This window comes from Rissa tridactyla, chromosome Z (assembly GCF_028500815.1).
Source record: "Rissa tridactyla isolate bRisTri1 chromosome Z, bRisTri1.patW.cur.20221130, whole genome shotgun sequence".
NCBI classification, from domain to species: domain Eukaryota; kingdom Metazoa; phylum Chordata; class Aves; order Charadriiformes; family Laridae; genus Rissa; species Rissa tridactyla.
Genome location: NC_071497.1, coordinates 41,698,325 through 41,842,503, shown reverse-complemented (window position 1 = coordinate 41,842,503; position 144,179 = coordinate 41,698,325). Strand labels below are relative to the sequence as shown.

The window sequence follows — 144,179 nt, the reverse complement described above, 5'->3', positions numbered from 1 at the left end:
TGCACAGCGTCAAGGCTTTCTCTTTCTCCTTCTCCCTCTCTGCCCTCCCACCACATAGGTGGGCAAAACATTGGGAGGGGTCGGAACCTGGACGGCTGACCCAAACTGACCGAAACTTATCTGAGCTGCAGGCTGGTGTCAACCCACCCTAGCGTGCAGTTATTTAAATGAACAATTTAACTCTTCAAGCTAGCAGAGGTTTGGAATAGGAGGTTCTGATTTTGGTGAACCTGGAATCGGTCACTGATGAAAGCACAGTTGCACCCACTTCATAGAAGAAATTCACGTATAATTTAATCTAGCAGATACCAGCAACGTATTTTAGAGAACACTGAATAATCAAAACTAATGCTAATTTGTCTTGAATCAGTGCATTATACATGTATTTTGTGTTTTTATCCATACTTTTCAGAGAATGATTACAAGCCCAATGGGTCTTTACTCCAGGTATTAATAGCAGATCCGATTTGTGACTGAGAGCTCCTCTCTTGGACTCTATCAGCTCGTCTAATTATTATTGCTACTAATACTCCAGACCTCTCTAGCTTTTTCTCTATTTTCAACTGATGAGCTCAGAAGGGCTCTCAAGTGTTTTTTTCTTCTCCATATACACTTTCCCACAGGCATGGGCACAAACATAGCCCATCTGATGTGTGTTCTTCAAAGCAGCCACACTAGAGCTAGGAAAAAGGCAGATCTCTAGTTTTTATAGATAACTAAAGTAGTAACCAACACTTCAAAGTAATTTTTAATGAGTGTTTGGAATTTTTATAAATAAATATTTTTAACATTTAACATATTTTTAGTGTTTTACAAATTTTAGCCTGGGTTAACAGATATTACACATTACTTTTAGAAAACAAAAACGGTGACAGCTTTTAATACCAGAAAACTGGCATTTAGCAAAATACTTCAAAGAAATGCTGTAACTTCAAAAATATCAAGCCATTTTTAATAGAAAGACTAAGACAAGTAACTATTTGGTAGTGTGCTAATGTAGAAGTCAACTAGTACTTGTAGCTCAATTAGTAACAAATGGTGCAAAGGTTAAAAAAACCCCAAAACTTAAAATTATGTTGCTTTTAGTACTGCAGCTGGGAGTCTGAAGAGGGACAGGATCTAGAACTAGACAGATACGGAAAGAGAACTTGATCTGTCTGATTGCTTATCAAAATGTCAAGATTTTTACTTTGCACAGTAAAAAGGCGTCGACTATACCAAGGGCAGCATCTTAGGAAGAAAAGCTTGCATTAATTTGTACCCCCTCTCTGCCTTCCCTGAGTACAGACAGACGTTCATGATTCAGAAAAACACGCCCCTTCCTTCATAAATCTTATGCCCATAAAACAATTTGTTAAAGCCCATGAGAAGTTCTCTTGAAATATGCTTGTAACAGCACTAGCGGCAAAAATGATGAAGTAATTGTCTCATTTAGTAAGACCCAACTTTTACTGAAGTTAATTTCTAAGGAGTCAGGAGCAAATTCAGCAAAAGGTTATATTTCTTGCTGCAATTTCTGCATAAATGACATAGGAAATTGGCTTATTTTATTTAAATGGATGTCAGATGTTGCTAAAAGACAAGAAAACTCAGTCATGGGAAACAACTCCTTAGTACAGCAGGGTACTCAGAAGGCTTCTCATAACCGCTGGCTAAACATGTACGCGATGAACCCTCCAGCCAGAGAAGAGGAAAAAGTTCCAACTTCCAGCTCTTCAAAAGCCCTTTTTGGAGGCACCGCTTACACTTCTAGGTGATTTCTGTCATTTCTGCATAGGGGAGGTCAATGCCCCCACACTAATGACCTGGCTTAAAACCCTGAGCAGTTAGGACAATAGGGTCAGTAAAAAAATAACCAACATTTAACAATAGGTCTATATACTTGTTAAACTCCTGATAACTTATGACAGGCAAAAATAAATCGTATTGCAAAGAACTCTATAAAAACGTTTTAATTCTTGATTAATTCCTGAAATTATTAATGTATCCCTCTGAAACACATTTCTTTAGGAAAAAGTTGGAAATACTTCTATGCCAGAATTGCCTGATTTTCATTAGCAAAGAGCATTATTTTCTTTTACAGATTGCAAATTTAGCTCTATGCTGTCTTGGGCTTGGGCAATGATGGGAGCAGAACCTGGAGGGGGCCCAAATTTGGGCACAGGTGAGCTGAATTAATCAAACAGCTAGGAATTCTAATTGAAAGCAAGTATTCTGGTTCAGCTTTTGGGGATAGGCGTTGGGAGAGGCGCCATACTAGGCACCCTGTTCACCACACTACACACCAAAACTTCAGTGTTAAAACCTAGAGAGCCTGAGCCAAACTTGTATCTGTCACACTTTTAACACCTTAGAATTATTCTATATGCCTCTTCTGTTCTTACTTGCACTTTAAACAGATCCACCTCTGTTCATTTTAGCAGTTATTTCTATTTAATATTTTTTTTCTTTTGTGTCAGGCTCGATGGCCATGTCTTGAAGTTTCACCTGGATGATTTTGGTCCTGACACTGCCAGGAATTTACACACATCCTTAACTTTCACCAAAAACATTCTCCCCGTGATTAACCCTGCTACCTGTGAGACCACCTTTGCAGTTCAACCTATAAGTAAGCACTTGCAGAATCAAGGACTTTGAAAACTAGCACACAAAGCCAGTTATTTGTATTCAGAAGTGTCTAGCTTAGCTAGCATTAATTTATACTTAAAGAGATTTTAGGCCATGCCACATCAATTCAGTATTTATCTTTTAATGAGAAATCCATTATTTCTTAGGTACAAAAGATGGTAGATATAGTTCATCCAGATTCAGTGAGAGATTTGGCATGATGGTATATCAGAAATTAAATGGTGTATGATTAATGTAAGAATTGTAAGAGGTAGAAAACACTAACTAAACAGGAGAATGCAGTGAGTTATGCTAAAAAGGAAAGCACTTGGCTAAAACAAAACCATTCATTACAACAGAATTATTTCTGGAAATACATTCCAAGAATAATTTCAATATTTTTAAAAATTTATTACAAGATCACTAATAGGTATAAAAGTAAAAGCATTTGCTGTTGTCCCACACTGGGGGTGCCACCCATCTGGAGGAGAACAAGAACATCACGTAAGAATTAGGCAAGTTTGAGGACAGGGGCCATGGGAAGAACTCAGCAGTACAAAAATGTAAGTCATGCATACAGCACCCAGTAATAAGAAATTGCCCTCTCACATTTTGGAAGAAGTAAGGCCTACTATCTGTTATGCAGTAAGACATTGAAAGGAATAGATCTTTTACGAAGTGTTCCTGTGTTTGTGAATATAAGCCACGTACTGTACTCACTGCAGTTTCTCTCCTCCGTGCTTCCCATTAGTCAATGCCAAAAAAGTAGGATAGGGGAAAGGAAAAGGGGAGAGAGGACACGACAGAAGGAGCGTTTTGAAATAAGCGTTTCATGAGTGTTTTTATGTTAGCATGACCTCAGGAATAAATTGAGCATAGCGTGTCTGAGACTGGCAGACTCCTGCGCAGGATATGCACTCACATCGATGGCATTCCACCCGGTTTCAGCTGTGACTGTATCTCGGCCGTAGCCAAAGGAGCCTCAATAGCCTTTCATGCACAGACAGAAGAAGCAGGCAGTTATACTCCCTGGCTGGCATGCTCACTTTGTCTCTACTGCTAAACAAAAGGTCTCTGTACAAGGTCACTGTATAATGAGCCGCAGTTCAGTTGTAAATACATTTTCAATGTTTCCGTCCCAGTGCAGAACAAAGAGGAATATCCCAATTCAGGTCAACACTTCACAACATCATCATTTGAGGAGAAAAATAATTTTTGTCATCAGTTGTCTCGGCATCGCTGTTTCATGGGAAGCAGGCTTCCTGATACATTTGACACTGGCTGTGATATCAAATGCCTGTCATTGCCCTCTTTAATCTTAATTGGTGATCTCTGCTTTGAGCTTTGTTGCATTTCTGCACACTCAATATTATGAGAATAAATCCTGTTTTGTTTGTCCTTCAAAATTACACTCCTTTGATTTTTGCTTTCCTGGGGTATGTAAAATCTGAGGTGCAAAACACCAATGAAAGACATGCTGGGCTAGAAACAGGCAGTTTGGTTTTCTCTTCCATAAGAAGGGAAATTTTCAAATTGGTCTACACAGTCCCGTCCCTCTCCAGAGTGCCAGGTCAACTTCCAGGTCTGCAGTGTCATAACATAGTCTATTTTCACTGATACCTTCTGTGCAGACTTTATATTTTGATTTTCAAAATGGCTCAAAATACTGTATTTCTTCTAGTTTCTGGGTTGAATTTTAGGATTTGAACTACTGCATGCTACCTCTTAGGGGAGTTAATGCAATATACTCAGACAGTACAATTAAACATAAAGGTACAGAATATCTTGGAATGACAAAATTGGATTTGCTTTCACAAACACCACCAAAAAACAGAAAGGCATTTTTTTTGTGAACTGAAGACTATAGGAGACTTCCTACTAATCACCTAATGAAAGCTGTGAACTAGTATAAACAGAGTTTTATTTTCAGCTGGAGATGTTTACATTCGTCTCACTGCAACTTACGGGCAAAGTGAAATTAAAAGTTAATGTAAAATTATTCAGCCTTATTTCAATATTTCTTCGGCGCAATGGGATTTAAAGAAGCTTGTTGCTTTAAAAAATCTTAACTCAAAATGTTCGGCATTCTCCTTGAATAATCCGAGCTCTCTGTCATGCCTTGGCTCTGCCTTTGCTCTCCTGTGTGTCTCTGTATGTGTGTTGTTCCTCAAGTTTACAGGTAGATGAACAGAGAAAAGTGATTAGAGATTGCAGTAAGTATCCTTAACAGTAGGATCTTCTTCTTCTCCTGAAAGTGCATATTGAATGTTTTAAATGATGCTGATCTGAGCTTGCAGCAGAGTGAAAAATATTTCCAGGTGCCACATTTCCAGTATCAGATAAGTCTTTGCAACTACATTGCTAAAATAAGGCACTTGGAAAATATACCCTACTGGGTTCCTAAGTACGGAAACATAGAGACAGATTTTCTTGGCAAACTCTAACACTAACATAACAGCACATTAACAAGGTATTTTATAGCAATATGGCAATATATGGCCAGGTTACTGTGCAAAATATTTAGTTTTAGAAACACCAGTACCTTTCAGTATAACCCTCATGCTTCCTCTGTTCTGAGCGTTTTACTTGCTTTCACTTATTCTTTTCCTGGACTTCCAGAACATGTCTGCATCTTCCCATGGCTTTGATGATTCAGTCCCCTTTTCCACCTCTGCTGGGAAATTTCTAGTGCCTGATGACTACAGTTACTTTGGAATTAGTTAGATTTGTCCTCCTTTAAACACAGACCTGCATTTGTAGCGCACTGTTTAGACCCAGGCATAATGGTAGGGTTTCATACCTCTCACAAGGGGCTACCTCACAAATGTGCCACCAAATGAGGCAGAACATGAAGTATACTCTGAGTAAACAACTCGCTAACCTCCAGCCCTGCCCACTCCTCACAAATCAATCATGTCTAGGTGTTCCCCATCTCCGCTGCTTCTGAACTGGTGGTTTCTGGCGCACCAGAGCTGCTTCTAATTACGCGATAGCTTATCAACTGGCATCATGTCAAAAGAAAAAAAAAGTTGCATGCAAAAGACTGCAGTCTGGCTCTCCCGTATCTGTGCTTGGATTAGAAAAAGGAGGTGGGGAGCTGTGGGTAATGAGTATCTTCCCTTCCCTGCTCTGGCTGGTCAAAGCAGGGAGGCTTCTGACTTCTGTTTTCAATTGAGATTTTATTTGGTTTGACTATTGTTAAAAACAAAAAGATTCTGGGGGGAAAAAAGCTTTTAAAAGAACGTGGGTGTGGCTTTTGCTTCTCCTCTCTAGCTGGTGACACAGCCTACACGACTGTACTTTGAACTGGCTTTTCCTGGGGGGGAGTGGGGAGCCTGGATGTCTCCTGCAGTATAAAAGATTCTCTCTCCATAATCTCAGCAACAAAGACATGGTCAAATTTAAGGATTTCAGAGATTTGTCAGGATGATTCATCATGATATACTGCAGAATTTGACAAGGGCGTTAGTTGAATAGCTGATTTCTCTGATCCCGCACTACTGCAAAGAAAACTCCAGTAAGCATCTCTTTCCCATTTATGAATCTACACCCCTTTGATATCCCTGCCAGAGAAAGCACAAGAGCTTTAGCATTTAAGCATAACTGAAAAGAAGTTAAAGAAGAACTTCAGCTTATTCAGTCAAAAGGGTCTATTTACAAGGTGTTCATGAATTCCATCTTTTTCATTTGGTGAATTAAAAAAAAACCTTTACGGAACAAGATGTAGTATTCAACCTCTCTCTTCAGGGCCCAGTAATACCACCGTTGCAGAAGTCTTACACCTTTTCTATCTCTTTTGAGTACTGTTTGTTTCATAATAGAGGACTTCAGAATCTTAAAATGGGGCAGGAATAAAGAAAATAGAGTAACTGGGGCAAAAAAGTCCTAAACTTCTGTATTTCTGTATTTCTTTCATGCATAATGCTGGAGTGCAAATAGGTCAGATTAATGTCTGTCTGATGGCCTGTTTTTGACAGACAGTTATGTTTATAATTCAACTTTATCCGAAGCCTGTTTTCAAGAGATTTCTTATTATACAAACCCAACCAAACTAGCAAGAAATACAGATGGGCAAAACCAAGCATTTGAAGCACAGTCAAAAAATTATACTACTGCCAAAGCAAATAAACAAATACAATACCAAAAACTTTGTTTTTGTTCTGCTAAATCATAACCTTATTTTGAAAGTTGGTATGTGTTTTGTAATTTTTTTGTTTTCTTGTTATGACAAAGAAAAGCATTCATTGGAGATTTAATTCACTTTAACATGCTGCTTGGGGATTTTTTTTGGAAGCTGATAGTAAGAAAATAGCCTCTACTTTTTATCATAATTTAACATTTTCTTTTAATTCTACAAATTTTTATTGCATTTTATTTATCAGGCTTCCATTTGAAAGAAAGGGAAAGGGATGATATGTGAACTTATATGGCTTCTGACACAGATGTCATTATTTATTTATTTTTGTTCTTTGAAAAATGTATTGAGACAATCTTACTTTTAGTTGTAACATATAGTACCAAAAAACACTAGGGAAGTCAGTGGACGTCCTCTGATTTTACAGGTATAACAGGCTAGGCTTTACCCCTGTGTGTTTATGTTTTGTAACAAATAGTATACACTTGAAGTATTAACATATATAAACCTTATAAGGTTTATCTAGATATAATCAGTACATCTTAATTTATGACTAACAAAGAATTGCAATAGAAGTGTATCACTCTTCAAAGGAACTGCTTGTTTGTCCTCTGACTTTAGTCCTGATTTTATATTGAGTCCTTATTTTACACTTCTTGTGTTGAGAGGATTATGATTCTGCCAAAACTATTTAAAAGACTTTACATATATTTACAAAATCATCTGGGCTGTCCTTCATTCCACAAGATACTGTTTTCCTCCCCATAAAAATCTTGCTCCTTAATGCCATCATATGTCAAATACTTTGGATTGTTGGATTACCAACCAATTCCTGTCTAATACTGTGTATAGTTAGTAGCAAGGCATTAATTTATTAACTGAGGCCTTAACATGTAAAATTGCATGCTACCTTATGCTATACTTCTGTTTAGAATCATAAAAACACAGAATGGTTTGGGTTGGAAGGGACGTACAAAGATCACCTAGTTCCAACCCCCTGCCATGGGCAGGGACACCTCCCACCAGACCAGGCTGTTCAAAGCCCCATCCAGCCTGGCCTCGAACACTTCCAGGGATGGGGCATCCACATCTTCTCTGGGCAACCTGTTCCAGTACCCTCTTTCAGTTTAAAACCGTTACCCCTTTTCCTGTCACTACAGTCCCTGGAAAAAGTCTCTGTCCTTCTTATAAGGCCCCTTTATATATTGAAAAGCGGTAAAAAGGTCTTGACAGAGCCTCTCTTCTGCAGGCTGAACAACTCCAACTCTCTCAGCCTTTCTTCATAGGAGAACTGTTCCAGCCCTCTGACCATTTTCATGGCCCTGCTCTGGAGCCACTCTTGCAGGTTTATGTCTTTCTTGTGCTGGGGACCCCAGAACTGGACACCCCAGTACTGGCTGCAGTACACCATGTGGGGTCTCACCAAAGCAGAGCAGATGGGAAGAATCACCTTCCTCAACCTGCTGGCCACAATCCTTTTGATACAGCCCAGGATATGGTTGGCTTTCTGGGCTGCAAGTGCAAATTGTAATTATTCATCTACCAATATCTCTAAGTCCTTCTCTGCAGGGCTGCTCTCAATCCATTCATCCTCCAGTCGGTATTGATACTAGATATTGGCCCAACCCCGATGCAGGAAATTGCACTTGGCCTCATTGAACTTTATGAAGTTCACATTGTCCCACCCCTGAAGCCTATCAAGGTCCCTCTGGATGGCATCCCTTCCTTCAAACGTATCAACTGCAGCACCCAGTGTGGTGTCATCCACAAACTTGCCAATGGTGCACTCAGTCCCACTGTCTATGTTTTTAATAAAGATATTGAGCAGTGCTGGGGCCAATACAGACCCCTGAGGGACACCACTTGTTACTGATCTTTGTTTGGACATTGAGCCAATTTGGGTGGGGCTAGCCAATTCCTTAGCCATCAAATTGTCCATCCATCAAATCCAGATCTCTCTAATTCAGTGACAAGGATATTGTGTGGGACTGTGTGAAATACCTTACAGAAGTCAAGATAGGTTACATCTTTTGTTCTTCCCCTGTCCCCCAGCGCAGTCACTCCATCTTAGAAGGCCACCAGATCAGCCAGGAATGATTCCCCCTTTGTGAAGCCACGTTTCCTGTCTCTAATCACCTCACTGTCATCCATATGCCTTGGCATGGCTTCCAGGAGGATCTGCTCCATGATCTTACTGGGTAAGGATGACTGGCAGACAGTTCCCAGGGTCCTCCTTTTTACCCTTTATAAAAATGGGTATGATGTTTCTCTTTTTCCAGTCACTGGGGGCTTTGCCTGACTGCCATGACTTTTTACTTTGTACAAGCTATAAATCTGGCATTATTTAGAAGATAGTATTCTAAAGTTACTCTGCCATCTACACCTTACACAGAATTCTAAGGAAAACTTGTAGACCTCTCTTATGTATATGAAAAACATAACCAAAAGTTGTCTATGTCAGTGAAGGGTAAAATTTATTCTCAGCCTCCATTTGGAGTATAAAGCCTTTTATTTCTGCATAAAATATTGCATTTCCTTATTTAAATAATTTGCTATCCCTTACTATGATAGATTTTTATCCTTGTCCTTGATCAAAAAATACTATTTTTGCAATTAAATGGACAGTAAGTTCATATTGTGGCTATAAAATTTGTAATTATCTCTCATATTTTCTTTCTCTATAGTTTTTCTTATCTAAAAAATAAAATCAAGTATGCAGGATTATCTTTTCTTTAAGATGGGGACTCTTGTTGCTATAAAAACCGAACTCATTTATCACACCTTTCAGCAGAAATTCAGGGAGCAGGTGATCTGTATCCCATGTTCCTAAAACCAGTGAGCTTGGAATACCTTTGGCAACAAAAGGATGAAGAATAAATGCATCATCAAGTAATGGGGTTAGCAAAAGGAACAATTTCAGAAACTAATGCTCAGTCATTACAGAATTTCTAACCACCATACAGTAAACTCACTGTGAACAGTTATGTCTACAGCAGTATAACTGTAGGTTTCTAAGCACTTTCCAAGTTGCTGAAGAGATTTTATATTTTGAGCTAGCTATATATTTTAAATGAATGTCATAATTTAGTCCTGGTAAGATGACCATAGTAATCCAAACAGGAGGTATTAGGACCAGGAGTTCCTATCAGAGAAATACAATCACTATCCACCAGAAAGATTAAGGAGATCTTGATCACTGAGTCCATGCCAGCGAGCTTTGAGCCACAGATGTTTCAGTTTAGTTAATGAAAGTAGTATGACATACTTCCTCCCACATAATGGGATTAGATATTAATTTAAGAACACTAAATATCCTAAATTATCAGAAGATGTTCACTTTATAAACAGGAAGCCTGTGTGCAGGACAGAGCTGCAGCAGGGTGAGAAGTTACGCCATTATGGAAAACTCAGTGAGAATTTTTTCAGGGTGCTAGAGAGGCATCTGAAATTGCCAACTACATTGCACCAGAAATTTATTACTATTAGCGTTGAAGGCTGATCGACAGCTCAGGGCAATGGTGATGAAAGCTTGGAAATTTTTTCTGAAAATAACTGTTTTGGATATCACAAAATCCGCATTTGAGTGAAAAGTATGAACTCCCAGACCTGAAACAAGAAAGACCTGCAACACTGGTTTTAAATTAAGTCAGAAAGAGGGAAGAAGCTAGTACATAATAATTGTTTGGAATTGCTCAAGTTAATTTAGCAGATACATGAACATGAACAGGAAGGCTGAGGACACAAAGATATTCTGAAACAAAGACGGAGAGTGATAAATCGCCAAAGTATCAATGGGTAAGAATGAAGTAGAATATTTATTAGTAAAAGGATTTCTGATGATTAGTGCTAGTCTGGTGGGCTAACTCTGAAAAAAAAAAATCACTAAAAGTAATACTTTTGTCACAGAAAAGTGAGAAAGGAAAGAGCTCATAGCACTGGCAGCACAAAGTTCAGCAGACACTGGAGACAAACACAAGGTAAGACACAAACAGGGGCTCAATTCTCCATGCTCTTTTGATACAAGACTTGGAGTGGCAGATGGTGCAAGCTAGAGTTGTTGGAGGATCGTTTGTCAACTAAAAATCAGGTGTTGTCAGGGCCTTGGTCTTGTCTCTAAATAATCCATCTCCTGTCCCTCATTGCTTCCACAAAGCATTACAGTCCAAAAATTGCAACCACAGAAAAATGCTTTTAAGAATAGAAGATATATCTATTGGCTCATCTAGATGAAGTAATTCTACAATACTCTTATAGCTGCATTTTAATACTTATATTTGTATTTTATAACATTAGCAACATTGTGGCATGTGGGGTAAATTTCTGGTATATGTGTACGTAAAAGTTTAAGTCTTAAAAAGCACATGTGGAAGGAGTTTGGGGAATAGTAGGACATACAGGGTCAAATTTGGTCCTCCTGTGCATGCACTGTCAACCACACAATTTTTTTCTGCAGTAAATGATTTAGGATGAATATCCAGCTGCCTCATGCGGGCAGCACTGTTGCAGACTATTTCTATTAGCAATGTGTAGCACAAATATAGAGTAAAATCTGAATATGTCTCTTATGTCCCTGTTGTTGCGATGCAGTTTTTCTGTGTGCTTTATTCCACAGATTTTATTTTCAAAGATGTGTTCTTACTCGCACTGCTATGAGTTGTATACAAATGCAAAAAAAAGTCTCATTTCAGAAACTGTAAGCATACAATAAGTAGACTACTTATTAAGTTCAGGGTCATTTTCTTAAGTATTACGTACTACTGCTTGCAGAAATCAGGTTTATTATTATTGATATTTCAGCTTTCTTGATGCAATGTTCAGATGACCTTCTGAAGTTAAAATTAGACTACAGGCCTGTCATATTTTGGTTTTGTAGGCATAATGGGAAAAAAGTAGTTCTGCAGTCTTTATTATGAAAACTCATGTTGCTATTCTTGGTGTATTCTTTAGCTTAATACCAAAAAGAACTCTGTATTTCATTCTGAATTTCCTTAAGAAAATCAAGATCAAAACATCTCTTTAGCAAATTCTCATGGTAGTCCCATGAAATTTAATGAAACTCCTATCAAATGTTACATACAAGGATGACTTCAATTTCATTTTAAAACAGTTCTTATCTTAGAATAATAATTAAAATTTCATACCTGGAGAAATATAAAATGTGACTTCAAACAGAATGAACAGATTTCTTGTTAACTGCAATTTCAGAGCAAATGAATAAAAATGGAAAATAAAGGCTCTGAAAATGGTAGTTGGGCTAGCTCAACATAGGTAGATGAATTATTGAGGAAAAAAATCAGACTATGGAGCTTTACCTCTTCTGCAAAATTATGCTATGCATCCATACCCTAACCTCCCACTACCTTCATCCCCATATTTTACCCCTTTCCTGCAAAGTCCATGTACTGTAAATTGTTACAGGTCCTAAACTGACTTGTCATATTTGGCATTAGTTTAATTAGTTTTGGCAAATGTTTTTTGGTGACTCATGGGAGAGTTCTTTTGGTCTCTTTACTAACAGATGTACCATTTCCTCTGCCAGAAGAAATGATAACAATGTCACATGCCTATAAAATTTTAGGAATTTGCTACTTGTAGTCCAATAAAAACAACATGCTTAAAAAAAAGAAAAGGAGATGGAAAATACATATTAGCAGAAATGTTTGGTCACAAAAGATCTGATCCTTTGTCACTTACCTAAACTTTGTATGTTGAACCAGAATTCCATATTATACAAAACTTTAACTTGGTGGCAATGATTACTTTGTGTGACAAAGAACACCGCTGCATTGCACAAAGCTGCCTCTTCACATTATGTGCATGGAATAAAATGGACACATATAAACCACTATCACTTTATTTACCAGCTCTAGCACAATTTGCTAGATGTTTCCCTGTTTATCATAATACATTTCTCCTGATTAAAGTGTTCTGATATGAAAAGCAGTCTCTGTGGAGTCATACCAGAAGACCAGAATACACCTCACAACAATTTCTAAATCACAATTTGTCCATTTACGTGTCCTTACTGTCCTTTTCTGCTTGCTTTATGCAGCAGAGAAGCCCCCCGAATATACAGCAATAAGTTGAAGTCTAGCGATTAGCATATGGCAGTTTCTTTTAATTATCCCCAATGTCCCCTTCTTATTTGGAAGCAGAGGGGGACAGCACCTCTTCTGGGATAGGTGAGAAGAGGGAAGCAGCACCCTCCAGCATGCCATCTTCTTGTTCCGGAGAGGGCCCTGGGGGAGGCCACCAGATCCTTGCTGAACTCTCCTCTTCTCAAGCTTTCAGGGAAAGCAACTTAAACAACCAGTCACTGCAGAGAGAATTTTTCTGCCACACACCACTCACAACTATTGGTTCAATTAAATTCCCGCAAACATGCGTATATATTCTCCATTCATTTAAATTTGCTTTTGTAAACATTCTGAAATCTTTATCTCTTTTATCAAAGAGTAGGAAAATCCTGTGAATCATCAGGAGGAGAGGTTTCCGTGTGAACATCTGTCTGGCCATTCTGAAATATTTTTGAGATGCCTGTGCTATTAAGCACAAACAGAACCGCGTGGCTTGTGCCCGGCTGTAGCACACAAATAGCTTTTCAAGGTGTGGTACAGGTATCTGGATGCAGGTAGCAGGAAAAGACCCTCCTACTGTCATAACCTGTGATTTTTAGACCTAGCTGAAACATTTTTTAGATAATTCAAGGAGGAAAAAGAAGTTAATGAAATACTTTTTGAATCACTTCTCAATCAGCTTCAATGACTTCATTCCCCAGTGCAATTAATCTGTCACCTTTCTCAGAACCGAATTCACCAAAACAAAACAAAAATGAAGGGAATGTATTCATCACTTAATTACAATTAAAGGTTCAGATTTAGACAAGCTGCCACAGGGAGATGTAATTTGCACATCCTAACATCAGCCAACCCTCCTATGCCAGAGGGGGCAATTCATCACTGTGGAGGGGTATTTGCTGTTTTGTGAGAGCTCTGCTGGCAGTAGGCTCCAAGTCAACACCTTTGTTAAACATCCTAGCCGTGCCCTCTTTTGGACAATGCTACCCACTCCTTCAGCTGCACCTTCAGTAGCAGGGAATACCTAGGACTCTATACTGATATTATTTATATTGAACCAGCAGTCTGCAGTTGCAGCTTCCTTACCCATCACAAGGTGGGGAGAAGAAAATTCCTCAACATCGGAAACAAGACGTCATGCCACAAATGTAAGATCACATGCACTTATTCTTTTAATCCTAAATGTCTGCATACATGAGGACAAGAAAGAGAAGTTCTTATGAAAAGATGGAGGTAAAGGTGAGACTGTAATTAAACCTGGAGTTGGAATGGTCTCAAATGTGTTTCTTGAATCACCTTCTTTTATGTTTCCATGGTGCTTACTACAGATTCCTTCTTTCCACTTTGGTTTTGTATCATGCAAAAATTAAATGATTAAAAAAATCTATCTGTTATAGATAGGGGTCCATCCTGTAATATTTATTCAGACCTCACAAAGTTTCATATTTCTCACCTAATGCTCGAATATTTTCATGACATCTTCAGTATTTGATAAAACAATTCTAGCCCCATCAAACTCCATATTGTGTAAAATTTTACAAAATAAAATCACAGAAATTAGGTGTTCAGTGTTAGGGAGTGCTAAACACATCTAAAGTTTTCTTTTGTGTGGAATTAAGGCTAACCTTGACTTCCTCTTTTTGGAGACTCTGGACAATGTTTGACACAAAAGGAGTTATTCTGCTAATAAAGAAAGCCTACTGTGGCCTTTACATTGCCTGTGATACAAAAAGCTCCCACCATAGCAGAAAGCAATGTCAGATTTAATTTAAATCTTTGTAATTTGAACTGTCATCAATGATAAGTTCTTCCTCATCAGCAACAGGGGAAAACGTGTCCAGTAGTTTGGAAAAGTGTGAAAACCTTTCATGTTAAGTTGAGTATTGATTTAAGGTTAAAATTTTGGTTGTATAAACTGAAGATGATCAAGCACGATTTTAATAGAGCAATAATATCTCATGTCAAAAGACATCAGAACACTTCAGGAGACCAAAAAACTTCAACTGGTAATGATTTAATTTCACAGTGCTAATGTAGATCAGTATAATTGCGTCCCTTTGGGGATAGATAAACTGAATGCAGTTACAGTGCTCTTTTCTGAGAGATGTTCCTGGATCATTTTTTTGTGGGCATTTAAGTTGGAATTAGGAATGCTTCATTGATAAGAAAGAGGGTCTCAGTGCCTAGTGTGAGTGTTAATGTATATTTAGATCAGTATCCGGTGGAATGACTTGAATCTTGGGCAATAATTTAGCCTCCATTCATGTTATTTCTGTTACCTTCTCAGGAATTTGTAGCTAGGGAGTTGAGAAGCTCATTATTTACAAAATTCCTGGCAGTACTACATAGTTCATATTTTCTCCAATGGACTTACATGAATATTTGTTTCACTACCAGCTTGTCACCACTGAGCAGAGAAAAAAAACAGAAAGTGTTTTATCCTCTTCCTGTTAAAAATCTAGACCACACTTCTTACAAATAAAGGTTCAACTTTTAAAATCACATACATCATGAATGCAGGGTCATTATAAGTGAATGTTACTGCATTCCTATAATCTGTGTTTCAGATCTGCTCAGTAAACAAAGTAAATATGAGTCACAGAAAAAGGACATGTAACTTTAGTTAAAGGAAGCATATAATTTGTATCTTCATTACTGTTTAAATAACACACTCGGTTTTATGTAAAGTCATAATACCAATTATATATACTTACCAATTTTTAGTATTTTTATAGCACATATCTTTTCCATTTTTCCTTAGGAAATGTTTGTGTTTCCAACAATATTGAAACTTGTTCAGGATGGCAAACTAATTTCTGTGTAAACAGTAAAAATAATCATAAGACATCATGCTGGAGGTCTGAAATACCACCCAGCATGTATCTTATTTTTAGATGCCATTACTCATGCATTTACATTTTTTAGATACGCTTTTGGCTTTACTTTCAACTCCGCGACTCAGCTTGACTTGCCTGCCATTTTTGTATGTCAACTGAACCAAATTGCAGTTCTCTCTCCGACAGAGCAACATCGTATAATTTTTGAAAATAGAGCCTTGCTTCAAATGGTCCTTGCTCCTGAAACCTTAGTTCTTGTACTGTGGAGAGGTAAGAGGTTTTTAGGCAATATACCCTGCCTGGAGCATTGGGCAGTTGTTAGCAATTAGGGTCAATTGTCCACTCCTCCACCCCAGGGAAACAGCACGACTGCAAATAAAACCTCTCTGATGCCTTTTGGACTTCATGTGACAACATAGTTTGAGAATGACAGAAGAAAGATAATGGTGGTAAATTCAATGCAGTAATATTATTTGCCAATGTAGGTGAAAACAGAGTTCACATCAGTTTCCTACTAAAAGTGGCAGGACATCTGACAAGGATGGGGATTATGTTGACAATCTATTACTGTGTTAAGCACTAGGAATAATACTGAGACACTAGGCATAACAGCCAGTAAACAATTTAAAAAATGAAACTTGAAAGCACGGGACAAGTCACTGTTCTTGGCTAATATAAAGCATAAATATTTCTACTGTATATTCAGTTAACAATGGAGAATTTTACTTCTGCAAAATTTTGAAACGCAATCTTTTTATTTCCTAATGTGTGGTTTGTAATAGATAGGAAAGACGTTAGTGTGAGTCGTCGCAGAAGACTATTTTGCCCATTTTGTTGGATGATCTATGTAGTATATAATCCATAGTTTTTAAAGAATAATGAATTTGTGAATGTGCATTTAAGCATATAGATGTTTACATAGCATACAACACAGACAAATGCTTCATGGCATATTTCCATACCCAAGGATTTAGAAGTTTTCTGTGTTTATCCAATCCATGTAGTGAAAAGAAAAAAGAAATGATCATCCCGATGATCCTTCTCATTAAATGTCACTCACACGCAGCTGGGATAGGTATACACAGCACTCTAAAATGACACTGAAGAAAAGGACAAATGCTTGTTCTTGGCAGGTCACTGAGTATTTCTTTTTTCCTTATTGATATTTCAGCTTATGCATCTGGCCTCCAGAGCAGCTCTCTTACGGGGTCATATAAAACTCTGTCCCTTTTTGGATACTCTGAGTACAAAATAAGCACAAAACCCAAAACCTCTTTTATCGCTTTTAGGCCCAGACTTTCATTAAACTCGTCATTACAGCTAGACTCTACAAATGCTTCTGTCCTGCACAGGTTCAGGCAAGCCTAAGGTGCTTTTTGGCTGCTAAATAAGTAATCATCTCCTATCAAGCTCTACCTTTCCACAGGGAGCAATCTTCCTTAGTTCCTGGCACTCAGCCAGTGCTTGTACTTGCACAGTAACAGACTAAAAAAACTGTCTTCTTCCCACCCTTAAAGGAAAAAAAAAAAAACAAACAAACCAACAGCTTTTCCTTTGACTCTTCCAAGAAGCTTAATGTTGGTCTCAGCCACTCCAGAGCTAATTAAAACCTCTTGGGACTCGCCGTGTATCTCTTATGTAAGGGTGATAAATCCCACTAGAGTTGTCTGAACCTTGGAATGCCTAATTCAAGAACAATTAAGATGGGATGTCTTTCTTCTAAAAGAAAAAGATGGTTCTACGAGAGGTGAAAATGAAGACCACATCACCATGCATGGTTCACAACACAGATTTTGAAGCAAATCATTTCAAGAAGCATGTTAAAGTGTATAGATTGAATTTATACCATATATACAAACATACTGCGGGAATGTGCAAGAAGGGATGGAGGAATAAGCATTCCAAATGCTCATTGTACAATTTCCATTGTACCAAGGAAATTACAAGGACATGTGGCAGTAATTAGAGCAAACAGCTTTGATCCTGGTGTTGGCCAAGACAGACAGGAAAGCTCTAACAAGTAAGAGTATGGGTTCACAGGATAGGTGTACAAAGGCAACAATCTGATAAGATTTTCTGCTATTGTGATTGTTGCTTGCTCTTCCAATTATACTGTACATTAGAACTAACACATAAAGGTGGTCTGGGAAGCTCCAACTCTGTGCCAAAACTCTGACAGCACAAAACTCCATACATAGCAAACAACTCCATACAGCACAGTAAGATCCACAAATACTGGCATTTGTAGACACCAACGTGCTGATTTGCCCTAACAGCTCAAATCTTACTATCAATGTTTATTATGTAAAACAGTGCTTCAGGCTGTTGGTACCTTCCATATCCAACTTACTATGCATGTTGCAAAAAAAAAAAAAAGAAAATCTCCATTGTATACACCTTTTGGTTTGTTTATTTTGTTGCTTACTGAACGAATTACTGTATATTGGCTGTTCCAGCTCCACTGCAGATCACAGGATTATGTCATTGTTGATTCTTAAATGCAATTGAATGCCTCATATGCTTGTTCGTATTGGTGGACAACTCTGTAATGACAGGTACAGTAGCAGGAAGTATTGCAATTGTAAGAACAAGTCCTGAGAAGCCACAAACATTACTATTAAATATTTTTGCCAAGCTATCCTACTTCCACATGACACGCACATCTTTCAAATAAAAGAACACAGCCAGAGGTTTAAGTAATGGCCCTCCAGCATTGGTTGGCTGCTGCCTATATGTGATATAATTGTGAATAATAATATATCATAAAGTTACTCAGTCTTCGTAACAGAACAGCTTCTTTTCAAACATATTGTGAATCTATATAGAAAAAAACCCAAACAACAAAACAAACTGAAGGAAGTGCTTGGGATATTCTTAGCCAAAGAATGATTTTGTACAGATCAAAACAGCTTCTCACCAATACTTGGAGGGCAATGCCCTACTGCAATTCATATTCACAACATAGAAAATATTATGCCATTGCAGGCTTCACTTTTCAAATGAGACTAAACCAGTACATTATGACCATTATGGTAATTAAAGAATTCATTTATTTATTTATTTGCAAGAATTGGCATGGCTGCTATGGCCTTCTGACCAAAATCCAGTCAAAAGTATCTAATTATCTGGTACATACCGAATATTTTATTCAATTTAATGAGCTGGATACCATACAGACTTCCTGGCCTACATACTTACATACTTGGTTATAGCAAGGAATTTATAAACAGTGTTGTGGAAAGACATATATATGAAGCCCGTTGCTTTCTGTGATCTGGTACTCGTGCAGTGTACTGAATGGGTTTCTCAGGAGAAATTTACATCCGCTTCTAGTCTGTGTTCCCAAGAGTGGTCCTGAAAACTAGTACCTCAAAATAACACAGGTTTATGCTCTCTTTTCATCAGTTATCCACCCCTCCTGGAAACAGATCCTGGCTTCAACCTTTCATGCTTTCTGTGGCTAACAGTGCTACTTTTGCATATATGATATGCATATCCATATGTGATAGGATTATCCTACAACTGGATATAATGTACCTAATGATTCATGCTCTTTTCTTCCCTAGAATCAACAGTCCTAACAAGATCAACATATCCAACAAGAACAGACTACATTTCAGAGACAGACAGCATTGTTCAGTTGTTTCTCTAAAATACACTGAAGTTTGTGGAGACAGTCTGAAATCAGTAAACATTTTAAATGTGCAAGTTTCCCCTGAAGAAGCAGGCAGGAACAGCAAATATCAGACAAATGCAGACAAAAACTGAAATGGAAATTACGCCTGTGCCAAAGGCAGGACTTTTATCCAGTGAAAGAAAAAAAGGAAAACAGACTTGAATTATGCCATTATTAATCTTTTTTCTTCTGCTTGGTTTAAAATATGGTTAATATAAAAAATTATCCTTTTATTTCTATATCAGACTAAAAGGAAATTAAGATTGAAGGAACATTCATGTCTGAGTGATCTCTACATCTTCCATTGCACCTACCTTCTGTTCCAGATAAAGCTTTTGGGTTTTGCTCCCATTTTTCCCTTCCACACATTTTCATGGTTGGTTTATCATTTAGCGTCTTTCATAAGAATAATGTGGCATGGATCCATTGGAGGATTGCTTTCAAGCCTTTTCTCCTTATCTTCCTGTACTTGGATGGTCTCCATGTTAACTCACCGAGGATAGGAAGGCTTTCTTCTTGAGCCTAGGCATGTGCTTTAGCACTCCACCTTCCAAGTGGGAGTTGTTCATTAAGGAAAAGGAGCAGACATTTCAAACCAAAATGGAGAACTTGCTTGACAAGAAGCAGAAAAGAGACATAAGATTGGACGGTGCACTCTAGCTAAATGGGGTGTTGCCATTTCCTCTCACTCGACACCTAGATTGCCCTCCCAGATGTTAGTGTTAAATATCGAGTAAGTGCAGAGTGATTTCTTTTGGCTGCTGAATTGTATTCTTCTGGAGGCTATGTGGCACAGAATATAAAAGATGAGTTATTTGATGCAGAAATAATCTGTATGTCTTAAATTTCTAATCTGAAAACAAATCTTTATCTGTAACACTTGAATGCACATCTTTATAAACATGTATAGCTATAGGGATTCTAACAGTATGTATAAAGTTTGGGTCTGGGGCCTGATAAGATTTCTAATGAAATCGGTAGGAGCTGGCCCTACCACTTCCAATAAACTTTAGATAAAAATCCACTTCAGCTACTGAGGAAGCCATGAAGAACTTGAACAATGCTGTTTAATAATGTTTAATAATGATCAGATCTTCTCAGGCTGCTTTTAATTTCATATTTTAGAAGCACAGAGCAGCTTCAAGCCCTCTGTATTAAGACTGATATGCATAGAACTAAGGTGCTATAGCAAAAAAAGTTTAGGGAACAAAATGCAAGCTGAGACACAAAAGACTACAGAGGTTAGCATGGGCAAAAGGTAACAGTCAGACTTTGATAAGTTGGATAAATGACAATAGACAGCATATTAGCTCTCTCTAGTTAAAGGTCCAACAAATGCTTTAGTAAATTGCAGAGACTACAGATGTGCTAAGTTTTAGAGAGGCCAGCAAGGGGGGAAATAATTCATCCTTGGGGCTGTAATCTGGCACAGCAGATCCCTCTCCCCCTTCTGACAGCTACTTCAGTTTTGTGGCAGTCTACTTTTTTACAGCACTCAATCTTCCAGCTAGTTTATACACAGTGTAAACTTTACAGGTAGCATCCATAAGAGAATCACACAGCTGTGTCAGGATCCTCATGAAGGCTGCAGCCCTTTTCCCCAGCCAAAGCAAGAAAAGGAGTACAAAGTACTCCTGCTCCCCATATTTCAACTCTTCGATTGCCCACTTTAGTATCCTCCCGTTGTGTAGCCTGCCTCTAACTGACATAGGAGCTTACAATCTTTAATGTGTTTCCTACAGGTATTCAGAAATAAACTGTCCACTACATGGTCCAATGTCAAGACAGGGCTTACAGTCTTACGACTAAGCCTGATTGACTAGCCCTTACAAGATTAAGGTTGGGTGGCCTTCCTATGAACTTGAAAGATACAACTATGAAATTATAAGTAACAGTGACCCAGGCAGCAAGGAGAAGGAAAAGCAGAGTGTTCCCTTCCTCATATTCAGGCACTACCGTAACACAGAAAAAAAGTATTCCTTAAACAAAATACAAAGAACTCTAAAGCCAACATCTCAATTGCATTGTACACCTTTTTTTCCGGGCAGCTTTCAGTTGAGCTGGGAGATAGCATCAGTTTTTGTTTTCTGAGAATGCCCTCAATTCTACCTTAGAAGCATGTCCCTGGGGGATAAAATTTTAGTATTAGTTACATAGAAAAGGACCTGTTATCAACACAAGCTGCCTTTCAAGAAGTAAAGTACATAATTTTTTTACCATCAAATTATCTTTGGTTCATACTTTTGATAATATCCGTCAGAGACGACTCACTGGTGCTAGCAGCAAGTGGAAACTTTAGTGTGTGGTCAAAAGGAAGAACTGCCTTAACTCATGATATATGGCATAGAATATATTCCATGAAACAGACTTTGTCTTCTCAGCACGTGAAATTTCTAAAAGTCATCATTATACAAGGCTATAATTATCAACTAAATCTCTCAATCAAGGATCACCAGTAATTCAGAAATTCAGATCTTTTGTGATTCACACCTTGAAGGGTTTGTTTTCCACAGAAAATAATTCCCATGTTCCATAATATTTCCAAGTGTTATTCTATTTGGCTCCATGAGCACAAGACTAATAGACGCATATGCCCAATTCGTTCATATGTGCTCCACTGAGAAGCATTTTTGTTACTTTTAGTCACAGAGGCCACTTTTGAGGCCTATCTTTCTGGACAAGGAGCATTCCCATTGTTTGGAGAATGCCAGATGCGTAGAAGTTGGCCACAAATAGATCACCTTCTGCAGCAAGAGAGAAGCACTTACCATAAAACATAATGCAGGGACTGCAGCCTAATATTACCAACACTGGGGATCATAAATTCTGCTATAAGTAATTCTTCCTGCTATTCTTCAGGCCCCATGCCCATATTGACCAGCAAGAATCTCTTCTCCATTCCTGAATCTCTCCTCAGTCCTCAGGTTTTGGGCAAAACTAGCAGTTGCCCAAAATGGATTTCTAGAGCCCCTGGCAGAGGATTTTTTACTTGTATTTTACATATCATGAACAAAATATAATCTCATAGAAGCCAACACTAATAAAAAGGAGCCTACCTTCATATGCAAAAAGCTTTGATGAGTGGCACTGTGTTAGGATGCAGTGCTTTGTCTCAGGGCTGAGAAGCACCTCATCTCTACCCAGTCTTGAGAACCTACTTGCACAGCTCTTGCAGGTGTGGCTGATGTAGGGCTGTCTATGACTAAGAAGTCCTGATGTATCAGCAAGGAGTCTGCAGCCAAAAGTGTGTGACAAACTGTAGAACATGAAATGGACGATAACAATAATTTTAGGACATATACACCACACCCCACCTTTCTTATCTTTTTTCATGTCAGTGAGAATGGCTAATTATAGCGCAGTAGTGAAATTCCAGAAGGTGTGCTTGAATTATAGCGTCCTTTGGGGACAGTAAATATCTTCCAGCTCCAATCCATTTCTCAAGACGAAAATAAAAATGGAAGCCCCCACATGCCACAGGGATAGTGTCTGGATTGTGGCTTCCTAGGGCTAGTGGGGTTGGAACTAGATGATCTTTAAGGTCCCTTCCAACCCTAACAATGCTATGATTCTATGACTGTATGTGTTTATTAGATGTAGCAATGGAGAACATTGCAGGGAGCTGAAAATGTATTTTGGAGGGCAAAAGACCACTACCAAACAAGCAAAGTCTGCCAGTGTCATGCTACAAGATTGGTGTTTACTATTATTCTCAGTTTATGTGGTAGGGAATACAACTGCATAATCTTTCAGCTACCAGTTGTCAATTCAAAACTCCCCCTGTCTACAGATATTTCACAGAAGAGGAACTGTTGGTTTTGTCCAGTTTTGTGGTAAGAATTATCCATCCTCAAAATCTACCAATGCAGCTAATTTAGTTAACCTAATTAAATAATTTAAATCTTTTAGTTACCTATGAGTAAGCTTTGTCAGGAATGTATGGTCTACAGCTCCAGCCACTTCACTGGGGGCCTCTGTCCATGGTGCCAGGCCGGGCACCTCCTCACGCCCAGCCTGACAGGTACGTGGCACAATACAGGATCAGAAAGTATGAATACTTAGGGGTAAAGTATTGAAGGAGTCTTAAAGACACAATTTAAGATGTCTCTTTAATCTTCTGGAGGATCCCAAGAAAAATCAAATTGCAGCCATTTGTCCTTTTTCTAAAACAGGCTTTATAATAATATTCATGTTACTCTGCATGTGGAGAAAACAGGTTTGGTTCCAAAAGCCTACAATATAAGCAGATAACAGAAAAGGCACAACAGCAGAAGGTATGCAACAAGAGTAGAATGATACAGCAATGACACTCAGCCTGTGTCTCTGTTTTCTTCAAATATGCTCTTTGTTTTTTTTCTCCTTCTGTATTAACTGCCATATTGAACAAAGGATTGAAGTAATAACATAAATGCAGTAGTATTAAGTGGGAAGAAAATGAAACTCAGCAAACTCAAAAGCCACTGTTCTGCATAAAACTCAACCTAGAAGATGTACCTTTTAAATTAACCTTTTCTGGAAAATTCTTGCTCCAGTAAAACAGAAGTAAATTGACAACACAACATAAGGCATCTAAACAACAAGCCCACTTGTGGAGATGCCATCCCTTTATCTGCTGCGAAAGAAAACAGGCCCTTACAAACTGCATTATAGCTCCATCTGTAGGAAGACTGGACATAAATAATTTTGCGAGTCAGCAAACATACGTATGGTTATGTTTCTCATCTATGGAATTTCTCGTACCTGTTTTTGAAAGTCTGCAGTGTCTAATTCTTGCTCCCCTCTGGTCCTAGAAATCCTTCCTGAAGTCAGAAGGAAAACAGGCAAAAGGGAAGGCAAGAAAGAAGTAAAAGTGGGATCTTAATCTATGTCTTTATCCCAGTTGACTGCACTGTTTTATATTACTCAAAGTTAGAAAAAGACTTTTTATGAAATACAGGATTGTGATGCAACTGGAACACTTTTCAAGGTTTAGTTCCTGTGCCTTTTTTCCTGTGTTCTTTGTTAACTCCAATGTTAAGGCAATGTTTTAAAGTGGCAGCCAGTTATGATTGTTCAATTAGAATAAATGTGAGGTTTTTTCTCAGGGAAAAATATGAGTTTTGTAGGAACTAGGCACATTGACAAGTCTTTTTCCCTGTCTGAATTCCTGGGCCTTCGCTCACTCTATGAGGCCATGGTTATGATGCAATGGAAAGAAAATACGCAGCAATATCAATAAACTAGGTAGGTATTAGCATACTGATCTAAGAGCTTCACCTGTGACTGCATACTGAATAATCTAAGCTACCTTTAAAGTGGCTTTCTTGGGTGCAGTTATCAGTATCATTTCAACAAGACAGAGCAAAATGCAGGCTGTAAAGCCTATCAGAAAAAATACAAAAGCCCACCCTTGCTGAGGTCTTTTCTGATATGGCTGTACTCCTACTTGATACCCAGATTATCTAATTTAAAGCTACGTCACTGTGGACAAGCTGAAGAACGCATTTCCTGGTACAATTACTATAATATAGCTACACTTCACTTCGGTACTCTTCTAATTTAAATACAATGCACACTGGCAACAGAGTACTTCTTTGGGAATGACTTACCCTATTTACCTAAACAAATTAATTCAGTAATTTCTTAAAGTTAGAAATCATTGTTAGAAATCATACTACTTATATTACAATACTGGGAGAATTTTTCAGTATACATGTAGACTAGCTGTTTTTGCCAAATGAAACTGCATTTTTCAAATGACAGTGGTTAGTTTTGGTGGTATATTTTCATTGAAAATTATTTGTAAACTTAGTAAAACAGTACTCCATTCTCTTATCTTACAGGCACATTCAATACAAACCAGAGTGCAGAGTCAGTCACTGAGCAATATAGTCTTTTCTGGTTATGTTATGGAAATTACTACACCCACTTTAGTTGATAAAGGAGAATGACTTCGCTGTTCATATAAGATTATTTTCTTGGCATGAAATGATGCTGTTTCACTGCAGGTTTGTATATGATGTATTTCTGCAGCTAAGCTTGCAGCTGAGTTTGGGGTTCTTTGACTTCTGTACAAGTCTCAAATTTTTAGTAGAAAACCAACATGCTATGAGTAAAAGCTGATCTTAGAATTTGAGTTTATCAGTGTAAATCTGGAGTTTAGGAATGAGAAACTAAGAATTAAAGGATATTTTACTCCTGGCTACTGTAAGAATCCTTTTTTCTCTGGGGCAAGTTTTCACTGAACCTCCTCATGTTTGATTGCTTAGCTGTGAAATATCTTGCTGCTCTCAGTATATGCTGCAATGTGTTACTGATTAGGTACCAGGGATACTGTGACGGAAGGTATTGTTACTATTAACTGAAGTACTCGAAGAAAATTAATCAGCAGCAATTTCATGCAGTTTATGGTATATTTGGTTTTCAGTTCTAGGTTTATCCTGTCACCTATTTTGCCATAGTACTTTCCGAAGCTGGTAATATAGCAAAGTGAAGAAGTAGGTAATCACATAGTTGTTTTCATAACATACTGCAGTTTGTTTGGCATTTGTAAGCTACAGTGTCTGACAGCAATTGGAAAATTCCTGTAGGCATTTTTCCCAGGGGCTAGGTTTGTTTCTGGTGAGCAACTCAAAGGCACAAGATCTGTTTGCCTTCTTACTGCAATGGGGACGGCACATTACCATCAGTCCTGATCCCTGAAAATACTGTAATCTAGGTTTACACTGCACGAAATCCCCTCTCGTGAATAAGATGAAAGCAGTTCATTTCCCATGAATAATCATTCCTCATCATTTATGTAAGGGGAACAAAGTGCCAAATCTGTCGCATGAAACAAATTATACACCAGGAGATTTTGACTGACTTCTCCAGATCACACCTTTAAAGCACCTCTGATAACAATGAATTCTGGTTGTTCCAGTGTGAACTGCATGGTGGTTCACAGGACGAATTAATACTCAACTATGTGCAGTCTGTACTTTGGATCTTTGATTTTGTATTGCACCGTAAGTATTGTAATCTTCCATATGACTTTGCAAAGCACACGTGATTGTATCATCTACTTGTCCACTCTAATAATCTCCAAGTCTTTGGGCCATTTTCAACTGCAGGGAGACAGAATCACAGAATCTTTGACAAAGGGGTTTTAGGTGATCATACATCCAACCTCTTGGTGAAAGAAGGACTATTTTCAGGTTATAATGTGTTGCTCAGGACTTTGTCTGGTCAACTTCCAAAAATTTCTGTTATAATTACATTTCAAAAATTTAATGAAATTTGTCATGTGGGTAGAAAGGTCAATATAAGTGGCATTGTCAAAGGAAAAGCAGATAGGGGCAGTTAATACACATTTTGCTTTGCTTCTGCTAGTCAGCTGATAGCTGATATTATTGTGTCCTACAAATGAACTGGGAAGAACGAACCTGTTGAACATATCAAGGAAACATTTTCCAACCAAAATAGGTTGGAAAATGAAAAAAAACCCATGTCAGTAAACAGAATTTTCATTTTTCAAATACTTTTCACTCATTAAATGTAGTTCCACTCCATGAATTCCACTAATTTTCACTTCCGGGCCTCTGAATGTCCCATTAGAGAAATAAAATACATGAAGGTTTATTGAGTGGGTGACTGGCATGCCAGTTGTCTAGCAATGGAAGACAAAAATCTTTCTAATGCAGTTTTACCTGCAGAATTTATTGCACTTTATCAAACACAACTGTCAATAAAAAAGCCTTAAAATATTTGATAGAATTTATTATATTACATCAGAGGCATTAACAAAGCAAACAGCTCAGACCAAATTTGGTTTTCGGACTGATTTCATTGCTGTTTAAATGGTAACTAGCCTCTAAGTATTAAAGAAAAATAGCTTTAAATGATAGAAATAAATCTCAATATAGAGGTAAAGGCTTACATTCGAACTACCCCAAGAAATCAGCTGTACATAAGCATGGTAACTGCGGTTTCTGCAAACCAGCACTGCATCCAGCAATACTTAGCAATTCATCACTATATATTCTTGAAAGGGAGAATGACATCAAAACCACTAAGTATTTCAGGGATCCAGTAATACAGACTGATTTCTTCTTATTTCAGATGTGGTTTGTTTAACTGACAAATTGGATTTTATTTCCTAGTCAACTATATCTTTCAATGACCGATCATCATCCAGCCCTGAAATAAATGTTACCTGATTAAAGTAGTAAAGGTTAAAACATTTAAAACACATGCTGCAGATCTCAGAAATCAAGTCAAGATGTGTAAGGGTAAGAATTATTAGAGGATTTATGAAATCCGCCCCGAACAAATTAATTCATCAGTTTAGCCAAAGGCCTGTCAATGAATTCAAGAGCTTTTCAAAAAAAGGAACATCTGTTGCATATCTAAAGGTTCTGTTTATATGTGAATGTAGTGGATTATTCTTTCTGAGGTGGGATACACAGTTTACATAAATGTATTTGGAAGTTAATTTGGAATTGCTCTCATGTCCTTGAGGATCAGGGGTAATCCATGGAGGATTCCAGCAATCACTAGTCCTCAAGCCTTTGGACTAATTGAGGAGAATTAGATCTTGAGTGAGGCTGCAAGATACATCCATAAATCTGGATAATGACATTGTCAAAACAACCTATTACAAGAGTTAATAGCAGCCTCCTTTTTTTTTTTTTTTTAAGAAATCCAGATTACACGGCTTTTTAGAAAGAAGGTGGAAGTCTTTCTCCCTTTTGTGGTCTTTCTGAGATGACATAATAATCCAGGCTCTCATTTGTGCTAACATTATGTACTGTACATTCTCATTCTGCTAAAGCTTAAATCCACTCAGCTAAAAGTATTTGTTTTACTGTCTGTTGTGAAAGGATGGTACTGATCAGCAAAATGCACATTAAGCAAAAGTTTAAGCAGTTTAAGTTTACTTCAAGTTAAGTTTAGTTTTTTTCTTCTGTATATCTACATAAATATTTTGTTATAAACAAACACCCCAGATTCTGTAGAAAACTGACTTGATTGTGCTACCTTGTAGTGGGTATGTTAAATTCATATACATACAAGTATAAATGAATATAGCCACCTACAACTAAGATTTTCTAATCTTTGTTTATTTTGGCTGAAGTATTCTTAGAAAACATTACACGAATGCACGTAAATGCAAACACTATTCATGCGCCATACGGAAGATGCAGAACCTCAAGACAAGAATTTGGCTTAGATCTCGCCTCTGCCTCATCTTTATGGTGGCTGCTGCTACTCAATTTATTTTTATGGCTCCAGTAGTTGTAGTAGTTAGATGATCAGTGAAGTCATAATAACAGCACATCTGTCTTAACACAGAATTATTCCCTCCCACCTGCACACATAGAACTGGGTACAAGCGACAAGTTAATCTCTTCTTTAAGACAAAAAAAGACATGTAATATGACTGACTGCCTGTGATAAGAATGCTCTTGGGAACATTTTTTTCTGCTATTTTTTTCTCTTTTAATTACACCTCTGACTGCAGATTTGGATTTTTTCCATGTCCTTTTTTTTTTTTTCGGTGAAAGTCAATGGACTACATTTGACAATTGGACTGGGGAGTCAGTTACTTGGGCCTTATACTTACAACCCATGGATGGAATCGGCCCCTAGGACTAACCCAGAAGGGACGGCTGAATTTGGAAAGGGCTGGTAAGCTCTGGACCGGCAGTAATCTTGAATGTTGTCAGAATACCCTGGTAAGCCTGTACAGAAGCACAAGCAATTGAATGCTGTATATTTTTGTCTTTCCCTTTGGCTTTTTTTTTTTCCTTTTGGCTTTATTTACTTACTATACTTAAAGCATGAATCTTCTTTGGTCTTGGAGGGCAAAATGAAGCATTCAGCATGAGAAAGCACCATGCTGAAGAAGGCAGGTCCATTGCTGAGTGCTGCCCTATGGCAGTGCAACTAACTTGATTACAAGTCTGCAAGCAATCATCCTCAGAAGCAAAAGTATTCTTCCAAACTCCAATAAATGCTCCCATTCCCTGGCCCTGGTCTGTTCCTTAAAATGCACTAGCAAAACCAGTAATTTAAACCTAAGTTAATAGCAAATATTACCAAAAGAATAAAAATCTGTTCTGTTTAAAAATAAGAAAAAAACATTAAGGTTGTGGTCCAATCCCAGAGCAAGACTGAATATTTGGGTTTTATTTGGTTTCAAGAATTATTTTATAATGAAGCCTACAACCTGCCTTTGAGATAAAGTAAAGCTAGGAAAAAACACTGATGTTTTTAACAGTAACAGTGATTCCTTTTGTAAGCTAAATTGTTTCTTTCTGTGGTTTATAAATAACTTATTTTATATGTGAAATCTTGAAAAAAATCTGGTATCAACTCAGAATTTACTGTATAAGGTGAATCACAAAAAATAAGAGAACAGTGCCATTCAAAGTAACTGAGAATTTGCTTACAGCTGAGGAAGCCACCTATGTTTGGACAGTAAGACTTAGCTATCATAGGATATGAATCAAGTTTACTATTATGTGGCTTTATTAAGCTTTAATTGTTGATACTTGCATTTGGAAGTCTTAATTACAAACTTGGAATGCGTGTCAATTTGTCTGCAGGTCAGTGACATAGCATATGCATGTACTGATAAATAAGTCCTTTTGAATAAATCTAACAGAGATGTTACCTATTACAATGATCGGATACCTAACAACAATTGTAAGTGACAGTAACTAAATAAAAGGCATGCATGGCAACTTTTTTTTTCATTAAATATATAATGTGTTTCTGGTGATTTCTTTGAATTAAATTAACTTTAAATATAACTGGCTTAATAATTTCTTTGATGCTTTAGAAATCATATAATGGCATTTCTCCTATTTTATCTTCAACATTATCAATAAGCATACACTTGGACAATTGGAAAAGTCTACCAGTAGTATTGCTAGTATTGTGATTTGTTGCTGGTGTCACAGAAAGTTAGAAAGTTGGGATTTTGTTTGGTTGACGTCTTTTTGGTCATGGTTTCTTTCTTTTTTTTTTTTTTACATAACAGTAAACATTGGGCAGGGGCACAGATTTTCTCTAAATCAAAAATATACTTTGCAGTGCAGTTCCTGTTATGTTATGAAACGTCTCTGTGCTTTGGTTACTGGTTTAATATATTTGTTATATTGAGAGCTGATTCAGCAGAAATAATCTCTGACATACTGGTCCCAGACGTTTGTGGTTTCTGGCACCAACAGCACTATGATCCTCCTAGTAAAAGAGGTTAACTGACTTCAGAGTTGGGGAAAAATTCCCCAGGAACAAAAATACCCCTGCCTTCCTCATGAACACGCATCATTCTTACATGCTTTAGGGGAACTGACTGGTGAATTGTTTGACAAGCCCCCAGTTTAGCTTTTCTAGCTGCAGTTTACATCTTTAACATATTTGTACACAGCTATAATATTCTGCTAAAAACTGCCACTTCATCAAGTTACCCTGTTTTGCTAGATGTGTTGCATAGATAACACAAAGAAGAAACACAGGAAATAACTGGTATAAAGCACTGCATTCTACTCACAGTATTGGAATAGGATTTTTTGTTTAAACAGGAGTCATCTCTTTTTAACAGAGCTTCAGAGATGCTTATTAGGATCCCTTTGTGTGTGTGCGTATGTTTCTGCCTTTTTCCTCAAAAGTGTAACACATCAGGTGTTACACAATCAGATCACATTTGCATCTTATCTGCTTAGGAGGTTTTAAATCATGAGTTGCTTATCTCTTGAGGACAGCTTACCATGTTACACCCCCCAAAAAAAGAAAATAAAAACCCATGTCTTTACAGTTTTAGTCTTTTTTTCCTCTCTCTTTCTGCATGTGTGGTGCTTTTAAGTCTTTCCCTTCATGCTTTGCCGTCAATCAAAACTCAAAAATGTGAAATCAAACCTGAGGAAGCAAATACTTTTTATTTTTTCCTCAAGGAAAAAAGGGATTACGGGAACCAAACTCAACTGTAATCTCCATAAACCATTTCTATGACTACTACTCCTAATGTAAAGCTCTGTTCCATTTCTGAAATAATTTTTATTTGTAAAGTGAAATGTGTAACACATAATAAAAGATCCTCTGAAGAACAATTACGCTGATTTGGTTTAACCAGACCCAGACCGTAACTGAGACTGGTCCACAAGCCTTTCGAATGTTCACATATTTTTCTGAAACATTCAAAACTGCTCTACACAAATATCTGCTACAAATCCAATGGAGCTGACAAGCCTCATTATCCAGTTCCCACTCCAGGCAATCATGAAATCTGAGTGTTGCTGACATGATCCATTTATATACAATATTTATTTAAGGACAAAACTTTACATTTTCCTCAAGTCACTCTTTAACCAGACACTCGAAGGAAATGAATCAATACTTCATAACACTTGTGGAATCAGTCTCTCAGGTTTATTCAAGCTGAGTAACACATCATCTGGCAGACAAACTTTAAAGGACAATTTTGCAGCAGGTTATAAGAATTATACTACCCTGGCTTCTAAGAGTTAGTAAAATTTAGGACTGGCTAGATTCTTTTTCAGAATGAGTTAACAATACAAGGGGTATCTGATTTATTGAGGTAAACTCTCAAGGTGTTACCCATTTTTTATGTGTTGTGCACACATTAAAGTGTTGTGCAGCATTTCCAGACATCCTCAGTTAGCATTTTCAAGCTTTTATTTTACAACTGACGATACAAAAGAGAAGAATGACTTGAAGATCTTATGAGTCATTAAGAATAACTGGAAGATGAGACTGGAAATATGCATATAGCTAGGTAAGCACTGGTGCCATGTCTTTTGGCGTGAGGTTACAGGGAAAACGGGACTCTGGCTAATCAATCTGCCCGTATTTAAAGCTCTTAATTTTTAAATAATAGACAGCATAAGCACTTAGCCAGAACTCAGTTTGTCCTACAGACTTCAAAGAATCACAGAAGGGCTGAGGTTAGAATCAAAGAATGACATAATAGTTTGGGTTGGAAGGGACCTTTAAAGCTCATCTAGTCCAACCTCCCTGCAGTGGGAAGGGACATCTTCAATAGATCAGGTTGCTCAAAGCCCTGTCCAACCTGACCTTGAATCTTTCCAGGGATGGAGCACCTACCACCTCTCTGGGCAACTTGTTCCAGTGTTTCACTCATTGTAAAAATTTTCTTCCTTATATTTAGTCTGAATCTTCCCTCTTTCAGTTTAAAACCATTGCTCCTTGTCCTATTGCAACAGGCCCTGCTAAAAAATTTGTCACCATTCGTTCCAGAACCTAGAGCAGGTTGTTCAGGCCTAAGTTCAGTTGCGTTTTGAATATCTCTAAGGATGGGGATTCCATGACCTCTCCGAGCAATTGTGGCAGTGTGTGGCAGTGTTTGGCCACCCTCACAGCTTTCTCTTATATTTAAATGGTATTTCCTGTTTCAATTTGTGTGCATTGCCACTTGTCTTGGGTGCCAATGAGAAAAGTATGGCTCCATCCTCTTTATAGCCTCACATTAGGTATTTATACCTACTGACAAGATCAAGATCATCCCTGAGACTTCTCAAGGCTACACAATCCCAGCTCTCAGCCTATTCTGGTATGGTCAGATGCTCCAATCTATTCATCTTCATGGTCTTGGACTTTCTCCAGTACATCCATGTCTTTCATGTTATGGGGAGCCAAGAATTGGATGTAGCACTTCAGATGTGGTCTCACCTGGGCTGAAAGGAGGGGAAGGATCACCTCCCTTGACCTGCTGGGCAATGCTCTTCCTAGCACAGCCCAAGATACTATTAGCCTCCTGTGCTGCTGGGGTGCACCATTGACTCATGGCCAACTTGCAGCCCACCAGGACCCACAGGTCGTTTTCTGCAAAGCTGCTTTACAAACAGTTGACCTCCAGCCTATACTGCTGCATAGGGTTATTCCACCCCCGGTGCAGGACTTTGTTGAACTTCATGAGATTCCTGCCTGCCCATTTCTCCAGCCTGTCACAGTCCCTCTCAGACAGCAGCACGAGCATCCAGTCTGTCAAACACTCCTCCCAATTGTGTAGCATCTGTAAACTTGATGAGGATACACTTTGTCCCACCATCCAAGTCACTAATGAAATGGCCAGTACTGCCTCCAGTATCAGACCCCAAAATACTCCACTAATAATGGGACTGCAGCTGGACTTTGTGCTTCTGATAGCAGTACTTTAAGCCCTGAAGTTCAGCCAGTTTTCAATCCACCTCACTGCCCATTTACCTAGCCCATACTTTATCAGCCTCTATATAGAGGATGTTATGGGAGAAAGTGGTGAAAGCCCTATTGAAGTAAAGATAAACAACATACACTGCTCTCCCCTAGCCCACCAAGCCAGTCATTTCATTGTAGAAGGTTAATGTGTTGGTCAGGCATGTGTCTGATCTCCTGAATCCAGGGTTATGATCCTGCTATTTGTCTTGTTCCCCTCCCTCAAGATCCTGGACTGTACCATCTCATGGTCGCTACAGACCAGACAGAGCTCCGTGTATCCTTGCTGCTCTCACATAAAACACCAATTCTGCTCCCCACTGCCCTGGCTCATCCTTCCTGGTCCAGCTCTGTCCGCAGCAGCACTCCAGTCATGTGAGCTCTCCTGCCATATCTCTGTGATTGCAAAGAGCCTAGCCCTGCAGCAGCACACAAGGGCTCAAATGTCCCTTCTTTGATCCCTGTGGCGTGTGCACTAGGGTACACACACTTCAGAGAAGCACCATTGGCCTGATTTCCACAAAGAACTCTGAGAGTTTATTGAATACTGTTAATGAGTAACGTGTAAAATACTGTGGCAAACGAACTGCTGGAGAGACAAATGGCCTTCCAAAATGTTAATTTAGTGCACAGTACATTACCGAATTTCTCTTTGTAGCACTTTTAATGCCACCATGCTTAATTAATACCACTGAATTGAACCACCTCTTCTTTTTTCTAGTATAGACTTAAACAACTGACTTTCCTGCCTTTTCAAAAATTTTATGTGCTTTCCTTGGGTTTCAGTTAGACTGAGAATCACTAGCTTACTTTGTTTTCAGACATACTGACTGTGGAGGATGCTGTAAATGTAACTAAACTGCCCTTTTTAGATGCACATCAGTTAATTCATCTCTTCTCTCTGTCAAAGAAGAGTGAACAGGAAGGCCACAATGTTACGTGTGAAATGCTTTCAGGGATATAGCACATATTTAAAAAGTGCTTATCCCTGCTATCCTATTCATTTTGGTTGTTATCTGAGCCTAACACTTCTCTTATGAAGTCTAAACTAAGTCAAATAGGAGCAGAGTTCAAATTTTCATATGGAGTTTGGATATATTCAACTTTCCAGTAATGGCAACAGCTTTTCAAAATGAAATCCTTTTACAAACCTTTCCCTGCAGAAACATGGTGTGAGATATTTTTGACATCCTAGCAAACAACTTCTACCCTGAGCTAGAAAGATTTCCTGGAAGGACTTTAATGCTCCAAAAACTTTGAAAGATACATAACAGAACAAACTAATTCTCTGACCTTGGAAAACTGAGCCTGGTCCTAATCCTAGTGAGCCAGCTTGTTTTCTACCTTTTTTTCAAAGTGGAATAAAGATACAGAAACTTCTTGTAATCTGTAAGAGGAATTTTAATGGTCAAACTACCTGTTGACATGCTAACCAACTGCTCATCTTAAGGGTGTGTTGCTCCCTTTGTTCTCCCTCTTTAAGGGAAGAGTTACAAGAGTGTACCTAACTGTAATGGGGACTCATCCTAGTGCCTTCACTGGGATTTTCAGGTGCAATTCTGTTTCCAGCTAAGTTGCTGAGGTTTTACCACTGACATAAAAGCAAAACGGGATCCTTGGAGTGTAGGCAGATTTTTACTGCCTGTTTATTAGAAAAATTACAAGTGTTTAAGCAAGAATTTAATCTGTTTCTTATTTCCTTCTATTGTGAAGTCATAATATTGTATTTGTGACTATAAAATAACAGCTGTACTCTGCATGAAAGAGTCCTTATTAAGCACAAATATCTTGGCAAGAATCAAATGCAACATAGTATTCATTAAATAAACACCTTGTGGTATAAACACTCATTTATCTTCAAACATGATCCAGTTTAAAGCTTGCCTTAGAATGAAAGCCAATATTCTCACTGATTTTTCTAAGATGCTCTGCAGGCTGAGGTGTATTAAACATATGAGTTTATGGTACAGTTATATTGTGTTTATTTTGCCAAATTTTTAAAATCTGAAACGTCATTCTGTTTTCAGCTTTCTTTTTGTGATGGTGTAGTTCTTGCACATTCATTTGGAACGTTAAGTGCAGTTAAGTGCTTGACTACATGTATAATTTTAAAACAATATAATTTATTGGTTCTATATTACTTTTTATTTTTGAACAACCTTCACCAGCATATATGGTGCCTGATATTCATCTAGTTTATTGTTGCAGCAACTGTATTAGTGCCTTCATGCCTGCTATTCTCCCATTACTCTAATACAGCTGGCTAATCAAAACCCATACATCTTTAATTAACTTCTGTCAGAACAAAATTCTGGCTAACAGCACAAAACTTAAAGAAGCAACTAAACACTGCTACAGGTCTTCATTACTCTTAGAGCAGGCAGGTAGCTGCCTGCATGTCAGCTGCATGCAGAAACAACCCGTAGACCCATGAATTAGAAAATTTATTGCCTTGCCTTGTTTCTGAAAATATTGTAGGATGTAGAATTTTGATTAGCTAGTCTTATTATCCATTATCATTGTACGCAATTTTACTGCACAAGCCCAAAAGGATGTTTTCTCTCTAATGCTTAATCCCTCCTTAACATGTCATTAAAACAATTGAAGTTATCACATAATTACAGTGACAAGAGATTAATCCCAAACTTGTGTCTCCTGCATTAAAAAAATAATCAAAGCTGCTTTAAAAATAGATCTTGCATGATATTTATATATTCTTAATTTTTTTAAGTGGTACTATTTAGTATTGCGCTATTAACTGCATGTTAAAGCATGTTGACAAAGTAATAGCAAGGATCTGAGAACTCATGCCCTTCATGTAGCATTCTATTAAATTGCTACCGAGGTTCAAGGCAATCTGGATAGATTACTTGGCGGGGCTGAATTTTTTCAGCAAGAATAAGATGGTTGTTACTGATTGAGTTTATAATTTGCAAAGTGTTACTGCATCCAGTTAAACTCTTCTGGAAATGGACAGAGGTTGAACATGGGCCCCTCTTTGCTTCAGCCCTTTCCCCAAATGTTAGATTTTGCTGCATCTCCAGTTTGCACCATGCTGGAGAAAAGGAGACTCAGGAGAGACCTTATGGCTCTCTACAACTACCTGAAAGGAGGCTGCAGATAGTTGGGGGTTGGTCTCTTCTCCCAAGTAAACGCCGACAGGACAGGAAGACATGGCCTCAAGTTATGCCAGGGGAGGTTTTGATTGGATATTAGGAAAAACTTCTTCACTTGAGGGTTATCAAACATTGGAATAGGCTGCCAGGGAAGCGGTGGAATTGCCATGCAGGAGGTATTTAAAAGATGGGTAAACATGATGCTGAGGGACATGGTTTAGTGGTGATTTTGGCAGGGTTAGGTTGATGGTTGGACTCGATGATCTGCAAGGTCCCTTCCAAGCTAGACAATTCTAGGGTTCTATGCTCCCATCACCCCACCGCAGCCAACTCCTCTCTACCATGCCAGAGGCAAGGCCACTGTTTGCAAGAGCATCACTTCCACCTTCTGTTGCACCTACTGTTCTCCCTGCTTCCTTACCTGCACAATTTCCTAGAAAACAACTGCAGATCCCGTTTTTCCCCTCTCCTCTGCAGACTGGTACAACGTGCGGCACCAGGAGGAAAATCAGTTGCAGTATGGGTAGTACAGGTCAAGATCCCACCATGCCAGCTGGACTAGGGGCGCTCCACGCAGGCGCTACATTCAGGGCCAACTACCGTGGTCCGGGACATCTGCCCCGTGCCACAGGCCCGTACACCACCACCACCACGCGCACCACACTCCACCTCCGCCGTTTCTGTGTGGAAAAACAACTTAATTTGGGGGGTACAACACGGCGCCGCGGCGCCCTCCCGCGTTACTCCCGGCCCTGCGCCGGCCTTTCCCGGGGACTCGCCCCACCAGCGCCCACGGCCGCCCTCCGGGCCACAGCACCGCATCTACCGGCTGCCCCGCAGGGCTTCGCCACAGCCGGGACCCCGGGCGGGACCGGGACACGGACAGTGACAGGCCGCCAAGACCCGTCCCCTCCCCACCAGCCTCTCGCGACACCTCCAGCAAACCTCGCGATACTTGGCGCTCCTCCCCCTTCACCGCCGGCTCCTTGCAGCCCGCGGCCCTTCCGCGCCGATCCTCTCGCTGCGCCCGGCCTGGGGACCGGCTGCGGCCCAGCCTGCCGCGGCGGGGCGGGGGCCAAGGCGCCGCTCGCCCCCGTCCCCGGGCACTGTTCCTGCCCACCCGGTCCTGATCGGGGCCGGCAGTGGCGCGGCGATGGAAGGGCAGGCGACGGTTTCCCTATCTGACAGGCCGTGAGGTGCCCCCCTGGGCCTCCTCAGCCCCTTCCCTGCTGTGCCTTGCCCCTGGGGGAGCGTGTGGCCTCCAACGAAGGGGTGTGGGCGGTAGACGGGCCCGTGGTCCCCCTGCTGTGGCGGTAGGCCCCCAGAGCGGTGGGCTCGGCTGGCTTCTGGTCCCCAGCTGCCCCCGGGTACCCCCGCCCCCGGGCTCCGTGGGGCCTTGCACGGCCATAAGTTAAAATGTGTGATGGTGTCTCAGGTAAGCATCTTCCGTGTGTCTTTGCAGAGCGATGTTCAGGCGCTAATTGCTTATTCACGCTTGCCCAGATGGAAAAGAGGGCAGGTGTGGAAGCTGCTGGGTATGGCTCTGCGCACATCTCTGTGCCACGGTGCTGTGAGGCCTTGCCGAACAGCGAAGCTGAAGTGTGTGTGTGTGAGAAGTCTGGCAGTGTATACATGTTAGAAACGTTCAGTGAGAAAACTCTGGTTTTGTTTCTCAGAAACATATGAGTGTGTTTCTTGGGACAGGTGGAAACACGTGGTTAAGTGGACTCAAAGCATTTTAGAGCTTTTTTTTAGCCTCTCTTGTTTAACAACTTTGTAGTTAAGCTTTGAATTTAAGAAGGGCAATGCTTTTCTTTAGTATCCTTGAATTTTGCTGTTACAATCGTTTTTTAGGGTGTAAAAAAAACTGCACTCTGCATTAAGTGGACAAACTTCAACAGTTATAAAGCATTCATGGAACTTTTGCTCTTTTTTTTGTGTAGAGGAGTAGTTGAAATCAGCAAATGTGTGACAGTAGGCCATTAGCAGCATGATTTAGTACAGTCAATATGGCACATTTTTTTCAACTGTGGTAAAAGGTGTAAGTATAACCAAGCATCTTAAATACCGTCTTTTTTCATTGATGGGAAGTGGCCTGTACCCATGCTATGAAGCCCAAGAAGTTAGCGAATCAGGCTAGTTAAAGGAGCAATTCTTGCTTTGGCTTGGACAGCACTATTTTCTGGGGTCTTGCAGCAGTGGTGTCCTTAATGCCATTACTTTTCTTCCCCTTTGTTTCATTCTCTTGTTTACCACTAGGTTTGCAGTTTGGTAATACTGAACCTGTTATCCCACTTTGCACCTGGAACCCTGATTCTGAGAAGTCATATGCAATTCATTAAACTCAAGTAAATGCTTAGTTAAAAACAAAGGCACTGTCATCTTAAATTGTGGTTTTAACTTGAGTGTCGTTAATCTCATGCGTCACTTCAGATATTACTGTGAAAGAAAATAATTATGGAAGTGCTTTCTTATTTTAAACGTTGTTTTGCATATTTAACAGTGCTGCCTATAGCTGGTTTCATTTTTACAGTCTTCGAGAAATTGCTCAAGAACTTAGCTGCTACTGGGGGAAGTTCATGTGCACGTTTTTTTGCATAGATTTGAGCATGTGTGAGAGAGTACAAATGCCTTAAACTTTAAGAGATTAGATATGTATTATTTGTTGAACATACTGTCTGTACTTCACCCTTTGCCTCAAAAAGATATGTTTGAGCTTCAAGTCTCTGAAAAGGTTGGTGGGAATGGCTGAAGGTATGGAGCAGCTTATGTACAGGTCACAGAGTGTGAGGTTGAAGTTATCAAGGATGATGGGGGGCGTTATGAAAGACATCTGAAAAATTATAAGTTTAACCTAGAGGTCATGGTTTATGATCTTGTTAATATAAGAACTAATGGGCCATTAGGTTATGGGATCCAAGTTTGTAGCAGGCAAAAGGTTGTCAAGTATTGGAGAGCAGACCTGCGAAATTCATAGTCAGAAGACACTGAATGCAAAAAATCTGCATGCGTTGAAGGTGGAATAGAGCTACTTGAAAAAGAGAAGTCCACTGGTGTTTGCTAAATGAGCAAACCACACCTGACCCAGGACATCTCTGTAGCAAAAAGAATACTTTAAGGACAAAGAATTTTAGAAGAGAGGTATTCTTTATGCTTGTGCAGTTTTTATTCTTACCTGGATATCAACTTATGGCCAGTGCTGGTTGCAGAATAGGGGGTTACATGAATGTTTTTCTTTTAGTGTATATAATTTAGTAATTTTTTAAAAATTACGTATGATTATCACTGATTTAAGTAGTATGTTGTGGAGAATAATCCTGTGAGCGTACGCTTCCGTGACCTCAGGAACTAGTGAGAAGAACCTATCTTCTCCATGAGTTTTTTGCACTGACACATAAAAATGGGGCAAAGTGGCATTTCTTGCCTTCAGGACTTCCTCTTTTCCTTTCCTCCGAAAAGTAGCTGGATTAAGGCACACAGAAAGGTGTACTAGTACTGATCATAGTTACAAAGTACTTGCCCTGATGCAAAGTTGTCTCTCTTGCTCCTTCCCATAAAAACTTTAGGTGCCTCTCACTGCTGCAGATAATGACTTTTTCAGAAGTGGCAGAACTTATTCCAACAAATAAATAAGAAACAGTGAAAGTTCTGAAATAAATCATGCGTGTTCTTCTCTTTGTTTTGGGATGGCTTAGCAGGGTAAGGTTGGAAATTGTTTCCACAAACACAAAAGGCCAACAATTCCTCAGCTCAGATCTGGAAAACTTTGTGTGCAACTGTTATTTACTATGCCTTATCTTTTACTGTGAAGAGTGAAGGCCCTGTTTTTTCTGATAGAGCTATTTTGTTGGGTTTTTCTTTGTCAGTACAAAGTGGATTCATTGGACTCTGATACACTGCTGTTATTGTCTTCCACTTTCTCTGTTAGCAGCATGTATATACCATTTAAAAAATCTTTGTACATGAAATGTGAAACTGAGATAGCTGAAAATGAAGCAGTTCAGTCACCTCTGTTGTTAATGGTTTGGCATGCTGTATTAAGGCCGTAGTGAGACCACATAGAAGAACAGATTTTGACAGTTCCAGAATGGACAGCCATATAAGCAGTTTACTGAGTAATTAGGCACGTTGATGAATGATATAGGCAAATGATATGCTACTAATTGTTCTTAAAGTACAGTTCTGATGTTTCTAAACATAAGTTTTTTTTTACCTGTTCCAGACTTTATTAGGAGAAAGGTGATGGTTTCCTATGTGATTATATTTGTAGCTGCGGTACTAGATTCAGGTAGATCAAAAGTGTATCTAATATAGAAGGCCTTTTTGACCAGTTCACATGGTCAGTTAATTGGACACTAAACCTGCAGGCATCATCTTATAGGTGTTTGACTGTGTGAAGCCACTGTGAAACAAATATGTATCAGAATATGGCTTTTACATGAGTTTTTTTCCTATATACTTTCAGATATTTATAAAATAACAGCACTTCAGCAAATTATAATTTAATATCTAACTCAGGATTTTGTTCTAAACAGTAATCAGTATCTTAATTGTAATGCTGCCTTCTCTAATCAGTATTGTAACTCTGCTGCTACCTTCAGTAAAATCTTTTAAGTTGTATGCATTTTGTCAAATAAATTTATATCCAATGTTTTATTATGTGACAGAATTAAATACTTTCTACATTTGGCCAGTTTGTCACTATGTGTGTTTGTTTGTTTTGGTTTTTTTTATAGAAAATTGGCATATTGGGGAAAAATGCCTTGCCCCTTGTCTTGAGAATGGGAAACTTCATGAAGGAAAAATATCCTCTATTGAAAAGGACAAGAATGGAAAATCATTTGCTGTTGTATCATTCTTGGAGTCTGAAGAAAGGAAAATACTAATAACTAAACTTCGTAGAATTGAAGCCAGTAAAGGATCCTGGAAAAGCTTAATATTTGATGATGGTGATCTGGAAAAGCCTTATTTTCCTGACCGAAATCTTCCATCTCCTGCAGTTCCTTTTAAATTATCTGACAGTGGTGATATTATCCCATATACAATCAATAGATACCTGCGTGATTATCAAAGGGAAGGAGCCCAATTTCTGTATGGACACTATGCTAATAAAAGAGGATGTATTCTTGGAGATGATATGGGCCTTGGCAAGACAATACAGGTATTCTTTTTTGATTTTTACACACTGAGAGAACAGGTAATTTTTTGGGGGATGGATTTTCTGTGAGATGTAAATCTTTTTAAAAAATAATGTATTTAAGAAAGGGCATTTCAGTGAAGCTTAACCTTCCTTTTCTATTGTGGAGTTGGAGGAGGCAGGATGTGACCATCCAGGACAGCACTTAAAGCTGGGAACCATTGTTGTGTTTGAGATTCACTTCTGACCTGCCACAAAACTGGGTTGTGAACCCTTTTAGTGTAAGCACAGGCAGTTATGGTAGTTAAAATGTTAGTATTCATTTTATGTTGAATGTACTTTGAGGATTGCTACCTGTGCATCATGAAAGTGATTTGCACAGAAGTATGCTAAAACCACTTACAGCTCTTATCTGACTACAGCTCTTTAAATGTGTTTTTCCTTTTTTCCTTGGGAACCAGTAGTTTGACTGTACTGGGAACGAGAAGGAGCAGACACATTTACTCCCATCTCTGGAAAAAGTGCATAGATGTTCCATGTTATTTTTATCGGTCTTTTGGAAATACAATTTGGGTTGATGAAAGGATGAAGTGTAACTGGATTTTTCCATTATGCTTTGAATCAGTGTGGCCCAACCGATTTATTTATTTTACTAAAACTGGGGGGGGGGGTTATGTTTGAAAATTCTTTTTAATCTGTCTGGTTTTAAGTAAGCAGCATGAATCTATGCTGGCTAGTCTTTGTCCCCCTCTGTCATGTGTCAAATGGAAGCTTATTCTTACACTGACAAATTCTGGCTGTAGTGTGTGTTGCCCTTCTATTTAGGAGAATGTTGACAGACACCCATCAGTGCAAAGAAATGTTCTGTAGCAAACTTGACAAAAGGAGTGAGTAAACTGAACTGGCAAAACTTCTCTGGACAGAGCATTTAAAGGTGCATCATAGGTTTGTATAGCTGACAATGATCTGTTAACAGATGTTTATTAAAACTAAACTGCATCCTTTTACCTTATGTTTTACCTAACCTTGGCCATGTTTCTTGTCCATGGCAGTTTAAGAACTTGGTAGTTGTGGAAGTTTATCTCTGCTCAGAACAGCAAATGTCCAATTTCATATAGTAAGAAGCATCTTTATGAGATACAAGTAAACTGAGTGAGGGTGGTGGTGTGGAATTGAGTTTTCTTGCTTCTGTTTCTTATATTTTTTGAATCTCAGAACTGATCCTGTAAAGACCTGGTCCCATTTATCACACTGACTGTGTTATTGTGTGGAATTCACATCTGATTGTTATTTCTTTTAATAACAGTGTCAAGTTTGCAGAAGAAAGGTAGAAGTTTTAAAGAATACCTTGTGTATTTTTTGTAAAACAGTTTTATGTTTTTCAAGTTCAGTACAGGAAAGGCAGTTCAGTGGATATGAAGTAAAAGAGGATTTCACTTGTTTAGAAAAGATTAGTATGTATGAAAGAATAAATATTAAACTTCATCAAGTAGCAAGTAACTGATTTAGTTTTATAGAAAATTTGTATCATGTTTGTCAGTTGGCTGAACCCTATTCTTTCTGAATTGTAGGTTGATTTATCAGATAGACTTTTCTAGAAAACTTTTGCATTTTATTATTCTTTGTACTTCTGAACTCACTTTTGCTTAAATGGCCTGACTGTGTGGCTCTTTCATTTCAAGGTGAAGTTGAGGTGGAGGCAAGTAGAATAATGTTGATTCTTAACATGATTGCAGTAAGTTAAAGTTTCCTATTAAGGTCTTTAGGATTGCTTCCTGCTTTTTCTGGAAGAGCCAAAGGTTTCTCAGCAGAGTTGCCTTTTTACAGCCTTTTGCTATTGTTACAAATTTGTGATGCATAATTCTTCCAAAAATGGAGGATCTGGAGGACACATGGAGATTTTGTGTTCAGTTGAATTTTATTCTTATTCTTGAAAGGATTTTAAAAAAAATTCAAGTCAAACAACATGTGCAACTTGCAGTTCCTCTCAGCCTTAGTTTATATGAAAAATTATGTATTAAAATGTTTGGTTTTCTTTTCTTCTGCATGTCTCTTTCCCACCCTGTGGCCCCATATGTGAGGGGTTTCCTCTGTCTTCTGCTCATCTACCTTTACTCTTCTCAGGTGTTTTTCCTGCATTTCTGCACTCCTGGCTGGTTCTTTTCCTAGCATCGCTAGAGGGAGAAAGCTGTGGAAATTTCCTTTTGTTTGGAAATCAGGAGATGACAGCTTTACATATGCCCTGCTATGAGCAGCTGTGTAGCAGCTGCAAAAGGAAGTGGCTGGAGCTGTCTGCTGAGAGTAAAGGGGGGCCTGTTGAATTTTCAAAAGAAGGGTACCTCTCTGATGATGCATCTGGTTCTTGCTGCTGCTTAGTCCCGTGGATACAAAGTGGGGTTTATGGGTTTGAATGTTCTGGCTAGATATCTCTGTGCCTTTTTCCTGTTTTGGAATACCATGGGAGCTGCTTGGAATAGCCTGTGCTGAGATGTTTGTCTGCACTGTGATGCAGTATAGTAAGTGTCTCCTCATAATCAAAGGGAAATCACCTTGACTGGTTTGAGGCAGATAAGAGAATATAGGTGCAAACATAACAGAGAGAACTGGTTTCAAGTTAACAACAGGAATTGGAAGGAATGGAACATACAGAAAACGACATATTAGTAAAAAACTCTAGTTTAAACCTCTTCTACCTTTTTCAGAAGTAGTGTTGGGTATGTGGTTAGCAAGTATCTCTTCCTTCTGTTTTATCATCAAAGGCTCAAGTGCCTTGAAAATGGAAGAAAATTGCAAGGCAATGCATCATCCCCAAATTTTGTTGACTCGTTCATAATCTATTCTGTATTTTTGGGACTCCTCCACTTAGATTGGAGGGTGAAAGAGTAAAATAGAGCAATTAATTGCTCTTATTATGAATTCAGGATTCTCCCAAGGGAAGGGGTTCCCATGGGAACAGATTGATTTAAAATAAACAAACAAGCACCAAAAAAACAATTCCCCCAAATCCCCTTTTTAAATATCATCCAAGTTTTTGTCCTAAATGCTTATTTTCAGTGAAACTACTTCATTTTCTGTTTGCATTTTTCTAAATAATCACTGAGATTTGCTTTCTTTCTCAAGGTCATTTCATTTTTGGCTGCAGTGTTGCACAAAAAGGGAACACGTGAAGATATTGAAAATAATATGCCAGAATTTTTACTGAGGACAATGAAAAAAGAACAAAAGTGCAACCCCAAGAAGGTACAGCTTTTAGTGATACAAACTTAAGGATTTTGGTAAAAGCAATACTTGGATTTTTTTGTTTGTTTGCTTTAGAAGTTTTTTATGTATATTCATTTTTTATATTCAGTTACTTAGGTAAATTAGGGGTTCATGGCCTTCCTGTTAGTGTTTGGGAATCCTTCAGTTTTCCAGATAATCATAGTGCATTATCTGGCCTTTATTGTCTAATCTGTTAACACTGTTGATCTGCACTAACAAAGAACATTTGGAAATAACCTGGATGAGATTTTTGGCTAGAGTACTTTGAAAAGCCAATGTCAGTGAGTAGAAGATTATATTTTTGTGTGGTTGTGTTTCTGAAGTGCAAAAAGCACATTTGTATATATTAACGTGATATTTAAATAATTAAGGCAAATGTATGTATTTGGAAAATTTATTGCTAATGTTGTTGTGACCTCGCATATTTTCTTGAATGACTGTAATAATGTCAGAAGTAATGCTGACTGATAATCTAGGTAATTAAATACAGCAAATAAAGATACATGACCAAGAGAAATGTGAAGATCATTTTAATTTTACTTACCACACAACCCATGCAATTTCTTTTTTCCATTGCTACTTTTATTTTATTGGAATAATTGGAATATTTAACTGGAAGAATGGTTCACAGGACACTAGCTTTGTGAATAAGGGGTACAGGTTCCTAAGGAAAGATAAGCAGAGAAGACGACATGAAGGGTTAGCACTTCATGTGAAAAAAAAAAAAGGAATGCTTCTGACTGGGAATAAGAGAAGAATTTAACTTTGAGGACAATTAAGTATTGGAAAAGGTCACAGAGAGGTTGCGGACCACCCCATCCTTGGGGGTTTTGAATACCTGGGTAGAGAAAGCCCTAAATGTCCGAATTCAGCGTTGCCCCTGCTTTGACCAAGAAGCTGGACTAGAAACTTCCTGAGATTCCTTCTCACCTAATTGATTTTATTATCCTATGATATTAAATGAGTTGTAAGAGCTGTCTTAAATTTTTAAACCCTTTTCAGGTCTTTCTGTTTTGAAGTCATATATTGATTAGACTTGTGGATGGAAGGAAGCTGCTTACCCTCTACATCCTTTTCTTTTCTGCATGTGTAAAACATTTTATGGTATACAGATGCTACAAGGAAGCAAAGTGATAGTGTCTCATGTCTTATTGCAGTTGTTAGAGTATAATTTGAGTAACTTGTACTACTTTGGTAGCTTTTGTAGTATTACAGTGTTTTTCATCTGTACTGTTTACATAATCTGAGTAAACTGATTAACTTTTGAATTTATATTGGCTCTTCAGATATTTTTCTATACTGTGCTTTGAAGTGACAAATTAAACAATTCAAACTATAAATAGGTAAAATAAATCTCAAGATTTTTACTTTCCTTATCAAGAAAGTGCTATGTTGTTGTTTTTCAGTAATAATATAACAGCTATTTGTTTTCAGACTTTCCTCATAGTGGCCCCTCTTTCAGTGCTATACAACTGGAAGGACGAGTTAGACATGTGGGGGTACTTTAAGGTCTCTGTCTTACATGGCAGTAAGAAGGATGATGACTTGAGTCGCATCAAGCAAGGGAAATGTGAAGTTGCCCTTACAACGTATGAGATACTTCGCCTGTATTTGGATGAATTTAACAGGTAATGATTTTTCTACACACAGAATTTTAACTGTTTGTCTAATTTTGCTTTCTTCTTTGCAAGTACTTATTCTTTCTATGTAATGTATTTACTGTTAAATCCAGTGACTCGTGTTGAAGAAGAGAATCTGATTTAACTGTCCTTGGATAGTTTACCCTATACTACCTTTGTAGTGGGATGCTTGGGAGACATTTGAATAGTTTTCATAAAGCTAGTTTGTGCTCTTGACACGTTCATGAAGTGTTCTCTAAAAGATGCAGGAGTTGCCTACGTGAAAACTGGTAGTGGCTAAAAGATATGGAGAAGATATTTCTATCTTTCAGTGCAGTGTAAGGAGAACAAATTACGGAATTTCAAAATGTTCAAAAGGTATTTTCATTGTTATTTGCACTTTTCAGCAGCTTGATGAAGTTCTTGAGTCCTAAAAACTTTGAGATACAAGATGCGTATGTGTGTCCCTGTGTATAGTTTTAAATACCTGATGGATTTACCAGAATCAAGGCATTTCTGACAGCAGATTGTATTAGAAATCCTACTTTATTTGCTCCGTATCTGTCAGCCTTTTCAAACTAGGAGTGTTGCCTTTGGCTGTGTTCAGAAGTACTTAGCCTGTCATCTGATCGTAGTGGTCCTCATTTCTTAGGTCATCTTGGAAGTAAGGTACCAGTTGCATGAATAGCTAGCAGTAGCAGCCTGCCCTTAAAAGCTGCTGTTGTCAGGGCCTCTGCAGATCTTGTTGTTTTAGGTGTTGGGAAAGGTCCGGGCCTCTGTGAATGTCCTAGGGTTGTGGATAACTGTCACCAAAACAATCAGATCTCCAGCTCTGTCCGCACTCAGGTCTGAAAAAGAAGATAGATAGGAGAAGACTAAAGGAGTTGCGTTAGCAGTACCCTAATTCTTTTGGTCCCTGCTTCTAGATATGTTCCTCCTAGTCACGAATTCATGAAATATTAAAACTCCTCTGCATATTGGTATCATATAGATACTAAAGAAGTTGAGTGATGCTTTCAGGTAAGAAACCATGCAGATTAAAATGCTTTCAATATAATTCTGGTTACACTGGATAGGTTGTGTTGGAAAAATGAGGCACGCCTGTGTTAAGCATGTTTCAATAGCTTACCTTCAGAGATTTATTTAATTTTTCTAAATCTTACGTATGAGTGGAATTAGTGCTGGTGAGATGTGCTGGATTGATTGCTCCAGAGATTGAAAGCTACTTTCTTCACAGAAAATTTGACACCGTTAACAGTAGTTTATTTATTTGGTTATATAGTTTAGCCATTATACCCAACTATGGCGACTGAAATTACCAGGCAAACAGAAAATAAGGATACTGAGTAGTATAATACAATGTAAGACAGGAAAAGTAAAAAGTAATAGTGTTTTATAATAATCATGGCTATGTGTGTGGCTGACTTCACTTTGTATATCTATGTGGATTGATAGGATAAGTAGTTTCAGTTAATACAATATTTCTTGTTGATCTGCAGCGTAGAGTGGTCTGCTGTGATAGTGGATGAAGCACATAGAATCAAGAATCCAAAGGCTCAAATAACTCAAACCATGAAGTCATTAAAATGCAGTGTTCGCATAGGTCTTACTGGAACCATTCTTCAAAACAATATGAAGGAACTTTGGTGTGTTATGGACTGGTAAATAAAATACCTTTTTTTTATGATTTAAACACCACTATATGTTAACTGTGCTGTGGGACTGGGATAGGGCTGGATGATTTGGACCCATCTGTGTCAAAAAACAACAAATCACAACCCTCCCCCCAAAATGCCCAATGTTTTGTCAGAATGTATGTATGTTTTTCCATGGGTGTTTTGGAGGTAAGCTCCTGATACATACATCTGCAGTATGTATTTTGCAGTTATTTAATAAATTTGGAGGTCCTTTTATTGCCTGGCTTCTTTGGGGAATTTGGGAGGCAGTTATGATTATTTTCTCCCCCCGCCTCATTTACCTTTCTTTTTTGAGGATGCTATTTTTTTCTTTTTTGTCTCTTCCCTACAGTAGACTGAGAATCATTACACAGTTTCAAACAATGTTGTGCCTTTACTCTGTCTAATATGTGCAGGTCATTCTGACTTACTTGTAAGTTGAAAGTAATAGTATTTTACTGTTTTTCAAAATACACAAGTGCACATATTTGTAAAGCAACAGTTTTGTCCAGGAAAACCTCTGATGAAGAGGGAGAGGTGGAAATAACCCTGGATATGAATCTAAACATAGAACACTTACTGGGGATGATTTGCAGAGGAGGAACAAAACAAACATGCCTTAAATATGAGGAAATACAAACTGAATTGAAATATCAGGAAATCAATGCTTTAACAGTAAGCTTAGTGTTGCATCCTGTGCTGGTATTTATAGATTGTTCCAGTATGTAGTGCTGCTAATGATTACCAATTTCTTTTTCCTGTTGGGTTTCTTAAGATTTTATTTAGTAAACTGCAGTATCTGCATAACCTGATTTTAATAAAAAAGTAAAAATTGAAAACATGACTGCTTTGCTTCCAATTTAGGCTCCTGAACAGTAACAGCCTTGTAGTTTAGAGGTTCTGTATACTGGTGACTTGCTCTGCTGAGCTTTAGTTTTTCCGGAGATAGCAATCCTTTCCTAAAGAGATTGTCTTAACATTGCAGGATGACAGTAAGTAACTGAAAAAATGGCATGTCTGGAAGCACTATATGTTTCTACTTATATGCACAATTTTAGTAATTTCTCTAGTGATTGTTAATTTAAGATCTCTTGCTGTTAGCCATAAACAATTTATGGTATGCTTTCAATTGAAAAAGATAGATTGCCTTGGAGTAAAGAAAATGGTGTTACTCCTTCACACACACACACACACCCCCTTTTGTTTTTTAACAGGGCTGTACCAGGACTTTTGGGTAGCAGACTACATTTCAAGAAGAAATTTTCTGATCCAGTGGAGCATGGCCAGAGGCACACTGCAACTAAAAGAGAGCTAGCAACAGGTCGTAAGGCCATGGTGAAGCTAGCAAGAAAAATGTCCGGCTGGTTTCTGAGACGTACCAAAGTGCTTATCAGTGATCAGTTGCCAAAAAAAGAAGACAGAGTAAGAGCGCTTGCACATTTCAAATACAATGCTAATGGATATATCTTTTCTTTTTTTTGTTGTTTTTGTTGTGTTTTTTTCTCTTTCATCATGCCTTTAGTAGTTTATGGCTTTCTTTTGGACTTACGAATTTAATAAGAATCCAGAGCCTTGGAAAAAATGCACATGCAGTAGTGTGCTTTGTTCACATAATTACTGTGATTGCATGTTGAAATGGAGTTAATCAAGCATGAAAAAACTAGACTTCTGACTAGTGATTTACACGTCTGTTTTATGTGCACTTTTGTATTTATCTGTGCAAACCCAATGCAATGTATGTAGACCTTTTGAAATTCTATGTAGGACTGCTGAATTCACAGCTTGACACTTTGTACATAGAACAGTATGCTTTTTATTTTTAACTCCCTCATTTTTGATCACTAAATAAAAGACAAACCCCAAATCTAAAGCTAGTAGTTGATAGGTGTGTAATCCTGTTCATCTAATGGTATTGTAAACATTATATAAAGTGATGATACTTAACGACTATAGCTAAGAGTTCTGATAGATTCTTATTACATATATTCATGCTTTCCTTCTAAGTTGAAGGAAAGTTTCCTTCTAACTAACACGTTAGTTTGTGGCTGGTTCTGTTTTCAAAATTTGGTATTTATTCTTCATCCTTAGTGTATAATAATGTCATCTAAACTGTCTTCTGAAGGAAAGATTAACACAAACGTCAGTCAGTTGCTTTTCTAAATCTAGCAGGTTTTATTCTTTTCATTCGCTTGTTAATGTGAGTATATGTTCAAGTTACTGCTGTATTATTATAGCTCAGCATGGTGCTGCTGCTGTGTGGGTGGCCTAGGTTAAGGAATGATCTTGGGATTTCTGTCTCCTGCTGCTTAAGACTAAGGATGTCATGCAGATGCCACCCATGGTCTCTAAGAAGAGGGATAAGAGTTTTGGCCATAGCACTGTGTGGATCCTGGCCTTCCCATTGCTTATTCTGTTTGTCCTGCCTGTGGTAGTGCCCTACAACATCTAGTGCCTAAAAAGAGGAAAGAAAGGGTAAATTAAGCAACTGGCAAAGCAGAGGGGAATCCCTAATTACGATTAGGCATTTATTTCTCTCATTTTTCCCTCCTCCTATCCCTCCACAAAAGCTATACTGAAAAGTTTGTAGAAATGTTAACACAAGTTGTTGCAGCTTGATACTGATACTCTGTAAAATTTCAGAAGGGGATAAAATAACTATCCGTACATTTTGGCTACAACTTCATATTATTTTGGTGTCAAGACCCAGATTTTTTTCATTTGGTAGTAGAATAATTTCATGTAACTTTTTGAGCAAATACCTTCTTGTTTTCTACTTTATTTTCAATATTTTATGTTTTTTGATCCAATGCTGTTTGCTTTTTATTGTATGCCACACATAATTGTGTTTTGGGGGTTCTCTCTCTTTGGCAGATGGTGTACTGTTCCCTGACCGAATTCCAGAAAGCTGTGTATCAGGCTGTCCTAGAGACTGAGGATGTAAGCTTAGTATTACGAGCAGGAGAGCCCTGTAGCTGCAACAGCGGCCGTAAAAGGAAGAGCTGTTGTTACAAAGTAAGAACTTGCACTGTTTGGAATTTAGAACATAGTCTTTCTGGTTTGAGCAACAGATAAGTTTTTCTTGAGACACTCTCTGCTGATGAAGAGCTGACTGAAATAGCTGCGTAGGCCATCTGTTTGGGAAATCCTGACTGGAAACATGGGTGGTTGCATCACGAGCATGATGAAGTTAGGCACTTTGGGATTACAGCAAAGCTACTTTGCATGCCCTGAGCAGGTGGTAGTTATTTATGCAGTAAATTCTGGATTTGGTGTATTAAGTGCACCTGTGAAACAGTTGATGTTGGCAAGGATTTTGCATTGGGGTGTTCAGTATGTGTCAGGCATGCAGCTCCCATGTGCCTCAGGTGGTCAGTGCAGAATTTGCAAATCAGGGACATCCTGGACCCAGCAGGTTGTCTGGGTTTTGCTTGTGTCATAACTGCAGTTGGATTGTGTCTTTCTATGGCACTAAACAGGCACTTTGCTTTGCATCGTTGAAGGGAGAACTCCTGACAGTAGCCACAGAGCCCAAGTACAACTTTGTTCACAAGTAACAGCTCTGTAGATTTCTTCTATTGTCTCTGGACTTCATTAACACTCAATTAGTCTAGCTTTGTATTTGTTTTGTCTGTATCACTCAGCAGGCTCAGATTAAGCATGTCTTTTTAACATTTAGAAGCGTATGTGTCATAATTGCTTCTCGCCATTTTCTTTCTGGCCTGTTTTGATTCTTGCATAGTGTTCTGGTTTTTTGTGTTGGGTTTTTTTTTTTTTTTCCAAATGATGTAGCTGACTTAATCTTCTGCATCTTTTGAAAACAATCCCTCTATCAGCCTGTTTAATATTCCATGGATACTAGTGTTAGTTCTTCTACAAAATATCTTGTGATATTTTGTAGAAAAAAAGTAAAATGCTGTTGAACTTAATTCACAAAGGGCATTAGACAGGCCTGCAGATGCTTAAGTGCTCTTATGGACTGTCTTATTCCAAAGTTAACCATGAAGCTTAGTAACCTGAGAAGGGAAAGGAGAACTAACATTGGTCTAATAGGCCAGCCATATCCAGAAGAATAGCTGATGCTGCATTATAGAATGTTTGAAGTTGTTTGAATTATGTTACTTGGGATGTTTATAAAGCTTTATACTTTTCTACTGTAAAGAAAAGTAAAGTTAGCAGTTACAGGGTAGGAAGTAATTCAAACAGTTCTGGTTTGATTTATATATAAATCAGTTGTAAGGTTACTGTCTTTTTATCTACCAAGGACTTCTTGGTTATCTTAGTAATTTCTGTAGATATCATGCTGTCTGAAATGTTTAGCAAACTATGAACATCACTTTGTTTTTTTCTCTTTTTGGGAAGCTGTTTTCTGTCAATAGGATCACAAAGCTGAGGAAAAAAACCTCACTAAATCTTTGTTAGAACTACAGTATGCATCTCTTTGGGATCAATTGTAGGACTACTTAGAATTGCTAATGCATTAAACTTTTTAAGAATAACACTTATTTTAGATTATTTCTTATTTTCAGGAGTATTTGTTTGCATAAACTTTCTTTTTTCTTGTTTAGGTAAATGCTTATGGTGAAACAATTAAGTCATTGCGCTTCAGTTACCTGACAATCCTACAGAAGGTTGCAAATCATGCTGCACTGCTGCAGACGGACAACACTAGCAAGCAGCAAGTTAGTTTCAGAAGTATTTAAAAAATACTTACGGAAAATGGGATGAAAACTCTTGAATGAAAATTGCTGCTGGCCTCCTGTTTAAGTCTTAACTAATTGAAATTAAGATATTTTGCAAAATTCCTTTTCCATTCAGTAAATCAGAATGTAGCCCTTATCTAACAGATAGAGACGTTACACAACAGTGCCTTAATTTAGTTTATGCATATCTGAAAATATGGGTTATAGAAACATTGGAGAGCTTTAGGGGAAGAGTTAATTTTTAATGATTTCTAATAATCCTATTTCTGTTACACTTATGACAAGTGCCTAGTAAGAGGAATGTCTTTGTGCAAATAAATAAATAATAAGCAATTAGAATGTTGTTTTTTTCTCTAGTGTTTTGTATTCAGAGCTAAGCTGCTTTAAATAATGAGAAACACGTTTTAGTAGAAAATGCTCAACAAGAGAACAGTATCAGTTTATCTTGTTACTGTGGCAAGTAACCTACAAGACCCATAAATGGCACTTTTTAAAAATGCTTGTGTATGATCCTTGAGATCCAAAAATGAGCAAAGGGATTTAGGGATATTACTGCTTCCTCTCAGAAGCCACAAGGGAATGGAAATGAAAAAATCCTAGCAAATTTTGGCAAGTTTGTTCCATTAAAGCAGTGTTGGTTTTGTAGGAAATGTTATTTTTAGTGTCCAGGCCTTGCATGCAGTAAATACCCAAACATTTTCAGTGTACCTTTTTTTATATTATGTATGTAGTATTTGTTGCAATAACATTTGAGAGTTTAAATAGCCACTGAAATAGCAATATATGAGTATTTTGAGACTTACTGTCTTTTATGGCATACATAATTACTAACCTCCCCAAAATCTACTGAACAAACTAATATTCTGTAGTATTTCTTACCTTTAGTATTAAAGTCCATCACATGTGTTAATCTTGGGGGAGAGATGAGATCTCTTCCGCTCCACTGGAAAAGTAGACTTAAAATGTGTGGTTGCATTTAAGTTTAGAGCTATGCAAATTCTAGCAGTGGAGCTTTAATGTGGCTTTTGAACAGTTTTAACTGCATTTCCCATACTGTTTTTTTGTCATATCTGTGGGACAATATGCAATTCCCATATTGGCTTATATTGGCCAGAGGGTCAAGAAAAATGCTTGTACACAACTGATGGGTAATGCAAACCTCAAGCCAACAGAGTTTTTGAGCCTGACAATTCTGGCCAGTCTTATTTCAGTCTGTGCCTGGGAGAAGAAATTTTGTGCATCTCTTACTCTAGTAACTGGAATACATTGTTTCAGATGAGGATCCTCTTCCTTTCTAAAATGAAGCAAACTAAAACATACAGGAGATGTTTTACCTAGCACTTTTGTGGTGAACTGAATTGAAACCACATAACTCTTTCTGGTTGAGTTACTTCAGCAGATTACTTGTTTCAACCTGTTGAACTCCATGTATGGCTTACTGATATCCCAGTATAGCTCTAATTTTTAACACCTGTTCAAACTTTCTGCTTTTCTTCCAGGAAGCACATATCAGACGTGTGTGCAGCCAGGTATTTTCCAGTTTTCCAGATTTTGTGCAGTTAAGCAAAGAGGCAGCCTTTGAAACCATTTCAGATCCAAAGTACAGTGGAAAAATGAAGGTAATCCTGTTCTTTAGAGGGAAAACAAGATCTGCGGCTGTATATCCTGTATTCTGTTTCCTATATCCTATGGATATAGGAAAAAATACACCTAATAGTTGTGGGTTTTAATCATTCTGTTTATGATAGTGGTACCACCGTAGAGATCTCCCGTCTTGGATTGGGGTGCCTCTAGGCAAAGACCAGATAAGAGTGATCTGTGATGCTAAGATATCCTAAGATGTTAGCTTCACATATTTAGTGGCAGTCACGGAAATGAACCTTGTAGTCAAGGGCGTTCCATGAAGCCATTGACTCAGTGGCAGTCAGAAATGTTTGGGGAAGGAAAAGAGAGTGAAACAAAATCCTTATGGACTTAATGATTTGTGCAGACTTCAATATTGTAGGTAGTTGCAGTCCCTTCTCTCAAAGAGCATGAGTTAGACCTTGAAAAGGTTCAGAGAAAGGCCACAAAGGTCAGTGCTGCAGGACAGAAGCAACCGAGTAGGCTGGGACTCTCCAGCCTGGAAAAAAAGTCTTAGGATGAATGTGAGAAGGACAATCATGAGTAGCATGGAACTAGTGAACATGTACTGAGTGCTTACTGTCTCTTCTAATCCTTTGGATATCAAATGAGGCTAATGGGAGCCAGGCTAAAGATGAACAAAATAAACATGTTAAGTGTAAACCTGTAAAACTTCATGCCTCAGAATCTGGTTTCAGAGGGGAACAGGATGAATAACTGAAAAAGATGTCTAATGTAGCTAATTAAAAATAAAACCATATTAAGTTTAGGAGTGTTCCTGAAGTGAGAGTAACTGGGGGATGAGAAGCAATGCAGAGTGAAGTACACTGTATTTTTGATCTCTCTGTAAACCCGGATATTCAGTTGATGATTGGGACTGGAGTGAGGCAGTGACTGGACCATGTTTTTTGTAACAGTAGTGGTTGTTATCACTTTATTGATTTTTTTTTTTTTATTATTATTATGCAAGCAACATCTTTGTTTTCTGTTATTACATACATGTGAGAGGCCTGCATATTACCTTTGTTACATACACTTCGTTATCTTGTGAAAGTCAACTTTTTTGTTAAATTAGCTATCATCAAATATTTAATACATGCCTGTAAAAACCAAGACCATGTTCTTCAGTGGTGCTTATGAAGCTCTTCTTTTATTGGTTATAACTAATTTAGCTTTGTCTAGAAATTTTTCTCTTGGGGTTATTGCATACTTCACTCCAGCGTTGCCTTATGACACTCCCATTATGTATTTTTTGACGCACTAGTGAATAACACAGGCAAGCAAAAATGCTTGAGTTAAGGCAGAGGTTCCAGCATTATGCGCCTTTAAAGTCTGCAGTTTACAGAGCTGCCTGTTGGGGGAATCTGTTCCTAACTGTGGCCCTAAGTCTGAGCTGCTTCTGGGACAGCATAGACTGCAGTGTCATCTCAGGGATGCAGCTGGCTGTGGCTGTGTAGGTTGGGTGTTACCTTGACTAGTTGCAGTAAGGCTCTTCTCATGTTTGTGTGGAGTCGCCTTGGGTGGTAAGGAAGAAGATTCTGCTATATTGCAGCGCCAGAGTAAGGGCATAATCATAAGGTGGCAAGAGAGCAAAGGCTGTTATCTTTTTAAGTACACTGAGCTTGTACTGATGGCTTAATATTTGATGAGATGTCAGGCAGGTTGAATGTTTACTTTTGACATGGAGAGATCCACATGGTTAGAAAAACGAATCGCTGAGCTACTGGTAGATAAGTGCTAGGCCAATTTACACTCCTGCATAGATTGCCCAAATATAAGTACAATCATAGGATAGTTTGAGTTGGAAGGGAGCTTTAAAGGTCATGTAGTCTAATGCCCAAGTAGAAAGAGATGAGAAATGCATGATTAAAAATAGTAAGTTAATGCCATGTTGATTACTCCTGTTGGTGTTCTTTTTATTATGAGTGAATCATCTAATGCTCATCTTCATTCTGTCTCAGTAGAGAATTTCCTGATTGTGCTTGTTATTTAATTTTTGGTCTTCTAGCTTGTTACCAGTCTGTACCAATCAATATTCCTGTATTTCAAGGCTTTTTTTATATAGGTTGTAGGTAATTGTGGGGGGGAGGAGGGAACCAACCCAAAAAACAAGACAAAAAAACCCACAAGCCCACCCCCGAAAAAAAAAACAAAACCCAAAGCCTAAATAAGCATATATACTTGAGAAGAGCTTTGGTATAGAAAACTTCCTAATTTTTTTTTTTTTTTTTTTTTTTTTTTTTTTTTTTTTTTTTTTAGAAAAAGTGCAGCGTATTCAGGGGAAACTGGTTTTAAAATCCAACCTTGTGTTTTTGAAGTAATACTTGTATTGAAAAAATACTTCATTATGTTGCTATACTTCTTTCACAGAACATTTTATTATTCTGACCTTTGAAAAAGTCACATCAGACACTACACTGCAGTAGTAGTAGGCAAAGGTACAAAGCAATGTGGACCTTACTTTCCTCCAGTGTACGAAGCTATGATCTGGTATTATTAGGAAGGGTTCTGCTTGTTTGGTTTGGGTTTTTTATTTTATGAATTATAGAATAGAAGCATTTTCAAATGTTGCATTTCTGACAGCCTGGTAGACTTACAGAATATTTTTCCACTGTTGATGACCTCTGGTTTTGTATATGTGATGCTTTATTTTAGAAATCCATAGTGTACATTGCAAACTGGATAGGATTTATTTAAGAATTATTGAAAGAATTACTTACTTTGAGTGAAATTGATCTGCTTTTTTGTTTCAGGGGAACTTGAATTTTGTGTCAGTTCCTGAAATACATCTTAGTAGAAACAGAATATTCTGAACTGTGTGGTGATACCTCTGTGCCTGGAAGGAGCAGTTTTATGTAATAGGCCAAGTAGCCATCACTGAAAAATAAGGTGGCTTTTGAGTCCATTAAATTTGACTTTAGAATAGTTATGATGCCAAAAATCGGTTCATATGTGTCTGGTATTGTGGTGGCTTTTTTTTTTTTTTTTTGCTGCTGCCGACTGCATTGGAGGTTTGTGTTGTGAGAAAGGGTTGTCTAGCTCTTGTTTTCTATTCTGAATTTTAAAACAGAAGCTGTTTGGGATGATTTTGATTTTTATGCTCTAGAATCAAAGTCATTCAGAAGGTCTTCCATTTAGAATGTCCTCTTACCATCAGAAAGTAACCAGAGGAGAGTCATCAGATACTAGAATATATATTTTTATATTTTTAAAGTTTATTTGGAAACAAATGAAACAAATTATAATAAAATGTTTTTAATACTCTTGTCCTGCTGTGATAGTTTACATTTTCTAGAAATAAATTCTAAAAACTAATTGAAATAATTTTGTATCTTTAATCTGGTAGTATAGGCTGAATAGGTATTATTTAGTCCTTTAAATTAAAATTTTGTACAGGCTACCCAGAAATTTTGGCACAAGTAACTATTCTTTTGTAGATTAGCATGTTTGCAGAGGAAAAGTTTGTGGCATTTATTTTAAATGTATTCAGGGCAGGGGAAAGGCTGGGTTTGTCGATGAAGTTCATTAGCTAAGCAGTTGTAACTGTCTTGAAGGGTTGAAAAGGTTAACCTATCTGCTAAAATACCTTCTGTTCTCTCACCAATCAAAGATAAAACACATAGGGGAGCATAGATTTTTGTACTGTGGAGCAAGACAACTGCCGCCAGTAAAACTAGAATTGCTTGAATGGAAGTGTAAGAGTGTGCCATACTGGTGGTTGTGTCTTACATTGTGTTGTGGCTGCAGTCATCTCTACATGTTTTGCAAGATGTAGGATTTAACAACATGCCGCTCCAGGGTTGCTGTTCGAATTTAAGATTATAACAAGAGCGTAGAAAAAACAGTCTCTGTAACTCAAAGGTACACATATAAGCATTCATAGTATACCTACAACTCATACATCCTCATTATGGTGGGAGGTGGGTAATAACACAGTGATGTGATCTTAAGTTCAGCTATTTTTTGTGGAGTTATTGCTTCATTTTCAATCATACTGCTGAACATACAGTTTTCAGACTTTGCTTGCACTTTACATTGCAAGGTGGATTTCATACCTAGATTTTAACCTTGAAATAGTTAAATACGTGAGAATTGAAGTGGAAGGAGTGTATTGCCTTGTTTGGAAACCACCTTTTTCTATCATGAAGTAAGAAAGTGGGGACCTGCAAAGTGTGAGGACAAGTGATTCCATTGCTTTTTAAACACAAGATTGAAGACTGCTCACACGGAAATATCAGGGACTGCTTGGAAATGAATTAAGAAAAATGAGGGTAGTTTTAAAAGCCTGCACTAATTCTTATTACTATTTTGTCTAATTATTTCTATGGTTTTGTTAAAATTCTGGCTCAGAGAGAATCTATATGCTTTCTAAGTGAAAAGGGATATTAAATGTCTGGGCACTTGAAATAATTTTTTTTTTTTAAACTATGTGTATAATATTTCCACAGACATCCATTTGTGGTGCTTTGGAATACTGTTCTTAATTAGTATAAATCTTCTAGGAATAACGATATTGGATTGATTTATTTATTTTGCCTGGCATGTTATCACTATTTCAGTAGGAAAATGGAAGGCTATTGGAGCACCTTGCAAATAATAGTAACTTACACTATGAAACATAACCCTAACCCAGGCAAGCATGGTTTTGAAGGCTTAAAAACACTCTGGGCTGGCTTGGACATCTGTATACAAACAAGGTATACTCAGATGTGAGAGGTAAAATTTCATCACAGTCAAACAACTCACAATCTGTAGTAATGGGGAGATAGGCATTCAAATCCGTGTGAACTCTTACACGTTACTGTTGCTTGAGTATGATCAAGTATTTCTTCTTCAGACTAACAACTTTCAGGATAATACTCTGGTGTGCAAGCATAGAATTTATTTCTCCTTGATGCAAAACCATTCATTACTTTCCCCTGTTCATCAGAGCTGTTCTTTACTCTAGAATACCTAAAATGCCAATGGGCATGACATTGGTCCGTTTTATTTAAACAGACTGGGTGGATTTATTTGTGTGTTTTCCTATAGGAAATTAATTATTTGACCTATACTTTACTGTGATAACAACAACAATAATACAGTAGCCAGATTCCTCCTACTTGAAGAGCATGTCACTGTTTTTCTTCTATTTCTTAATATGGCTAAATGAAATGCAAATACAAGTAAATTAGATGTTGCTTAATAACCTGATTTGGATTTTTTCGCAATAAAATACTGGTTTATATGTTGTTGTACAATGAAACTAGGCAAAATTTACCTTGTTTGTACCTTGTTTTCACTTGTAACTGGCTGGCTAATAGGTACAAAAGGGCTTGTAAGTGATGTAGAATTACTGTTTTATATTCTAGGTATTATCCATAACTGTAAACTTCACTTAAGCATTCCTCGTTATTTGGTTGTCAAAGATTTGTTAGGCTTTTAGTGAAATCAGTGTCGATTAACCGTTTATGTATTTATCACTGAATAAATACATTTTTAAAATATTTATTGCCGAGTGGGAGAAAGCTACAGACATGGTACAGAAAATTCCTCTTTCCCCTTTGTGCGTTGCTTCTGCGCAGTACTCTGGAGCTGTCATTGCCAGATGTGGACATGCTTCTTTTGAAAATAACAGTATTACTATTATACACAAGGCTCTGGATTACTTGCTTCCCCACCAGAAGAACATTGTGTGTGGGCGGCTTATTGGCATTTCAAGGTCTGTGCAGAGGCTGGGAAGCTGGTTCCTACTGTAAACAGAGCAACTGATGAGAGTGCGAGTGGGAAGGGGCGTACGTCTCACTGATTATTTTAAGAAGACAAGTTCCAAGAAGTTCTGAACTCACATGTAGTACAGAAAACTTAAACAGACTTGGCTGTTTTCAGGGGAATTGGGTGCATTTCCTGAATGTAAATTCACAAGCTGAGCTAGCATATGAGATAGGATACATTTTTGTTGCAATCTGTGCACTGGCACAAGTAGCTTCTGAATTTACCTGTTAGTAGTACGATTGCCTTGTTACAGCAGGATTTCCATGTAGATGACTGAAAAATGCATTGGTCTGGCATCTCCATTACCTTTGGCACATTTATTATGTTCATAGTGTTTTTTCTTATTGCCTCTGTTTGGCTTTGCAAACAATTAATTACAGTGTAGCTTGTTTAAAGGCTGAAAACATAAGTAAGCTTATGTGAGAGGACCTGTAGATAAAATCTCTTAATTTGTGTTCTGTGGTTCATTACAGGTCCTTCAGCAGCTTTTAAATCACTTCAGAAAAAACAAAGATAAAGTTCTTCTTTTCTCCTTTTCCACAAAGGTAAGCTCCATATGATTTTTATTAGTTAACTGCAGCAGTAGATTCTGAAGCTTGAAGCACTGACGTGACGGCTGCCAACCACGCTTCTTTTCTCTCTATACTATGGGAAATGATAAGGACAATGTGCTATATTCCAGAAGCATGTTGAAACCTTATGTTGTCTCATGATAAAAATTGTGATGGTAAAACAAATACAACACTCTGCTGCCTTCCTTAGAGTTTTGTAAAGTTGTTGTATTACTTCAACTGTAGATAGCTCATACTGAGTACTGTTGTGTCTTGAGTTAGAGCAGTGTCATGGCAAAATACAACTTTTGTGTTAGCACTGAAAGTAGTTAAATTTCCTCTGTTCTACTGGCTTTTGACCATCACCAGTGATGAAACTTCAACCTTGAGACTTGTTACACCAGGTGATTTGAACTGAAAAGTGTGTTTAATTGGAGCAAGAGGTGTGTGCACACTTCACTTTTAAGGGACTTGCGCCTTGATTTTCATGTTAGGGAATAAGGTGTTTCCTGAAATGGTGCAAATGGAATATGGTTTTATTCACTTAAATATTCTTAATGATAGCATTAAAAAGTATTAAAAAATAATAGTGTGAATGACAGTTCAGAATCTTAAATATTTAATAATTTTCTGCCTTTAAGGCAGACTGCAAGTTTAATATTTAGATATAGTAGTAAAATGTTTGTGTCTTAGGCTTTGCTTCATGGTCTTTAAGACCAGACTGACTGATAGTTACTGCATTCTCTTTCACTCTGTCCCTTTGAACTCTGGCTACACGCACACCACCCTGTTCTCTGTGCTGGCTCTGGTGCATGTTTACCATACTTCCAGTCATTGTAACTTCCTAAGATGGTAGAAAACAATTTAAGTTGCCTCCCTGCTTATCAGGTTGAACTGACTCATCATCGTTTAGCAGTGTGACAGGCAACCAGGGTTAGGGGATTGAGTGAGTCCGCAGCAGACCAACATTAATCACCTCGAGTGCTGTAGAATCACAGCTAAAGACTGCCAAGGACATTGATATCAAAATGGGGAAGATTCACTCTTACTTTCAATGCTTGGTCTATTGAAAATATATTTGAGAAGCATGGCCTCTGAGATTATTTAAATTTAATTTAAGTTTAATTTAAAAAATAATAGTAAGCACTTAATCTCTTTTATTTTTCCACCCAGTTGCTAGATGTGCTGGAACAATACTGTATGGCATCTGGGCTAGATTACCGAAGACTTGATGGAAATACAAAATCAGAAGATAGGATCAGAATTGTAAGAGAGTTCAACAGCATTCAAGAAATTAACATATGTCTAGTATCTACAATGTAAGAAAATTTAACTTGTCTTTTTCACTCTGCCTTTCTAATGTTTACTTGATGACCTTGCCAGGGATTACTTTTTTGAGAAAGTGTAAACATAGACACATTGCTGTGGACTGAAGCTTCTTAAAATATCAGAAGACTTCCTCTCTTCCCCTCTCCTCTGCTTTATGAGGATTGCTAAGATCTGAAACACGCAGGTCTTCTGAATCCTAGTTTTAAACTTCCACTTGCTGTAGGAGTGAGAAAACTTGAAATGCTATATTGAACTGAAAAATTATTTCTTAAAGTTACTGTAATTTATTAACCACATTAGTTAATGTGTGTCTATTTAAAATGCTTCAAACAATCCTTGTCTCTTAAAAATCTATTTGCCTATGAGATATGCTTATCAATTTATGATGAATAGTGAATTCTTTTGAAGTAGAGCAATATGTTCAAATGAAATGAATGAAAATATGGTAACCCTTCCCCTATTACTTCCCCTTCCCCTATTACTTCCGTGTTTCATCTTGGATGAAGTTTGTTGTCAGGCAAGGACAGAACGCAAACAAAGAGAAACTTCAATCTTCCTACCCAGCAGGCAACTCAGCGAAACTCTATGAAACATGGAAATTTGCTGTTCTTGCCTATACGGTCACCTTGGTCCTTCTTTACTGATAGCGCACCTGTTGGAGTTAGATAGGAGGATCCACACTACCTCTGTTTAATTAGAAGTTAGTCGAAATCTTAAGGACCGTTACATGTTCATGTCAGAACTGTCTTCATATACTCTCTGGTGCATGTGGGAAGAGATGAGTTCTGTTGGTCATGCACACTTGTTTGTAATCTCTGTCAAATGTGGAATCTGGCCGTCAGCTTCCCTAAGACCTTCATGGGTCCCTATTCTTTATCCCTGAAGACCACAGGGAATTACTGCATCTGCAGCATTAGGAAAGACTCTAGTTTGTGTTTCTGTTGGTGTAGTTTAGTTGTGTAATTATAATCTTTTCAGTTCTTTCCATTAATTTACACAGAAATAAAAATGAAGGTCAGTTAAACAGAGATGGACTTTTTCCTTTCTGCTATTCGAGCTTGTGAATACAGTATTTGGTCAGCTTTCCATGCCTGCTGGTGGTGCTTGAGATGAGAGTCTTGATTCTCCTGTTCATTCTTAGACTTTCTCGTCTTACTGAATAAAAGTAATGAAAAAACAATGATGGAATTGCAGTCACCAGTGTTTACTAAGAAAAACAGAAGGTGCAGTTCTTTGTGTAGTTTATCACAGATAACAAAAAGTTAACTTTTTACTTGCTTCATGAACAGTAATGGAAGCAGCTTTAATTTCGTAATCCTATGGAAATCAGAAAGTTATTTACCCTAGTTCTACTTTACAGGAGATTCATCCTTCCTCTTACTCAGATTCCAGGCATTAGGACTTCACAGCATATTCCTTATTTCTCAACACATAGTAAGCTGACAGAATTGGGTCATACTCTTCTGTCTTCTGTACTTTATTGCAAAGTTTTTGGCCGACTGTTTTGTTTAGTCAACTTGTACGCGTCCTGAATGTCCCATTGCTCAAAGAGCCAAATGTTGATTTTCACTGAAAATAATTGCACAGTCTTTTGGCTGCAAAAATGCATTCTGCAAAGGATGAATTCCCTGCATAGTGATCTTGAGTCTGCCATTATATTCTACTGGCACGGTTAATGTGCAACTTTAAACAGGAAGCTTGAATCTATAAATTAGCAAGTTACAGTGCAGGCAGTGGTGATGACTTCACTGTTAAATGTACTATATTCCTGTTTCATATTCAATTTTTTTTTTGTACAGCAAAATGCCATTTTTGCCTGGAATTGCTTAGGTATAGCCCATAGACATTTGGAAATCCTGGATTTAATTGGTCGGTGAGTTGTTTGAGAAATGGAGCCTTAAACAATAAAGAAAAAAAACCCACCCCAAACCAAAAACCTGTCTGTCTATATCTATGTAGCTTAACCTCAAGCATTGCAGTTAGGATCAAACAGAGTCATATAGCTATCCATAATGCTTTTATGGGTATCTATGATTAATATAGCTATATAGATATATTTTATGGGTATTGAGAGAAAATAAGACTGTAAATAAGCTTATAAATTCCATCAAACCAGTAGGTATAGATTATGATTTTGGCCTTGAGCTTTATGGGAAAATAGGTATACGTTTGTTGGAACTTCTAGTGCTCACGATGTAAAATCTATTTCAGAATACTTCAGTACTGTGCTGGTGTCGCTGAGAAAATATATGATTATTTGAAAGAAAGGAAGGGGATTTTTGGTCATGCTTAGAAACATTAAAATAATTGCTAGAGTTGCTATAACTTGGTAGGAGAATATCAGAGTTTGCAACTCCATTGATACTGCTTAGCCTGAAGGAGGAGAACTGCATATGTGTAATACTGAAGTCTACGCAGTCCTGTTCCATTGCAGTGTTCTGAAAGAAATAAGAGTAGCAAGTGTTACCACCTTTAAAGCTGAAGGACTATTTTGGGGGTTTTCCACTAGTCTTTTGCTAGATTAATTCCTTCAGAATAATTATAAATGAAAATCTATTTCTACTTCTCAGTTTTCTTTATTATGTAAAGAGAAGTGCTTAAATGATGGGTAAATGATGGTTACAGAAATTTGTAGACAGCTTTTACAGTGAAAGGTTACAAGATGCATTTCCATTATACCTGCAGCATTCTCAGTTACTGTCCATTACTGGAGTGCTGTCTATTACTTTGTACTTTTTGAGGGCTTCACTTGAATTCTTCAGAACTGTGTTGTAAATAATTTTTAATGTGCATGTAGACGCATACTCAAAGAACTCTTAGCCACAAGGTCTCACTGAAATGGAGAACTTGCAAACTGTAAAAAACTTAGCTCAGTAAAGGGAATTCCATAGTCACAGCCATCATGGACACTTTGCTAATGTGATATTGTTTTGTAGCTTCTGAACATTGTGGTATTAAGCTGTTAGTAACAGGATATAGAAACAGGATATTTATTTGACAATTTGCGGTTTTAAATAAGATATCTTTTAAAAACTGTTGTTTGGAACTGAATCATTACAGGACATTTCATACAGGTCTCTTCATTTCAGCTGTATTATAGTAATTTGCGTGGACCATCTTGCAATAATGACTTTATCCTCTAGCTAAAATGATATTTAAAATGGAAGGTATTCTTTACAATGTACAAGTGAACTACTGCATTCATTCTGTCCCTGAAGGATGGAGGAGCCATTTTTCTGTTTTGGAGTATCTAAATTTTTGTGGTGTACCTAAAAATATTGAAAAGTAAAATCTTCATAAAACTAAGTATCCTGTTTAGTTAATTTTCATAGTCAGTCTGTTTTACTGACACTAAGGCTTTGCACTGAGGTTTAATTCATATTTCAGTTCCAAATATTGTAATTTTTTATGAGAAAGCATTTGGAAAAACACATTGGCTTATGTTTCAGTCAGTCTGACTGCAGTGTCAGTTTGGTAAGATGAGAGGCTGAATTCTGTCCGCACTAAAAAGAAATACCAAAATTCCAAAATACAGTAAGGTATTCTGAAAAATACAAAGATTTTTATTCAGCATTTCAAACTTTGACAGCGCTCATCCTCCGGAAACCTCCGTTAATATTGGCAGGTTCCCACATCCTCTCCCCTTCCAGATTTAACTAACCCAACACCACACCACACCTGGAAGGAAGAGGCCACAACTGTATTGACATTAACAAGGATTCCATGAAGACCAAAAGGTGGTGGCACTCCATAAGCTTTTGGTTTCTGTCTCCATTTATGCACATCCCTGTAAACTTTATCTTTCCCACTGCTTTAAACAAGCAGAATCTAAAGTAATCTATTAAAATCAGGTGTTTGGCAAATTAAATTGGATTGACTTTTTCAGTTTTGTGGTACCTCATTCAGAAAAAAACACTTGAAATTAGTGCTGTCTATGTCAATATAAAGAATTATTTTAATAGTTAATAATAATATTTGGTGTGTGCTTGTATAGGAACTTGTTTCTTTTTGTAGGAATGTTGGTTGAACCAGCTGAAAAGAATTTTCAGTATTTGCTTGTTTTGCAGCTGGATGAGAAGTGGTATTTTCCTCACTTTTGTTCCTATCAAATCATCCAACTGTGCACATGCCAAACTCCAAGTAACTGAGCAGTTTTGTTAGATTCAGCAAGGTTAGCTACCTCAGGTTAAGCATATGCTCAAATTCTTTGCTGGCTTGCAGGCTTTACCCGAAAGCATAGTACAGCTGTTGAATGTTTAAAGATGTAATTGGCATCTCTGTGACTCCTTACCCCCACTGTAGACAATTTTCTTGCAGTGATTTTTTTCCTTGTAGTGACAGGTATGAGTGTTACTGATATGCAGCTGTGTGGCCAACTATGTTTTTAACAATTAACTTACATGCTGTACAAATATTTGTGATTGTTGTTAACTCTTAAAGATATGACTTACCCTGGACTATAACTGCTTTAGTGGAAGCTACATAGCATTATTGTTAAAATTATCTTCAAGATTTAGAGGAAGTAAAATTTAATGCAAACTTTTTATTTAAGCTATAGTTTTCCTGCTTCTATAATGTTAACTGGCATAAAAGTAGTTAACGAATTTTTGTATAGTTGTTGGGGGAGTTGGCCTGGGTAGGGTTCAGTGGGTATGAAATGAGGACTTTCACTATAGTAAGGTGATGGCAGTTGGTTATGACCCAGCTAGTCATACAGTTTGTAATTTTCTTGCTGCTTTGGTGAGGTGACTGCATTCTACAGCAGTGGTTATTTAAGTACTTGGTGCTTATTAACACGACTGTAACACAAAGCTGTACCCCACTATTTTCAGTATCTCTGTTGTGCTCTTTTTTATGTTGGGGAAGGGTATGCTAATATGGACCTAATACACTGAAAAAAAAATTGTTCTGTTTTTCTTACTGTCAGTTCTATATTTTCATTTTTATGTTTTTAGGGCTGGTGGACTGGGTCTCAATTTTGTTGGTGCCAATGTTGTTATACTATTTGATCCTACATGGAATCCAGCAAACGATCTTCAAGCTATTGACAGGTACACACTCAAAATACAGAACTTAATCCATGTTGTACTATTCATTTCCTTTGATCCTGTCATTTAATTGTCCAACTAAACTTTCCTAAGGGAAGACATTTTTTACATAGTTTGACTTGTCCACAAAACAGTAAGAAATGTCCAGCTAAATTATTTTTTAGCATTTGTTTTAAACCTTGAATTTTGCTACTTATTTTCCATTTTGTTTTTGTGGCAATGTGATGGTGGACTTCTTAAAAATAATTAAAAAATAAAAAAAAGAAGCCATAGTTACTGTAACTTTCGTGATCTCTGCAACAAGTATACGTGCATATAGCTGGATGGCATTTTTCCTATGTTTGTCAGGACAGAGTAGGTTGTAATTGACCCTAGTTCAAGTGATGTTTTGAATTCCAGAATCCTTAAAGAAAAACATTTATGTTCTTTTCTGCTTCACCCTAGTGGAGATCATTGTCTTTTTAGCACTCACTCCCATCTCTGATATTATGCTATTGGAGAACTTCCAGGAGTATGGATCTCTCTTTGAAGGCTTTTTGATCATAGGATGTTTCCTTAGGAATTCAGGACAGACTTTTGAATAGCTGAAGTAAATAATATTGTAAGCCTTCAAAATTCAGTGGATTTATATATTATCATGAGCAGAAATAAACTTGTTTCTCTTGTCCCATCCAATTACACAATTCCATAATGCCATTTTAAGGGTCTTTCTGACCTCTAAGAGGTGTTTATGTGCACCTGTTCTAGAGGAATATGTATAACAGAAATGTGTATTGTTGAAAGGGACTGTCTTTAAAGAATCCTTGTAAGACCACGTTTCTATAAATTGATTCACCCTCTCTTGAATTTTCAGACTATGATCTCTTAGAAGCCTTGGAACTTGTCATTTAGATAGAATACTGCCCGTTTGTTAGCTGTTCTTAGTATGTTGTAACTTGCAAGGTGCTTTATAAAGTTAAGAAAGAATACACTACATGAAGTAATCCATGATCTAACTCCTGTATAATGCAATTAGGAGAATATCTTGCGCAAGAGCAGATGCGGGAAGGGGGGGGCTGGGGGGGTGCAAAACAACAGGGAAAACATAGTGGAATATGGATTTTCGAGAGACGGGAGACAGGCCTTGAGATTAAAATTGAAGAGAAAGTTTTTTCAACTAGATAGGCCTGGGAAGAAACTTAGAATACTAAGGGTAAAGGAAAAGGGAATGAAATACTGAGGAAAATTTTGAAAAGTGGGGAGGAAAAACAAATAAACAAACAAAAAACCCCAAACCAAAACCCAACCAACTCATAAATGATTTAGAGTACTCCTGCTTTATTGGGTTGCTTTTGTTTATTTATTTATTTTACTACCCCAAAGAGTGCACTGGTTTTCTTTAACTGATTAAAAATATGGTTTTTAATATTCCACTGTCCTTGCAGAGCTTATAGGATTGGCCAATACAAAGATGTTAAAGTGTTTAGATTGATATCCTTGGGAACTGTGGAGGAGATGATGTACTTGCGACAAGTTTATAAACAGGTAAAGTTCACAAACTGTTTAAATTGGGAGCTCTTTTTAAGTGTTTCCATTACGGAAGGCTCAGCTAGCCTATAGCAAGATTGTAGTTTACCTTGGGTTTATGATATATGCTGTTACCTAAACTTATTTAGGGGAGGTGTATTACTTAGCAATTGTCAAAGAACAAAAAAGAATTAAAGTTGTATTCAAGTTATTCTGTAACTTTTGACAGCTTAATTGTGCAATATACATTAATCAGGTTATACAGAGAATAGAAGTATTTTATTTAAAAATTCATAAAATATATCTGCTAAAGTTGTAGATAGTATCTGCAGTGGTCTGTTTCGGGCAGCTTTTTCTTTTTGTAAGGTTGGAGAAGGAGAGCAAAAATATTGCTGGTGCTATAGAAGAAAAGCAAGATGACAATGGTTCTTTCCTGCCTTTGAAAACTTGCTTATAAAAGGAGAGGGGAAACAGCTTGTAGTTGGTGCTGTTATGAAGACAAGAAGTGTTGTTGTCTGCCAGAATATTCAGCCTGAAACAGTTGCTCTCTCTAAATTTTGCTACTTGCATTGATAGGTTTAAAAACCTAAGAGTAGTAAAAACAAAGTGTGTGGTTTGAGGAACACGTCATCTAGCAACTGTTTCCTAATGAGATCAGAATTAAAACAAAAAATAATCAAACTCAAACGTGAACAACAAAGAGCAGGCTGCAGAATAAAAAACTAGATGAAATATGAGCATGTTTTTCTCAATAAAAATTACTAGTTAAGAATTAAGATGATTGGCTTTAAGTTAAGGTACTGACATTGTAGGCTTGTAAGCTTGGAGAAAGGAAGAAAATCAGTGAGATACAGTTGTCCTGAAGAATGCATTGCATAGAAAAGGCAAAGTAGGTCACCTAAGTGGGCAAATGATACCATGTATTAAATAAAGATTTATGAAATTTGATTAATTAACCTCAGAATTTCAATTTTTGGCCATAAATAGGAAAAATTTGGTATTGAGTCTTCAAGGACAAGCACCCTCCTGTAGCTGGGTCGTTTACAAGGAGGAGGTTGGAGGCTGAATGAGTAGGAAATGCAGTAGTAAACAGATTTTAATTATCCTCATTCTTATTTGTCACTTACTTAAGCCTGTATAAAGTTCTAAGATCAAGTATTTAGACACAGTATCTGATTTCACAGAGTAGATAGTCAGAAGCTCCACAGCTGGAAGATCAAATCTTGAGCTGCTCTCAGTAATGTGTATAGCCAGCTTTAAAATATCACTTTCAAAAGTGTAACAGTTGTACTTTACCTGACTTAAATTCAGTGTTTTGTAGAAGGCAAAAAAAAAAAATAGAGTTCTGTTTAATTTTGACAAAATATCTAAATAAAAAAGAGGAAACTTGTTAAAAAGAAATTAAAAGTAGTAGGTGATGGGCTGATGTGCTCACAGGTAATTGTGCAATTTTCAGAGACTCTGTATCAGAAGCTCAGAATGAAGAAGACATTGTATTAATAGTTGAAATCATATAGTAATGAGTTGAGTTCAATATAAGACACAGTAAGTCCAAAAACTACTTTTGAGGGACAGTGGTCTAAAAACATAAAAGCTAATAATTTATTTTTCGAACACATCAGGAGCAGGAGTTGTATTGCTCTATGGCCATTACTTTATCAAAGTTTAAAGGAGTGTTCATTGCAAAAAAACCCCACTTGATTTGTTCTTTATATCCACATTCATGGAAAAACTTAGAAAGCGTACTGTTCCAAAGTTTCTCTTCTGTGAAGTACTTTTGTGGATTCATTTCAACAGCAAGTATCAGTAGGAGAAATCTCAAGGCTAACAAAATTATCAGTAGCAGATTACAACCAACTATATTCACTAAAATCCTGAAGGAGCGAGTCATGCTTCACAGAGGTCTTTGGAGTTGGTGATCTTGTAGATAAAGGAGACCTGGGTGACATTGTCGTTTGGATTTCCAAAAGGCATGTATAAAACTTCTTGAAAGGCTCTTGTTTTGGTGGTTTTTTTTTTCCAAGTTGACTTGTGTTTTTTCAAGTCAAATAAGAAGCAATAAACAGAGTAATTGTAAATCTGGCATTATTTTATTTTTTTTGTCAATGCTTGTATTTCATTCCCTGCTATTGACACTGGAGCACAGTCAGGAAATTTTCAGTAAGTTGTGAAGAACTATCTGCTGTTGAAAATTCAGAAACCATGAGTATACATGTGCATGTGTGGCTTTTGGTGAACTATACAAATGTGCTATCAGAGGTAAATGTTGTCATCTGTCCTTTTCATTAAATGAATTTATGTGAAAATGCTTTATCATGTTTGCAGTGTATTCTTACTGAGGGATCTATTTGCTTTCAAAATTGCTGAATTTCTTCTATTGGTGGTGTTTGGTTGTATGACCTACCCATATGTGATTGAAGAGTCTGATATAAATAAATATGAAATCTGACATAATAGAAAATGGAATAAGTTATATTTGTATCCTAAAGTATACTTTTGTAAATACCATGCATAATTCAAGAGAGAGTAAATTGTGTTTAGCTAAAGTTAAATTAGAATTTGACTGTATAGTTACTGGCCTACATAATTCAAGAGATGTGCTGTCTAGGAAAGTACCTGTTCAGTGATGGAACTATAAGTGAGTAGTGAAGAACTACCAACTGTTCAGAAACAGTTACAAAAAATATAACAGGTCTGGCATCCATAAAAACATGTTTTTGACATTCTTCCACTTAAAGTCAAATATACCAATTATGTACGTATTGAAACTTTGCAGTCATTAGAATGCAGCTAAACCTGCCTGTCTTCAAAAATGTTTTCATTCTGCCTGACAAACTATTTACTTGTCTTTCCTTTTCACCTGGAAGATTTTTAAGTCACTTCTGTTCAATCTATTTAGCAAGAGTGCATGATAATTAAAATATTCAGAGATAGTAAAAGTAATCTTGTGGCTTTCATGTATTCCTTACCAAGTAAGCATGCAATGCAGAGGACTATGAAAACATAGTAAGAATTTAATATTGAGGAAAGATGAGCAGTCAAATATAGAAAAGTAGAGTGTGTAGTGGGTGTCTGAAATTAGACAACAATGAAATAAAAGACTTGAAATATTTTTATTCTTTCATTCAGTAAAACCAAGCAGGTTCCTATTATACTGCAATTTATTATACCAACATCTGCCAGGGAAATTAAAACAAAATACCCTCCCTTAGGAATTTCTGCCTGCTCCAACTAAAGCTGTGTATATAATGTGGATGCCAGGAAATTCTGACATATTGATGGAGCAAACACTTCTGAAATCTCTTGTGTTGTTCTGTTTTAGCAACTTCACTGTGCGGTGGTTGGAAGTGAAAATGCCAAGCGGTATTTCGAGGCAGTGCAAGGATCAAAGGAACACCAAGGAGAGCTTTTTGGAATCCATAACCTTTTCAAACTTAGGACTCATGGGTCCTGCCTTACCAAAGACATCCTGGAGGTGTGAAGTCCTACCCTTTTACTTCTGGATATTAGTTTTACTTTTTTTTTTTTCTTTCCTCATGAGATATTTCCATTCAAAATTATGACAAAATACTTTATAAAACGGAGAAACTTAAACAGTACCTGTCTATGCAGTGCCTTAAATGAAATAGGCAGGCTAATTTCTTGCTCCGATGTGGACCAGGTATGTTTCCTTAAATCAAACAAAAAAATGGAGGAAGTTTGGATTATAATTTCCAAAAGATTGCTAATATATTTCTTTTCTGAATAAAAATGCTGTAACTTACTATTGTGGTGCTTTCACAATAAGTCAACTTTGTGCACAAATACCTTTTATTCATCATGCTCAGTAGCACAGAGTGACTTTTTTAAGCCATAATTCTCATGATAAAAATATTTTTTATGATTGTAGTAACCTTTGAATAGTACATTTTGAGATGGCAAAAAATGTTTAATAAAATATTTTTTATCATGCTAGATTTAAAAATGTTACAAGGTGGAAGTAAGTAACTGAGGCTTCTTATTTTAAGATTCATTTCTTGGTTACTATAAAAAGACTGTTGGCACAATTCCAAAGCATATAGTGCACACTGGTTTTAAGTATGTGGAGTATTATACCTTTTTCTATCCAGCATGTTTGCTGCAGCTAATTTGCGTCTCGGAGTTTATTGCAGCTTTGTTCTAGGTTTTTTCCATCCTTCCCTTTATTTTGTTATTCTGCCTATACTAGGAAGAGACTGGGGAATGTGATATAGCAGTATAGAGGCAGCATAGCCAAAAGAATGATGTGGTGTAAAAACACATACTTTGGGGATATCAAGCTCAAAAGTTCTCTAAATTAAATCTAAATTAGAACATGGCATGTAATGTGGACATTGTAGCAGGTATTCTGTTTTGGAAAAAAGTTAAATTAAAACAGTGTTATGCATAAGATCCTCCCAATTTATGCAGTATGTTACTTTTCCTGCAGGTTATAGGTTACATCAAAGAGCAGTAAGTGTCAAAATGTAAATCTGAGTCTGGACTTTGCTGATTGTACTTCTGATGCTTGTATCTCTGTAGGACAAAAAAACCCAAACAAACAAACAAAAAAACCCACAAAACCACCACCTGTTTATTTTTCCTGGGCTTGCCTTTTTCTAACTTGAACAGACACAGTTTTTATTATATATCTTCTTGATTGTTTTAGAGGGAAGGGCGAGTAGAAGCAGGAGTCATGACAGCAACTACATGGCTAAAGGAAGAGACTCCTCCACGCAGCTCAGAAGAGGTGAGGTGTCTTTGTGGACTACAAACCAGAGGGACAAGCAGGCAGTCCCTCTAGTTCGTGATACTACAGTGGCAAATGTAGACAATATGATGTTAGGCTGGTGATGCTAGATTTCACTTGCTATCTTTTATTGTCTACTTGCCCTTGCTTTTTCATATTGTAAAGCACTATCTAATGACATGCTATCTGTATTTAAAATGGAATATTCTGAACATCTGGTAATAGGGTATTCTATGACCTTTACAACACTTTGATATCCTCAGAATGAAGATTTTACTCAACATGCTATTATTACAGAATGATATTGTTCACTAAAGGAGCTGGGCATGTTTAGCTTGCAGAAGAGGAGGCTGAGGGGAGACCACATTGCCCTCTACAACTACCTGAAAGGAGGTTGTAGAGAGGTGGGTGTTGGCCTCTTCTCCCAGGTGAATAATGACAGGACCAGAGGAAATGGTCTGAAGCTGCGGCAGGGGAGGTTTAGATTAGATATTAGGAAGAATTACTTTACTGAAAGAGTGGTCAGGCACTGGAACAGCCTGCCCAGGGAGGTGGTTGAGTCACCATCCCTAGAGGTGTTTAAGAAACGTCTAGATTTGGCACTTCAGGGCATGCTCTAGTGGCAGAGATTGTAGGGTTTGGTTTTTTTGGTTTTTTTGGTTGTTTTGTGTGTGTGTGTGTGTGTGTGTGTGTGTGTGTGTGTATGGTTGGACTTGATCATCTCAAAGGTCCTTTCCAACCATGAAGATTCTATGATTCTATGATTGCTCTGTAGTGTCTTAAGAGTGACAGCCTTATGATATGACATAGCATGACATGATATAATATGATATGACAGCCCTCTGATCAAGGGGTCAGTTGAGAATCTAATACCTACTGTTTAGAAGATTTTGGATAGGGAATTATGGAAAGAAGTCCAATTGGTTTAGAGGATTGAAAGCTTGCTTCAGGTTTTGTAGATCTTGTGGAAGACATGGCCTATTTAGTTGATGTAATCAGACAGCGATTCCCACCAAACCAGTGATCTGTTCAATGCTGGCCTTTTCTTTTTTATTTTTTTAATAATATATCTAATAATTTCGTTACAGAACAAGACTGTTTTTTTCATGTAAAGGCTTGTTTTAATGGGAGCATTTTTATGCATATTTTTGAATGAACACTGGATGGTTTGGATGATTTGGGAAACACTTAGGTCTGCAATATGGCCTCTGAGTGTGGAAAATATCATCAGATTAGATCACACTGAATGGTACTGAAAATTAACTAGTGTCTCTTACGTTTTTTGGAGATTTCTATGGGTAAATGTCTGTATTAATTTAAATCAGTATGCCTTCACATTGATGCTAATGCATCACTTTATGGTCATGATCTCACAGTAGATTTGGTGACAAACAGTAACTTTTTTAGCTTGTGTTAAATGCTTTCTGATAAGCAGGGTGATATCAAGTTTAATATATTAATTTTAAAACTTCGTGTAAAATGAGTTTAATATTTACCCTTCTGACTTTTCACTTACATATTGTCATAATTCTTCTCAGTAGTACACAGTTTTGGAGTTATATTTCGGAATTCTGTAGCTTAAAGATGTTTTAATGTTGCCTGGAGGTAATTTTTGTTTGATTGCAGTAGGCCTCAACTAATTTCAAGAGCAGAATGTTATGTACTCATAGCGCTTTTAAGCTATGTTAGCCCCCATATACGAGGAGGCTGACTGTTCCCGAGAGATTATTTTTTTTTTTTTTTAATGAATGCCATTACACGCCATTAAGGTTTGAATCATGAAGTCACTTTTCAAACTACCTTGGAAAGATGAAAAGTTGCAACAAGATCAGTATAAACTAGAAAACTGTGGGTGTGGATTGTAAAGACATAGGTTGTTTTAGCAGTGTGCAGCATATATAGTCTCAAATATATTTTTGGTTCTTTTCATTGTTCTAAATGATTCTAAATGATATAGAACACGTTTCACTGTTCTAAAAATTTTGTTCTGCCAAAGCGTTTCCTAGAATTTCACTGTATTATTTGCTTCGTATTTGCTTTCCATTTGTGTATTGTAATACTAATTTGTATATTTTTTGATTGAGTAACATAGCGAAAATCCACTTCTTTACACTGCTTTGGAATTAGGTGTGTTCCATATATTATGTTTCAAATAGCTTTACTGTAAATTACTTTCATTTTTAGTATGAACAACTAGACTGTAAAGAAGATGGAGACCCTGGAAGCATTCAAGCACAATTAAAGAGAGAAGAATTGGATTTTTGTGATGACTTTAGTGATGATGATATTCTGGAAACTTCTGTGAAAAAATCTGACAAAAGGAAGCCCTGCAATGCAAATAATTCAATGGTAACAAAAGGACAGCTTTCCCTAATGCAGTGTGGATTCTCTAAATTGTTGCAGAGAGAAATGGAAACTACCAAAGAAGAGTATAATAATTCTAACTCTCATAATTCAAATTCTGATGATCGGACTATAAGAATAAATGTAAATAGCAAGCATAGTGATTTTCAGAAATGTCAAAGCCATGTGCGTGTTTTGGAGCATGATAAAGCTGCTCAGTTACCAGATGGAACTGATAAAAAAGATAAGCGTAGTACAGACCGGCTTGGTTTACCGGGCTCTGAGGAGGAAGGGGACAGAGAAAGTGAGGATCAATACATTTCAAAGCAAAGTGATGTAGCCATTGAAACTGAATGGAGTTCTGAAGAGAATGATGATGTCATCTTTCCTACCCAAGTTCCAGCACACCAGCAACCACTGCTTACTAAAAAAGTTGGAATTTACAGGTCAGCATCTGAAAATTGTGAAGAGCTAGCAAAAGAAAAAGATGGGTTAGTATTTAAGGCAGAGAGTAGGCAACATGGATTCCATAATACTGAGTCAAATTTCAGCAAAGTCATGTCTTTTGAAGACATCAAGAACAGCACAAGAGATTTGAAAGGGGCAAGCGATGTAAGTGATGAGTCTGATGATATTGAAATTTCTCATAATTCTGAATCAAGAAAGCTAAGAACTTTCAGCTTTCTGAAATGTAAAGAAAGAACCACCCGTAACAATGGATTAGGTAGCTTCTCCAAATCTCTGCTACAATCAAAGAAGCCCAATAGAAAAGAAAAGGAAAGTGATTCTCAGAATATAGATGAATTTTCATCCTCTGAAGATAACTTGCCAGCTGAGAAAATCCATGCCAGAAAGCAAAGCTATAAGCATAAAAGACAGAGCGGCAGAGTTCAGTTTGGGTCTAAAATGCTTCAACCTATTCAAGATACCTCTGTTGTACAAATGGAGTCTAGCAATTGTGCTGTGCATAGAACTTCTGCAAGTAAAACTGAATTTGAACATCAAGAGCAAAAAGTGGAATCAATGGACAGATATTTAGGTAAGTAGTAATTTAATTCCTTTGATTTTATTTCAACTATCATTCAACTGTCGTTGTTGGCAGGTTAAGTTCTTCCTGCTTATACATGTTTTTGTTACAAGATACTAATAAATGCTGTGCTAAATTATTTAGTAATGTCTTTCTGTATCTTTCTTTTTACCTATTAGCCTTACTTACTGGGAAAAGTAAGGTGATGGGTTGCTTTGTAATATTTTGTTGAACACCTGCTGTCTGACGAAGGATGCTAAGATTGGAGATTTATTAAGAATTCACAAATCTATATATTTGAACTGTAAATCTTTAGGTCTTGAAAGGGCTGGGTTTTTTAATGTATGTAAGTTATTATTTGTGTGATTTGTGAATTTGAAATACCGTGTAGAAGATGTGATTCTGTTAGAGAATTTAAATATTAATATTGTGGAAAAAACACGCCGAAATGGAAGCAGTATTGAACTGTCAGGATAAATCTGAATAAGTGTAATGATTGTTGTTCATTTCATAGAGCTGTGAAATTTCGTGCTGAGTAAAATCATAACAAATTTTACAAATTTAATGTAAAACTTTTTTAAAATTACAGTATCCTTCTTCAGTGCTACTGTGTATCTTTCATGATTTTGGAATAAGTCTTTGATTTTTCTCCTACTATATCAGATGGTGTTCAAGAAGTGGCATATATTCATTCAAATCAGAATGTGGTTGGATCCAGCAAGGCTGAGAATCACTTGAGCCGGTGGGCAGTGCGAGATGTATTTGAGTTGAAGCAGTTTTCCCAGCTCCCTGCTAATGTAGCAGTCTGTAGTGCCAAGGTAAAGAGAAATGTTTGGGAAATGTTGTTTTTACTGTTTTTATCCTCATTTTTCATCTTAAAAAGCTCTAACAAACTTGTTTTTCTATTAATGGCCACCATGAATGATCAAAGCCACTGAGGATGGGAGGAGGAGGCGGCTCAAATGGAGGTCTAATAAATTACCTTTGTGTTTTGGTGGGTTTTTTTTTGTTTGGTGGGATTTTTTTGGTTTGTGGTTTTTTGTTTGTGTTTTTTTTTGTTACATTAGCCAACTCTGAAAGAGTTGGAAATTATGCAGCAGAGCACCCTCTGTGGGATTTTTCTGATAAAAATGGTAAAATTAAAGATTGGGTGTTTGAGATCAAATTCTGTACCATGTTTTTCTGATTGAGGCTTGAAAAAACTTCAGTTTGTCCTGGATTGATTTAGCAAAAATCCAGTTGCCACAGTGCATGGTGGAATCTCTGTGGTGTATAAAGTCAAACATAAATCAGTTTGCACGTTTTTCTTTTTTTTGGGGGATGTGGGGGCAGATACATGCAGTTGCTATAGTGGGTTAAAGTAATGGTCATTATTGTCTATGCTTAATGTCTGAAACATAAACCTAGCGTTTACTGGAAGTGCTTATTTGCAGCAACAGATATGTTTTATGCTTTTTTATGGTCATGCATCTTAATTACATTTGGAATACATACAAATCTGGAATAAATTCAGGTACAGCTTCCAGTTTTTTGTTCTTATTACATAGTGGTTTTAATCTACTCTGATTATCTGGACACTTTGTTGTTTGCCTTGTAATAAACATTTGCTGTTTCCTAGACTGATTCTTAAGTTAAACTACAAGTATAGAATAAGTAATTGGTGAATGTGCAGTTTAGTCTTTACAAACATATGAGCAATCGCTATGAAAATTGTAGACAGAACACTATGTTGTTCTGGGGTGTTGAATATCCGCAGTGGCTAAAAGAATAAAGAATTTCTTCCAATGTTGTCGATGTACTGTATTTAATTAAGCCATTAGCAGGGATGCCAAAGAATATTTGCACTGGGAAGATCAAACCAGGCCAACCAGTAAAAGTGAGGTCTTTTCAGTTCTAACACATTTGCATTAGAATGTCCCTTATTAACAGAAAAGTTGGTCAAAAATAATCAAGACTGCTGTAGAAACGTCCTTATTTTATGGCAATGGCAGACATCCTTACTAAAACTAAATATAAATGAAAGAAAACTTGTAAAGAGAGTACTTTCAATACACATCTGTTGATCCACGTACATTCAAAACTAGTTTGTGGGACTGATTTGTATTGTTCATGTAACTTATTTCTCATTATTTAGAGTTTGTGTGACTGCAACTATTACAAATTAACATCTCTTGATTAACTTGTCAGTCAATTTTTCTAAGGTATCTGCTTTTCACTTAGAAGCAACAGTAGTATCAATTCTCTTGTAGATTTAAGTAGGAAGAAAAGCATCAATAATTATGGAGAATGCTGCCTCTTCCTTTGCTTCCTGTTCTTTCTTTGACGTAGAGGCACTAATCTAGAAATAATCCCTAGATGGCTGCCTATTCTTAAATGTGGAGCTTTGAATTTGTGCTCAGTTTAAAAAAACAGCTGCCAGAGCTTCATAGACAACTTTGAAATATGATCTACTTAGAATGTTACTGCTACTATTTTCCTTTCTTCCTTATTTTATTTTTATTTTAAAAGGTGTTCTATGAAAAACATGATCACTGTTGCCCTTCTGGCCATCAGTCTTTGTTTGTCATTTTTCACTTATTTGCCATTAGTTTAAGCTAAGTTTAAAGTTTAATTCATCAGTTTAATTCACTGTCAGAGCAACTAATTGTGTAATAAGGAGAATGCTGATTTCAAATGAAGTTTAATAAAAAAAGTTTTTCAACAGGTTAAAGTAGCATTATGTGTAATATTAAAACTACAGCTGAACAGTTTAAATTACCATCATTATTTTTGGTAAATAAAATTATAGTACTAAATACTGGACTGCTGATTATAACCTGATAGTTATTGAAAGAAAAACAAAACTTTGGTCAGGTGAAATTTGTCACTAATGTTGTTTCCAGCATTGTTCTAACTGTTTCTCAGAAATCGTGTAGCTGTTCCTGTTTGCTTTGCGTATCAATGATCACATTCTTAATTACAAGCATTTTTACAGTGTACTTATATTGAAGCTTTATTTGATAGCATCATGAAAACTCCTGATAACATTTATGTCCCTTTTTAAGCACATTTAATCAAGTTGTCTTATTTCTAAGTAGGAGTGATCAAAAAGGGATCTCTTCATTTCATAGATAGGTCTCTTTGGGACAAAAATAAAATATCCTATGTGCAATTCAGTTCAGCTATGCCAGCTCTTTCTTCCTGCTTTGCAATTTTGTTCTGCAATTTGTCTATAATAATGCATTTCTGACTTAATGAAGTTTAAATAATTTTTTTAAGAAATGGGTAATATCTCTGGGGAAAGAATGCAAGAACACTTAAAAGCTAGCAAAGCATTCCATTGAAGTGGCTGAGTTGTAAGTTGGGAAATACAGGTTTTCCTACAAATCTTAGTTGAAGACCAAGTGAAATATTTTGCTTCCTGCTTACATAGGAATCTACAATGACAGTTGTAATTATATACATGTTATAATAAGTTAGTAGGAGAAATTAATAAATAGTAAGCAAAAGTAATCAATTAAGATAACCTTTTGTAAGAACATTGACATTTAGTTGATTTCTTGCTATTGAATAGTCATCTAACCACATTTTAGCTTCACTAAATTCCCATGAACTTTAGGTTAAGTTTTTGGTTTCGGTAGCTCATTTATGGAAATGAAGTGAATATGAGTAGCAAAATTTGCAAGCAGCAAAAATAAGTTGTTGGAATCAATGTAAAAGAAGTGTTCTTCCTGGTTTTCTAGCTGCAGTAGATAAAATGCTTATAAATTAGGTTTATTAGTCCTTCCTTTCTTTCTGAAGCATGGAGACTAATGTAGTCACTTGAGTTGCAGAAACTGCTTAAAAGTGGAGCAGACTGCAAAACCTGTGAGGAGGACTCCCTCAAAGTGAGAGAGGTTGCATGGGAAGAAGATCCTTGAGAGCCAAGGTAGAAGGGTTGGGAGGCAGGGAGTTTTGTTCCTGAAAGTAGAACGTCAAGGTATGTAGAACATCTTATTTAAGAACATAAGTAACTAACGAGTATGTAACCTTAGATTTAAGTTGGTTATAAAAAGTGTAAGATTTGAACTTTAGGATAAGAAAATATCTTCTTGATGATAGTCTTTTTCCTTAATTTGACTTCAAAACATCTATGTTAGATCTGTACTGTTACACTAATGTAATTCACAGTCAGATCTCACTTAACCTTTTAAATTGTAGGTTTCACTTGAGCATATTTTTTTAATCCAATAATAAATAGTCTGTCCTTAATGTTACCTATATTAGTGTTCCCATACCCCAGCTACCTTTTCTCTGAGGTAATAGAACATATTATCCATAAAAGGCTTAAGGGAACAAAATTTTGGTTCCTCTTGTAAGAAGTAGGCCTTGCTACTATTTCTTCTATTATTGCTTGCTTTGTGCTGCAGGTTCCGTAACAATCCTGGTACATGGCTTCAAGACTGCTGCAGAGCCTTTGACTCTTTCTCCCAAGGTGGTAGGGAGCACAATCATACTCTCTATTTTTGTTTGTTTTGGGAGGAATTGTGTAAACTGACTAGCTTAGCTAGGAGAGTTATGTTTATAATGCTGAATGCTTGTTTAGTATGTATTTCCATAAATTCTATATGACTATCAGAAATAGTTAGGTAACAGCAATCGGAATATGAAGTCTGACATCAAGAAATAAAACTAGGACATCGTGACAGCACTCTTACAACTTTCCAGCTATGAAAGGTGAGATAAAATCTAAAAGTAGTAAAAGTATCAGTATAAAGTATGCATAAAGTAACAATATAAAGCAAGCAAGAGAATAAACTATATTTTGGTTGAATATGGTTAGTGAAAGTAAGTCCTGTGCAGCATCTCAGTTAAAGAAAGATAACTATTTGAAGATAGTCTGTATATGACAATAGTAGAAGCAAACAAATGTGAAAGGTTTTATCACATGATCCTGAAGAAGCTAAAATAAATTGTGGCTTTGGGGAATATATTCCCTTTATCACGGAACTCCATGGGTTTGCATAAAAGTGGAAGAAGATTCTGTAGCTGTAGATGAATTGGGAGTAGCATTTTCAACTAAGAGAGACATTGTTGTCTTGTTATAGAGGGAGCTTTCATAAATAGTCAGCTAGAGCAGTGGATATCTGCTTATACTTTATTTTGCAAGTATAATCAGGGAGGTACTTAGAAGATTAACTTTTTTTTTTACAAAGATGTGTTATTTATATGCTTAGTGTTCTACATTTAAGGGATATCTAGAATTACAGTAAGAATATTTTAGTTTAGTACAAACAGTTCCTGAATTGTACATATTATTCTGTGTCTGAAGGTTGTCCATGTTCTGACCATTGACAACTTGCAGTGTCAGATCAATGTAGGTTTTGAGAAGAAAGGACAGAAGAACAATATGATAATCATCCCTCAAACAGTTGATGTTTCTGGTAGTGTTTCTTATATGGAAAGCACTGAAGCATCAATAGTTAAAGGTGTTTAAGAGCCTCAGTAATCAAAACAAGGCCGGGTTTTTTGTTCCATGCAAAGGTGTGGCAGACAGCTGTTGCTGAAGAAATTTTGGAGTTACGGATTATGCATCTCAGCTTCCTCTGTAGTTCTAAAAATGTATTGTACATCCCAGAACCTAAGTGTCTTAAAAAGGAGTCAAGTGTCTCTTTCTGCTCTGGCTATTTGTAATCTTTCATAGCAATTCCCAAGCGTTAAGGCAGAAATTATGGTCAGTGCTGTGCTATCTGGATTCAGTATTTTAACCATCTGAGGGTAGAAAATGTATGGCATTTAGTGTGGCAGTTATCCAGGCCATTAAAAATTACTGAGAGTTGGTCTTTGTTGCTTCTTTATGCATATGACTACAAAATACATGTGATCTGCTATTTCACAGTAAGATTATTAGTAACAAGGATTTTCTGGTCTTCACATAGAAGCCTGAATGAAGAAGATCATATGAAAAATTAATCTATTGGGATAAATTACTTGTTTTTCCTGCATTATTTTGTGTGTTGTTTTTAGACTTATTTAATGTTATTGAGTCATCTTTGTTCTGCATTTTAGTTTCAACTCAAGTCTTCCGTTTGCACATGTGTGCAAATAGACGGTTAAAAATTCATTGTTTTTTACAAAACAAGCGGAAGGTTATTGTGTCTGTTACCCCGTTACTGTCTATTAAGAAGATAGTTCTTCATTTCGCTTTTCATCTATCTTGTGTAACTACAGAAAGAAGGATATTGAAAACAAAAGCTTCTAAACGAAAGCATGTGAAATGAACTTGTAGACTGGACGTGGTGGACTTAAAAAGCCAGACTATAATTTTCAGAGCAGACCTACAGGTATTTCGGCCTTTCAGGGGGAAGGGAAAAAAAAAAAAAAAGGAAAAAAAAAAGTCCTGAGCCATTCATGTCATATTGTGCTCAAAATTGTGCTGGCATAATTAATTTTTTGGGAAAGATGAAAGTGTTAAGATTTTCTCTAAGACCTTAGTCATATACTAAGTATTTTTAGATGTCTGGGGCTTTTTACCCCTTTTTTTCTGGTGGGTTCCAGGTTGATTTTCTGCAGGAACTTGTTACTTTGTTTTTTGGGTAACTTGCACTGTTACTTCTGAAGCTTTTTTTTGTAGCTACCATATGAAATAGAAGCCTCCCAGAGGCAAGATTAAATAATCTTCTTTTAACGTTCCTAGTCTATTCTGAAGTAAATGACTATACTCCTTAATTAATTTCTGTGTTAATTGGCAAAAACAACCTATGTGAAATGTTTTACATAAATACAGTAGTCTGGAATAGGCTTTCTCTAGTTCCTATAATGCTGAATTTGTGTAGTATTTCTTCAGTAGGAGTCTTGGGGGGGGGGGGGTGGAGACGGCTTGGAGGCTTGACAAAATTGGGAACAGGGCATACTAAATTTGAAAAACTGATGATGTCTCACATTAGAGCTAATTTGCACTTTTTAATATATGGAAAAGTATTAGTCACAAGAATTTGTACTGTACCTGTTGAATATGTGGAGTCTTTTTTTTTTCAGTCAACTGCATGTTTTCAACTTAAGTTTACTTGAAGTTTTACTGAAAAGAAATGTACAAAGACAGCCATTCAATTGAGGATTAATCACTATGGCAACAGAAATGTGGTGACTGAAAAGGGGGAGGATGTATTCTCCCCTCAGCTTCCTGCCAGCTGTCATATTCAAACTCTGCGGCATGAATTTAGGCCAAAATATAGACTGTGACCAGCTCTAAGAAACTATATCTGTATTTTTATAAATTGGTACAAGAATTGCACTATAAAAGAAGGCTTAATCCTCTGAATTGGATGACAGACATTTGGCGCTCTTGCCAGTGTTTGACAGAGAAATAACGGGATGCTTTGTAGTAAAACCTGGATTAATGGTAAACCCCTCTTTATGTTATTGCAATGTGGTGTAAATGAGAGAACTAAGCATGCTGTCAGTCTAGGAAAAAACATGCCCTTTGTATCTCCAATGCAGATTTAAGTGCTGTTGAGAATACTGTAAATACAAGAGTTGTATTATTAAGAACTCTTCTTTATCGTATTTGTATTACATTGACATTTTGTAGATTATTTAAACAAAGACTTTCTATCAGTTACAGTAACTCTGATTGCAGTGTGTTTGCACAGCTTTCAGATTCAACAAGTTTAGATAGTTGTTTACAAAGAGTAGGCTTTTGGGAGATAACATTCCATTATCCTTGCTTTTCTAGGATGAGGAATGCTATTCAGCTTTAAAATAATTGTTCCCAAATGATCGGCCTGTAATGCTGCTTTATTGAGTTTACAGTTTCAGCATACAATGGAATTAACCATTTCATTATAGTTTTTGTGGTTTTTTTTTGGTTTTTTGTTGTTTTTTTTTAAATGCAGTGAGCTTGTATGTGGCATTCTGTGCTGCATATAGTTGCATGTTCATTAGGGTGTATGTGCATGGCTTTTGGTTTTGCTGGTCTTTGATGGAGGGATGAGATGGTGAAACAAGATAGGTGCAAGTCCACAGGCTTCTGCTGACTTAACTTTGAATACTGAGATCGGCTGATTATCCTCTCCCGTTCTCAACAGTAGTAATAACTATATTGGTTTATGGTCAGATTTTTGGTGCAAGAAAGTGATATGGCTTAGAGGAGTTCTTTTTGTTAAAGAGTAAACAAATTAAATAAAAGTCCTCCCAGTGAGAAATTCTTGCTCTGTTTCCTGAATGGAGAAGAAACAGACTCAGAAGTAAATGCGAAATAGAGAGAACACAATACGTCTCCAATTGACTTAATAGTCAATTCTGCACTACCAAGCAAATGATTACAGCTTATGGAATGTCCCTGGTCTTGGTTTATACAAGCAGAAAAGCTAGATATGACAACCAGGGGAAAATAACTACATATTACTCTGATAACATTTCTTTACTTTTATCAGCAGGTATAGCTAAATACTGGTCTCTCAGTGTTGGCAGAATATTTTGGAGGAGTAATTTGGACCAAGAATAAGTGTTACATTTTTCATAGCTTGAAGATTTCAGCTATGTGTTTCCTGTGATACAATCAAATATCAGATACCTTTGTATTCAGAGCCAACATCCCAAGTAGCTTTCTTCAGTTCAGAAAGTTTGGGTGTAAATGTGATTATCTTGGAGTGTTCTAAAATTTTAAGGTAGGTTAGATTCATTTTCTAAGACAATCAAGGTACTGACCATTAGCTATACAATTACCTCTATTTCTCATTCTGCATTCCTGTTTTGTTAGAACAATAGGCAAATGCAGTCTGAATGAGACTACTTTTCAGTTAAGGAAGTTAAATTCAGAGGGACAGCTAATGTCTACGTCAGAAATCATTCTAAAATATGGTAAGATTCAGGCTTATTTCAAACTGTGGAATGTGTAAGTCACCATAATCCTCTGAAGTACATAGTTTGTTCAGTATTCTGTCCTCTGCAAGTAGAAGAGCAGTTCTGGTTTATTTAAGAATCAGGTGAAAGTAGAGACATTCTCTTTATTTGCTGATTTTTTTTTTTTATTATCTTGACCATGTGGACCTCGTTTTTAGAGAAACTACATAAAGTATAACAGTGTCCACATAAAACTTCGTCCTCCTTGGCACGCACAATAATTCAGGAAAAAATTCTTGTTTGATGTGTGTATATATAAAAGAGAGAAGGAAACAAGATGAACTACGAACAGTCAGGTGGCAAACATTTTAGGGTATTTATAGATGTAAAATAAAAACAATATCTAAGAGGAGTATATGTTCAAGAAAAGCATATAGAAAGGTCTTAGTCATTCATAGATATTATGGGAGAAACTTGGGGGTGGCGGAGGGCAGGAAATCTAACGGGGGTAAAAGCTTCACTGAAATAATTTAGAATTGTAATTTGGGTATATAAATTCACTGTAATGCAGTAAGCATCACCTGATCAAAATAATGACAATCATCCAAAACCCACTGCAATTCAGTGTATCTGGAAAGTTATGGGTTTTCTCAGGTTTTGAGGGGAGTGGGAAAATGCAAAGTAGAATATGGCATAACAGTTTACTTGCTTGCAAACTTTTTTTTAAGAGGACAGACATACTGAATCCACTGTGTTTCATGCTTTTGTATGATTAGGTGACTGCAAGGCAGCTAGAGGTATGAGAAGGCCTTTCTTGTTCGTTTTAGAAATGAAAACAAACAATGAAACTGTGCAGTGGAAAGTATCCTGGATATCTGGCATTAGTGGTTTCGTGCATAGCTGAAGAGAAAAGCCTGTTAACTCTGTTTTAGCTGTGAGTGGGGGAGTCAGAAGGTGGTGTTGTTGACTGGAAGTCAGATACTTACAATAGTGATACTTTGGGTAGACAGGCAGTAAAAGAAAGGAAGATGCTCAGATGTAGTACAGCTATGGCTGAAGAATAATTACGCAAATGTATTTTCAACTTCAGATTCAGCCTTTTGAAGGAAGTTCATTATTCTCTAAGTCTGGTGACTTGAATTGACACAAACGTGAGACAGCTTAAAGAAGAAAAAACCGTATCCCTGAATCTCTGTTTCTCTTTTTTTTTTCTCTACTCATTCCTAGCCTCTGCTCATTTACTCTCCCATATGTTTTCATCTTGCTGTACTTAAGATGATGAACATTCTTCTCTTTTGCCTTGCTTGAAGGGTCTAAAGAGAGGAAAAGGGAAGTCACAGGCTTAAGGTGGCCAGTCATGTCTGAAGATGGTTATACATGGCTTAGCATTCATTGCTCCAGAGTATAGAGCCACCTCTTTATGCCTGTTGTAGGAAGAACAGATGCCAAAATTTTGTACTGTCAAAGATAGACAAAAATTTGGTTTAGTAAGTATATATTAATTTTAACTCTGTAACTATGCAGCAGGAGACGGATTGTCACGAGTAACTATCAGATCCAAGAGTTGTTGCAGATTCAAGGTGAAATCTCTAAGTAGCAGTAACTGCTGGATTGTGGCACTTACATTCTTGCTCGATGTTCAGCTGCATGTCTTCATTCTTCTTGAAGAGTATTACCCTTAAATGTGAACTGTTGTGGGACTCTAAATCTGCAGATGTTACCATTTCTGCTGGACTTTAGATTACAGCTTGTATTTGATATGTAACTCAAAGAAATGGAAACTCATTATTCGTATTTAAAACTTGTTATATACTTTTAAGAGTAAGAGACATAAATAACAAAAGAAGAACTGGTGGAGGAAAATATCTTCTGTGATAGGAAGATATAACGTGTTTATGTTGAAAACCCCATAAACTAAATGGAACATGAAAGGTGAAAATTAATGCTTTCTCTGATGTATTTTTTTATGTGTAGTAAGAGTCCGGAGGTTGTTTTCTGAATACTTTAAAAACTATTTTCTGCACAATGGTGTGCTGATCCCTCTTCTTTCCCATTGCAATATATGGAAAGCCTCCTCAGAGTAAGCATAGTAAATGAAGAAGGGATAGGATAAGACAAGTGTAAGGCAGGAAGGAATGGCTGCACTTTTACATGTTATATTCCTTAGTTTGCAATAGCACTTCACAATTCCATTTTACTGCACTCCATTAACTTTATTTCTTTCCATTTACTGGGATATTTTCTGTCCTGTAGACTCACGTAGTTTTTTGAATCCAGAAAATGTTACCTTCTACTAACTAACCTGCATCTGTGGCCCTTTGTCTTATATATATATGCTTTTGTAAAGAAATTTTTTATTTCTTTTGAACTGTGTGTGAAGATTTTCTTGACAATGTGGAAGTGCGCAAAGCCAAATAAGACAGTAAAAATGTTACATTCAGTAACTCATAGAAAGTTTTTGTCTTTGATATCAAAGGAATTATTTTGCTGTACCTTTTTCCCCCTGCCAAGATACTGATTTGAGAAAGGAGAAAATGTGAAGAATGCGCAAATGTATAATGGTGTTACAGATAATTCAGTATAGGTGCACTTAATTTATCAGATGACAGATAAGTATGTCGTCAAGTTTAAGTGAAAATTTTCCACTTTACACAGTGGAAGTTTCATAATAAGGACTGCAAATGCATAATGTCTTCAGTATAGTTAAACATTTAGTAAAGACTAAGTGCTTTCATGATTGCTGTCAATCTGTTTGTAAAAATTCTTTTAAATAGAGGTAGCAGATACTGTATGCTATACTAAGTATTTCCTTAGCTTTGTATAGTGTATTTCAGACAGCTAATCAGAAGATGTGCTATGCAGTGCATGAAGAATATGTTTTAACACACAGTATGTATGTGTGTGATGGTACAATGTTTGTCAAAAAGCTTTTGGATTTCTATACTGTGACTTTTAGTTGTCATTCAGAATAATATATTCATAATCATGTATTTGAAACTTTTAAGCATATTTACATTTTAAAGTGAGGCGAAAACATGCTACTACTTATTTAGGCACTGGATGGAATCTTAATTTCAGGAGAAAGAATTCATGTTGCTATTTGTGCAATTTGATTTTTTGAATATTTTTCTTCTCTGCGTGTTAAATTGGTTGACTTTTTCAGTAGTTACATGTCTGAGCCATAAAGCAAAGCCAGACTTGCTATTTGGCAAAACAGTTGGATTTTTTTTGACAAAAAAACTTGTGCTTCTTAATCCTTCTTCTGTCCTTCTGTCTTTTCTTTCTGTTGAATCTCTCTTTCTTTCTAGTCCTGAGATAAGCTTATGTACTAATCACTGTTGTCTTTCCAGTAATGATTTGAAAATGCTGTGGTCAGATCTTACATCATTATAATGTTCTTTCAAGAAGTTCAGCAATGTTTGTACTTACCTAAGTATATTAATTAATACACAGTACTTTAAGTTAAACAAAGATAATGTGTGCTTCCATGTGCACAAAATACTTCCTCTGTCCAGAATTTTTATTTCCTTTATTATTACATTCTTTTGGTCATAACACTTATTAATTCATAAAGGGCATGACATTCAATAATATAAATATGTTGTTAAATGCGCTAGTATCAGTAGTGTAAGAACAAGAGTCAGAGGTTTCTAGGTAAATCAAATTTATTAATTTCAGTCTTGCTTTGCAAGATTGCCTTATGCGTATGATATACTTGATAATTCAAATGAACAAGACCTGTGCTGTAAAGTCAATGTGGGATTTCATGTAGGAGCAAATAATGGGGCACACGCACAATAGTTTGGTAATAAAAGAGCTTGAGGAACAGAAAATCAGAAACTGAAATGTTTATCATGAATTAGATGTCAATTGTTGCGTTAGAAGGCAAACGTTGAAAGAGAATCAGAAAAAAATCAGCTCCGTGAGGGAAGAATTTAGAAGAGTAATACACGAAGTCAAATTCATAAGGAAGCAAGATAGTGTGGAACGTTGACAATGCTGTAACATTGACTGAAGTTTTCACTTTTTAATGGTAATGTTAGTAGAAAGATATAGGGAATATTTTAATCTTTACGTGTGTAAAGCTTACCTCTACCCAGAGCCTCATCTATGTATCACTTGAAGTAACAAACTTCAGATTTGACCTTTAACAAACATGAGACACTCAGTGGCCAGGGGCTTTCACTGGCATTAGCTCCTGCAGTTCTTGGGGTAACTAGTTTGTAGTAACTTTTTTTCTACCTTCAGGAAAAAACATTGAGCAGCCAGTTTCGGTAGAAGAATAGGAGCTCTTTGTGTGTGTAAAGAGGTATTTTGCTGTTATTCTTTCAGGTTGGGCAGTATGGGTCAATGTACGTAAAAGTTTTGTACTTCCAGAACTAAATATGCCATTTGTGAGTTTATTTGCAATTAGCAGAACTTTTTACATTAATTCTGATTCTCTGCAAAGGCAAGCAATTTTACGACATTCATTGTGTTTACAAGATTTGGCTTTTTTCACAAAGAGATTTTTAATCTGTGTTTGAACAGATGTGTAAACCAAAGTGTTACTGCCTCATATACTTTGGTCTTGTTTAAAAAGAGGTAGATGGATGCACATTTATAGGGGTTTAAAATACTTTTAAGACAGGCATTGACATGGTTAGGCTTGTATTCTACACAAGTTATGCTTGCTTGAATTAAGTTGTACAATCCTGATTTCCTGACAGAGTGATGTATTCACTAGGTCTTATCATAGTGAGAACTGAATACTATAAATATTTGTCATGCAAAAATATGTATTTTAATATATATTTTAAAACTAGCGATGCTTTTTTCTTTCAAAATACATTTTCCAAGTCAAGTTCTATATCACCTATGTGTATCTTTAAAAAAACCTACCAACCAAAAAAAAACCCAAAACAAAAAAAAACAAAAAAAAAAAACCCAAAAAACCCCCCAAACCAAAACCACATACAGAATTAGCAAGATAACTGTAGAATATGCTGTAGACAACATGTCCTAATTCAATCTTAATTTTGTTACTATCATCATAACGTTATTATTGGGAGATAGTTTGGGATTTTTTTAATCTTAATTGGGGCCTTGGTTCTAGTTTTGTATAGTAAAACATTTAGTATTGCAGTGAAATTTTAGTCTTTGGAGTTGTACATTTAGCTTAAAGAGTGAAAATTTATGCCTGTAGGTCCCTTACTATTAACATCTTTCTCTGTATGCTAGTTTGAGGTTACTTGCCAAAGTAGTGGATTGAGAACAGATGTGAGATCCTAAAGCTCAAGAACATTGTGAATGGCCCATGGAAATAAAGGAAGTGGACATGGATCAAATAGAAACACATTGGGAAGAAACACTGTAGATCCAAAACCAAATTTTGAACTGCAGATGACAAGGTGTGAACACAGTTTGTGTTTTCATCTCTCAAGTAGTGTTACTAGGGGGATTGAGGACATCACTAAGCAGTTATTCTTTCCCCAATCTCATTTGGGGGGGAAAAAAAAACCTGTAGTATTGCTTTTCTGGTTTTCCTCTGGTTTTCCCTGCTCTTCAAACACATTTTTTTAATTTTCTTATTTCCCTTGGCTTGCCTTTTGGGAGAGGGGAAACTTTGTCAAGAATTTGTGAGAATTTCTGAAAAATAACTAAGGTATAAATAGGGTTATATTTTTGTGCAAGATGTTGACTGTCAATGCATGATGAGTTGATCTGTAACAGGATCTTCTTTAATGTGATTAAAATACTAGCTTTCTTTGACTATTACATTTAAAATCTTAATCTTACCAGTTTTACTCTTACCAATATTATAATGAAAGTGTAATATGTAATTTTTTTTGGTGTTCGTTTACAGTTAAGTATAGTGATACCTTGACCGAAAGTGTATTTACAACTTGGAATAATTATGTGTGTGCATTAGAGATTGTGCTATTGACAAAAATTATTTTACCTTAGCTATGGTGTCTTTGAATGGTGGTGTGATTATTTATAATTTTTCTTTGAGTGTTAAAATGCAAAAATTGTGTAACATACAGTAACAAGCAGGAAGCAGTGAATCCAAATAATCCATTAATCCTGATACATAATATCTTCCTGGATTAATTTATCTATTAAGACTGTATTAAGATTTTCTGTTTTATATTTTATAGTAATATTTGGAGGTTGTAACTGGGGTTTGAGTCCTGTGGCCCAGGATTAAGTATTTGCATTACCCCTGTTAGTGCATTAGAGAGTTTATAGAGGTCTTTCATTTAGCCTCACAATTAACCCATTTGGAAAAATATCCCACCTTATTCTTAGAGAATTAAGGCTTGCCTTCAGTATCCCTGAAATTTTGTGACTGAGTAGAAAGTTTACACTGCAGCTCTGAATCCCGTTCTTGGCACTATAATCATTGAGTGCTAGCTAAGAGTGGCAGAATTGGACATAATAGAGCTTATCACTATGTCCCAGATGCACTTGCTTTGATGATTTCCATGTCTGATTTTACTAGAAAAATGAAGAAAGCCCAGAAGACGACACAGCAGACAAGAACATCATTAAGGAAGGGCAAGAAATGTTGGCAAACAGTAGGCAACACCACCTGTATGTTATGCATCCTGTGACCCAGAAAAGCAAAAAAGTACACAGAGTATGTTCAACCACCTTCTTGATTGGAAAGACACCCAAAGGAATCCGCAGGTGAGACTGTTTTGATGAGATGAAAGTAAAATTCTAAGCTTGAAATGAACTTACCTCTGGGAAATTTCTTTTGTCTTTGTTTCAACTGTACTCACAGAATATTGATGATTTTTTGTGGCAAGAGCAGAACTAATGGGGAACTTCCACTCACGCTATACGAAGAGTACCATAATTGATTAATAAAATGAATTGAACCCACAAATCACTTTAACGTGCTGACTCAATGTGTCATATATTACATAGCTGTGCAGATGTCATCACCACCGGTATTCATGGTATGTGCACCATGCAGTACTACAAACCAATGTTTAAACTGTATAGAAGCAAGAAATTTTACAGTATGAGCTTCTGACTGCCTACTGGTTTTGCCCAGCTCTCATCACTTTCATTGAAAGACTGTTAAAAAAATAATTGACTTTGTATTTATTTTTCAACGTGAGGCTCAATTTTTTTGATATGTTTTTTCCCTCCTCATGTTTGGAAGGGTAATAATTTTTATGCCTCCTCATTGTTCTTTTTTCCCCCAAAAAAATATTTCTATTATTAATATAAATACTGAAATTCCATTGGTACATAGATAGAAGTTCAGTAACAATAGCCAGATGGTATGTAGAAATAGAAAGCTGAAAGCTGTAGCTAACTAGGCAAACCTATGGAACTGGGATTTAATTTAGCCTTGAGACAAATATATTAGTATATGAAAGTTGGTATCTAGGTAACATCTCTAAGTGTTCAGAATCTGTCACGTTAGCCAGCTGGCCTCAGCTATCCAAACTGTTCTTGTTGAGGTGCCAGACTTGCATCCTATTATAGATGCTGGAACATCTAAATACTTAAGAGGCAGGTAGAGGAGAACCTTTCATTCTACAAATACGCGAAATTGTAATCATAGTTATCAATGACTTCCTGAGGTAAAAATTTTCAAAGGCAGTGAAGTAGTTAAGGATGTTATTCCAAGATCCTAAAGCCACGTCTAGCAAAAAATTTAAGCACATTCATTTAAACAGGTTAAGCAGGTCATCTACTAGCACCTCACTTCCAGTTGTACTTTGTAGTACATCTGGATCTGCTGTGCCATGAGTAAAGATGATTAGGTGCCTCAGTTTGTGTTGTAACACTGAGTGGAAAGCTGTCTGCAGTCACTGCACACAAAGGGTACAGCTGGAGCTAGCCAGTCAAGCGGTATTTGAGGCCAGAGTTAATTCTCACTGTTACTGGAGTCCTCATACAGGAAAGGCTAGATGTTTCATACCCATTCTCTGACAAGGACCTTCCAGTTAGGTTACCTGATCCCAAACTATGGCTAACTTGATTGTGATGCTCTCCTTTTGGCCTCTTAGCAGAAACAAATATTCCATAGCTCACTAGATGGAGGAGGGTGGGGACAATCCCTGTTTCCTGTGAATGTGTTTATCCAGCTCTTGCGTAGCAAGCCTTTTAAAAGGAGTTTGAGCAACTACTTGTGGGTTTTTCTTTTTTTTTGTGTGCGTTTGTTTTTAAAAAAAAGAAAGCAAAAAAAACCAAACCCAAACCCAATCCTCTACCATCTGTCCATCTGTATCCTTGTGAATGTACAGAATCTTACCTACACTGAAAGTAAATCTTTGGGTCGTTAGCTGAGGAAATCACACTGTAGTTTGTGATTCAGAAGTCGCTTCAGTTCTAAGGTCATTATTCTTTCTTCTCTTTGCTAATAAAAACAAAAAAAAAGCCCCTAATAAGGAAGTTACTTTTAGTGATTACTTTTTGGGGTATGTGAAGTATGTAAATTGAAGGAACTGCTTTAAAGCTGTTGTTGTTTCTAGTTAAAGGTGTCAATATATTTTTCCTTCTTCGTAATTACAGGAGACAATTTGAGGAAATGGTATCCCACTTTAATATGAGATCAGTGGAAGAACTGGCAGAACACATTGCAAAAGCTACATCAGAAACACGGCAGAAGATGTTGAAGGAGTTTTATGTTTCCAGGTATCCGGAGATGGAGTCTTTCTTCGCAGTTGAAATACAAGCTTCACGTGACTATGAGGCAAGAGAATTAGGTACAACACGCTCCAGAAAAAGAAAATTCACTGTTAATCTTCAAAGATCTAAGTCTAGATGTTCATCAGCTAAAGGTCCACTTCTGAGTGGAACTACAGAAACAGAGAGCCAGCAGAGCCATAAAGAAGAAGCAGAGCAACTTCACAGTGATTCCTACATGCAAGATATATGTGTTGATGCAAAATATAAACAATTGCCCACTGTTGCTACTCAACATATCAAAAGGAGAAACAGTCAGGGGTTCAAGAATTTTATGATATCTGGCTCATTAAACAGTAGATTAGAAACAGTTGAAGTGCTGTCTGTAAAAAGTTGTGAAGGACAGCAAGAGTCCAAAGGAACACAGCTGCCAAGAAAAAGATCCCTGTCTCAGTCAGAAAATGAAGAGAGAAAAGCTCAGACGTGTAAGAAAAAGTCTTTTGTGGACTTACTCGGAGATACCTCTATTCTCAATGACCTCTTCAGAAATGATGGAGACAGGCCTACAGAATCACCAAGGAGATTGTCTTCAGGGCAGGTAGAAAAATCAAAGGAGAGGCCAAAAGACTTCTGGGACATGCTGAATGAGCAGAATGAGGAGAGCCTTAGAAAGCTCACAGACATAGCAGTCATAGAGAAGCTATGTGAAAGTGCACCTCATCCCCCAGTGACAGAAGAGAGAGAAGTGTGTGAAAGTTCTCTTTGGAAAAAAAATGAAAATTTTCTATGGAAAAGATACAGTCCAGATGATTCAGATGAACCATCCACTGCTGCATCTTGTAATGTAGTAAAATGAAAGTTTTCTATGCAAGTTGCACTATAATTATCTTAGTTAAAATATGTATAACTTCATCAGTAAGCTCCAGAACATGATACCTCATTGAAATTAAAGGTGAAGTGATGAATTCATATTTATGATGGAACGGATTTACATTTTACAGATGTGAATATATATGTAATTACATATGTAATATATAGTACATATGTGCTTCTATAGTATACATGTACTATATATTATTGTAAGCTATGATATATTAATTTTAAATTAAACTTTTTAAAATGCACTTTGCTTTCTTGCATCCTGATTTTATTTCTAGGCTCAGTAGCAATACAAAGTAATTTTTGCCCTTTGCTTCCATTTGGATACCCTCAGTCATCTCAGCAGAATCTAATTATATTAAAAGGATTTGACAATAGTACTCCACATATTTTCTGAACTACTAAAGACTCAGAGACTTCATGAAACAGGATTGATCTTTGTCTAATAACTTTTGATGGATTATTTTTTTTTCTTCTAGAATTTTGCTTACTTTCTCTGAAGCTGTGGAGCTTCTAATTATCTTCAGTATCCTGTAGCAGTGAGTTTCTCAGCTTGCTTGATGTGAAAAATCATAAATTTTTGTTTGTTCATTCTTCTTCAATGCAAGATCTACAGCACATTAAATGATGTTGGGTGTCAAATTTCATCTTTAACTACACTTTCATATCCCATTTTTTATTTTTAATAGACTTCTGTCGTGTCTTTGTGAAGTGGTGTAGTCTGGACAATGGTGGTGTTTACTTTCCTGTGCAAGGAAAGAAGAACAGGAATAGTCTTTTTAAATAAATAAATAAAAAGTACACTGTTTCATAGCAAATTTCAGGGAGAATCTGATCTTGTTCAGTAATTCAGACTTAGTGTTGTCTCTATTTCATACATTTGAGTATCTGAGAGGGGAAAAAAAATACCATTTATCCTGGGAAAACTTATTTCTTGCTCGGCTTAATAAATGTAACAAGTTTCATTTTGAGAGCATTGTATTCTGAAAAACTTTTAGATACATTGTTGTATTGCATGTGCACTTAGAAAATATGCAATTGCCTGTGCAGATTGCTCATTTTTTTTCTTTAGTTACTTAAAATATGAATATTTTAGTATAGCAATACTATGGGCATTTGTATAGCCACGTTTTCTTTAAACTCAGGTGTGCGTACTCTTAAAATTGGTGAGGTAACTTTCATAGGAAGTTAACTGTAATCATCTGTTGGGTTAGTTCTGGTGTTGATACTGAATATTAATATTAAGTGTATTGCACCTTGAATTCAGCTTCTGCTGATAGTCAAAAGGTTTGTTAGTCATATCATGCTTACATAACTGTAATTCTTGCTGTACTACATCAGTTTGCTCCAATATGATAATTTAATAATTTCTGCAGCAGGAACAACCTATGAGTGTGTCTTAGGGACATTTCACCAAGGGTGTTGCTTACCACATTTGAAGAATGCAAATTAGAATGAAGAATGCAAGAAGGCACAGCAGTTAGCTTCCTCAGGGCATTTCAGGAGCTATGGGATCATAGAATCATGGAATGGTTTGGGCTGGAAGGGACCTTCAGCTATCATCTAGTCCAGCTCCCATGCTGTGGGCAGGGACATCTTTCATGAGACCAGGTTTCTCAAAGCCCCATCCAACCTAACCCTGAACACTTCCAAGAATGGGGCATCCACAACTTCTCTGGGAAACTTGTTCCAGTGTCTTGCTACCCTTAGACAGAAAAATTTTCTTCTGTATGTCCCATCTAAATCTGCCCTTTTTCAGTTTAAAATCATTGCCCCTTGTCCTATCACTACAGGCCTTAGTAAAATATCTTTCTCAGTCCTTCTTATGAGCCCGCTTGAAGTACTGAACGGCTGCAATAAGATCGCCCTGGAGCCTTCTCTTCTCCAACCTGAACAGCCCCAACTCTCTCAGTCCAGCCCTCTGACCATTTTTGTGACCCTTCTCTGAACCTGCTCTAATAAGTCCGTCTGTCTCACACTGGGGACCCCAGAGCTTGGTGCCGGTACTCCAGGTGGGATCTTATGAGAGTGGAGTAGAGTGGCAGAGCTACTATCCAAAATTGCCACCTGGAGGACTCCTGTTAGTGATCAGTCACACTTAGTTATGAAGGTTTAGTTAATCACCCAGTTTCAAGTCAGACCATTCTCTCAAGCCACTCCATTATCTATCTCATCTATGCAGATGACCAGCAATTCAAGGAATAAATGACCCAAGTACGCTGGGTGTGTGCACCGTTCTTCCCTTCACCATGGAAAGAATCTGTGTTCCTGATCATATCCCACTGTTTAAATCTGTTACCCTTTGAGACTAGTTTCAGGTAGGCCACAGGAGGCTGCCTGATGGCATTCTGTTTTCGTGAGCAGGTGTTATCTTGTAGCACGTGATGGGCCTTAATGGAAGTGTGGACATAGGAACGAACGTCAGTTGGTTCTGCTGTGAGGGCCGTTGCAGCACCTTATGCAGCAGTCTATGCTTGAGGAAAGCACTGGTGCCAGTCCCTGCTTTATGCCACCTCTGATACGTAGGCAGATTTCTGCCAGTAGCGCTCACTTTGGCATAACAGCTGCTGGGTGCCTGTTTTGGCTACTGTGATTCAGCCAAAGCAAATGTATTTACATGTGTCTTCCGCATTTGACTTTATCCTCAACACTGGAGTTGAAATGGGCCTGGTTATGATCATAGGACTTCTCACAACATCGAATTTGTATACTATTACTTCAGGCTTACAGCTTTCAGGGCAAATAATTTTTATGTTGGGCTTTTTAAACATTAGTTTTGCCCAACAATTCACTAGTGCTATGTAGGGCTGCAGATCCAAGCTTTCAGAATAAAGATATGTAAAACTGGGATCAGGCCCTAACTCCCCTCTCTGGTGCATGTGTCAAATGCGTGTGTTATCAAATAGAATGATGGATAATAATATTTTGGGGTTTTTTTTACCCAGTCATGAATAAACACAGGCTGCACCTCATTCAACTATTTCTATAACAGGACATATTAATTCTTCCTCTCAAGATAGCGAGGAACATGACCTCAGGGTTTCATTTAGCATTTTAGATGCAAAACATAGATAAATCTATCTACCTCTGAGAAAATAATAAATACTTTCCAAGATGTACTTGGGGTGCGGGAGAAAGCTGCTGGATCTCATTTTTATTCCAATACTTAATACACTACCAATATTTCAGAAAGTAAGGGTTCACCTTGTTAGTTCTTGAGAATATGCAATGTAGTATATATGGAGTAAGGAATTTCTACGTGCTGACAAGTTACCATTGTAGTCTTGAAATGCTGGCTGTAATAACATTTTGAAATGAAAACTGTTCTTCACAGATTGGAGAAGTGGTTATAAGATAAGCAATGTCATATCCCATTTGCCAAATAGTCTGTCACATTTCTCAATGCTATGGGATCATGTGAAGGAGTACTTCATCATAACAAATCACCAGAAGAGGCCAGGGCTTCATGTTGCTCTGGAAACCTTAACCCTAATCTTTAGGTTTTGTAAGCTTTGAAATCTCAAATGTAATGCTGTATTAGTATAGGGTTTTACATTGAGTATACTGTATAAATTGTTTTATGTGAAGGGTAAATGTTATGAAATTTTAAAAGCTTGGACACTGAAGCTGCACAGCAGCAGTCTGTGAACAGTGGTGGTTTTTGTGGTCTGGATGACTGCCCATTGGAAAATAAGCTTAAATTTGATCTGGAGCAGCTTCTACTTTAGGTCATGGGAAGCTGTTGCAGGCTTTGCTCTGTCTCTGTGTTAATAATTACGCGCTTATTGTAAGTGGAAGCCATCTGAAAATTTAATTGAGTAATCTGACTTAACTACCTGGAACAAGGAACCCAGTATTTAACATACATGATAAAGCAGTAAGAGACTTGGTCTTTGCAGGCAACTAACATAAGTAAGATGAATGTGTTCCGTAACTGTTTCTCTCACCCTGAATCTGTGCTGTTACCGTTGTATTCTACCCAATGGTATTTAAGATAGATTCAAACTGAAATTTAGGATAGTCAGCTGGAGCAGCTTCTAAAAAAAAGTCCCAACTAAGAAAATAAAAGAAGAAGCCATAAAACTGTTAGTTATTGGTACATTTGAATTACGTACAGCTGAAAGAAGTCAACTTAAGAGACAGAATAGGTGAACCCATCTTGTTGATGTTAATAAATAGGACATAAGTTAAGGCCTTTTGCTCATGACATCATTATTGGTTTTCTTTGCAGCCGCCTTCTGCTCAGACAGGCGAACTCCAGCTTAGTTACGGAAGAGATTTGGTGGAATGAAGAATGTGACCATCCAGTAGGTAGCTGGTTAGATAATAGGAAAACTCTGAAAGGGTAAATGTTGTATAATAGGTTGTGTATTGCCAATATTGGAGGTCATCAAGAATGGGAGAGAGAAATACCTGTTAGAAGTTGCACAGGTAAATTTGACCTTATGGTAGGCCAGAAGGAGGGACAATTAGTTTCTCAATCTGAAGGCCAGAAGGGGCTAAATAACCTTGTTGATTTTGGTGGTATCAGGGCACTAGAGGGAGGTTTCACCTGAGCCACTAGTTTGTCAGTCATGGTCTAAATCAGTTGATACTGGCGAGGTTAAAGTCTGATTGAGTTAGGTAAGATTTTTCATTTTACTTCTTTTAGAAGAACCTCAGAACAATGGAACTGTACAGTTACAAGGCTGAACTGCAGGGCTGATTCCCAAGTATGAAGCCGTCATCATTGTCCTGACGTACTCAGGGAATTTTGTTCTCATCTATAAGGTGATGATATGCATAAATCAAAGCCTCCGTAGAAGTGCACGTTATATTCACGTGTATGCCAAGTACTGATAATGTATTTGTGGAAGTGCATTTGTTATCTGCAATGAAACTGAGCTGCAGGAAGATGTCTTGAAGTAAGGTCTATGTCACTCTATACCTTTCTGTGCAAATTTAACATATGTTACTAGGTAGTGTCACCTAAACCATAAATTTGTGCCCTAAGGATCTGTGTATAAAATATTTTTGTCATGAATAAGATGTGTGTATGATTTTTAAAAAAGAATCTGAACAAATTCAAAAGGGAATAATTTGAACTATATTTGAAGGATGTGCCTTCCCCATTTGAAGGTGTGTCTGTCAAATATTAAAGTGACAATTTTTGTCTTGGAAATCTGTGGTTATAATTTTGTTCAGTTTTGAAAATGGAGGAGGAGTTGGGGGATGCTGTGTTTGGGATGATGGTAGTTCATACAGCTTCTGTGTGCAGGTTCCTGCATGGTTGCAGGGAGGCACAGCCTAGAGGGAAACTAACAGCCTCCTAGCCTAAGGAATGGCTTCAATGACAGCTATCACCTGATCTCAATATAAAGCAGCGGGGAGGAGAGGGTGTCATTTTGGTCATCGCTTTCAGCTGGAAATGGCTTGCTGGTTTTATTGTTACCTACTGCCATTTGTTTTACTCAGTGAGGTTCCTATGGGTCTGGCTCTGGGTCCCTGACCTAACAGGGGGTGTCAATAGTTCCCAGTGCCTTCAATGGAAATTCTTTGACTGGGGAAAGAAAACAGATTGCTGGTGAAATAGCAAGAAATCTGACCCTGCTTATGCTAACAAATGCAGCTCTGTCAGCAACCTGTTTACAAAACTGTCACCAGACCTAGTTAAAAACACTGTGTGTGTCCTGGGTCTGATTTGCGGTATAGTTCGGATCTTAAGCATGTTTTGCAAACTGGAGCTATGCTCATAACTAGATTTGGGAGTAGCCATGTGGTACACAGATTTCATATTTGGTCTGGGAGAGGGAGAATGAATAATTTCAGATAATGAATATGTTTAAGAAAGTCAGGGTGTGCATACAAACATCTTGTGAACATGATAAGGCAGTTTGAAAGGATGTATTTGCTCATCTTTAGCAGGTCATGACTTGGATCACTGAAAGGCAGGCTGATGCCAGTGCTATGGCTTTAGCGCAGTGAGTGAAACAGCATTACTAGGAGGGAAGAGAAATTGGTAACAGCATAGTCGAAGTATCGCTGGATACTTCAAAGAGGAGAATACAGTTACTAGGTATGAAAAAAAGATGGTGTAAGTTACTTGCTTAAGAATCTTAACAGCAGAAGGAGGAGAGGGTTCTCTTCCAAGGAAGCATTTAACTGACTTTGCTGCTAGGTATTTTTCTGTGCCTTCAGTGCCCTGCATGTTTTATTCACTGCATACCTTCCAGCTTATGCAACAAGTGAGGTAATATTCTTATGAAAACTCTCTGTCCTTGCATTTGCACATTCCACAATTCAGTACATCTTGAATGGTGCATCCTATAGAAAAAGAGTAGTTATCTAAGTAGACGTCATGACAGCATGTACATTCCTGATTAAGGCACCTGAAAAGTAGATAACTGGCTTAAGGTAACTCAGAAAATTCAGTTTCTGCAATGTAAACCGGGTGTCTAGATGTGCAGATAAGGGAGGTAAGAGTGATTCATAGCATTTAAGATCAATGCTTCTTTTCCTATAGATCGCATGTGGACCATAGGAGGATCTTTGTGATGCTATATGAATCTGCATCTCATGTGTGACTCTGCCAGCTAAATCTGAAAGAGAAGGAAAGTATGTCTAAACAAAATGATTGGAGAGCTTCAGAGTTGTTTGCTTGGCATCTTAACATTTGTTTATTATAGAATCATAGAATCTTCATGGCTGGAAAGGACCTTTGAGCATACACACACAAAACAACCCCTGCAAGCTCTGCTACTAGGGCATGCCCTGAAGTGCCAAATCTAGATGTTTCTTAAACACCTCTAGGGATGGTGACTCAACCACCTCCCTGGGCAGGCTGTTCCAGTGCCTGACCACTCTTTCAGTAAAGTAATTCTTCCTAATATCTAATCTAAACCTCCCCTGCCGCAGCTTCAGACCATTTCCTCTGGTCCTGTCATTATTCACCTGGGAGAAGAGGCCAACACCCACCTCTCTACAACCTCCTTTCAGGTAGTTGTAGAGGGCAATGAGGTCTCCCCTCAGCCTCCTCTTCTCCAAGCTAAACATGACCAGCTCCCTCAGCCTCTCCTCATATGACCTGGTCTCCAGACCCCTCACCAGCCTGGTAGCTCTCCTCTGGACACGCTCCAGCACTTCAATGACCCTCTTGTACAGCGAGGCCCAGAACTGAACACAGTACTCGAGGTGAGGCCTCACCAGTGCTGAGTACAGAGGCACGATCACTTCCCTGCTCCTGCTGGCCACGCTATTCCTGATACAAGCCAGAATGCTGTTGGCCTTCTTGGCCACCTGGGCACACTGCTGGCTCATGTTAAGCTGGCCATCCACCAGCACCCCCAGGTCCTTTTCTGCTGGGCAGCTTTCCAGCCACTCTTCCCCAAGCCTGTAGCGTTGCTTGGGGTTGTTGTGACCGAAATGCAGGACCCGGCACTTGGCCTTATTAAACCTCATACAGTTGGCCTTGGCCCATCGATCCAGCCTGTCCAGGTCCCTCTATAGAGCCTTCCTACCCTCAAGCAGATCAACACTCCCACCTAGCTTGGTGTCGTCTGCAAACTTACTGAGGGTGCACTCAATCCCCCCATCCAGATCGTTGATAAAGATATTAAACAAAACTGGCCCCAAAACTGAGCCCTGAGGGACACCACTCGTGACCGGCCGCCAAGAGGATTTCACCCCATTAATCACAACTCTCTGGGCATGGCCGTCCAGCCAGTTTTTAACCCAGCGAAGAGTATACTTGTCTATGCCATGATTCGCCAGCTTCTCCAGGAGAATGCTGTGGGGGACGGTGTCAAAGGCCTTACCAAAGTCCAGATAGACAACGTCCGCAGCCTTCCCCGCATCCAGAAGGCGGGTCACGTGGTCATAGAAAGAGATCAGGTTGGTTAAGCAGGACCTCCCTTTCCTAAAGCCATGCTGGCTGGCCCTGATCCCTTGGCTGCCCTGCACTTGCTGTGAGAGCTCACTCAAGATGATCCTCTCCATGATCTTTCCTGGTATTGAGGTCAGGCTGACAGGCCTGTAGTTCCCTAGATCCTCCTTCCGACCTTTCTTGTAGATGGGCGTCACATTGGCCACCCTCCAGTCATCTGGTACCTCCCCTGTTGACCAAGATTGTTGCTAAATGATGGAGAGGGGCTTGGTGAGCTCTCCCGCCAGCTCCCTGAGAACCTTTGGGTGAATCCCATCTGGTCCCATAGACTTATGTGTGTCTAGGTGCAGAAGCAAGATCATTGACTACTTCCTCCTGGATTATGGGTGGGTTGTTCTGCTCTCCATCCTTATCTTCCAGCTCAGGAGGCTGGGGATAGCTGGTCTGACTATTGAAGACAGAGGCAAAGTAGGCATTAAGTATCTCAGCCTTTTTCTCGTCCTTGGTTGCAACATTCCCCCCGCGTCCAGTAAGGGATGGAGATTCTCCCTGACTCTCTTTTTGTTGATGTATTTATAAAAACTTTTTTTGTTGTCCTTAGTGGCTAAGTTGAGCTCCAGCTGGGCTTTTGCCTTCCTAATCTTCTCTCTGTATAACCTAATGAGATCTCCGTACTCCTCCTGAGTTGTCTGTCCCTTCTTCCAAAGGTGGTAAACCCTCCTTTTATTCCTAAGTCCCATCAGAAGTTCCTTGTTCATCCAGACTGGCTATTTTCCCCGCCCTTTAGACTTGCGACACTTGGGGACAGCCTGCTCCTGGGCCTTCAAGATTTCCTTCTTGAAGAGCGTCCAGCCTTCCTGGACCCCTTTGCCCTTCAGGACTGTCTCCCAAGGGACTCTCTCAACCAGTGTTCTGAACAGGCCAAAGTCCGCCCTCCGGAAGTCCAAGGTGGAGGTTTTGCTAATCCCACTCCTTACATGCTTTTAGTAGGCATACAATAAGCTGAATTTTCTTTTTCAAAGACCAAGTTAAGATTGTGCTCTAAAATGAAAGAAGTAATTGAATGTAGGTGTGTTGCACGTGCATGATTCTTGAGGACAGGTTATCTCAATTATTCTTTGAGTTTTGTTTGAGCTGAGAGGATGGAAACGAGTGGTCAGAACTTGACTTTGTGTCTGTGTGTCTACATGCTTGTCCTGGTTCCGGTGGGGATAGGGTTAACTTTTCCTGGTATTCCATGCCATGTGAGCCACGCCCACCCTGAGCTGCCGGGGGAGGGGGCAGGAAGTTGCTGCTTAAAAGCGGGCTGGGGCGGCCCGGGTCCGGCCGGCGAGCGGCGAGCGGCAGGGGGAGCGGCGGTTCCGTAATCGCGTTTGTATATTCCCCTATCCGTGTTGTTGTTGTTGTTGTTGTTGTTGTTGTTGTTTGCCTGTTCCCTTTGCTGTTCTATTAAACTGCCTTTGTCTCAACCCAAGAGTCTTGCCTTTTCTTACGATTCTTCCTGTGTTTGGAAGGCACGAGCGAGCGACACGTGGTTCTTTGTTGCCGTCTGAGGCTAAACCACGGCAGTCCTTTTTGGCGCCCAACGTGGGGCTCGAAGGGTTGAGATAACGACAGAATCCAACTAGAACGTGGAAAAAACGGTTTTGGTTTTTTTTTTTGTATGCATTTATTTTATTAGGTAAGTAGTCACTGGTCATCATGTTGCTTGGTTTGTTCTCATGGCTGTGTTACATAAATTCCTATATGGCTTATGTACTCCCTGCGATGCTGTTTACCATGTCTGGAACAGGGATGAGGATTATCATTCTGCTGTCCTGTGCGATATCTGTTTATGATATGATAACATCACTGTTCAGACGGCTATTTTGGGGTGTTTATGCGGTTTTGCTGTCCTGTCCGTACATTGGACACCGTCTCTCAGAATTTGTTAATAATTTCCCCAGCCCTTCTGCCTCCCTTTTCTCCTTCGGGTCAGGTATGACAGCTTTTGAGAATTTTGAATATCCTTGGGATACTCAAACTAGCGTGTTCGTAGTGCTATGTCTCCTGAATACGTTCCAGGTCTTGTTTAGGGTTAAGCGACTATTTAAGACTACCACCCGGAGATCTGCTCCGAGGCTGGATAGTCAGGGGTGGCATGGCATGTGGGAGAGCATGGGCAGGTACCTAGAGAACTACTCACCTCCAATGGTCTGGGACTTCACCCCTGAACAATTACAGGACCCTGATAAAGTGGTAGAATATTTGAAGGGAAAATGCTGTGGCTATTCTAGAGAGGCACAACTCACCGCGCTGTGCTGGGCCCTGGCCAGTATCTACCAGGCACTGCTCAGAATTATGCAGCACCCTCAAGGGGAAGAGATGGAAACCAGACCTGCGGCGGCCCCTGCGGCTGCTGCAGCCCCTGCTGCGGCCCCTGCGGCGGCCCCTGCGGCTGCTGCAGCCCCTGCTGCGGCCCCTGCGGCGGCCCCTGCGGCTGCTGCAGCCCCTGCGGCGGCCCCTGCGGCTGCTGCAGCCCCTGCGGCGGCCCCTGCGGCGGCCCCTGCGGCTGCTGCAATCCTTGCGACAGACACTGCGGCTACTGCAACCCCCGTGGTAGCCACTGCCACTGAACCAGGGAACCAACCCATGCCAGTATCAGTTGCCCCCATACAGAAGAAGAAGTACACAAAGAAATCAGTTCGCTTAGTAAGAGATGATGATGAACCAGGGCCATCACGAGAGCAGGAGGAAGAGGCAGAACCAGAGATAATTACTCGATCCCTATCCTTGAGTGAGCTGCGGGATATGCGAAAAGATTTTAGCCGACTTTCAGGCGAGCACATTGTCACCTGGCTGCTCCGGTGCTGGGATAATGGGGCCAGTAGCCTGGAATTAGAGGGTAGGGAGGCCAGGCAGCTGGGATCCCTGTCTAGGGAAGGCGGCATTGACAAGGCGATCGGGAAAAAGACCCAAGCCCTCAGTCTCTGGAAACGACTCCTGTTAGGCGTGAGGGAGAGGTACCCCTTCAGCGAGGATGTTGTATGTCAGCCAAGCAAGTGGACTACCATGGAAAGAGGTATCCAGTACCTGAGAGAATTAGCCGTGCGGGAGATGATTTATTATGACTTGGACAATGCAGACTTACCCACAGACCCTGATGAGGTGCGATGCACAAGGCCCATGTGGCGGAAGTTTGTACGGAGCGCACCATCGTCATATGCCAACTCCCTGGCAGTAATGGAATGGAAAGGTGAAGAGGGACCAACGGTGGATGAGGTAGCTGGCCGGCTCCGGCGATATGAAGAAAGTCTCTCTTCCCCCCTTGTCTCAGCTGTGGAGAAACTGTCGCGGAAGGTCCAGCAACTTGAAGAGAATATGTCCTACTCCCCACCTGCACGGGCCAGCATCTCAGCTATTAGAAGCAGGCATTTCCCCACTCAAGAGAGAGAGTACAGAGGGTACACACCACGAGGCACCCTGTGGTTCTACCTGCGGGACCACGGAGAGGACATGAGGAAGTGGGACGGACAACCTACTTCGATCCTGCGGACACGGGTACAGGAGTTGCAAGGAAGGACAACCACAAAAGGGGATCCCTCCAGGAAAAGTGCCGCCCCAGTTTCCAGTGGGCCGTTCCCCAGACAAAGCAGAAGGCTTGATCTTGCTTCTGATCCTCTTGAAGGAACTTCCAAGTCATTTATGCAAGAAGTGAGTAATGGATACTATGACCAGTATTAGGGGGGCCCTGCCTCCGGCCAGGTGGAGGAAAGGGATAACCGGGTTTATTGGACGGTGTGGATTCGATGGCCTGGCACATCAGACCCACAGGAGTATAAGGCTCTAGTGGACACGGGTGCGCAGTGTACTTTAATACCATCAAGCTATAGAGGGGCAGAACCCATTTGTATTTCTGGGGTGACAGGGGGATCCCAAGAGTTGACTGTACTGGAGGCAGAAGTGAGCCTAACTGGGAATGAGTGGCAAAAGCATCCCATTGTGACTGGCCCAGAGGCTCCATGCATCCTTGGTATAGATTACCTCAGGAGAGGGTATTTTAAGGACCCAAAAGGGTACCGCTGGGCCTTTGGCATAGCTGCTTTGGAGACAGAGGAAGTTAAACAGTTGTCTGCCTTGCCCGGTCTCTCAGAGGATTCTTCTGTTGTGGGGTTGTTGAGGGTCAAAGAACAACAGGTGCCGATTGCTACCACAACGGTGCATCGGCGGCAGTATCGCACTAACCGAGACTCTCTGATTCCCATCCATGAGCTGATTCGTCAACTAGAGGTTCAAGGAGTGATCAGCAAGACTCGCTCACCCTTTAACAGTCCCATATGGCCGGTGCGAAAATCTAATGGAGAGTGGAGGCTAACTGTAGACTATCGTGGTCTGAATGAAGTCACGCCACCGCTGAGTGCTGCTGTGCCGGACATGCTAGAACTCCAGTACGAACTGGAGTCCAAGGCAGCCAAGTGGTATGCCACGATTGATATAGCGAATGCATTTTTCTCAATCCCTTTGGCAGCAGAGTGCAGGCCACAGTTTGCTTTCACTTGGAGGGGCATCCAATACACCTGGAATCGACTGCCCCAGGGGTGGAAACACAGCCCCACCATTTGCCATGGACTGATCCAGACTGCACTGGAACAGGGTGAAGCTCCAGAACATCTGCAGTACATTGATGACATCATTGTATGGGGAAACACAGCAGAAGAAGTTTTTGAGAAAGGGAGTAAAATAGTCCAAATCCTTCTGAACGCTGGTTTTGCTATAAAGCGAAGTAAGGTCAAGGGACCTGCGCAGGAGATCCAGTTTTTAGGAATAAAATGGCAAGATGGACGCCGTCAGATTCCAATGGATGTGATCAACAAAATAGCAGCTATGTCTCCACCAACTAGTAAAAAGGAAACACAGGCTTTCTTAGGTATTGTGGGTTTTTGGAGAATGCATATCCCAGATTACAGTCAAATTGTAAGCCCTCTGTATCAAGTAACCCGGAAGAAGAATGATTTTAAATGGGGTCCTGAGCAACGACAAGCTTTTGAACAAATCAAACAGGAAATAGTCCATGCAGTGGCCCTGGGGCCAGTCCGGGCAGGACAAGATGTTAAAAATGTGCTCTACACTGCAGCCGGGGAGAACGGCCCTACCTGGAGCCTCTGGCAGAAAGCACCAGGGGAGACTCGAGGTCGACCCCTAGGGTTTTGGAGTCGTGGATACAGAGGATCCGAAGCCCGCTACACTCCAACAGAAAAAGAGATATTGGCAGCATATGAAGGGGTTCGAGCTGCTTCGGAAGTGGTTGGTACAGAAGCACAGCTCCTCTTAGCACCTCGACTGCCGGTGCTGGGTTGGATGTTCAAAGAAAGGGTCCCCACCACACATCATGCAACCGATGCTACATGGAGTAAGTGGATTGCACTGATCACGCAGCGAACTCGAATGGGAAACCCCAGTCGCCCGGGAATTCTGGAAGTGATCATGGACTGGCCAGAAGGCAAGGATTTCGGAATGTCACCAGAGGAGGAGGTGACGCGTGCAGAAGAGGCCCCACCATATAATAAACTGCCAGAAAATGAGAAGAAATATGCCCTGTTCACTGATGGGTCCTGCCGTATTGTGGGAAAGCATCGAAAGTGGAAGGCTGCTGTGTGGAGTCCTACACGACGGGTTGCAGAAGCCAGTGAGGGACAGGGTGAATCGAGCCAGTTTGCAGAGGTGAAGGCTATTCAGCTGGCTTTGGACATTGCTGAGCGAGAAAAATGGCCAGTACTTTATCTCTACACTGACTCATGGATGGTGGCAAATGCTCTGTGGGGATGGTTACAGCAGTGGAAGCAGGGCAACTGGCAGCGCAGAGGCAAACCCATCTGGGCTGCTGACCTATGGCAAGATATTGCTGCCCGGATAGAGAATCTGGTTGTGAAAGTACGCCATGTAGATGCCCACGTACCAAAGAATCGGGCCACGGAGGAACATCAGAACAACCAGCAGGTGGATCGGGCCGCTAGGATTGAAGTGGCTCAGGTGGATCTGGACTGGCAACATAAGGGTGAACTATTCATAGGTCGGTGGGCCCATGACTCCTCAGGCCATCAAGGGAGAGATGCGACATATAGATGGGCTCGTGACCGAGGGGTGGACTTGACCATGGACACTATTGCACAGGTCATCCATGAATGTGAGACATGCGCTGCGATCAAACAAGCCAAGCGTTTGAAGCCTCTTTGGTATGGAGGGCGATGGCTGAAATACAAATATGGGGAGGCCTGGCAGATTGATTATATCACGCTGCCACAAACCCGTCAAGGCAAGCGCTATGTGCTCACAATGGTGGAAGCAACCACTGGATGGCTGGAAACATACCCTGTGCCCCATGCCACTGCCCGGAACACTATCCTGGGCCTTGAAAAGCAAGTCCTGTGGCGACATGGTACCCCAGAGAGAATTGAGTCGGACAATGGGACTCATTTCCGAAACAGCCTCATAGACACCTGGGCCAAAGAGCATGGTATCGAGTGGGTGTATCACATCCCCTATCACGCCCCAGCCTCTGGGAAGATAGAACGATACAATGGACTGTTAAAAACTACACTGAGAGCAATGGGTGGTGGGACTTTCAAACACTGGGATACGCATTTAGCAAAAGCTACCTGGCTAGTTAACACCAGGGGATCTAACAATCGGGCTGGCCCTGCCCAATCAAAACTTCCACGTACTGTAGAAGGGGATAAAGTCCCCGTAGTGCACATGAAGAATATGCTAGGGAAGACAGTCTGGGTTAGTCCTGCCTCAGGCAAAGGCAAACCCATCCGTGGGATTGCTTTTGCCCAAGGACCTGGGTGCACTTGGTGGGTGATGCGGAAGGATGGGGAAGTCCGATGTGTACCTCATGGAGATCTGATTTTGGGCGAGAATAGCCAATGAATCAGATTGTGTGCTGTTAATTGCTAAGTAACACTGTCACTGTATGTCCTCATTGCTATCAGTTGTACTACAAGTAAGGCACAGGGGTGATGGGATAAGAACTGATCTCAGCAGCCGGCGCCCAGCAGTTTCCTCAAGATCTACATCTTCAGCCTACAGACTGCGTGCATGAGCCACACCAGGTGCACCAGTCACAAGCTCCGAAAAATACAGCATGCAACAGACCAGCACCACCCAGCATCTCACCTGCCCTGAGAGACTGTTCTAACAGATGGAGCCCAAAGCCGTGGATTAAAAGAACTCAACGGACACTTTGGAGGGATGACCCATAAACTAAGGGTATTATATGTGTGTATATATATATATATATAACAGGGGAAAGTGGTGGCAATTCATTGGAACCTGCTGGGCATGGCATAGATGGTATGGAATAAGGGGTGGATAATGTCCTGGTTCCGGTGGGGATAGGGTTAACTTTTCCTGGTATTCCATGCCATGTGAGCCACGCCCACCCTGAGCTGCCGGGGGAGGGGGCAGGAAGTTGCTGCTTAAAAGCGGGCTGGGGCGGCCCGGGTCCGGCCGGCGAGCGGCGAGCGGCAGGGGGAGCGGCGGTTCCGTAATCGCGTTTGTATATTCCCCTATCCGTGTTGTTGTTGTTGTTGTTGTTGTTGTTGTTGTTTGCCTGTTCCCTTTGCTGTTCTATTAAACTGCCTTTGTCTCAACCCAAGAGTCTTGCCTTTTCTTACGATTCTTCCTGTGTTTGGAAGGCACGAGCGAGCGACACGTGGTTCTTTGTTGCCGTCTGAGGCTAAACCACGGCAATGCTGTATGACTGAATTGGGATCGCACACATAATTTACACAAACTGGAGAACGAGCAGACCTGCTGCGCTAAAAGCATTGTTTTCTGAAAATGCACAAACACAGCATAATTATATTAGAATTTGCACCAGTCTATTGTAGCAAGTTCCAATGGCTGAACATTGATGGTGTATTTGATGTCAACATTAGCAATGCCTAACACTGCACCCATTAAAGACAACGGCAAAGCAGTGGGCGTAGCTCAGATGCTAAACGAATACCAGCTCAACTCAGAATGAATCTGTGTTTTACTTCAACAGAACTGTTTACACTAAAGGGATTTTATTCCCCTATGGTTTGATATTAAGTTGTTTCCATCAAGTAAACACTTATGTAAACATAATCTCCTATATCACCCTGAAAATCATTCTGTGCACATTACTTGAAAAACAAATACCAGATGTCTATTTATATTGTTGGAGGCAAATGCTCACGACTGTCGGCAGCACTGTCCTCTCCATGATTCAGGCTGCAGTGGAAGTTCCAGTGCAGTTTCTAGTTGTTCTGGTTTACAATTCAATGGCAAAGAAAACAAATTCACACTGTGGTCCAATTGGCAACATAATTTAAGTACCTTGGAGAAAGCTGATTTCTTAAAATTTCTCTTCTGTGCTTTGGTCTTACCACCTCTGCAGTAGATTCGGATGTGAACTTGGCTTGGTCCTTCTAGATATAGACTTTGTACTAGCATAGCTAGAGTAATTCGGGCTCCTCTTGCGTCTCTGTCCCCCACTGTTTCATAGTTGCAGTTATATATATTGCTAGATTACAATACACTACTTCCAATTTAAGAGTCTTATACTTGGAGGGACTATCAAGGAATACCTTCTCTTTAATCAAATGTTGAAGTTCTGTTCTGCCTCTGACATGTCACTACATGCAGTATTTGACAAAATTGGAATCTAAGTTACCTTGTAATGGACATTATTACTTTACAATACTACGTGCCCTGATCATTAGAGGTAGATAATATATTATACTATCTATAAAATAAATTGTATTTATATTCTGTGTATAGATATGTGTAGTATAAATTACAATTATATTGTAGATTATCTATACAATATAATCTACTTCTAACATACATGGAGAGAAAATATGATTGTATGAAATGCATATTTTAGGCCTGTGGCAAAACAAATAATAGGTATTTTACCTACATACTGTTGTTTGAACCTTGGGAACATAGAATAATTTTGTGGTTCTATCAAACTGTTGTTACTGGGTGATTCACCATCTTATGGCACTTTGCTTCAAACTCAAAAACCTTAGGCTGCTAAGAAAACACTGAAAAATCATAACTTGCACCCATAACAAATACCTGAATTCAGTAGCATTCATATCTCTGATTCTTTGTAAGCTATACACATGAACAAGGAAGAAAAAAATGTAGGAAAATGCCCTTGGCCTAGACTGTGGTATTTCTCTTGAAACTTTTCTGGATATGTATGAAGGATTCTCTTCATAAATTCTAGTTCACTGAGAGAGACAGAAAGAGTAGGAAGACACTTACAGGGAAAAGTTGGGCTTGCTATTGCTTATGTAATGGAAAGGTTAAAATCCTCAGTAATAGTGAGGGAAGCTGTTTAAAGTTGTTTTTTTAATCTTTTCCTTTACCCTTTGGTTCAGGCACTCTACATATTAGCATTTGTGAATACCAGTAAAAGGAGGAATATCCTAGCTAGTGACTGAAAAAGCCAAAGACACGGAACCTGTTTGCACCTCGAGACCCTGATGTCCAGAAAGTCGAACTGCCAGCCTTATCCCAAGAAAGGTAAAACTTTAGGTGTTTTTGCAATGCTGCATTTTTTTCTCTGCATGGTTAAGTTTTTAGACCATGGTAGTAGGTTCAGCGTGGTTACAGGTTTTCATCTCATATGTGAAGTCTTAGCCTCTGCCATGAGAAGAGACAGCTGTCCCCTGGTAGACTTGAGAATGATGTGTCTGAAAAAAAAATCACGGTAAGAAAATAATTTTAGAAAGTTTAAGGGAGTTTAAAAAAAATAGAATGAGACATTTTTATTTTACTTTCCTCACCATGGAAATCCCAAGAGTCATCTTAATAGAAGACTTTGTGTTTTAGACTCAGAGCGAGCAATAAAACCCTCTGTAATTGAGTTACTGTAGTTTAAGCATGTCATCGGTTTATCTTTAGTTGTTTCATTCCTTCAGAGGCGAGAAGTGGGTGTTCAGAACCGCTGGGAAGCTGCAGCGAGTCTGTTCCTCCCAGTGGCAGAGAACTTCCATTTTTAGCCTTGCAGGATGACAGGGTAACAGACATGAAGTCTGTGATATGTGTCTGGCTTTACCTTTTGTTTTTGTTCAGGCAGGGAACCGGGAATTAACTACAAAACATTACAGCTACCCAGTAGTTTGGTTTGGGTGAGTTGAGATGGCAGCCAGTGTATAGCTGTGGCTTCTTCACAGCTGCAGAGGCTGCTGCTGGTCTAGAGGTGCAACCTGGAATTTCTTCAGTCTCGGGTTTGTGCTGGGACAGTCATCAAGAAAAACTGCAAGTCAGAAAGGCAAAGAAATAAAGGGATCTTTCTATAATCATGATGTCCTCTACAGAGAAGAGGGGTGATATCCTTGGGAAAAAGTTAATATCAATGAGCATACAGTTAAAGACTATACCATAACGCATTTATACCAGTTTGCATAAGCATTTTTAATACTGGCATTTTCTAACTTTTGAGTGTTTTTGTAACTTTAATATTTCTAGTGCAGTTTTGACAGTGTGTGTTTTGAAAACTTTAATATAAAACCACAAAGAGAAGGAATTCTGTTACACGGAAGTGACGGATTCCCACGTGGATTATCTTCAACATTTAGAATCACGTTTTCTGTTACTTGACCAATTGGAGTGGCTAATAGCAGGAACCAGTAGGTTACAGTGTCTTCTGTGGACCAACCAGTTAGGGGAAGAAAAGATGTAGTTGCTAGTAGATGTCCCAGAAACTAGTTGAAAACAAAAAAGCACTGGCATTTGTGAATTCTTGGTTCCATTCTACAGTATGGGGAGAGTGTGTATTTAGCACAATGGATCATTATGCTCTGGCTATTCTGGTCTCCTGTTGCATCTGTCTCTTGGAGTCTGCTCTGCTTTTCCATTTCTTTCTTGTTACCCCAAGCTCTTCAGCTTGTTTCCAAGCTAACCAGCTTCCTCAAGTGTACTGCGTGGGCACCATCAACGGGTGTTGATAGTACAACAGGCAGAATGTCTCAGCTCTCAGTTCTGGTGCCACAGCAGCTCCTGGGGGCCAGAACTAGAAATTGCATGGAAAGTCCCAGACTGTCCTGTAGATCCTTTTGTAATTGGGAGGCTGCTCAGATGATCTGTGGGAAGGATGCACACGCAGTCTGGTGATGGACATGGAGGAGGTGCGCGAGGTCATCTTCTATTTCATTTTCTGAATGAAAATAATGGTGTTACTCTCTAGGAGACTTACACGGAGCATGTACAAGACCCAGTTTTTAGAACTTTATAACGTGGCTAAAATCTGCCACATTTTCAGAAGGCTAGTACATGGCATGACCCTGACAGTTTGATCCCTCACAGTAGGGTAACCCCCTTTCCCTCCCTCAATATCTTTCCCAAAGCACGCAGACAAAATAAATTTTCAGTGAAATGGCTGTAAGAAAAACATGGGGAAAAGGGAGATTGGTCCCCTTTAACCCTGTTTTCAGAACAGCTGTACTATTTTAGTTGAAACTTACCAGAAAAATTCAGTCTGACACAGACACTCAGCATGGAAAATTTCAGCTTGAGCACTTAGAGTTTGGCAAAGTTATAAACAACTGAAAGCAGGGTCCTATAATGGAAAGTGTTAAGCAAGCATAACTATTGGTGAAAGTAACAGCAGTGCATGTAATACAAGTATAGATGTGCACTTGTATGCATAAGCAGATACAGAATATTCAAGATGATGGAGGTAGATACAAATGGCTCAGTTGAACGATGATATTACCCATCAGGTACAAAGCAAAAAATGAGGTACAGAAGCCAATTTTTGCTTGTTCATTTTTAGCTCTGCAGGGGCAGTTCAGCAGACATGGTACAATTGTAATGCAGGAGAACTCCTTACCAGTAGAACAAAATGAAGCCACTTCTCTTAGACCAGTGTAAAGGAAATATTTAAGGAGAGTTGAGCAGGGGTTTGGCTAAAGTCTCAGTGCTTAAGTGTACTCAACTGCTGCAAGGCTGAGAGAATTAAGCTCTGGAGATGATATGGAAGCAGTGGAGTAACAGCTGTGGAAAAGTTTGCCCTTTGCCTATTCCGTGTGTAGTTTGTTCTCACCAGCCATGCGGCATAGTTCCTATGCTTGGGAGAGGAAAGGATGTGAGTTTTTTATGTGCAATAAACTTATCTGTCTGTTTTACTTCACTGGATTATAATGGAAAATAATATTTGAAACACTCACTAATTTTAGCTTAACTAAACAAGGAGTGACAGAACCAACATTATTCTTTAGGAAAATTGTGGGGAGGGCTTTTCCTCATCTCCTTGTGCAGTAAAAATAGCTTTAATATGTTTGCATCAGCAGTTTCTCCTCCTGAAAGCTGTGTTTAGATGGCATAGGCTTTTCGCTATTTCTCTTTGGCATGCGCATACTGTAGTAATACATTTTTTCATCAGCTTGTTGCTAATAATAAGCCACCTAAGCCCTGAAAACCTCCCTCTGCCGTTAGCCGTAGAAGAATGCTTAAAGGATTTAGGGATGTCAGTCATCATCTTGTTTTTTAACAGGAGTGTGTGTATGTGTGCGCGGGGACGAGGGGAAGAGAGCGCGAGCTGGAGTTCAGAAATTGCACTGTGTGTGGTCTGAGGTTATTTCTCATTTCATGAAATGCACGCTTCATTCCTGGCTCAGGCAAAACTTGCACGTCACTGAATAAGTCCCTTATCCACTTTCCAAAACACTGAAAAGATTTGAAAGGGCTCTGTGGGTGGACTGGTACTATCAGCAAAAGCAAATAAGCTAACCTATTTAGCTAAGCATTTTTTAATACTTAAACAGAATAACCTCCAGCAACACTTGAACAGTTGTGGCCAGCCAAGGGAAGAGAAGGGAAAAAAATGCCGGTTTAAGCAGTCACACCTTAATTAACATTAAAGACTGGATTATAGCTCTTGTGTGTGAAGGTGCCGTCTGATCAGCCCACGGAGAACACTGGGAAATGATTAAATGGACTGACTGTGCTGCTGGGAGTCCCCTGTGGTGTGCTGGTCATAGTTTATTCAGCATTGCACCTTCCTTTAATCAAAAGTAGTGCAAACTCATTATAGTCACCCCCAAAAAGATGAATCCAAAGACTCCTTGTATCAAGCTGTTTTGGTGTCCAACATAAGTAAATGGGTCTACCCTGGAAAACCAGGGGTGTCCAGCAACAAAGCTGGAGTAGTAAGTGCTAGCTCTGTGCTAAATCTCAGCATCCAAAATAAATGATGGTTTATTTCATGGCAAAAAAACCAAACCAAACCAAAACAAACAAACCAACAACAAAACCCCAAACAACAAAAAATCCCAGAATGCAGTCAGGATGCTAACGAACCAAACCAGCAACTGTGGGTGGGTGAAACCGAAATGACAGGACAGCACCAGGGAGCCTTACAAAATGTTACTATTCATCTAATTGAAATTATTTGGCCAGAACAGGGTTGAATACTCCAAATTCTGTTTTCAATCTGTTACAGAGTGATCAGAATATCATTGATCTTGATAGATTTACTCTAAATTAGCAATGTAGCCAACACCACAGTTGTCTGACCCATGTATTTACAGGATTAACTTCATTATTGCTCTGAGCTAAATCAAGATGACAATCTCTTTCAAAGTGAATCTCAGACAGAGATCTTGGAGTCTGAGAGATCAGGACAAAACACGGTAATGTAACTCGGTTAAGGCATCCAGTGACATGTATCTACCTCTAGGTAGCACAGGATGGACCCACACCTCTCAGAGGTCCAGCAGAATGCAGGGCTACAGGCCTTCGCCTGAGGAGAGAGGTTCCTGCTTCATTGTGAGGAATGAGAGAGGAAAATGTTGGGTTGAAGGAGAAAGATTTTCCTGAGTCCTTTTCAACCCAAAATGCAAGTTCGAATAAGTCTCATCTGCCAGTACTAATGTTAAATTGGGTCCCAAAGGGTGTCACATTCTGAATAAGTAGTGGAGATATGCACATTGCCAAGAGGCTGTTGAATCACAAGGGAGAAGGAAAAGGTATTTGATGGTTTTTCTTCCTTCATGATGTTAGCAATTCCTGATTGCCCAGTGGCAGGCTGAAGACTGATGAATTGCCAAAGCCATGTTGCATGATGTCTTTGCAGCGTGCACAGAGCCAGAAAGAACTGGTGATGCTGCAGTTCTTGTCTGTGTCCATTGCCCAGGGCCACAGACCTCCCCCATCACATCTTCCACGTGGGAATGAGAGGGTTGGTTTAGCCTTCACTTTGATGTCAGTTCTGCATCTGTCTGTAGTTACCTTCTCCCCGTGGGGAAACTGAGGTGTGAGGCAGGTAAACAGTGCATACAAAAAGTCTGTGATGGGCTCACGCTGCTGTAGACCCGAGCTGCAAAACAGTTCTTCCTTTCTGAGATTGTGTAGCATCCTGCAGCTGATCTTCCACTGGGCTGGTTGGCAGGCCTGCCCAACCAGTGAGCACTGGAGGGGGTTGTGACATGAAGCACTTCGTGTGGTCAAGGATGGTATGGAAATCTCCAAACTGTGTGCAGATACAATCTAGACAGCTTCGTCAATGTAGGACCAGAAAAGATAAATGTGTTGGGGCATGTGTAATTAAAAGTTAAGGGTAAACAAATCTGGACAGCAGAACAACTCAGCTGATAGGGAAAGGTGGGATTTGAAGACATTTTTAGGGTTTACTACAGGCCTATCACAGGTCCAGAGAGAGTTCTGAATAATAGCATACCAATGCGCTACAGAAGTCATTGTATGTTTTCCCTGCCCTTGAATGACAACAGTTGATGTTGAAGTTCTCCACATTTTCACCAGCTCCAAAGCTGAAATTTATCTCGTGTTGTTGTTTATTTAGTCTAACTACTTCTGGACAAGGTGTTAGCCCCTCATTTATTTGCGCTTAATGCACAGCGGCAAGACCAGCTGCTGAATATGGGGCTTTTCTTGGCAGTTGTCTGCATTAGCGTCTGGCTACTAAGACCAAGCTGAGCTGCCAGACCTCCACGACGCTGTCCAGACAAGGCTTTCCCAGAGTTGGATGAGCCTAGGAAAAAAAACAAAAAACAAAACCAAAACCCTCTTCGAGAAATCAATGCCAATTTCAAATACCGCACTGTAAAGTAAGTGCTTCTGCTTGTGAAGCTAGCAATCAGAAAACCTCTGCCTGGAAGAGGGCTCTGAACCAGCTCCTATTATAGGACCTGACACTGAGTTCTTGGTGGTAAACGACCACATTACTCTTTGGGGCCTGTGGGTGTCAAAGAAAAGATGCATGTGAGAAAAGTCACTGGCTGAAAGCGAGGGCATGTTTTGAACACTGGGGGTAGTTTAGTAGCCCAAGCCTGTTTCTGATTAAAATCAGAGTCCTTCAGATGAATGGAATGTAAACCACATACCAATTATTGGAATCCCATAAAGGAAACTCCCTTTTCCGTCTGTCTATCCATCCATCCGCCCACACACACGAGTACAGTGTCTCAGAAATATCCCTCTGTAGAAATGATGGAAAAATTCAGTGCTGGCTTCCCTTTTCCTTACCTCCCAGGTGCTGGATGACAACTGAAGAGATGAAATTGCAGTGAAGCCACTTAAACACTTATCAAAGAAATGGACCTGCTAATTAAAAGGATAATATTTCCTGGCAACAAGACAAAACACACATAGCTAAATCTCGAGGCCTTCCTCAAGCAAACTTCTGCAGGCGTGTAGCTGTGTGAGGGCTGCAGGAACAAGCCTTGGAGTAAGGCCCGCTCAAAGTGAAAGCATTAGATCAGTGCGCTAGTTAGAAGAAAACAGTAAGGCATGCGGACGCCTGTTTCATTTGCCACATCTCTCGTTGCTCGTTGCACTCTTTATTGAGGCTCTGCTGTGTAACTGATTACAGTAATTAATCTTCCCATCACTTCTATGAGGCAGGAGGTGTTTCTCTCAGGCCAGCTGTGCATTGTAAGTACTACAGTATCTATTTTAGAGATAATAAAACCAAGACACAAAATTCAGAGACAGCAGATCAGTGCCAGAGAATGGTAGAGTCCCATTCCTGGCTCTAACCACATTATACACTGTTTCTCCCAAGTATGCACTAATCTCAAGCACACTGCTTAAATAAGCAGATCTTCGCTATATGAATGAAGGCAATACATCTGTTTTGGTGAGCACTGTCTCCTTATAACATCCATGACCTCACGTAAAGAATTTAGATCCATGATAAAGGTAATACTGTGGCATGCTTTTTACATTCCTACTATATTTGCAGGACAGTTCAGTCTCAGTGCAAAAGGCAGCATTTGAACAGCTGGAAGAATTTTTAAATGTTAGCAATTTGGATAAGCATTGGTTCTACAGTGATATTATGACCTAGTTCATGGTAACTGTTTTTTGATACTCTGCTGGCCTCTAGAGGGATAATTTATACACAGGCTAAAGCAGTAACCTAGGGATTTTAAAAATTGCTGCCTGCTCTTCGATCTTCTTGCCAGGTAATTCTTTTCTATTTTGCAAGGCCTTTAAGTAATGAGACTTTGTAGCCCTTTGGAAACACTTTTGTTCACTTCCATGATTTTCCTTCTCCCTGGGCAATAGTATGTTTCTTCTGCTCGAATAAATAAGGGTAGAAGATCTTGGCAATAAACACCTCTCAACTGCTGAAGTGAGAAGCTCTGAGGAAAATGTGCCAGAGTGGCGAGTGAGAGAGACAGAAATGTAGAAAAGAAAATACAGCTTTCTATGTATAACATTCTTCTCATGGATCCTGTCATGCTCAGTGAAAAGCATAACTACGTTGCTTTAAAAAAACAAACAAACAAACAAACAAATTGTGGCTTTGAAATCCCCAGAATGCAGCACATCTTCCTTGGCTTTTCTGCTTTCTGTTTCTCTACTTGCTACAAGCTTTTGCTATGTTTTCCGCTTCATTCCCAGGCTCCACCTTTTTTATTTCTTTCAGAAAATCTGAGATAAAGCCTAAACAGAAAGGCTGACAATTTTCTGCTAAGGGTAGATAATGGTTTGTAAGCAGTAGCTGTTTTCAAGCAGCATAGTGTACTTTTTGTAACTTCAGAGCATAGAAGGCATCTTGGTACATCTATGTGAAGGCCCGAGTTATTTTTCCAAAGTCATCTATACCCTTTATCCAATACCAGCAGCATACATCTCCAGGTCCTCCGCTCCGTCCTGGCCCTTTGCCTCCACTCCCCATGGCTGGTTCTCTCCCAGTCAAAATGTCTGTGGTCTCCTCAGGGTATCTCCGTTACCATCCTGTTAGCAGTTTTCCACTTGAAGCTGGCTTGCTGGACACCAACCTGAACTATTTTGTAACTTCTCTGTGCCTAATAATACAATAATTGTAGAATATGCTGACATGAGCTGCTCCTTTTCCCTGGTTGTAAGCATGTCATTGGAGGTGAGTATCAGGCACTTTCAGTGTAGTGAGGAGCCTCATCTAGAGACCATCTTAATTTCAAATGCTATTTTAATGTTTAAATTGACATATCAATTTCTCCCGCAAAGTCCTTTGCACCATCTAAACATGTATGGCAAATATTATTGGGTATGAAAAAAGGTCAAGTAAGGCCTCTGCAGTAGGGTACACTTCAGTCACTAGATTTGCTTCTGTTGAGCCTTATTCTAGTAAAAAAACCAAAGGAAGTAAAATGCTGTCATAATCAAGATCTGTGTCTGTAATCCACAACAGAACCCATTTTGGCTTCAGGAGGGCTAGGCTTCTAGTCTTGTTTGGAAAAACAAAAGATCCCACATGTCTCCGGTGTGCCTGCCTCCCATGGAAAGATTTCCTCTCATTCCTCCTCTGTGCTGCTATTCTGCAGATCTGTCATCAAAACAGCACACTTTGGGTTACCTGCTGTTCATCAAAGTCTGCATATACTCTGCAGCGCATACAGGAAGCTATCATCGGGTTAAAAGACTGAAGCATAGTGTAGTGGCATATAAACATTTGGTGAGAACTGTTACAATTGTCTGAGCAGCTACTGATGCTTGCCGTGTCCCACCTGAGAAGCCAGACAAGGTAGCCTGTATAAAGCTAATCTTCACGGGGCTGTGTATCTACCAAGTACAATTATCAGAGATGATGGCAACACTATGTAGCTTCTCTAAATGTGTCTCCAAATGGAGAAAGAATGAAACAAAGGAAATTCTGAGTGTTTGATTAAATTAAGAAAATTAATGGAGCTGTGTAGAGCTGCGGAGTTTCAATGTTGTTTTCTGGGCTTGGCTAGTGTGTGGTGTGCAAAAGGAGGCACAACCAAAAAGAAGCAAATGGCTGGCTTGGCCCTAAAACACGCACTGGAAATTACTGGATTAATGGCAACGGTAACTACAGATGCCAGGGAACTGCAACAGCGACATGTCGTCTGTGCAGCAAATAACTGGGGTCAAAGAGAAAGCACAAAGACCACATTCAAAGACTGTGTCCTTTTGTTGTGGGAAACAGCCTCACAATGCAAATGCTTATTCGTTCAAACAAACCTTGAAGAAACTGCTGGAAATTGGGACAAATTAAAAAAATATGCAGGTCAGTGGAAGCTTTTCAGGAAGTCAATACCAGGGTATTTTGGATTCATCAGGTTGCAGGTGGCAGCACAGAACCAGCTGAAAATGTTGTAGCAACTCTGCAGCTGCAATGTGACACAACAATAATCACCATTTATTAAAGGAGAGTTAAAATGGAGCTTGATGTGACCTCCATGGTTCTTCTAACTTTGCAGCCAGACTATCACAGACAACCTAGAGGGGTGAATATGCAAAAAATCTTGGTGCTACGAGCAACTTAAATAGGGGAAATCCATCTCTTTCTCTCGGGTGTTATTTCAGTAAAGTTCACACGTAGTTGTTAAAAGCCGAGGCTAAAACTCTATGTTGCAAAGCACAGGAGTGCTGCATTCTTTGGCAGAGAGTGGCAAAGGGATAGTCATCTGATCTGCTGAAGAACAGAATATCCAGATGGCTTACTGTGGAGACTAAATTAGGTGCTGAATCTCACTGTCTTCCCTGCCCTGCTCCTGCCCCAAGATTTGGTCGGAATCAGTCATTATTTTCCTGAATTTGCAGGCAGTAACAGGCATGCAGCATCACTGAATATGGCCGAGTGCCTGGGGGCTTGGAAAGGCAGGGAAAAAAAAGATCCTGCCTAAATAAAAAAGGAGCTTCACTTTCAAGTATGTCAACATTGGATCAAAACTTCCGGGAAGTCCAAGAAATCCATGGTTTCTGAAAAGGTTTCACCTTTGCCTAGAAGGTGAACATGTGGTTTTCCCAGGTGGAGTAGAGGCATGCCATGTGCTGGAAGGTCTTTCCCGTCCTTGTGTTTCAGTCTTGTGCATCAGCAGAATGTCACCGTGCTCTTGTTGACAGAGAAATTTAGCAGCTACAAAGGGCTGCTGGGTAGGAATTATTTTCCTCTATTGCGAATAAGCAACTTCTAAATCTTGGTCTAGGACTACACATAAAGATCTTATGAGAATGACAGAGAAATTAGGTCTCTTATGGCACCAACTGTTACGATATTAATTTCAAGCTATCAATTAAGTTGCAAGTGTTGCTTACTTGCCAGTGAAACCCGGAGGTAATAATAGCGACAAGGACTTGAAGACAGTTGTTTTATGGCATGATCTGATATGATGGGACAAGATTTAATATGACCCCACATTGGCTAAACCATAGTGTATTATGGCAAATGGGTTGACTCATATACACAAACAGCTCGTTTAGCCTTCTTTAGTTGAAAACGAGTTAGAGTAGCTAAGTTGTTTTTTCAGATGATTGTTCCCGTGAATCACAGGTCTTTTGTACTCCAAGTGACATCAGGGTCTTGGGAAGATGCTGAATCAAAAGTCTTTGAAGGAAGTTACCGGATATTCATATACAACTAAGGGAGAAATTTTATGTTATTAATCATAATGCCTCTGTAACTTTTTAATATTTTTTTTATAGATTCACAGAGTTTAAAGCCAGAAGGGACCATTAGCTTCCTTCACAACCATTAAATTTAATTTGCTCTGTGTTGGGACCTTAAGCATACTTACACTACAGGAACTTTAAACAGTTTTCACTGTGTTTTATATTTTCAAAATTGTCCAGATCAACATATGCATAGATAGCCTTCAGATGCTTGTTATAATTAGCAAATCTTAGTATCCAAAAGCCAACCATTCCTATATGTTTTTTCCACATTATTTTGCTGTATAAGAGGGGAGCCATTCTCACCCATCTGCAAACACTGTCAAAAAGAAGACAACTGATTTCCAGTAAATCTGTTGAATTTTTTTAGTTTTTTTACTGGAAATGGGAATACAGGGATCCATGCTGGATTTATATTTTCCAAACTCCATCCCACTACCCTGCTTAGGTTTGAAATTGCTGAATAGGATTTCTGGGAACTCCAATATGCAGTTCACCTTTCATGACTGGACCCTTTTCCTCAGTGAGATTTTAGACATTTTCCAAGAAAAGGAAGAAACTCATTGGAATAATAGGAGAAAACTGCTATTTTCAGTTTGCAGGGGAGACTGTTTCTGGCAACAGCCTGAGTAGATCTATTCAGCACACTGAATGCAGCAGCACAAGGGACAGGACTGTTTAATCAAAGACATTGTTATCTTTTCTTTATCGCCTTCATTGTTAAGGAAACTGGAAGGTATTTACTGAATCAAGCAGAGCTCTGGCGGTGAAATGCTGCCCCTTACAACTGAATTCTCTCTCTCTAACACATTTAAGGTGCAGCGTATTGACAAGAATTTAGCAGGTAATTGCTAGCTGTGTGCAGGGGTCTCACTTGCAGAACTGCAGAGTGCTCGCAAGAGCCATGGAAGTCAATGGAACTGGTGTCTGGAAAATGTAAAGTGTCTGCTAGTGCCAAAAATTCTGGCACTCAATTTAGGCACCTGAAAGAGGTGTGCCCCTTGGACATTAGTCTGTTTGTGCTTCAATTCCCATCTTTTATAGTAGTCCCTCATTTCATAGGCTTGCAGCCTGTGAAGCACTCAAATATTATAATAAGAAGGGAAACAGAGAGACCTGCAAGTAACCTAGCACTTCTGTCTTCATAGTTGTGCCTGAATTATGCAAAAGGCACATGCAGAACACTGGGGCAGGACACACTGATGACTAGCAGCCCTCTCAGCTCTCGCCATACCCTGAGGCACACAGGCAAGTGAACCCAAGGAAGATGTTATGAGTGAGGGAAGTTCTGGTATTCTTCATTTTAAATAATTGAATCTCAAACTTCATTATGTATTTTTAGTTCTACATGTGCGCACCACACATGCAAAATACTGCCATCCCTAACAGCTTTGCTTTCCAGGATCTTTATAGTCCTAATCCTAATTGGAGATTCCTAAAATTTTCCTTATTCCTAGGCTTCTCTTTCACTAGAAAACTGCTTGTGGATTTTCTACATCATGTCATCATTTATGTCTAAATCATAAAAATAAATATTTATTTGTCCAAAAACACTTCCTCCATCTCTCCAAAATCACAAGAGAAACCAAGAGCTTTGCATTCTGTAGCAGTTTCCTGTCCTTACCTGCTTGGGCTCTCACTTCTGTAAGTGATCATTTACTGACACAGTTGACAATTATTTAGCTTCTGCTTTGTTTTTACCTCCCTGCTCCCTGTCTTTTCCTTCTTTCTGAGGATGTCCTGTCCAGTATTTCAATGGAAGTATTTCTCTGATAATTTCAACATTCACAAAAATTGCATCATCTATCCTGTGCACAAAATTGTACATTCTTTTTCTAACACAGCATGAGTCACTTTCTCGTCTTCTCTTGTAAGAGGTACTTAAATTTGCAGTATTTCTCACTTTAGGTCCATCAAATACCACAGAGGTTTCTTCTACAGTAAAGAAAACCTCATAAATTTTTAAAGGCTATCATTCAGTATATTCCTTACTTCAAAGGCACTTCTACAATCTTACTGGAATTTCCCTTCTTGGAGATACATCCATCAAAATTGTCATTAAATGTAATCATCACTGGAAAAGCAAAAGGTTGGCTAGATACTGTATACACTTACAGTAACTGTAGGGATATGGCTGAAAGATCACACTTACAGATGTAAGCCTCAAGGGTGTCTGCTCCCCTTCCAATGCCTATCTATACAACAAAGGAATTTTGCAGTATACTGCTCTCACAGCCCAAGTCTGTAGGACATTTCTCATTCATCACACAGAAAATAGCTTAATTTGTAATGAAGCCAACAAATCTCTAGCTGGTGCATGCTCCTTATTTGACATGCTATGCTTCTTTTTGTTCCTTTTCTCTAGTTCATAGGGACCAAATATGGTGTCCTTGGGTGAAACAGGAGACCGGGGGACTGCTGGGATCTTCAGGATTTGCAGCTTCCAGATGTTTTTACACAACTGTTCGAAATTGAGATGTTGGGTGTATGGCTTTCATTTTGTTTTTCTACAGTTCGCTCTTTTGCTCCATTGCTCCCCCGCCCCCCCCCCTCCCCGCCCTTTCCTTTGTGTGGTATTTGAGATGGTTTAAGGTAAGGGCATATATTGTCTATCCATTTTTATTGTGGCTCTGGATCCAATCAGGGCTGCTAGTGGTTGAGTGAACTTCTCTATCTAGTAGCTTTTTACAAGCTTCTTTACGCTGTCTGAGTACTTGTGTCTTTCTTTGGCAAAAATGTTTGACGCTGCTGGATTGAATGAAACAGAAATTTTCAAATTAATTTCTGAACTCTGCTAATGAAAAGGAATAATGTGAAAAAATAAATCATTACTTTTAAAAGACCCCTATGTTGTGTCTCATAAAAGTGCCTTCAGATGTTCTTTAGTATGAACTGTATTTATTTTTATTACTCTTCCTAATATCTAATAATGAAACCTTCTATTTATGTGCTTCATCTTCAAAGTGCCTTGAAAACATTTGTTATCTGAACATCTGCAGGATTGGATGTCCTTCTACCATTCAAAGTGTCTCCCACTACTACACGAGATAATCTGATGTCTTAAATGATTCCAGCACGACTTTACCACATGCCAGACTCCTGGGAGAATGATTTTGCTTGAACTTTGAACTTATCTCCTGTTTGCCCAAAGGTTTGCAGCATATTTTAGACATTCTTGGCTGTGGATTCAAACATGCTACAGCAAAATAGTACCTTTCTGTATGACACAAAAATTGATTTTGATTCTTTTTACAGCTGGAGTTTTTTAATACATACTACCTGGTACCCTTAATTTCAGAATCATGTGAAACTCTAGTGCAACACAAATGTATATTAAGATCTTCCATTCCAGTTGGGCTTATTTACCTTGTTCTTCCTTTAATGTGACAAATTTGCATTTTTACTGCTGGTTTAATTGTTCCATCACAATTTAGTTACAGATCGTGATAGCCTCACCTACTATGTGAGCTGGTCATGTTCATGGTCCTCTGCAGGAGTCAAACTTTGCCTGTATGGGTGTTGAAGGGGATTGCCAAGCAAGGTAAGTGAGCACAACTGATTGAGTCACTTGTAAAACGCTCCTTCCTCAGACACAGGCTGCGGTGCCTGAGGTGGCAGTGGAAGTCTTTAGTATCTAACAGGGCTACTCCTCGCCACCATCATTTGTGATTGACCATCTGTGATTCTCCCAGCTCCCACTACAGAAGGATAACAGCATGGTCCCGGATTCCCTGCAGGCAGAGTTGGCTATATTAACCTAGCAGTCACTTAGGGTGATTTACTGTGGTTTGCAGCTAAAGGGAGAGTATTATCAGGCAGTAAAGAAGCTCAAGAAGTCCATAGCCTCCTCCACAGCATCTGAGATAGATCCCTGTACAGCAGTAGAGCTCAGGAGTAACTTTCTTTATCAGTGACATCACACTGCTGAAAAAGAGGATTAATGAATGGGTAATGAACAGTTTTGCTGGGGGCCTTAACATTCAATGGAATCTCACATTACACTTACACAGGGTATGAGTCTAGGTTCAGTGAAACAAAAAATAACAACTCAAACCCCCAATTTGCATAGACTTTCAAAGGAAGAGCATAGTAATTCCACAAACTCAAATTTGGAGCTGAAATTTCTTCTCCTGCTCCTCAAAAGTCAGTCAGGGCCTATTTGTCCTGTTTGGACCTATTTAATTTCTCTTTTTTCACTTGGATCCTTTGGTAGTTGAGATTGGGAAATGGCAGATGAATGTGTTTTATGGGCAAGTTTAAAGGAAAGAGTTCATGCACGGCGTGTTATCAATCATGTCTTGTAAATATGATTACAGCATTTACACTGCATCACATCAAAAGCCAAATGTTATGTGACATCTCCACCATCGTAAACTTTAAGAAAGCTTTTTTAAAGTATAGTAAGCCATCTCTGAAACTGGATGCCTGCTGTCAGCATTGGAAGCAGAAGCGCTCTGATCTGAAAGAGCTGGTCGCAGAGGGTGCAAATGCCAAGCTGTCAGTGGTGTGCCTGCTTAGGGAAGAACCAGAGATCCACTGTACCCTGCACCAGTCCCAGTGAGGAAGTTTGGCATCTCTCCAGCTGTGCCTGTTATGAAATAATTATGGGTGTCTTGCTGCAGCATCTGGAGAGTTGTCTGTCTTTAACCTTTGCCTCCCGCCATCCTAGTAGGATTAGCTTTGTTAAATCGCATTGGCTTTGGTCTTTTTTTACAAGAATTTTACAATGTATGTGACTTTTTGGATATTTCCATGAGGACTCAGCAAAAGTAATTTTTTCACATTATGGCTGGGCACATGGATCTGAACGGAATCCTTGGGTCTGAATTTTCACGTGTTATTGAGAAGAATCTAAGTGCAACTGATTTCTGGCTTATTTTTACCTGCTGTCACCATCATCCAGTGTGTTCCTCTGTACAGCTTTTATACAAGAAAAAGAAAAGGAACGCAGTGACTGAGCTTGATTTATTCTTCACTCATTAGCTACTCGTCAACTCCCCTGTCAAGGATTCTGGGTAATGTAGTCCACAGGGCCTCTCCTTGGGGTAAACAGTACCAGATGGTTAACATTAGTGCCGTGAGAGATCATGATGCAAAGAGCCTTGGGCACAGGAACCTAACACAATACAACTGCGCTCCAAAGAGCAGGCTGTGCGCCTGTGCTGTCTGCAGAGGCTGTTTCTCAAGAAGAGAGCCTGTGAGACTCTACACAGCGGGACTTGTGGGTATGGGGAGGTGGAACAGGGACAGGCACTGGGAAAGAAGTTTAGCCTCTGCGTGCTGGGATCTGGGATGCAGGAACAATGGGAACAAAAATGGTTGGGAACTGAGATTTCTGTTCTAAAGGAAATTCCAATGGTTTGAAACAAAGCTTATTCCAAAACAGAACAAAATGCTAACATACTCCCATCAAACAGAAGTCTGACAGGCTTTGATTACTGTGGTAGTATTGAAAAGAATTTTGTTTTAATATTAGTGTTCTAGTTCTATGGAACGTTGAAAATTAAATTAGCACATGTGATAGATAACGTCAATAATGTGTAACTAACATTCTGCATATATAGATCGCAGTGTTGTATAAACTTGAGATTTGTTACAGTCTGAGCAACTAAAACTTAATCAAAATGGGGAAATGTCAGGCAGAGTTCTTCCTTGATTTGCTCAGGGGCACCTTGGGACATCTCTTTGGAAACCAGCAGCTGGATCCAGCAATTAGGAAAATGAAAACCATAGTTTTGTGTAAAGACATATTTGTGGGGCCATGAAGCTTTGGCCTCATGACTTCTAGCAAATTGGCTAGTTCTCATTTCCAGCAGGCAGTAATGAGAGATCCATGCATCCTTCCTAATCTTTGGTTAGAAAGTTAGAACTAAACAGGAAGAGTAGAGACCTGGACAAACCGTTAAAACAGCTTTAAGTATAGTCTCTGTATCCAAACAAGATAATAACTCAGGACAGCGGTGATTTCACCAACCTGATGTAAATACAGTCTGTATTTAGAGAAGGTAGCCTGAATCTGCAACTGGAGCTCATGTTTGTGCTGGTCATTGCATACTTAGGGTCATTTTTAAAAGGGACATATGCTATAAATGGCTGTGGTCTCCCACTGGAAGTCACAAGGTATCACTGAAATCTGTACATCTCAAAAAATTGTCCAGCATGTCTTTGTTGGTGGAAGTAAACTGTTTGCATTTGTATGTATCCATCAACGTGAATAGAGCCCTTTACGTGCAGATTTCAGACTAGGACTTTTAATCAAGTCAGCAGTAACAGTGGGTACCTCTTGCTATCAAGAGGGGTAAGTGTCCACTGTACTGCAAGCACACCCAATCCACTCTACATACTGACAGCAGCGTACGGCTGTCCTTCTGGAAAGAAATAAGAACAAGTAGTGTTGGGAGAGCTTTGACGTCGTTGACAGCCTATGAAACGCAGTCACACAGCAGAGGTGAGCAATTTCTCTCCTGCCAAAACGTACCAATTGCCAGAGCCCCTTGCGTGATGTCTTATCACATGCCCTGCTCCACGTCTGTCCATCAGCTCTCTGAGACATGTCAGACCACTAGCGCTCAGGCTGGTCTGTACACATCTGGCAACTTGATATCGCTTTCATCACTATCCACTCTGCTTACTGCCAAAGACCAACAAAATGAAGCTGGATTTATCTAAGGCTGAGGTGGGTATGATGAGGCAAGAGACCCTTTCAAAAGGTTCAGCAACTTCAGCTGCTGGCAGATAAACAGGCTATTTTGTAGCCTGAGGATTCTCTAGATTTGTCACTGCTTCATGGTAATCAAGAAACAACAGCTGAGGTAAAGTATCATTTCAGTTCCGTGTATTAAAGTATTTTTTGTTTTATCCTTCTTTCACATTTCTTTGATGCAATGGGAGAAATTCAGTTGCTTAAACATAGGTGTCTAGCATCATTTTAGGTGCTATGGGATATCACACCTTATCGCCAGCTGTTGTGCCAGATGGCTACAGGGCTCCCACAAGTCTTTTACAAGGGTTTCAGTTATCTGAGCGTGTCTCATATCACTGTTGGCTGCAGCTGGACTACGTTTCCGATGGGGTGCCTTAGCTATAACAACACTGCTATGGTGTAGAGGAGTAGCGCTGGCTTTTTACCAGTCCCAAGTTTTTATTAAGAAGAGGAAATGCATGTATTATTGCAGAGGGACGAAAACACCAACAAAGAAAAGCTGTATAATTCTCCGTGCTTTTAGCTCATATTTGGAGAAGTGACTACTTCAAAGCACTGTAAATAGATCTTGTTCAGCCTCAAGCTTCAAGTATTCATTGCCCAGCTTTCTGAGATCCAGATCACTTAATCACACCACAAACTTCATCCATCACCTCACTCAAACCCATTCTTGCCTTCTTGGTAGGCAAGGGACCCATGGAAGTGGCAACCCTCTGCAGATCCACTGAGGTCTACCAGCAACCCTTTGCTAGATCCCACTCCACAGTACATACACCCATACTGTCTGGTGATACCAGCCCTGTTTCTGCCAGCCAGAAATTGCAGGGAGGTTAGCTTTGGGTGGCTGCCACCAGCTAGGTTCCTGTGTAGCCAGCTTTGCACAGACGCTGCTGACTCTGTCCCTCCTTGCTGTGAAGTCAGCTCTGCACCATGGTTGTGGCTCCTCTCCGTGCTTGGCACAGGCTGTCCGCGTTGGGAACACAGAGCAAAACAAAGCCCTCTGACACCTCCGGCTGAGCTTTTTAACTTTGTTACTAAGCCAAAAGCTGTCACTTGTAAATTCAGTGTCCTTCTGTAAGTACACTTAGAATAATAATCTATTAACAATCAAAACATAAACAAGTTCCAACCAAACCTTCAAAACTCAGCAAGTGAACTTAACAGTAAGCATGTAAATGAAGACCTCCATAGCTGTATTTTGTCCTCTGGGGAACAGAGATGGGTTTAAAATTCAAGCTCTCCCCTGCACCTCAAAGGAGACCTTTACCTCATCTTCTCTGTCTCTACTTTAAACCCATCACTTCAGACAATGTTTATTCTTTTCTCATCATTCCTGTCTTGAACTATTGTCCTCTGCCATGCCTTCTGTTTGTCATGCCTGAGTTAAATTTAAATTCTTTGGGACAGGGGAAATATCTGTATTTGTAAAATGTCCAGTAAATTTATGGTGCTGTATAATTTATGATTGTAAGTGCAGGACATATTTCAGTTTGACATTCCAACTTATATTTTCAAAGCCATAAATAAAGTATTTATGAGCAAGATCTTGAACATTTTATTTTTAACATGTTATACTTGAATGTTTATTTCAAGGATGGATAAATATTGAAATAATGTGGGCAGAACATATTCCTCACTTTCTCCTTCTTCAGGCAATATTGAGGGGCCAATGCCCTCTTTACTGCCAGAAAAGGGATATTTTACTCTCCTTATGAGGATCCAGCATACTGTGCGTCACCAGGCAAGAGCGAGCAATGATGGTTTGATCTAAAAATGGCTTCAGAAAGGACAAACAATAACTCCCTTTCAAAAGCACTTGTGGACTAAGCTGATATACAGAAATGTTATTTTGATATAGCACAGAGTGTGTATGAATGTTCATCTCTTAAGAAAATATTTGAGTGCAGCTGTTGCTCTCTTGTCCCATATGGTTATGCTTTTAAGCATGGCTTGAACTTGAAGCATTTTCCATTAAAAAAAATAAATTCTTTAACAAAATCCTTTTTCCAAAAATAATATTCACATGTGAGCCTCTGCTTCTGATATTTTTCTAATTAGTTAATCTCTTGATGCATAGTTCCCTTGTCCCCCTGCTCTGCTTTAGATGCATTTTATACCCGTGGCTCTGAAATCTTCATAATCAGTTCAAGAGTGTGGAAAGATTAGGCTGCCTTGTTTTTGCTCCAAATGATCTTAACTTACCTATTATGACAGAGTGTAAAGTCTCAGAAACCAGGTGTGCTGCCTCTTCGTTACAGACTCAAATCAATCCTCCTATGTTAATGTGCTCACTGACAGAGTTTCCTGCTGTATTTGTGAGACTGTCCTAAACTCATCCCTCAGTGTGGGCAGATGCCGCTGTTAATGTACCACTTACATCCTTATGAAAAAGGAACGTTGCTTTAAACATGGGAATGTGTTCATGCAATGCACTCTGGGCCACCTGGCAACATAGCTGAGATTGTACGTTAGGCTCGTATCTGTACTGACAGTGAAGCATGGCTGTAGACAGGTCATTTTCTTTTAAAGGTGATGTTCTGCATGGGATGTTAAACAGATGCCCTTTCCAGTAGCCATACAGATGGAAGCAAAAATTGCACCCAGCCTCCCAAAGAATATCGGTAGACTTTAAATCTCACTGGCAAGGCAGTTGCCTAGAGTGCTCGCTGTTTATCAAATGGCCTTCAGGAATGCCTCTTTTGAGCATCACATTATTCTAAAGAAAATAAGGAAAATAAAAGCAGTTTGTCTTCCCATATGTAATCTATTACCGGTTGAGCAAAAAAGACACATGCTGTTTCTGCATCTAGTTCCGTGGTGGATCTTTACAAGGGAGATGAGAGCACAACTCTTTATCTTACTGCAAAATGCTGAAAAGGCTATGATCTATGGCTGATAAACAAAACCAATACCTGAACTGGGCAATTTCTGCTGTGCAAGCAGCACATTCATTGTGACATTAGATACTAGATTTTGTTTTCACCTGAGCATCCTGTAGAAATAGTCTGTGACGGTTTAATAAACCCAACTAAGTACGTCTGTAACCCTCCACTTTCTGCCGCTCCTAACCATTGCATTCTGTGTATGTTGCTGGGAGAGGATGGCATGCAGAGTCTCATGATAACATTTCTCCATTACAGACTTTGCAATATAAAATGGTTTGCGGTCAGGCAGCTACTGGTAATTATTATATTTCCTCATCTTTTTTTTTTTCTTTCTTCTTTTTCTTTTCTTCTCCTTTTGCAAGTGTTCCCTGCATCGGTTAACACTGTACTGTGAATCATGTGTATATCAATACACCGCCTTTTCACAAGTGTTTAGTACCTATAGCTTCAACTGCTTTCATGCCAGAGCTAGGAGGTCAGCATTCAGGGCTCTACAGTGGTAAGTGCCCAGTTTGAAGCCACCTTCAGAAGATATGAAGAAGAGATCCAGATGCTTAATATTAGCAGAAAAGACACTAGAAATGATGTTGTCACAGTGAGTAGTTAGGGAACAATTATTATTATTGCTGACCACCCGATAACAGAAGTTTAGAGAAGAAATGATGCTTTTTGCCAGTTCCAGAAATTATATAATAATGGGTCGAGCCTCAAACGTTTATGAAACACTCTTAAATCAATGGTTAAAAATATATAATAATGAAAGTCACATTCTTTTTATTTTTCTTTCTTTGTTTGAGGCTTATGACTGCACTGCAGTTTTCAAACTTTAGTTGGGGAGTCTAGACACTAGTCACAAAAAACCTTGAGTCAACAATTTAGGTGCTTGAGGCTTTAAGAAAGAGGATCCAAACAGCCTGAGGATCTGGATAAAATCATACATAAGCAACTTTAAAAAGATAAAAGCAAGCTTTAAAATACCTGAAAATGCATCAGTGGCCCAACAGATTAAATAACAATTATGCAATCTCTTCATAACTATTTTAAAAAAGGACGATGTCTCTGTTTTTCCCAGTCTTTATGTGTGATCCAGAGTCTGCTGAAATAATTGGTAGAACAACGAAATTATTTCCATCAGCCTCCGAGCAGGCTTTGAACAAATCCTGAACTTTGGTCAGGATGACAGGAAGGCTGGAGCTGCAACCAGGGAAGCTGGAGAACATGAGGAAATACAGGGCTTTTAGGGTGATTTTTGTGTATGTTTGTCCTTCCTATTTGCCACGTGATTGATGCCATAGATGGTGTTCAGCTACAGAAGTGAAGTCTTGTTCCAAATTTGGGACCATTCAGAACTTGCGCTTTCACTGCCTTTTATCCAGAGGGAGAGTAAATGTTCAAAGGATTTTGTATAAACATGCCTTTGAATTCTGACTGCAAAATAAAGCCATGTAAGATACATCTCCAGCTGAAGAACTACATCCTATAAGACTGAAAATGAATATGACCAAGTTTTAAAATGTGACACCAAAGAGTCAGAAACAGCGTATGTCTGTAAAAAAAAAAAAAAACCACAAACAGAAAAGAAAAGAAAATCAACATGAATGTGAACCTCCAGTGTTCGCTTCTATAAGATGAAGGCCCGGTGGTAGGGTTTCACCCTAGAAATTCCACTGTCGCTGGTTAACAGGTGGCTTTCATGTGTTCTTTAAACTCCCAAGCAGTTCCTTTAGCTTTCTTGGGACTAAGCTAAGTAGCCACCAAAGCATCCGAGTTGTACGTCCTGCTACCCAGGCGTGCTGCGGTCTCGTCTCAGTGGGCAGTTTCCTTCCCACTGGCTGCTGTGGGGAGGCAGCTCATGAAACCGATGCTCAGCTCCTGGTCTTGAGAATTCTAAATTTCTGAAACTCAAATAACAGAAAGCCTGCGATAAAATCCTACTGACATTATCAATATTTCCATAAGAGCTAGGACTGCTTAATCATGGTCTACTGACTACCAGAAAGTTCTTTATCTTCCCAAATATGGTGGTCTGAGAGGGTTTATTTTTCAGTATAGCTTTCTGTTAATCCTAATTTTGATCAACATTGGGAATAGTGATTACATACACCTTCAAATCCAGGTAAAAACAGTAACAATTGTGGTGTTTTTTAAAAATCCTGGCAGTCATAGTTCTTCTCTGTTCTCTTTTTTCCTGCTTTCTTCTCTGGCCCCTTCTCTGGTTCACCTACAATAGCTGTATGTAATGTGTGTTTAGGTGTCTAGGAAAAGAGCAACTGGTACCCTTAGGAGTGACGAATGCATTTCTAAAGAAACATTATTTAATCTTCTCATGCATGTTGATACATAGACTTTTCTTAGTTCTGAATTTGTGTATTTGGGTCTTTATAATCTCTGTAAGAATTAGACCTGTGAAACTGACTTATTTTTCTCTGTTGCTGTTTGATCGGATTCCAACTGAATTTAATTCTGAATGGCTGTGAACCTTTGGTGTTTGCTGTCCGCAAATATTGGATGTTCGAGCTTAAGAATAAAAAACTTCTTACCCCTTGTGAAAGGAAGGGAAAAAATTTTAAATAAGCACTTGAATGCTTGTTCAATAAAAAGTCGTTTATGCTCTTGGCTGTGGTGTGTGCAAATCAGAACTCACTCTCGCCAGCACCAGAAGAATTGGTTTTAAATATGGAGGTTTGGGCAAGCCTCTGTGTGAAAATGCCGTATGAAAGAGGTGCCATCACAGGCAATGGAGTACCTATGGAGCCAGGCAGTCTCTTTCCAAACCGCATAGACATTTAACCAGGGTAGTGTATATCACCTCAGATGGGGTGAGGAGCTTGCACAGTGAAAACCCTGCTTCTTCAGTGCACCGAGAGCCTCTGAGCTTGCTTCAAAGTCAACAGAAGTAAAGGGCATTCAATACCCTGATATTCAGCATAAAAGGGGTGTGAATGAATGCCGATGTTGCCTTACTTTCCGTAAGTGCCAGCACAGCAGCGCCAGGGTTGGGTGCCCACAGACAGTGAACCTCTCCACAAAGGCTTGACAGGGAGCACTGGCAGAACCAAGAAACGTAGGCAAAGTCATCAGTGATTTCTTCAACCCCAGTTCCCTGTGCCTCTCCGCGATTCCTTACAGGCCTTCCAGGTATAACAGCCACCATAAACAATTAGGCCTCTTAAGTGACAGGAAAGATCACAGGCTTGGATTCTGTCTTGAGGTTGCCCAACAATAGCCATCATCTGGCTAAACATCACTGTGCAATAAGTAACTCAGATCAAAAAGCAAGCCGTATTTACCATCCTCTCACATCAAGGCAGACTAAGAGAGAGCTATTTATGTACCACTAAAGCTAAAGCAATACAGAGATAATTTAGTCTAACATCAGAAAAAAATCTGTCAGAAATTCCACTCTCAGCAAAAGCTATTATCGTTATTCCTAGTTCAAAGTCCAGGAACACTAATGTATTTCAGCAGCTAATAAAATTACTCTCTGGGATTTTTTAAATTTGCAATCCACTGTGCTTATACGTTCCAGGGATAAAAAGGAAAAATACATCAATGCTTTGAAGAAATGCTGTCTAAAATGGAGTCATTCCATCTGAAAACAAATCTACTGTAATATTATAAATACCTAGCTGTGATACAGCAGACATTGAGGCAGTTCACAAAGAAGTCATTGTGCAGGTGGGGCAATTGCAGAATGGTCTGTGGAGGTGGTTTGCAAAGGTTACGCAGAGCAGCGCTGGTTTCACATGTGAACACCGAGGAAGTGTGCCCAGCAGTGCGTGCACTTACCGGGTCAGTTTAGGTAAGCGAGTCTCCTTCCTTGCACGAGTGTAGAGGAAAGGAAGACAAACACAGAGCAACACCTGGGCCTCTGACAGGGCTTTCTAAAACTGACAGTGCTAGGCTAACGAAAAATACAAGATTACAATCTGAGCCTCCTGAGCCCATCACATCCATCACCATGTAATCCCTGCCCCTGTTCTCAGTCAGTAAATCCACCGATAATGTAGTGGAAAAGAGCACACATTTTTTTACCTTGTAGTGAAAATGTGATTGAATTTTTGAGATACATTATGACCTTTTAGTATGAAACTCTTGCTAAAACAGCAGAATTTCGGCAGGCTAGGGAGAGAAGAGGAAGAGGCCTACTGAAACAGAGGAAGGCAGGACACCAAGGTACCCTTCCTGCACTAAAGACCTTCTGAAAGTGTCAGTGAGTCTGGGGTGTGCCTGCCTACGCACCCTTGAGCTGCCCAAAGTAAGCAGGTGACAATTTGTGTGATGCTGCTTGGATTGGAGGAAGGCAGGTAGACCTTTGTGCTCCTGTATTTCTTGTTCCGTTTTTGGAACCTCATTTGAGGTTTCCAGCAGGTGTGGCTTGGGGACCTTGGTAGCTCCAGTACTACCCCAGCAGGAGTGCAGGAGTGATGGGGAGTCCCTAGTTTCTTTTTAACTACTGTCTTAGTAAGATGGCCTCCGTTCTTTACTGTTTGCCCCTGCAGTTCTTTCACTCCTACATTTGTCCATTTTGAGGCAATATAGTATTGCCAGAGATAGGGACTCACCTCGCAGAAACTCTATTTCACCCTCACACTTCGCTATTGCTCCTGCAGCTGTTGTTGCCTCTCCCTTCTGCTGTACCGAATAACAAATAATATGCACCAGGGAGTGGAAAGGGCCTTTTTACAACTACATATTTTGGTCACGCTGTAATGAGATGAACAGGAGAAACGTCTGACTACTGACCACCCCAGGTGCTAGGCAGGAGGGTGGCTGCTGTTGTTTCTCTTGGTGTTGCTACAGCTGTTGTTCCCCAACAGGAATATGCTGCCAATATTTTAACTCCATCAGTTACACAAGTCTCACTTCCTCTGCAAAATGTACATACGTCTATATACACACCTAAATATATAGTTCCCACAGCTCGACTTTCCTCCAACTTCTCCCACTTCCTTTCCTCTTTAGCTGGCTGAAGCTTGTTCTCTTGGTCCCCAACTTCGCAATAGCATTTGTGGAGGGCAGGTTTCTGGCTGGCCTGGGGGGAATAACTTCCCCTCTGACCATGCGCCACGTTCATGGTAGATAAACTGGCCTTACTTCTGGCTTGCTTGGTGGGCTGTGAGCCATCCTTCCCTCCCACAGCACCCACTCCCCTGGCTAATTCAGCTGGGAAGGGAGGCGAAAACAGCTAAGGAGAAGGTGGGTACTCAGCCATACAGCTTGCAGCTTTGTGCCTAGTGAAGTTGTGAGAAATACGACTGCGTGAAATGAACGCTAACTAAGGAAACATTAAGATTCAGAAGTTAGCACGGAAAGGCAGTGCAAATGTAGCGTGGACGAAGAATGAACCAAGGTGAAAGTGTTATTTGTGGCGTGCACAAATACAGCCTCAAAAAGAAAAGACATCACCAAAGATTCCTTCACACCCTAACTATTTCTCTTCGCTTAATTACATTGTGTTCAACATTTTTTTCCGGAAAATCTTAATATGGAGTCTCTACACAGATCATTGTCAGAGTGAGAAAAACAGTACTTTGGTAATTATTAAAATATTGGATGCAGTAGTGCTTGTTTTGCCTTTTTTTTTTTTTTTAAATGCTTTTAAAGCTTACCTTCCTAATTCACTTTTATTTCTTTTCATATGAGTAGCAACATATATGTACACTGCAGCCAGCCTGGTAAGGTTTGTAATTTGCTCAGAAATTGAACGTAAAATCATTTTCAAATTGATAGTAATCTCCCTCCCTTTAGCTCGCCTCTGCACGGTTGTTGGAATTTTGCTTTGACTGTGAACCAGAGGTTGATGAAAAAGTCTTCACTTCTCATGTTTGCATCCTGCAAATGTTATGTCTTAAATCCCTCTTTTTTCCACATGACTTCATGTGCTAGCAATTTGACTTAATGAGTAGTTACAATAAATGTACAGTATGGAAATATTGTTATAAGTCTGCTAGAGCGTTCCCATGCTTAAACAAAGTGTTGTGTTGAAAGAGATGTAAAATATATAATTATACTGAGGCCTTGAACAAAATCCCGCTTCTTAGTTCATTCTTACCCTTTTTTGGACTGTGTGAGTGGGCCTTGTTTATGCCTTCTTTTTGAACAGTATTGCTGAGCTTCTAAGCATCAGAGCTTTACTTTCCCTATCATCATCCATGGATGCATTCAAGCTCTTAAAATGAATAAGTTTCCTCGTGTATTGTTTATTTTATTTGAAGCTCTGCCATATTCTTTATGTAATGATGTCATTAAAAAAAATCTTACATATGCCCATTGGTAATTTTATCTGGAAATTTAATTTACTGGAGGTAACAAACAAGCAGAGCCTAGAATTAAACTCAGTAAGATTTCCTCTCTGGTGTATTTACAAATATTAGATAAGTTAAAACTGCCTTCCCCTCTGCTTCAGTGCCAGCCTCCTCACAGTCTGTTTTTTCCTGCCGACAGGAGCACAAGTCATGACTGCAAGTGAAGATTCCACAGATGGGGATTGCGATTTATTTTTTAAGTTGCCTTTTTTTTTTTGCAGTTCCCTTGCAACCCAGATCTTTCAGAAGTTAAGGAAATAAGTTAGTTCTAACTTATCACCTGAACAGCTCCAATCTGTCCCATCCCCTGCCTCCAGGCTTCGGAGAATTGCGTCTGCCTTGTGCATTTTGGGGGGCCCTTGGATGCCATTTGCAGGTCTCTACCTGAGTAACTGAGGAGCTGGTGTGGTCACATTTTGTATTTTCCACTGACGTGCCAGTGTTAGCAAGGATTTCTCACCTGAGCATGGGCTTCCTCTGAGCCGTGTTTTCCCTCCTGTATCCCAGTCTTCTGTCTTCCTGAGACACAACGTGAACACTAAAAATCCCTGGCTAGAGTGCACCATGGGAGACAAAATGTGGCTGGGGAGTCCTGCCCCACGGGCCATAAGATGGCCCCATTTCAGCCCTCATGCTATCAACAGCGTCTCCAAAATGGGAATACTTCCTGTTGACCCAGATGTTTTGGTTTGTCAGTCAGAGATTTTTATTATTTCTAATGTAAATTCAATATTTTCTCCTGGAAGCAGACTTTTGTTGGTTAAAATTTCATTTTTCCTCCAAGAGAGTGTTGAGTGTAAGTCCCCTGATCTACCACCACTCTGCTCCCCCACCCAGTTAGTTTTAGACACTCCTCTTGGGGTTTGTACTAAACCACCTTCTTTACCTCTCACCTAGGAAGCTCATATATATTTTTATCGTGTTAGCATTTTAGCTTCAGGAAAATTCTCCTTTCAGTATTAATATTAGAGGGAGGCCTGGGCAGACTACAAAAGGCAATGCAGGACTTTTTGCAGCAGTGCTCAAAAACCGTTAGATAAACTGTCCTTGATCGTGACACCCTGGTTCATCCTTGTAAAATTGAGATAACAGTTTTCCTCATGAAATGTTTGTTTCCTGTTCTGCTAGAAGATGAGAAAGAGCTGCAAATCCCACAAGAAAGGCTGGCAAGTCCCAGCCTGATACTGGTCCAGCCCACCACAAAGAATGGCATGACACATCACACTAGGTCCTGGTTCATGGATGCCCTCCCTGAGAGGACAGGCATTACTCTGAGTTATCCTGCTCTGCTTTACACTACTCAGCATCACAGACTCTCTCACCTGACCAGCTCCTGAGAATATTTTGCAAAACTTATTCAAAACTCTATTTTAAGCGTTTTGTAGCAGCAGCACAATAACAGCACTGTCACACTGTTTTACAAGGCCGTAATTTGGTTCCCTCCCTGGCATGAACCAGGAGAACTTCAGTCTGGTAGTTTCTCCGCTTGGTGACTGGCTTACTGCCTTGTAAAACAGCACGACGGGACTATTACTACTGGAGGAAGGGACAAGCATCAGGAGATCTGATTGGTCGACACCTCTCTTTCATTTGGCATAATATTTTTCTTCTTAGAAGTAGCGTATAAAACAAAACGTTTGCCACTGTAACACCTCATAATTTATTTTTTTCCCCTCAATGCAAAATCAATTTAATATAGTTTGCTTAATTTATAACCAACCTACAAATGCTATTATTCGTTGTTTATACAGCGCCATAAGCAGGGAGGATGCAGTCACCAGGCGAAGCCAGGGGGATGAGGTGGCCACGCCGCCCCACCACACCGAGTGGTGGGTGGTGGCAGGGCTGCAGCCCCACGCTTCTTCCTGTAATCCCTTCCCAGATGGAGAGGCACTGGATGTTTCATAACACTGACAGTGTTTTTCTAAGCACTCTCAAAAAATTGGTTCACTGAGCCTTGCAAGGCTTCTACACAGTAGGCAAGCGCTTGCTATCCCGGTTTGACATTGTTGTGGTTTGGGCCGGGCTGGCCACTGAGGTGATGTCCTCAAACCAGGACAGACGTATGAATATTTCAGGCAGAGAGGGGCAAAGCTGTGCACCAGCTGGCATTTGGTCACCAGCACCAGTACAGACCCTCAAGGCCCAGTGTCCTGGTTTGAGCGACACAGGACTAATTTCTCTTCTAATCCCTGGGAAAACTGCACTTTTAGAAAACTCTGGTGTCTGAATTTGTGAAAAGATTTACTTCTTAGCCAGTATGTGGGTTTCAAGGTTTCAAGTTAGCCAGGTGCACAGGGATGAGGAGGAGTGAGACCCGGGCACTTGACCCAGGCTGGCCAAAAGGATTGCTTTATAACATGAATGTCATATTCAAGATAAATTCGAAAGTTTGCTGCTTAGTCATTCTCTCCCTTGATGGCAGTGGTCCAGAGAACTTCTTGCCCCAGTGCTGGACCCCTGAGCCCTTCCCTTCTTCCTGCAGCCATAGCGCTCACAGTGTCCGACATTTGCTGCCCACTGCTGGGAGTGCACATCTTCCTGCTGATAGAACTGCCTCAGTATAATCCTTGTCTGTTTTATATTGGTGTTGGGATCAATATTGCTTCTTTAGTGTTATTAGTGTTAATTACCTAGTCTCATTCTATTAAATTTGTTTATATTTCAACCCGCGGGTTTCCTTGTTTTCTCCCAATTTCCCTTCCAGGGTGGGGAGGGGTCGTTAGGTGATAGAATAATTATCTAAGACAATAAATTGCTGTGGGTGTCTCAAACCAGCCCTTTGCCACCTGCCCTTTGAGATCAAACGCTGTCCCAGCAGAGCGCACGCAGGTTGCCCTCTGAGTGGTGCCCCATGTGCCAGAGGGAACCCAGGGCAAGGGGCTCTGACCATTCCACCACCCGGGCTGTAAGGGCCCAGGCTGAGAGGAGACCTGTGCCACTGCTGCAGCACGAGGACGGTCACAACAGCTTTACTTCCTCTAAAACTAGGGGTATTTTGTGACTAAATGCCTTTTTAAAAGAAAAAAAAAAGAGAGAGAGAGAAAAAAAAGCTTTATGATTTATTTATTATTATAGTGATGTTTATTCTTATTTATTATATTTTTGTTATTGTCTTCTGCTTTGGCACCCTTTAACACATGCAGTTTGGAAAGCTGAATTGTCAACCCGAAGCTGAATGACCTGTAAGAAAAACAAGTCTCCTCTGAAATAATGCCACCTAGGCTTAGTTCCTGGGCCTGGTGAGCTTTGGCTCTTAGGGCCAAGGTTCCTCATACCATCAGACCCAGTCTCTGTAGATGACATAAGGAACAGCACTGGTACAATTTTGACTTATGCGAAAATAGCAAGCAAAGAACAAATTTTGCTCAGACTACTGCTTGGCAATTTTTCCTTTTAATTTTTTTTCCTAATTGGCTTTGCTTTGAACCAAATTCTGAGACCATCTGCCCAGCAAGAGGTCAGGGTACTGCTAATAGTGCTCATTTAGTGGCAGCCTTTGTCAAGACCTGTCCCGGGGACTTGGCTGGTGTGGAGGTCCCCTGCAGACATGAAGGTTTCACCTCCTTGTTTCCTGCATCTTCTGAGGCAAGGGACTTTTTGGGAATGGGTCAATGTTGCACCAACACCAGGTCGTATTCCAGCTCTACCTGGCCAGCATGGGACCCCGATGGCCACAGTGAGCCATAACAAATCAGAAAAGTCCTCAGGCTGCTACAAGCTTTGCTAGGGCTAGGTCAAATAATTCAGCCAACTAGCTCTTTTTTCGTCCTTAACCTGATCTTGTACAGTTAATAAACATTGCTAAACATGATGCAGCCAGATGAACAACATTTGCTCTTCTAACCATGCAGTTGCATATCTCCGTGTGAACTTCACAAATTTATGGCCTCTGAAGTGCTACGAAATGACCACTTTCAGGTTCCCTTACTCCAGGATGGCATTGAGCTGCCTAAGTGTTTCTGCAAAGCCAGGTCCAATCAAAAATGTGAAAACTTGTCATTAGAGTGGGCTTGACCTCAGTTCTTTTTCATGCATTTGCAGCTCTAGCTTGAGTTGCTTCAGAGAACTGTAGCAACAAGTGGCAACCACCACTGGGGCACCACCTCTCCTGCAGGTACCTGCTGTGTCCTGACTCATGGCTCCTTGCCTGATTTCGCAGTGGCATGACATGGCCCAGCTGGTGGCCCTGTGTCTCAGCTGCCTGCTGCTGGTCCTGCTACGAAGGAGCAGAGCAAGCAGCGCGAACCACCGTGGTTCACATCCCACCATGTCCCTGCAAACCCAGTGAATGAGCTTATTGCCATGGACACTAATAGCTGGACTGTGAATGGCGGTGGCTGAGAAGCAGGGTAGATCACCAGCCCACCGCTTCTGCTGCAAGGGTGGTTCCCTGCAGCCAGGAGCAGCAACTGCAACTAATTCCCACATAAACTTGCGTTGATTCCCTTTAGGGAGCAGCGTGCTCATACATTTCAAGCTGACTAGGACAAGTGTATCAGAAAAAAGCATGTATGTGCATTCAGTCTTGAAAATACCCTGGTAGCTGTATATCCCTAATGTAAATCCTTTTCGGACCTCACGGGTAAGTTTCCCTGTTAAACCCTATCCACTGAACATCTCTTCATGGTGAACCTGCCCAAGATGTGTACGGCGTGATGAAGGCTGGGGGCCGGAGGGCAGCAGGGAAGGGGCTCCACGCCGTGCTGCCCCTCCCGGCATCAGCTCACGGAGGGTCGCCCACGCAGCTCCCCACCGTCCCCCTCCACCCCGCAGGCTCTGGCCGCGGCCATGCCCGGCCCACCAGCCATGGAGCTGCTGAGGGGGAGGCTGGGGGGACACATGGGAGGACTCCGGGAGATGTTGTCAATGTCAATATTTTTCCAAGAAAATGGAACTTTTTTATTTAAATTGTGGAATCCGTTTCTCTGAGGGGAAGCATGGAAAAAATGACATAAACTCGCAGATCAAAATCTAACAAGTTTATTCAAATCCCAGATCCCCCTTTTTTTTTTCTAATTGAAGAAAACATTCTGTACTGGAAGGAGAGTCTAGTTCCCGCTTGGTAACTTTCCCAACGCGCCGCATGCGTCTTGGCTGTGTCTCAGAGAGACTCTTCAGAGTGCTGCTGACAGGATTTAAAGCTCACCAGTGGTGCTGGGCTGAGTTTAAAGCCCAGAGCCAGCAGCCGTGGGGGCTGTCTGTGTTTGGATGCATGGTTAATCAGACATTGATTAACATCTTCAGCGCAACAAATC

The 144,179-nt window shown here is 39.2% G+C and overlaps 1 protein-coding gene across 18 annotated transcripts; it reads left to right on the top strand.

Moving 5' to 3' along the window:
• The first annotated feature begins 37,601 nt into the window (after nucleotides 1-37,601).
• On the top strand, nucleotides 37,602-125,830 carry ERCC6L2 (ERCC excision repair 6 like 2). Of its 18 annotated transcripts, XR_008463723.1 has the most exons (25): nucleotides 37,603-38,079; nucleotides 41,381-41,805; nucleotides 44,902-45,021; nucleotides 46,477-46,670; nucleotides 48,161-48,322; nucleotides 49,552-49,759; nucleotides 51,209-51,349; nucleotides 52,903-53,016; nucleotides 54,537-54,656; nucleotides 60,888-60,959; nucleotides 62,139-62,284; nucleotides 67,250-67,345; nucleotides 68,767-68,866; nucleotides 72,171-72,323; nucleotides 73,515-73,595; nucleotides 75,780-76,977; nucleotides 77,629-77,783; nucleotides 77,897-77,959; nucleotides 92,252-92,439; nucleotides 94,285-95,350; nucleotides 99,509-99,584; nucleotides 99,929-100,047; nucleotides 101,780-101,871; nucleotides 112,537-112,681; nucleotides 125,391-125,830. XR_008463723.1 is itself a non-coding variant. In XM_054184960.1 (20 exons), exons 1-20 carry the CDS (start codon nucleotides 38,061-38,063, stop codon nucleotides 95,252-95,254), a joined length of 4,725 nt encoding a protein of 1,574 aa, XP_054040935.1. In that variant the 5' UTR covers nucleotides 37,603-38,060; the 3' UTR covers nucleotides 95,255-95,712. The 18 variants fall into 18 exon arrangements, 13 of the variants coding, with proteins under 13 accessions (XP_054040948.1, XP_054040935.1, XP_054040940.1 ...); XR_008463722.1 differs by lacking the exon at nucleotides 101,780-101,871; XR_008463724.1 differs by lacking the exons at nucleotides 99,509-99,584; nucleotides 99,929-100,047; nucleotides 101,780-101,871; nucleotides 112,537-112,681; nucleotides 125,391-125,830 and adding an exon at nucleotides 92,537-92,714 and having other exon boundaries at nucleotides 94,285-94,376.
• Nucleotides 125,831-144,179: the final 18,349 nt, after the last annotated feature.

Bases quoted from the DNA above. Each gene is read 5' to 3' on its own strand.
- ERCC6L2 (XM_054184960.1), top strand. The intron at 49,760-51,208 runs GTAAGAGCGCTT...TCTCTTTGGCAG, and splicing joins TGCCAAAAAAAGAAGACAGA to ATGGTGTACTGTTCCCTGAC. The intron at 62,285-67,249 runs GTAAGAAAATTT...TTATGTTTTTAG, and splicing joins ATATGTCTAGTATCTACAAT to GGCTGGTGGACTGGGTCTCA.